At 37.9% G+C, this 144179-nt stretch overlaps 2 protein-coding genes and 1 long non-coding RNA gene across 3 annotated transcripts; 1 reads left to right on the top strand and 2 right to left on the bottom strand.

Annotated features, from left to right (window-relative positions):
• Window positions 1–675: 675 nt before the first annotated feature.
• On the bottom strand, window positions 676–60579 carry LOC149242941 (uncharacterized). The gene is made up of 2 exons (XR_016245751.1): window positions 60461–60579; window positions 676–993 (listed from the first exon to the last, which is right to left on the bottom strand). It is a non-coding gene; the product is annotated as an uncharacterized LOC149242941 (long non-coding RNA).
• Window positions 24443–28097, bottom strand: LOC149242942 (disease resistance protein RPV1-like). The gene is made up of 4 exons (XM_089461042.1): window positions 27520–28097; window positions 26310–27393; window positions 25846–26169; window positions 24443–25753 (listed from the first exon to the last, which is right to left on the bottom strand). The coding sequence occupies exons 1-4, from the start codon at window positions 28065–28067 to the stop codon at window positions 24443–24445; spliced, it is 3267 nt and encodes a 1088-aa protein (XP_089317168.1). The 5' UTR covers window positions 28068–28097.
• LOC149242943 (putative protein phosphatase 2C 52) lies at window positions 40292–41962 on the top strand. The gene is made up of 2 exons (XM_089367729.1): window positions 40292–41305; window positions 41797–41962. Exons 1-2 carry the CDS (start codon window positions 40790–40792, stop codon window positions 41956–41958), a joined length of 678 nt encoding a protein of 225 aa, XP_089223855.1. The 5' UTR covers window positions 40292–40789; the 3' UTR covers window positions 41959–41962.
• Window positions 60580–144179: the final 83600 nt, after the last annotated feature.

Genomic DNA, 144179 nt, shown 5'->3' on the forward strand with positions numbered 1-144179 from the left:
AAACATTGAAAAGCTCACTAGAGACAAAACATATCTCTAGAATATAACCACTTCCACTCAAGCCATGACCCCCATAGACAGATGCACAAGAAGTTTATGCGTGCACAAAAATTTACTTTAGAAGTTTGCATTTTATCAGGCCCTGAGTATTATCGTCTACAAAAATGTCCAAGTTAGAAGTGTGGACCATTGCTGCCAAGGAAAAAAATACTATAAAATTACTACTCAACCAAAAAACTTGTGTATCATAAAGTCCCTGGAAATTTAGATTAAAATAAAATTCATTTAAAAAAAAAAACCAAAAACAAGTTCCCATTTGCAAAATTGGTCTCATTTCCATATTTTAAAAATAAAGCGTAAAAGTTAAACATTCGTAATCAATTTTTGAACAAACACAATATATTGCCCTAGAAAAAAATTGATTTCTCGTAAATCATATTAAAAAAGTGGTTTCGTACAACTCGAAATTTCTTAATGCCTTCAAGATATCAAACAATAATCAGGACATGGTTGGATGAAATTAACAATGCTTTAAACATGTATATATGAAAACACAAGATTCTCCTATCCAAAGAGAAGACAATCAGAAAGAAGCTCATGAGACTAACAAAATTATAAAATACATTCACTTTCATAAATAAAAATATCCAAAATCTAAGGCCACTTATGGTTTTAGGAAATCCCTTTAGAGCATAATAGCCTTAAGGACATCACAAGAGACTGATATTGCAGTTTAGAACAAAAGTATGCACAAATTGGAGTGTCTCAAAATTCCTTTCCACTTAATCAATAAAGTGAAGCTACATGGAAAAATAATGGATTGCCATCCTTTAAATTTTTGCAAAATGTACATGCCACTACTTTGGAAAAGCCTACCAAATATATCAACTAGAAAATCATGTTGCGCCATCAAATTCTACATACTGGAAAACTTCTATAGTATGTGCAAACCATCTGCTTCAATGTGAAAAAATGTTGCCACAAAGCTGCTACCTGCAAAATTTAATTGGAAATTTAGGTACAGAAAAATAGCAGTAGACATCCAACATCACATGTTTTCCCAAATATAACCTTAAAAGTCACTCACTGAAACTTGTTATGGATTTCACATTTGATAAATTAAAAATGCACCAAGATGCCACATCTTAGATTTCTTCCAAGGCCTTGTGCAGAGGAACCAACTGATAACATTTCTTTGCTCATATATATATATATATATATGGTTGTTAATGAGTAGAGAAAGAAACATCTTCACTTGCGATGTCGACAAAAAATAGTGTCATTCTCTGGTCTACCACCTAAGTGATTTTTAGCATGTCAACCTGTTGATAGGAATAACATCCCTATCTTCTTTTTGCATGCTTTCCTCCCAAATTTCCAATAGGTGTAATTCCAATAATAGGTAGAAAACCATATTATTTCTTAAACTAAAATGGGGAATTTTATAAAATAAATAGTAAAAAAAGAAAAATTGAATTTTAAATGAGCCTATCCCACCCTACCACCACTCTAAATAAATAATCATAATATCAAGCTACAATTTGATCAAGATGCATATGTTCAATCTAGGCACTTAAAACTGAATGGTCAAAATTTTCTATTTTCCCCTTGTGTGGTGTTTCCCCAGAAGAACCTACATTTCCTCCATCTTTACCCTCTGGTGTAGTTTCCTTTACCAATGTTTGAACCCAAGATAAATATATTTCTTCATAACTATGGGGACCAAATGAGGCCAACTTTCTTAATTTTCTCAACTCTTCTCCTTGAACTCCCCAGTCAACTTTACCTGTAGGAGAGCCCCAATAAGACCATGAATTGGGATTCACATTAGCTCCCAATTCACGAGAACTATGGCTTTGTTTTTCCCTCTGATATGGATTGAATCATTATATTGTTTGTTATCCATATTGATGCATTCATAGTGGAAAAGGTGGAGGAATCATCTCATGGGACCTTTTTTACCAGCACGACCCAATTTGGCAAAATAGGGTCTGAAACCTTCTGGGAGCATTTTGAGGCATCAAACGACGTTTTTTGGGGGTAAAAATTTGTTGCTTTAGTGTAGCACCTTTCCATGTTGTTCTACACACGAAGATATTTCCAACGATGCAAGAAACACGTCAATCAGAGTCAGTATGCAAAAGTTAAGTTACTCAAAAGTTGAACTTCATGTTTTCACGCCTATAGTTCGATGGGATATCGTGTCAGCCCCCATTATTCATGGAAAAGGGGCTAGCCATGAGTTTCTGATGTAAAATCATCTAGAAGAGTCTATATTGTAACTATATTTAAGAGTTGATGTAGTCAAACTTAACCATTAGTAGGCTATCGGGTTGAGTTATCACTAGAACACTAGGAGGAAGAGGCATTCCATTCTTTCAAGAACATTATGTTCCATAGTTGAGCAAAGATAGCCAGGAGAGATAGGAGGTACAACACACACATAGGATTTGTGCACTGTAGCAGCCCACGGACCATAGGAATTACTTCTTTGTACCTACATCCATATTTACAAACAGAGAAAGAGAGCGAAGCGGCCTCACCTTTCAACTGACTTTTTCTCCCGAAAGGGTTTCCCATAGCATATTTTGTGTCTTATGTGTCTGTGTGATCTTCTTTTGTCGTTCTCCACTTTTTTGCATAATTTCCATTCGAATGCATGCACTAATTACAGTTAAATTTACAGATGTAGAGTTTTAATAAAACTGTAATAGTGTAAAATTATCGCATTTTGATATTTTATTATTAAATCTGTTATTACGGATTGCCAGTGGAATATCCATGGTAGTTTACGGATAACCCTCTCAACAAAAGCAACAACTCTTAAATTTATGGTTGTAGCCATATACGACGATAAGGGAGACCCACATGTATTATGATGTTCCACATCTACACAACGAAGTGACATTCTACCAGGGGATCCTAACCCATTTGGGGAAGATTGGAAAGGTGATTGCATCAAAGAATTACCAAGGCTCTGAGGTTCTATTGCAACCATCTTCATCTATGTAATTCCCTGTGAAAATGCCTTTGTATTTATAGGAGGCAACATCTAGTTTTAAATCTGCATATATTCCTGGGCTTTCTTATGAGCTTGCAGTTAGGGACTCATATGAGAAAATATGGAAGGTTCAAGAACTGCTACTTTAGGAGATGTTACCTTAGAGGCAAACAAGTCTTCAAGATTCGTTAGAGAAACAATATTGATCCCATGACTCTTGTATTTTCTATATATTGTTTTGGTGTTCTCACCGCCATATATGACAACAACAACATTCATCTTGGCTTGTGTGGAGAGTGGAGAAAAATCATTCAGGAGTTGCCCTTCATAGTCTAAAATTTGAGGAGAATCCTCAACAAAAATGTCTTTGGGTACTTATCTTCGGCCAAAAGGGTTTTGTCCCTCAAATCTACCATGAACCCTTTTGTCAATGTACAATGCCACCCATGGTCATTTAAAAGGAGAAAAACATGATGAATAAATCGGTTGAGCATGAGATAGAATTTGTCTAGGCGCAGATGACCAATTCCACTATATTCGTGTACCATGGTTAAGAGAAACACCTGGAGGTAGTGCCTAGCGAGGGCGAGGTCGAGGGTTTGAATCAAAGAGGCAATATTTTCGATGAGCTAGGCCACTTGGTGCTTGTCGGTGTTCCAGATGCAGTAGAAGAGACCTTCCAGAGCTTCTTGAAGCCTAGATCAGAAACGTCGGTCTGGGCTTCGAGCCATCTCTTGAGAAGACTGATTGTTGTGTGACAAGTCTTATCTTCGGACGCTTTTACCATTATCCCACAGTGAATGCAGGATTTTGTAACTAAGTAATATCGGTCGAATCAATCCAAGGGCCCAAGTTATTTCTATTGTTTAACACCCAAATCAACGACACACGAAGGTACATGTGGCGTGGGAGGGGGGTTCTTATTAGAGAAACGCCTTACGATGTAATTATTATTATTATTATTAAAAATGTTTACGATGATAATAATGATGATTGCTATTTTTTATTGAAGTTAATGTTGATTTATTACATTAAAAAAAGGGTGAGGATTTTTATTATAGTTTTATTTATATGGTCAAAGAGCTATGTGAAAATGTTTCATAAATATCTATAGTTTTAGTAATTTAAAAGGTTAGGAAGGTTCATATTGTTATAAATATTTTGCAATTATTATTTAATGTGGGCATATACATGATATCTTGGGAGGAGGTGTTTTTCATCCTCCACCTTCTTAGTATTACAAAAAATAATACTACATTCATTTAATGGTGTTTTATGAATCATCCAATGCCACTCTTATTTTAGCTATGCTGATTTTCTTCTTTCATGCTATTTATAATAAAAAGAAATTTTAATCTTCTAAATTAGAGTCCTATGACCTAGTACAACTTGAGTGGCCCAATGGGTGTTAAAATATGTGTTTCCTCATAAGAGCTTAAAGATTCAAAGTAGAGTATGTACACCTCTATCTTATACATGAATTTGGTGTGTGACCTTAAAATTAGATTTATATTATTATCATCTTAACTATTTCTTATCCTCTAATTCTTTATATCATCACAATTTACATTTATGCATGATGACCTCCTCCTCCATCCATAATGATTTAGGCAGGTCTTGACATCTTTATGCCAACCTTTCTTAAGTCATGGATACCTTTCACTTGAGTTTGAAGTAATCTTAGGAAGTCGTTTGTATTTCATGTTGTTTTTTTTTCTTGTACATCAATTACCTAGCCATAGCCACACTCCTAATGCAGGAAGGACTAGCTTGTATGGGGAGAACAAGATAAGGTGTATTAAGTTTATGAATTATAAACTTTGGGATTTGCTTGATCTTTCTTTATGATTCTTTAGATATTTTATAGCTACAAACATCAAATACATATTAAGGTAATAGGATTCACAAGAGCCTCAAACAATTTTTTTCCTACAATAGAAATCCACTAATTTAGAATTATTTTCAAGGAAAAATTTGATTTTCTACCCTCCATTTATCATTTTCTCGATATTGTAGTCTTAATTAAGCTTGTGATGGTAGTCTACTCCAAGATAGATATTTCCGTAAGCAACTTCCTCTAAGTTGTTATTATCATTAGACAAAATTAAGGTTGGTGATCTTTTTGTCATCATTATCATAACTTTGTTTTGTCATAATTCACTATGAGCCCAAGGCTAAAACAAAAATCCTTGAATATTCTTAATTGCTTTGTCTAGATCAAAGGTACAACTTGTCATAAAAAAAATAATATAATTGTACACAAAAAAAAATGATAATTATTGTAATTGGAATAGTGTTAGTGCAACCTACTTCTTCTAATATGTGTTAAACTTGTCAATACAACCTTGCTTAACTTCTATATTACAATTAATTGTTTTCAACCAACCATTTGTATTATTTAACTTAGCAATAACATTCTTTTACACCATTTATCATAGAAAAGTCAGCTCAAAATGATTATTAGTACATTCGTTTTAAATAATCCTATATTAAACTAGGTGGTCCGTGGTTTAACCCTTTTATCCTAAATTTTAGCTATATGTTATTTTCTTTTCAATATAATCCCTTATAACTTAGCTAAAAAAGTATTGATCATAATGATCATATAAATAGAGAAGTTTCTATTTCCCTTGTCTTAAAAATAAGAACAATAAGATTTAGAGTTCATGTTTTAATTAAACAATTCTCCATTGTAAAATTGAAAAGCTTTTAAACTTAAAAGAAAATATACAAATTCTCTATTTTTTTTGTAAAGGACTTCTATTTAATAGGCTTTGATCGTTGAGATTTTCTGTTAATTAAATTTGGAAAAAATCTCATGAATGTGACAACAATAGGATTTGTTGCTAAATTAACTCCATTTATTCTTGAGGAGGAGTTATTGCATCCTATATTTGTTGTGAGAGAATTTATGATTCAGTTTTCTACTCCCAGCTATAAAAATGTAAGCTCGTAGAGGATATTTGTGCTGAGAGAGTGTGAGGAATTATGTTGTTGTAATCTCCTGTTGAGTAATAAGATTGCTGATGCCTCTGTTTGGTGGATGTAGCCCAGATTGGTTGGGTGAACCACGTTAAATTAGTTGTCTCATGATTTCTGCTGTGTGTATGATTTGTTTTGTTTCTGCTGTGCATACTCTGACAATTGGTATCAGAGTGTTTTAGGTTGAAGCTAGCCCGAGTATGGACCGCTGGATCATGGATCACTGTCTCCATTAATATGCTGTGTCTGTGTGAAATGTTGCATGGCCGTGTGCGTTGATCCACTGCGCTGTGAGCTGGTGTGGAATGATAACGCAGTAGTGAGCTGGAGGATAAAGAGTCGGTACTTCGATTTTCTGTCCACGCCTGTTCATGGAGCCTGGTCTTTGCAGCATACCTACTCCATGTCTGTACCTGCAAATTATATCACTCACACAGTTTACCGTTCCTGCATCTCGATGCGCTGCTTGGTGCGAGAACAAACGGTTGGGAGAGAGATATGATCAAGAGGCAGCAGATCGGTTGAGCCAGGCAGTGTTGAACAGTGCGGTGCACTGCGAGCCAGGCAGCATTGAACAGTGCGGTGGACAACGAGCCCAGTAGCGTTGAACTGTTGAAAAAATTGATTATTAAACTGCTGCTGTTGAAATGATTATTAAATTGTTGCTGCTGAAATGATTATTAAACTGCCGCTGTTGAAATGTTTTGGAACGTTTTATGAAATTGGTCTTTAAAAAAAAAACAAAAACGATTTCAAATGGGCGCCTTTGTACATTAAATCAAAAGTTCAATTTGAAGTTTTTTATAAAGGTGTTATGAAATGCCTTTTTTACAAAATTAAAGAAACGATTTGTATGTTTTGTATTATATATGATATTATATTTATATCATATTTTGTTTTTTAAATTTTAATATGCCATGACATGATACGGCAGAGGCATTTTATTATAAGGCAAAGGCATTGTTAAATAAAAACCTCATTTATTAAAAGTTGCAATTGGAGATTTTGTGTGACACAACATGGCAAAAACGCAAAGTGCTCGATTTGAAATTGAGAAGTTCAATGGAAAAAACAACTTCGAGATCTGGAAAGTGAAGATGTATGATCTACTTGTGCAACAAGGCGTGGCGAAGGCCTTGTTGGGAAAAGTCAAACAGCTTTACACCATGACAGATGATGAATGGAGTGACTTGGATGAAAGAGCACTGAGCGGCATTCGACTGTGTTTGGCGGATGATGTTTTGTTTAATATCGTGTCAGAGAAAACTGCTGCTGGTTTGTGGACAAAGCTTGAAAAGTTGTACATGACAAAATCCTTAACCAATAGGATTCTTCTGAAGCGACAATTGTATAGTTTGCACATGAAGGAAGGTACATCCATTACTGGTCATCTGAATACCTTTAATACTCTCTTGGTGCAGTTAGAAAGTATAGAAGTAAAATTTGAATCAGAAGATAAAGCTGTAACTTTATTATGCTCGTTGCTCGAGTCATGAGATCATTTTGTTACTTCTATAAGTCTTAGTTCATCAGAAACCCTTGAATTTAATGATGTTGTTGGAGCTCTATTGTCGGAAGAAACAAGGAAGAGGTCAAATTCAGAAACCTCTACATCAGAAGCAATGATGGTCAGAGGTCGTTCTAAAGAAAGACGCTTCAGTAAACACAACAACTCGCGTTCAAAATCAAAAGGGAAGAAGAGTAAGATAAGTTGCTGGTTTTGTGGCAAATCGGGACATTTGAAGAAGGACTGTTGGAAGAGACAACAAACATCCAAAGAAGACTCTTCGATAGAGAAGAAAGAAGCAAACACGACAGATACAGGTTCAGCATCCATTTCAGGTATGAGTGATGAAGTGTTATTAGTTACTCTGTCTAATCATGATCAACGTTGGCTGTTAGATTCTGGTGCATCAAATAACATGTGCATTCATAGAGAATGGCTTAAAACTTATAAATCAATCAATGATGGAGTAGTTTACATGGGAAATGATGTCACATGTAACATTGTGGGAATTGGAAGCATCCAACTTAAAATGTTTGATGGGACAAATAAAATTCTAACTGATATAAGACATGTACCTGAACTAAGAAAAAACCTCATTTCACTAGGAGTTCTAGACACTGATGGATATAAAAATTTTATTCAAGGTGGAGTAATGAAAGTTTATAAAGGAATTTTACTAGTAATGAAAGCAAAGAAGGTTGGAAACCTTTTTTAGTTAGAAAGAAGAACAAAGTCAGATCATGTTTTTACAGTGTCTGAAAACGACAGTAATTCTATTCGTTTATGGCATCAAAGATTGTGCCATATGAGCGAAAGAGGTTTAAAGATTTTATCTGATCGTAATTTACATCCTAATTTAAAGTCTGTTGTGGGAAACAAAGCAAGCAGAAGTTTAAAACTGGAAAACATACTAGTAAGGGAATCCTTGATTATATCCATTCTGATGTTTGGGGTCCATCTCCTACAACCTCATATGGAGGATCGTCATATTTTGTATCTTTTATTGATGATTTCTTTAGAAAAGTGTGGGTCTACATGTTAAAGAATAACTCTGATGTATTCACAGTTTTCAAACAGTTTAGAGCATTAGTTGAAAACATCACTGGAAGAACCATTAAATGTTTAAGAACTGACAATGGTGGTGAGTTTACTTCAAAGGAATTTGATAATTATTGCAAGGGCGATGGGATCGAAAGACATAAAACAACTGTATATACTCCTCAGCAAAATGGAGTTGCTGAACACATGAACATGACTCTTTTAGAGAGAGCAAGAAGTATGCTTAGTAACGCCAATTTGCAGAAGGAATTGTGGACAGAAGCGGTTTCTACAACTTGCTATTTGATAAATCGATCACCATCAACTGCAATAGGATGCAAAATTCCTCAAGAGGTATGGAAAGGGCATCCTTGTGATTATTCTAAACTTAAAGTTTTTGGTTGTGATGCATATGCTCTAGTTCCGAAACATTAGCGTTCTAAATTAGATCCTAAATCAAAAAGATATATCTTTGTTGGATATGGTGATGGGACTAAGGGATACAGATTGTGGGATCCTACTACTCACAAGATCATCATTGACAGAGATGTTAAATTTAATGAATTTTCACTTGAAAATCCAGATGTAGATGATAAATTGAAACATGATAATGTATCTAAGCTTCAACACATTCAATTTGAAACCAGTTCAAACACTGATGATAGTCAAGATGAACAAGTTTCAGATGTAGATCATGAACATGTTTCAGATGCAGATCATGAAGAAGTTCCTACAGATAATAATCAACAAATTGTGGAAGTACTAGAAACATCTTTAAGGAGGTCCACAAGAATCAAACGTCCTCCTAAAAGGTATGATGATTATGTTACTTCAATTGATTTAACCGCTAATGATGATGAACCTTTACGCTATCAGGAAGCTGTAGAAGGTTCTAAAAGTGAAAAGTGGAAAGAAGCTATGAAGGACGAGATGATGGCATTAGGCAAGAATGGCACATGGGATCTGGTAGAACTTCCTAAAGACAGAAAAACTGTGGGATGTAAATGGGTTTACAAATTGAAAAGGGGTGTTGATGATATAGACGACATGTACAAAGCAAGGCTGGTCGCAAAATGTTTTTCTCAGAAAGCAGGCATTGATTTTCATGAGATATTTTCACCAGTTGTAAAAATTGTTTCAATTCGAATTGTATTAGCATTAGTTGCTTTACTTGATTTAGAATTACAGCAACTAGATGTTAAAACTGCATTTTTACATGGAGATTTAGATGAGAAGATTTACATGGAACAACCGGAAGGGTTTGTTCAAAATCGCAACAAGAAATTTGTCTGCAAGCTCAAGAAATCATTGTATGGTCTGAAGCAGTCGCCTCGATAGTGGTACAAGAAATTTGATTCTTTCATGATGAGTCAAAATTATATAAGAAGTGAATATGATCATTGTGTTTACTTTAAGAAATTAAGTAATGGCATGTTCATTATCTTAGTGTTGTATATTGACGATATGCTTTTAGCAAGCAAAAGCATAATAGAGATCAACAGGTTAAAGGCTCAGATGGCTAGGACATTTGATATGAAAGATCTAGGAGCAGCAAGACAGATTTTTGGCATGGAGATTTTCAGAGACATGAGCAATGGTAAGCTGTGGCTATCACAACTGAAGTATATTGAGAAAATACTCTTGAGGTTTGGTATGAACAATGTGAAACCTGTTTCAGTCCCTTTAGCTTCCCATTTTAAGCTTTCTTCTAGTTTATGTCCTAATACAAATGAAGAAAAGAATATATGTCTCAAATTCCATATGCCAATGTAGTAGGTTGTTAGATGTATGCGATGGTTTGTAATCGACCAGATATTTCACACGCAGTTGGGGTTGTCAGCAAGTATATGGCAAATCCAGGAAAAGAACACTGGTCAGCAATGAAATGGGTGCTTCGGTATCTGAGAGGCACAAGTGATTATTGTATCACTTATGACAGAAGTAGTGAATTGGTTTGTGGATATGTTGATTCCGATTTTGCAGGTGATTTGGATAAGAGAAGGTCAACTTCAGGATATGTCTTTACTCTTGCAGGTGGAGCTATTAGCTAGATGTCAAAGCTACAGAACGTTGTTGCTTTATCCACTACTGAAGAAGAATACATAGCTGCTTCATATGCTTGCAAAGAAGCAATTTGGTTGAAAGGTTTGTTTGGTGAGTTTGGTAGGTTACAGGACAACATCAAGTTATTTTGTGATAGTCAAAGTGCAATTCATTTGGCTAAGAATCCGGCCTATCATAGTAAGTCAAAGCATATACCTATCAAGTACCATTTTGTAAGAGAGGTTATCACTGAAAGGAGAGTCTCTTGAAAAAGTGCATACAAAGGAAAACTGTGCAGATATGTTCACGAAACCAGTTTTGTTAGAGAAGCTACGTTGGTGTCTGGCTTCTCTTGGCTTGTAAAAAAGATAAAATAATAAAAGAACAGGGTATCAGGCTAATTGTTGTCAAGGTGGAGATTGTTGAGATTTTCTGTTAATTAAATTTGGAAAAAATCTCATGAATGTTACAACAATAGGATTTGTTGCTAAATTAACTCCATTTATTTCTGAGGAGTTATTGCATCCTATATTTATTGTTCGAGAATTTATGATTCAGTTTTCTACTCCCAACGATAAAAATGTAAGCCCGTAGAGGATATTTGTGCTGAGAGGGTGTGAGGAATTATGTTGTTGTAATTTCCTGTTGAGTAATAAGATTGCCGATGTCTCTGTTTGGTGGATGTAGCCCAGATTGGTTGGGTGAACCACGTTAAATTAGTTGTCTTATGATTTCTGCTGTGTGTATGATTTGTTTTGTTTATGTTGTGCATACTCTGACATTGATATCCATAACTTACATTTTACAAAATATTTTTCCATATTCTATATATTTCAAAATATAAACCTAATACTTTATAATAAATATTAAAATATGTTTTAATAAAATATCTTATAAATAATTAAACACTATCTCAAACATTCATAAACTTAGAATTTTCATAAAACCTTTTAAAATAAAATATCAATAAAAAAAAAATATTACTTTTCTTTGTTTTCCCATTTAAATCTTCTTTTCATAATTTCAAATTTTAACTTAAATATATATAATATATTTTTCCGTTAGTCCAGAATTTATAAAAGAAAAATTATTAAATTTTTTTTTTTTTTTTTTTTTTTTTTTACGTTGTGGTTCACAGTCACTAAGTGGCTGCTACATCCACGAGAAAATATCGGGGCAGATCCACCCGAAGGGATCTGCGCGTCAGCCAATCTTAACAGGCCTAACCCGAAGGGTGTCGAGGAGATTTGACCCCGTGACCTCCCAAACTGGAAAAGTGCTTTTAGCAACGGGAACTCGACTATTTGAGCTATCCCTTGGGGCTGTTTTTAAAATTATTTATGTTATAGCGCCAAAAACATTTCAATGCTTATTAATAATTTTAAATTTATATTTTATAATTATTAATAAAAATATTATTATAAATTTTAAATTAATATTAATATACCATTAGTAATCATTTAATAAAATCTGTCTTTGTCTGAAAGCTCCAAATCTGTTTTACTAAGAATCTCTTGGGGATCGCGTCCGTGACCAATCAATCGGAAGAATTTTTTTACCTTTTGTCGAGTGATAACCTAACTCATATTAAGTCAGGATGAGAACTCAGATTGGCAGACTTTACAAACTGTGGATGAGAGACCCACCACCTAAATTTCAGACACCCCTCATTTATATATATATATATATATAAACTATTTCAGACACCCGTTCCCTCATTTTTTTTTTTTTATATTATATTGAGAGGGGTACTCTGGTTGCAGAGTATTATGATTACTAATCTAAAGTTTAAAAATGAGATTTATTTTTGACTTATGTTTTGGGTGATTCTTTCATTTTGAAAACCATTCATCGTTGTCATCATTGAACCCAGCCTTCCTTGCACTACATATTCCTATATTAACTAAAAACATGAAATGGTGAAACCCTTGGTGGCATGTGTCACAAGCAAAAATGTTGATAAACAATATGTATATTGTGTAGGAATTTACAGGGTAAGTTCCTCAGACAGAACACCAAAGGACACCGCTCACAACCAGATCGCAGATCAATACACCAGTATTTTTGACGTGGTTAAAACCCTCAAAGAAGGAAACAGTGCATGGCCTGAGCCAACGCGGCCACTTCAGACAATTTATTAATAAAGGAATGAAAATTTACATAAGCTTCTCTCATAGACGGATTACCCTACAAATGACCCTCCATGCGCTTTAAATAGAAATCATGGACCAATCGAGTGTCAAGCCACGGATCAAGTGTCGGTAATACCGATGAGAGAATGAACCGTCAGATCACTACATATCGTGACCGTCGGATTGTAAGTTACAAAATGTACATAGTAAAGAAACACACTTTACCTAACCCTATACTAGACCAAGTTGTACTTAACTATTTCCTATGTGTCGGAATATCCTAACATCCCCCCTTAAGAACAACTTGGGATAGGATTGAAGGATTTACAAATATGACACAATAGGAGAAGGAAGGAAGCACTAGAGCCTATCCCCCCTTAGTGACAACTTCCTGAACTCCAACCATAAATCGAAGTTTAGTGAACTTCGCCTCTGTGAGAGCCTTTGTGAAGATGTTTGCAACTTGATCATCTGTTGAACAATATTGCACTTCAAGAACATGGTCGTGAATGTGTTGGGTCCCTATGATACTAGTTATTACCCCATTACTATTGTAGTTATACCCCTTATTTATATTGATGTACCCATGTAGTGCCCATATTGTTACTATTGTGCCACACAGAAGCCCACTATTGTTATTGTTGTGCCCTACAATATTATTGTTATGTAGGTTTTGATTGTATTGGGACCACTTAGACTCCTATATATAGAAAGGAGGTATTTTCATTTGTATCATCCAAGAATTGTTCATTTATGTAATGTAAAGGAGGTTGCCCCCTCGAAGAGGCTGAATTCTAAGGCGTGGATCTCTCTTTTCTATCTTTTTGTGAGCTAGTTTCATAACATTTGGTATCAGAGCTTTGGATTCTAGGGTTTCGCTGCTCCAAACAGGTCATCGTGGAATTTTCGCTATAACTTTTTTTCTGTGACGTTTCAGAAGTCGCAAAAAAAAACCCATTTGAGAAGAATTGGTGCTGAACCTTGGGTCCGAATTTCAGATCTTTTTGCGCGATATTTTCGGCGATATGATCTGAGGAAGTTGACCTTTTTGCAGACTCCTGAATTACATTCAAAACAGGTGACCTGGGGAAAATCGTCATAACTCTCTCTCTAAGGATCAGATTGAAATTTCGTAAAATGGTACAGAAAGAGGACGGACTGTAGTTTCTTGTGTGTGTGTTTCAGATTCAAAGGTTGAAACAGTGACTCGTGGCACGTCGTACAAGTTCGCTCTACTGAACCAGTCTAAAAGCAAGTCACTGTGGGAGATTTCACATAACTCTTCCTTGGAGAATCCAATTTGGCTCAGACTTGTGGCATTGGAAAGAGGACGCAGAAGGCTACTACAGGTAGCAATTTCAGAATTGGAGGATCCGAAATTACAGAGATACATCAGATTCAATATCAGGCTTCTATAAAGTGAAAAAAGGTGTGTAGTTTTTTTTTTAATTTTTGTGTAAGCTTGCTTTAACGGAATTCAAAGGGCATAGTAAAACTTTATTATCGGTAACTGATGCCCCGAGGAAAGAAAATGCAAACACCTAGTAAGGAACCTGAAAGCTCTAGCATGACTCATGAAGAAGAGGAAGAAATGCTACATGATATATCAAAATTACAAGAACAAGTGCAACAAATGTCACGCTTACAAAAGCTAACAGAAGCTAAGATAAGTGGCGTGGAATCTAAGGTAAATGGCGTGGAATCTAAGATAAAGGGAATGGAAGCTAAGATGGATGGCATGGAAGCTAAGATTGACGCTAAAATTGATGGCATTAACGCTAAAATTGATGGCATGGATGATAAGATGGATGAATTGAAGAAGTTGCTACAAGAAAGGGTCACTAATGGTGAAAAGGTAGTAAAGGAAACTCATGATGAGAATAAAAGAAATGTTAATCATGATTCCATAGACTCTAATGTTGGATCGAAGACTCACCATGTTCCAAAAATCGATATGAGGAAGTTTGATGGCAAGGATCCCGCCACATGGATATTACAGATGGAGCAATTCTTCGATCTCAATAATGTGCAAAACACACAAAAGGTACGTATGGCAACTTTATATTTGGAACCAAATCAGTTTGTATGGTATCAATGGCTTTGTTCTCGTAAACAATTTATCACTTGGGCAATTTTTACGGAAGAATTGATAGCACATTATGAGGATACAAAAAGCAACACTTTTTTTAGCCAATTGATAAGTCTCAAACAAAAGGGTTCAATAATGGAGCACATTGAGGAGTTCCAAAAATTGAACATAAGGGTAAAAGATATTCCAGAGGAGCATAGGATTGATGTGTTCATAGGGTCTTTAAAGGATAATATCCAACATGATGTGCGCCTTTGGGAACCTGATTCATTAGAGAAGGCATTCAGGTTAGCAAGAAAAATGGAAAGCAAAATTATGGCAACTAGGAAGCATACCATTCACAACTATAAAGATGGAAGTGTTGTTGCCCATAGTCTTCCACAACCTACAAGGTTGACACCACAACAATTGGAAGAAAAAAGAGCAAAAGGGCTTTGTTACAATTGTGATAGCAAATACACAAAAGGTCATAAGTGTGCTGAGAAGAAATTATTCTACATAGATTGTGAAGAGGAAGAAGAAAAGGAGCAAGAAAGGTCAAAAGAAGAGGATATATTCCAGGAACAAAGCCTAGATGAAGAACAAATAAATCCGACCATATCTTGTAATGCATTGGCGGGAATTACCACTCCTCAAACCATCAAGATAGAAGGACAAATCAAGAAGAAAAAGGTAATAGTGTTGATTGATTCAGGAAGCACCCACAATTTTATTCATTGTAGGGTAGCAAAAGAATTGAATTGCTTCCTATATCCAGCACCAGAGTGTCAAGTGATGATTGCAAATGGAGGAACAATAAATTGCTCTGGAAAGTGCCATAATATCAAGCTATCCATGGGAGAATATGTATTGACTAGCCCAATGCTTTCCATTCCAATGGGAGGTGCTGATGTTGTACTAGGAGTCCAATGGCTACAATCCTTGGGTACAATAGCTTTTAATTTTCAAGAACTTTTCATGAAATTTTCTGTGGAAGGAAAGGAAGTTGAATTAAGGGGTATTGCAGGGAAACCAGGAAAGATAATCAGCTCTAATGGTATGACAAAGCTTCTAAAAAAGGAGCAAAGGGGTGTAATTGCACAATTATGTTCGCTAGATGTTTCCACATTGGAATCATCTATTTCTCCAGATCTCCAAAAAGTCCTGGACAATCATTCCAAGGTATTTGAGACTCCCAAAGGTCTCCCACCTATGCGTGATCATGATCATGCTATTCATCTGATTCCAGGAAGTGTTCCTCCAAACATCAGGCCGTACAGATATCCCTATGTCCAAAAAAGTGAAATTGAACGTATGGTTGCAGAAATGCTAGAGGCTGGTATAATTCAACCGAGTCAAAGTTCTTTCTCAGCTCCAGTAGTATTGGTGCACAAGAAGGATGGATCATGGCGCATGTGTCCGGATTATAGGGAGCTCAACAAGCTCACTATTAAAGATAAGTTCCCCATTCCTGTCATTGATGAATTACTGGATGAATTGCATGGATCAATTTACTTCACCAAGTTGGATCTTCGTTCAGGATATCATCAAATCAGAATGAAGATTGAAGACATTCCGAAAACGGCATTTAGAACTCATGAGGGTCATTATGAATTTTTGGTCATGCCTTTTGGCCTTACCAATGCACCTTCAACATTTCAAGGTTTGATGAATTCAATTTTCAAACCATTCCTTAGAAAATTTGTGTTAGTATTTTTTGATGATATACTAATCTACAGCAAGTCTTGGAAGGATCATGTTGAACATGTTGACAGGGTGCTACAACTATTGGAGGAGAAACAATTATATGCAAAAAGATCCAAATGTTTCTTTGGAGTCCAGGAGGTGGAATATTTGGGTCATATTGTATCTCATGAAGGAGTTAAGGTAGACCCTAGCAAAATTAAAGCCATTAAGGAATGGAAAATCCCCACATCCATAAAGCATCTGCGAGGATTTCTTGGGTTGACAGGGTATTATCGCAAGTTTGTTAAGAATTATGGGAGAATAGCAGCACCTCTAACAACATTATTGAAGAAAGATGCATTTTCATGGACTCCGGAAGCAACAAAGGCCTTTGAACATCTTAAAGAGGCAATGTGCCAAGCACCGGTCTTAGCTACACCGGACTTCACAAAAACCTTTATTGTGGAATGTGATGCTTCAGGAAATGGAATTGGTGCTGTTCTAATGCAAGATGAAAGACCCATTGCTTTTGAAAGTCGTCCAATCAAGGGAAAGTTTTTAAGAAAAGCTATTTATGAGAAGGAAATGTTGGCAATACTCCATGCACTTAAGAAATGGCGACCCTACCTAATGGGAAGACACTTCAAGGTAAAAACGGATCATGATAGCCTTAAATACTTTTTAGAACAAAGATTATCCTCTGAAGAGCAACAAAAGTGGGTCACAAAGATGTTGGGTTATGACTTTGAAATCATCTACAAAAAAGGGAAGCAAAATGTGGTGGCAGATGCACTCTCAAGAAAGGATGAGGATGTGGAAGCATTGTTGTGCGCCATTTCTATTATCCAACCAGATTGGATAAACGAAGCAAGGGAGGAATGGAAGAATGACGAAGAAGTGTGGGCACTTATTCGAAAGCTACAACAAGATTCGAGTACGTCTGATACATTTAGCTGGCAAAATGATTCGTTATGGTACAAAGATTGCTTATACCTTTGTAAGAATTCCCAGCTAAAACAAAAGATTCTTATGGAATTGCACACTTCTCCCTTAGGAGGGCACTCTAGATTTTTAAAAACTTACCACAGGGTTAAGAAGGAATTTTTTTGGGATGGCCTTAAATCAGATATTAAAAAGTTTGTTGCAGAATGTTTGGTTTGCCAGCAAAATAAAGTTCAAACAATTAAGACGCCGGTCTATTACAACCTTTATCCATTCCAAGCCAACGTTGGGAGGAGGTTTCAATGGATTTTATCATAGGTTTACCCAAGTCTGAGGGAAAGAGTGTCATCATGGTGGTAGTTGACAGACTTACCAAGTATGCACACTTTTGTGCATTATCACATCCATTTAAGGCTAGTACAGTTTCTACTGCATTTATGGAAACAATTCAAAAGCTACATGGAAACCCAAAGATTATTGTAAGTGACAGAGATCCCATTTTCACTGGAAATTTTTGGACAGAATTATTTTCTTGTCTTGGTACTCAGTTAGCTCATAGCTCATCTTATCATCCTCAATCTGATGGGCAAACTGAGATAGTAAACAAATGTTTGGAAGGATATCTTCGTTGCTTTGTATCTGATAAACAGACACAATGGGTCAAATGGTTGCCTCTGGCTGAATGGTGGTATAACACTTCCTTCCATACAGCAACAAAAATGACCCCATTTATGGCACTTTATGGGTATCAACCACCATCCATCACATCATATTTAAGAGAAAATTCTAAGGTTCAGGCAGTGGAACATCACATCGAACATCAACAACAAGTCCTCCAACTCTTAAAGGATAACCTTGTGTTGGCACAGAATAGAATGAAACAACAGGCAGATCAACATCGCAGTGAAAGAAGTTTTGATGTAGGTGATTGGGTATTCCTACGGCTACAACCATATAAGCAAATGTCCCTCAAGCAAGCTAAGAAGGATAATAAATTATCACCAAAGTATTATGGTCCGTACAAGGTGTTGCAAAAGATTGGTACTATGGCATACAAATTGGAGCTTCCTGCAGCTTCTCGATTGCACCCAGTTTTCCATGTTTCATGTTTAAAGAAGGTTATAGGCGACAAGCTCCCAGTTCAAACAATATTGCCAGAACTTGACGAGGAAGGAAAAATTATATTGGAACCGGAAGCAGTTATAGAAACAAGAACTCGACAGCTACGAAATCGATCAATTTCAGAGTACCTTATCAAGTGGAAGAACTTATCCGCTGAAGATTCCACATGGGAGGATGAGAATTTTATGCAGAAGTATCCTGAACTACTCAAGCGTTGAGGACAACACTTTTTTGAAGGAGAGGGGCATGTTGGGTCCCTATAATACTAGTGATTACCCCATTACTATTGTAGTTATACCCCTTATTTATATTGATGTACCCATGTAGTGCCCATATTGTTACTATTGTGCCACATAGAAGCCCACTATTGTTATTGTTGTGCCCTACAATATTATTGTTATGTAGGCTTTGATTGTATTGGGACCACTTAGACTCCTATATATAGAAAGGAGGTATTTTCATTTGTATCATCCAAGAATTGTTCATTTATGTAATGTAAAGGAGGTTGCCCCCTCGAAGAGGCTGAATTCTAAGGCGTGGATCTCTCTTTTCTATCTTTTTGTGAGCTGGTTTCATAACAGAATGAGCTTTCTGATGAAGTGCATGTGTAGTTCAATGTGTTTGCTGCGCTGATGTTGGACTGGATCTTTGCATAATTGAATGGCACTTTGATTATCACACCAAAGTGTAGTCGGATGCTGCTGCTGAAAGCCAAACTCTGACAGGATCTGACGAAGCCACAAGGCTTCCTTACTAGCTTCTACGACACCACGATACTCTGCTTCTGCTGATGAAAGAGAAATGGCACCTTGTTTCTTGCAAGCCCATGTAATAGGTCCTGAACTAAGAGTGAACACATAACCGACAGTAGACTTCTGATCATCAGGGTCACCAGCCCAATCAGAATCAGTGAAACCAACCAATAGAGGAGCTGCTTCGGCACTGTAATGAATCCCAAACTGAACTGTACCTCGAACATAACAAAGTATTCTTTTAGCCGCTTTCCAATGACTTTCACGTGGTTTTTGCATAAACCGAGCAACAAGGCCAACAACAAAGGAAAGGTCAGGACGAGTATGGGTTAGATACAAAAGTTTTCCTACAAGTTGACGGTATAAGGTAGCATCAACTTCAGGAGAAGTACAAGTGACTGAAAGTTTGACTCCAGACTGGAAGGGAGAAGGGGCTGGCTTACAATCTTCCATTTGAAAATGGCGTAGAATATCATAGGCATACTTGGACTGGGAAAGAGAAATACCCTCCTTGGATTGCAAGACTTGAAGACCGAGAAAATAATGTAAGTGTCCTAAGTCTGTCATTTCAAATTTCTTTTTAACGCTGGACTTCACATGGTTTATAAGGTTGGGATCACTATCGGTAAGGATAAGATCATCAACATAAAGAACAAGAATGATAAGGGACTTGCCCACTTTCTTGGTGTAGACAGTATTGTCAGAATGACACATAGAAAAGCCAGATTCTAAAAGAAAGCTATACATTTTGGCATACCAAGCTTGAGGAGCTTGCATGAGACCATAAAGGGATTTCTTAAGCCGACATATAAGGCTGGAGTCTGTTTTTATGAAGCCAATGGGTTGTTCCATGTAGATTTCCCCATGCAAGTCCCCATGCAAGAAGGCAGATTTAACATCCATTTGATGGACTTCCCATTTGAACGAGGCAGCAAGGGAAAGAACAAGGCGGATAGAGTTCATTTTGGCAACAGGGGAGAAGGTTTCAGTGTAGTCAATGCCTTCAACCTGTGAAAAACCTTTAGCAACAAGACGAGCTTTATGTTTATCAACTTTCCCATCTGGTCCATACTTGGTTCTGTAAACCCATTTGCATCTAACAAGTTTTCGTCCCTTCGGTAGAGGAACAAGATCCCATGTATCATTTGCCAATAATGAATGATATTATTCATTCATAGCTGCTTCCCAATCTGGATGGCCTGAAGCTTCTGCAAAGGTGTCAGGATCATAATTTACTGGAGCTTGAGCCAGTAAAGAAGAGGCTCTGTCAAACTGAGAACGTGTTCGTCGCTGATTTGTAGGATCACCAGCAAGATCACCTGCTGCATCTCGAGTAGCACGAACCCATTTTGGAAGCTAAGGCGCTGAAGGAGGATCCTGAGATGGTGGGGGAGGATTGTCATCCTCACTTTCATCATCTGAAGAAGAAATGCTTTCAAAAGTAGAAGAGATAGGGAGAGGTGGCACATCTGCTGGACTAGGCTTGCAGGTCGATATATTTTCATCAAATTTTACATCTCTTCTAATGATAACATTTTTGGACTTAAATGGAATAAGTCTATAGCCTTTGACATCTTCAGAATATCCAACAAAAGTACATTTTTCACTCTTAGGTTCTAAAGCTTTATGCTTTTCATCTGGAATATGGGCCCACGCTTCACTTCCAAAAACACGAAAGTGACTTACATCTGGTTTGATTGAGCTCCATGCTTCTTCTGGAGTGATATTCTTTAAAGCCTTAGTAGGAGTGCGATTTATTATGTAATTTGCACAGTTAATTGCTTATGCTCAAAAACTAAGACCAAGTCCTTTAGATTGTAGCATACAATTAGCCATTTCCTTTAAGGTGCGATTCTTCCTTTCAGCTACACCATTTTGTTGTGGAGTATATGGAACAATATGTTTCATTTGAATTCCATTCTCAGTGCAAAAGTTGATGAATGTGTTTTTAACATATTCTCCGCCATTATCAGATCTTAGCTTAAGAATTTGATGTCCAGATTGTTTTTCAACAAAGGCTTTGAAGACCAAAAATGTGTTAAATATTTCACTCTTGAGTTTTAAGAAGTATACCCAAGTGCGTCTGGAAAAATCATCAATGAAAGTTAAGAAATACTTGCAGCCAGAGAATGAAACAACTGGAAGTGGACCACATAAATCACTATGCACAAGCTGTAAAGGGGCTGAGGTGTGCCAAGAGGCACGTTTTTCAAAACTGTCCCGATGATGTTTTCCGAGTACACATCCGGAACAAACACCATCTTTGCAAGATACCATAGGAAGACCCGTCACCATATTTTCTTTACATAGATGCTGAAGGGAGCGATAGTTTAAGTGACCAAATCGCTCATGCCAAAGTTTGCTCACTTCATCGTTATGAGCAAAAAATACTGAGGGAAGATTTAATGACCCAAAGTTGTGAAACTTATACAACCTTGTAGAATCATCAGCAATTCCAGTAGCTAAAATCTGTTTAGGATCTCTTAGGTCTTTGATTACAACATCATGAGGTGAAAATTCAACGATTTTACCTTCACCTGAATGAGTTATCTGATATACAGATAGAAGGTTGCATGATAAGGTTGGAACGCATAATACATCATTAAATTGACCACTGTCTAGATGAACAGTTCCAGTCCCTACAACATTAAGAGATCTATCATCACCAACATATATATTTTTGGTGTTACAATCATTTAAAGAAGAAAACATGCCTTTGTTTTTGGCCATGTGATAAGAAGCTCCAGAATCAATGAGCCACTCATGAGAATGAGAAGAAGAAGATACATTTAATGCATAACCAGACCGAGATGATTGACAACCACATGCAGAAAGTGCCATTCCTGAAGATGAAGTTGAAGTTGAAGAATGCTCCAAATGGATGTTATGTTTCTTCATCGCTGCTTCCAAGGCTTCCATCTTCTTAAAGCATTTGGATTCTAAGTGGCCATCTCGATTACAAAAGTTGCAATGTCTATCAGTCTTCTTCCATTTGTTTTTATTTGTCTTATCATTTTGTTGAAATGATTTTTCATTTTGAGGCCGAGATTTCTTAGGACCCTTGTTTGGTTTAGGACCATTCTTTTTAGGATATGACTTCTTAGGATTATTTGAATTTGGTTGCTACTGGGCGGCTAATGCTTTCTTAGAAGAGTTTCCAAGATTAAGAAGACCAAGGTGTAAGAGTTTTTCTTGTTCTCTTATTAAAGAATCACAAAAAGAGTCAAGGAAGGGGACTTGTAGTCTGTTCCTTGAGAAATGAAGGCTTCTCTTGTAGAATGGAAGGTGGAAACAAACACAGAGTACGCTGGTCCCAACTTAGTAAGAATGGAATAGATAAGGTTACTATCTTCTTTCTTAACCTTAACACCTTCCAAGAGATATCTAAGGGTCTTAAACTTGGACAAGAAATCTTCAATGCAAGAAAAATTATTAGGGTCCAATGTAAACAACTCATTTTCAAGTTGATGGGCTCTAAGTTCATTTTTAATCCCAAAAACTTTATTGATTTGTTTCATTGCTTCATCAGGAGTATCAAGTTCTGCAATATCGAATCTAAGATCTGGAGAAATAGACATCCCTATCAATCCACGTGCTTGATCTTGCCTATTTTCCCATTTAGCAGCCTTATCTTCATCCTTCGGTTTCTTTTCTTGGCCTGAGGCTATTCTGTAGAGACCTTTACTTCTAAGTAAATCCTCAATGTAAGACAACCATTGGAAGTAATTGGTGTTGTCAAGGATAACTTGGTATTGACTTTCCATTTCAACAGAAACTGAAGCTAAATATGCTGAAACTAAGTGTTCCAATGGATAGATTTCGAACAATTAGGCTGGTTTAAAAAAAACGGCTCTGAAAACGGCTTTCGGATGAAGAAGTTATGGCTTTTTTGAAAAAAAGTTGTTGAAGATGCCGACGAAGTGCGGGAATGTGCGGAAATGAAAAAATCCGCCCCCAAAAAATGGAGACTTGAATCCAAGACCTCTACTCTCATAAATTAGCTTTGTACCAAGTGAGCTATACAAAAAGTTTGAGAGAGAGAGGGGGGGGGGGTTGATGCTTTGGGTTGCGTGCTTACTTTGAGAATGCTTTTTTTCCCTACAAAACAAAAAACACAAAACCCAACACGGACATACAAAAAAAACGAACCTTGTGGCTCGAAGTTAGCTTTAGCCGAAAAACTAAATATTTTCAAAAATGAACCTTGCGGCTCAAAGTTAGCTTTAGCCGGAAACTAAATATTTTCTTCAATGTTTCTGATTTTCCGATATCACACTAAGGCGCAGCGGAAAAGAGCATACGCATGAGAAAAATCCTTCCTTTCTGTTTCTGATTTGCCCAGATTGCACAGAGTCGCAGGGCAAAGAGCATACGCAGAAATGAAAGATACAGATCCTGTAATAAAAAAGCTAAAAAAACCGAAACTGAAATACACAGAGAGAAAAAAACACTGTATACCTCCAGATCTTAAAAATGAGGCAGCTAGGGCTACCGGAAACCTTTTCGCGTGAAACGAGAGGGGTTCCTCACTGGAACAGATGCTCTCAACACAACAGGGCAGTCCTCTCGGCCCGAAAGCAGTCAAAAACAGTAGATCTAGAAAATGGCAGTTGGATGCAGCTCTACTGCTTCAAATTTGGATCACCAACGGACGCAGCCCTCAAATAGCTCTGATACCATGTAGGAATTTACAGGGTAAGTTCCTCAGACAGAACACCAAAGGACACCGCTGACAACCAGATCGCAGATCAATACAACAGTATTTTTGACGTGGTTAAAACCCTCAAAGAAGGAAACAGTCCACGGCCTGAGCCAACGCGGCCACTTCAGGCAATTTATTAATAAAGGAATGAAAATTTACATAAGCTTCTCTCATAGACGGATTACCCTACAAATGACCTTCCATGCGCTTTAAATAGAAATCATGGACCAATCGGGTGTCAAGCCACGGATCAAGTGTCGGTAATACCGAGGAGAGAATGAACCGTCGGATCACTACATATCGTGACCGTCGGATTGTAAGTTAAAAAATGTACATAGTAAAGAAACACACTTTCCCTAACCCTATACTAGACCAAGTTGTACTTAACTATTTCCTATGTGTCGGAATATCCTAACACATTGAAATCATCAGAAACATTACATTCACCATAAATTTAGGGCTTCTTTCTACAACTTTAGGCCTGCCTTCAATCGTTGGCGGAGGTGTTCGAGCTCACCCTCACCCCAACGTAGTTTCGGACAGTCATAAGCATAAAGTCTCGTTAACAACATTAAATGTTTTGCACCGGACAACTCTAGCATCTCATGGCATCCACAAACATTTAGGTCACTGAGCTTCTTGAGCTGTCCCAACCCCGGAATGCTCCTCAGCCTTTTGCATCCAGAAGCATTCAATTTCTCCAAAGATATCAACATCTCAAGATTTGGCAGCTCCTCTAGTCTTACACACCCATTGATGTCCAGATGTTGAAGTTTTGAAAGACCACAAAGCCCTCCTATTTGTGTCAATTTCCTACATTCACTCAAGTTCAGGCGTTGAAGGTTTGGGCAAACACACTCTGGAAAGAATACCTCCGATATTTCTGTATAGGCCAGATGTATCTCCTTGAGCGCAAGCATGCATTTGCCATCGTCATGGAAGGACTCCAATTTATTCAATTCTCTACCCCTTTCTCTTTCTTCTTCAATCTTTTTAAATGGCAGTTCCAGCAACGGACAAATGAACACCTCTAAATATAGAAGATTGTTCATCTTCAGAAGTTCTTGTGGTAAGTGTTCTATCCCACACCTCTTGATATGCAACTTTTCCAACTGAGACAACGGTGGAAAGGGATTGGGCAAGTATTTCAATCTAGGCGCTCCAGCGATAAACAAATTTTTCAAGCTCCTGAGGTTAGACAGCGAAAGAGGAAGCAGCACTTCCAAAGAATCGCTACCTATTGACAGAGCTTCTAAATTGCATAGGTTCCCAATCCAGTTGGGCAATTCTTTAAAGTTCGCTCCCTTCATGTCTAATTCTTTCAAGGACCGTTGATGTTCGATCTGGGGGGGCAATTCTGTCACATTCAAACAGCCTGAGATATTCAAGTATTCCAGGGTTGTAATATTTCCAAGTGTGGCGCTGGAGAGGATCAGCTTGGAGCAACGACACAAATCTAGACTTTTGAGTCGAGTTAAATTGCCAAAAGATTCTGGAAGCATCTGCAAACTGGAGGCCCATCTCAATTTAATGTGCTGGAGGTTTGTTAGCCTTCCAAAAGAATCAGGCAGCGAGATCATTTCGTTGCAGCCCTGTAAGCATAAGTATTTCAAGGAGCGCAGTTCACAAAATTCTTCCGGCAAACTTTTGAGCGAGGCTTTGATGGTAATATTTTCAAGGTACTGGAGCTGTCCTATGGACTTGGGAAAGTTTGAAAATGAAGAGGAGTGGCCTCCAAAGCAGCTCTCGATATGTAGTTCTCGCAACTGAAGAGGAGGCTGCAATGTTTGGCGTTTCAGGTATCAGAAAGACGTAAATGATGATTTTGGCGTACAAATGAAATGAAGTTACAAAAGAAAAATAAGCATACCCGAGATTCCTCCTTCCACAGCGATTTGAAGCTCTGCCCGGCCATTTCTAAAACTCTTAAGTTCTCCATCGGTATCCACTCAGGCACGCAAGAGTATGGACAATTATGCCAACGGAGCCATCTGAGATTTGGTGACCACGTTTTGTCCAATATGGGTTTTAAATAATAACCATCTGCAGTTGCAACAAACTGCAAATTCGAAATGCCACAAAAACGAGAATCATCCCTCGGTCTTTTGCACCGTGGCTTTGGCCCTTGTGAGCACGACGACCAGGTATCAGCGTTACAACCAAGCATCCTAATCCCGCGAACTTCGGTCATTATCTGCTCACATATGAAAAGTATACAATATCACAATTGTAGATCTTTATTTCGAAAAAGCAAAATATATTTCTTGTGAATACAGAAACTTTAAAATTCAAATTTAATCTGAATCCAAGAGTTTGAATGATGGAAGCACTTACACGTGATGATTGCTCCAGCAAATCATCAATGTCCTTCGTCGATTGCTGCCAAAGACGACGGCTCCCTAATCCCTGCGCAATATTTCTTGCCAGGTCACGAAAGTGATCATGCATTCTAATGTTATTTTTCGCGTCCACTTCAAGCAGACACTTGTCCTGTAGATTTTGAATCCCCGTCAAACCCCATATTCTGATGGCACGATCTCTTTCTTCTCCCATGAAAAAGGAAGCAATGTCTAAAAATATATGTTGATCATCTGAACTGAGCTTGTCGTAACTTATTTTAAGACTCTGTTGTATCTCAGTTCCAGGCAGTAGCTTTTCAAGTTCATCCAGTGTCTCTTGCCAGTAAGATTCATTCCGTCCACAAACAAGCGCCCCGAATACTTTGAGCGACAATGGCAATCCATCGCACGATTTTACAAATCGTTTTACCAGATCTTCAAATTCTGGTGATGGAAATCGCTGATTCAAGGCATAGCAACAGAAGAGCTCTTTGGAATGTGATTCACTCAATCCCTTCAGATAATAAATTGAGGACTCTAACACCCCTGAACTTCTGAGGACGTGCTTGTCCCTGGAGGTAACTAAAATCAAGCTCTCAGGGCCAAGGATATCCCTAATTGGCAAAAGTGCATCCAATTGAGATGCATGATCTATATCATCTAGAACTATAAGACCATGAAAAGACGAGAGATACTTCAAAAGTATCCCTAACCCTTCATCAGGATTCCCAATTTTGCAATTTTTTCCAGCTATGAAGGCTTCTAAGAGATTCGTCTGCAAAAGAGTTATAGGATTTTGTCTTACATCAAATAAAAAAGAGGATTTAGTGTAATCTGATCTTCTACGGTTGAACAATTCCTTGGCTAGGGTGGTTTTCCCAACGCCACCCACACCCACAATGCCCACAACCTTGCAGCGCTCCTGATTGGATAGGACCCTCTTTTCAAAATTTTCATATTCAGCAACTTTGAGATCCAACCCAGTTGGATGTTTTGCCACATGCACCAATGGCTTTGGAACCATTTTCAGAACTACTTCCACGACATTGTCCAGTTGCTCAAGTTCGTCGTCCTCGTCCCTGAATTGAGTAAACAAAGCAAGTGAGAAGCGCTTACGAATGTACACTAAGAGAATCTCAACATGGTGGAATCCAACAAATGAAAACTAAGACGGATGTTAAGGGAAACGAGGAGATGCAGCTCACCTAATCTCGCAACCGCTTAAATCGGCAACTGTAGAAAGTGCGCCTCTCCATTTCTGAATATTGTCAGAGCTGTAGCGTGGCTTCTCTTCACCAGTTTTAGGATCAGGTGTAGTTTTCTTTGCAAGGTCTCGCAGGGCATCAGCGTACGCTCCGTCTTTGACATTATAACGGACCACCGAAGGTTGAACCTTGTAAAAAACTGGAAGAATGGCTTTCCCTGACTCTACCATCAGCACAAGTTCATCCAAGCACCACCAAGATTCGGCATACCTTGGTGAAAAGATTGCAATGTGAACAGACGCACCACCGATAGCCTCTATTATCTGGCGAGAAATGTTTTGTCCCTTCTCCATCTCTTCCTTGTCGAAAAAGACTCTCATTAATCCATTGGAAGTAAGGCGTCGGTACAGATATCTGGCGGCCATTTTACCATCCGGACCGCGGTGATTAATAAAGAGATCCCAAGGAGTACAAGAAGTCGAGGCAGAAGAGGAGGCCATGGAAGAGGAAGCAGCAGAACCTTGAGCGGATATAGTTAGATTTGCCATTGATACTGAAATCTGGAAATGTATGATCTGATAAACTGTATAACTAGCAATTGTCCCAAAAGGTACAAAGAGAGGCCGATAGGATTATTAAAAGGAAGAAACCTCTACAGATAGTCAAGCATGTACAAAGCTCGCTAGTGACCAAGGCAATAACCACGATGACCATCCCGTACCAGCACATTTGAAACTAAAACAACAAAACCAAAACCAAACCATTCATATCAATATATTAAGTTTAAAACGCGTTCATACTTAAAACTCAATAGGTTATTGGCAACACACTTTATTTTTTTAAATAAAAAATAAATTACACTGTTTTACATGGTAAATGAAAAGCGGAGAAATTTGTGATTTGCAAATATTAAAACAAACCACTTACATTGCTGGTTGACATTACAACTAAAACATTAACTAATTGTAAGATGCTTTTCCACATTGTAATTTAATATGCTTTTCTATCTTCAACTTTTAAACTCATTATTTATGTATAAAATTGCTGTCCACTTATATCATATATAAAACCACCTTAATTAATGATGATAACCCCTCAAGTGAAGGTCAGATCAACATTATTTACTTAAACCATGAGTGTTGAAAAAGCAGTATTTAAATAGATTATATAAACATTAACCATTCCGCAATATCAACATTATTTTCTTGGATTATGTCAACATTTACCATTGCGTGCATCTCGGTAACTATAACCAGATGGAGATAAGGTAGGCCCCGTAATATTATTTACTTGGTTTATGTCAACATTTACCATTGCGTGTATCTCGGTAACCATAACCAGATGGAAATAAGGTAGGCCCTGTAATTGATAGTGCGATTAGAAAGTCAAATTATAATATTCTTAAACCAATACTTATTGTATTCTTATACGTATATTCAATGTATTTAAACCTCTTAAAATATGCATCCTTGCATTATCATGCTTCTGTGATTAAAATACATCCCTTACATGCAACGGAAAAACCACAATTCCAACATCCATAACCAAAAAAAAAATTGAAGACACCCACTTCTATGTATATACGCTTGCAGGATTCCTAACGGATCAAGGTCTCTCAGTTTAATAGACAAATCCTTATGGGCAGTCATTCAATGATATGAAATCAGGTGACAACTTAACAAAAATTGACTTGTAAATAAAAGTAGTCTGCAGTGAGTATAAATCCTTGAAAAAATATCAAACCTTGTTATCCAGTTCTATTTAATGTACTTAATCCTCATGCCACTCACTGGTGTGGTTTACTATTCATATGAATGTCATATGGCAAACAGTGAGGTGACATGATGCTGATGAATGATAAGGGCAGATAATTACATAAATATGAAACCTAGTTATCCATTTCCATTCAATGTACTTAATCCTCTTGTCCTACCCGCTGGTGTGTCCTTTGATGGTTTACTATGCACATGAATGTCATATGGCAGGTTCAACAATCTCAAGTAAAGTTTATACAGAATTAGTTTGAGAGTCGATTGAATATGGATTTAGTTCATACCGAAATAGATTCATCTAGGTTTAAAGTTAAAGCACAGTTCAACCAACTAATTGAAGATGTGCATCCTTGCATTACCATGTTTAACATATATATCAAACTAATATTCAATGTATTTAAACCTCTTAAAATATGGATCCTTGCATTATCATGCTTCTGTGATTAAAATACATCCCTTACATGCAACGGAAAAACCACAATTCCAACATCCATAACCAAAAAAAAAATTGAAGACACCCACTTCTATGTATATACGCTTGCAGGATTCCTAACGGATCAAGGTCTCTCAGTTTAATAGACAAATCCTTATGGGCAGTCATTCAATGATATGTAAATAAAAGTAGTCTGCAGTGAGTATAAATCCTTGAAAAAATATCAAACCTTGTTATCCAGTTCTATTTAATGTACTTAATCCTCATGCCACTCACTGGTGTGGTTTACTATTCATATGAATGTCATATGGCAAACAGTGAGGTGACATGATGCTGATGAATGATAAGGGCAGATAATTACATAAATATGAAACCTAGTTATCCATTTCCATTCATTGTACTTAATCCTCTTGTCCTACCCGCTGGTGTGTCCTTTGATGGTTTACTATGCACATGAATGTCATATGGCAGGTTCAACAATCTCAAGTAAAGTTTATACAGAATTAGTTTGAGAGTCGATTGAATATGGATTTAGTTCATACCGAAATAGATTCATCTAGGTTTACAGTTAAAGCACAGTTCAACCAACTAATTGAAGATGTGCATCCTTGCATTACCATGTTTAACATATATATCAAACTAACTATTTAAATATACGCATCTATGCATCCTTGCACTATCATGATGAGCATAGACATCAAAGCAGGTTATTTCAGGTTAATAGTTTATGTTCAATGCATTCTATACACTGTCTAGAACCAGATCATACTCTGGAACGAGGTTCTTTCAGGTTATTTGTTTGTGTTCAATGCATTCAATACACTGTGTAGAACCAGATCAGACTGTCCAGAACCAGGTTATTTGTTTATGTTCACTACATTCAATCCACTGTCTAGATCAGTGTTTTACGACTCCGACCAGGACTCCGACTTGGCCGAGGATCGACTCCGACTCCGACTCCGAATCGGTAATGACTCGGCCTAGTCGATTTCAATGACTCGGTCGTTGTAAAAAATACATTAAATATTTATTTTTTTTTATAAAAAAACATAATTTTAAATATTTTAAACATAATTTTAAAGATTTTCATTCATGTTTCCAAACACATAGCATTATAATATAGATGGAAGACAACATATGATCAAAGTAGGCTCATGGAGCTTCAATTTCCAAGAGGTGAAATACCTTCCATCTCTTCCACGGAAGGTCACAAACTTGGTATCTAGAGATTTACCATTGATCCTCTATGCAATGATTAAAGTCATTCAAAAATTCAAACCACAGCTGGCACTCAGACACAAATGACCTAAAAACCAGGTCAAGTCAAGACATATTTGGTCTGACCCACAGACCAGTGTCAACTAGACACTCTCCACTAGAATGCCAAAGTTGTCCATTTCAGCTCTTTTTCTGTTTTTGTGAAGGGATTTTTGATTGGTGAGACCAAACTCCAACAAGCAGCTAGGACACAACTACAACATACCTCTACTATTTTTAGGGTAAACTAAATACTGCAGATTTTCAACAGCAATAACATCTCAGTGACATTTTGTGATTTTTGTTGAACTAATTTGGGGAGCTAGGGCACAAATTTGCACTTCTCAGGCTGTTTTCACCAGCTAGCTATTAAGGCAAAACTTTATGATCTGATTTTCAAAGAATCAAGCTTCATCTTGTCACTTCTAAGTTCTATGGCAGCTAGAGCACACTTTCAGACCTGATTTTTCACCAGAAAGCACAGCTATAGAACACTTTAATCATATTTTCAGTGTTGGTTTCTTCACAACCAAGTTTTTCATTGCTAGGGCAGCATTTTTGTTAAGTTTCCGAGATCATTTTGAGTTGAAATAACTCATTTTCAGATCCGATATTCTGAGCAGGAGAAGGGCATTCAGCTGGCCCTCAGTCCTGATATATTTCGAAAATATCAACTTCAGATTTGACATTTCTCAGACATGGCTCGTAAGATTTATAATTATCATTTTCCCATTATTGCTTCATACTATGGTTCATGGCATACTTTATGCATTGTGTACTTCATAATAAAATTACAGACATCCAAACAGATTAATTTCACACCACAAATCCAAAAAAAAGTGAATAAAATTTATTTTTTACGCTGCCCAGCCGTTTTCCAATGACTAGGCCTGGTCAATACGGACTCGGCCTGGTTGACAGAGTCATTGATGACTAGGCCGAGTCATTGGATGACTCGGCCTGGTCATCAATGACTCGGCCAACCTAGCAGGTTACTTCGCCTGGTCGTAATTTTTTTTATCGGCTCGGTTTGACCAGGTCGTTTCCGAGTCAACTCGGCCTGGTTGTAAAACAATGTTCTAGATTCCATACATGGGTTACAAGTTTACTCTAGAGCATGGCCATTGAAAAACCTCAATTTGTAAATTAATATAAGTCCCATCACCCTATTTACAGTCCCTAAATTCTTTAATGAAATTAGATTTGAACTGAGTACAAATCCCATCTCGTCACCTCACTTGTTGTACCTAAACTCTTTAGTGAATCTAGAGTCTATTTGCATAGCAACACTGAACGTGGGAACACCTAATGCACTTCAGAAACAAAAACAAGCAGTGGTTATGTCTTCTTATCTATGCTTTAAGGTCTGAGTATGGAAAGGAGAAGGCCGAGGCATTTAGAGGAGATATGGGAAGGTTACATGTTGATTTAATGATTGTTGTGGGGCAACACTATTCTTTTTTTGCAGACTGCAGGCCCCTGTGGTAATTACAGGGTTCATATCTCTGTTTTGTGGAGGCTGAGAGGCCTAAAAAGGAGCTCAAACCAAGACACATACTCAGCAAGTAGGAGCGCGTTGTTTGGGTAAGGTTTGGAGGGTAAACACAAGGTTTTACAACAATAGGTTAGGGATGGCATGTGCCCTAACCAATTTTGTCATCAACCCGAAACAAAGCACAGTGTGCCAAAGACAGGAGGAGCAGTGAGAAGGTATGTTAGTCTCCTTTTGTTGACGTTGTTTGCCAGTGATGAGGCTATTCCAAAAGGAGTTTGGACAACAATATTGATGATAGATTTGGTACATCCTAGAAGCAAGTTCATCAACAACAATTACATGTATTTCAATGTCAAGAAGATCAGTGATAGGTTGCAGGGAAGTTTGTTCATCTTCTTGAGTTGATGTTTTTCTAGTGGATGTAGGGTCCTAGTAATGGATAGTTGGTGGAGCATCCAAAAGAACAGTTATTTGGGAGGGCTAGATTGGCTTTCTCCAAGCCCTAAGTGTAGGTCATTGAAGGAAAAATGGTCGGCTAGGAGATTCAGCAAGAAAATTGATCATTCTGTATATAATTCGCTATATGATCTACCTATTTACAATGCTACACATATCCTTTCATCCCCCACTGAACGTAAAAGCACCAGATGCATTTCATAGACAGAAAGGCCAAAAACATGTCGAACTCAAACCAGAAAAACTGATCCTTCAATCTATAAATGATCCTTTCTATCTATTTACAATGCTACACACTTGCTTTCATTGTTATCAGCATCTATTTACATGGCTGGAACGTAATAGATCTCTGATATTTTCCAGATTAGGCCTGCATGCATGCACTTTGAGAACATTATTTACTGTACAAATTGTAGATACCCATCATATCACATTTTGACAGTTACAGCCAGTCAAGCATACCATGGGGTTTTCCTGCATATATTCTCCTGTTAGTCCACATCAATAGTGCAGAGATCTGCCATAGAGAGGTCCCAGGTTCGCCTCGGGCAGATTGATAGACATTAAAAAGTTATAGATGCCCGAAGTATCACTCACCAAATAGTTGATCATCTCTTTAGAACAGAGGAGCAGTAAGCATAAATGGACAGCAGAAGGCCAGCACTGAACATCTCTACCTTGAAGATCTAGCCTCTAAAAGGGAAATAAAAACCCTCTGTTTATTCTTTTTTACCTGTCCACCACAATCAATTTCTTGCCTGACAACTTAGAATCCGAACCAGAGATGTAGCAAAGCAGCTTTCCAGTGCCACCTTGTACACTTTGCCAGCATCTCCACTTCCAATAACATGATACTCTGTCAATCCATTCAGAATGTCTGACACTTCAAATTCAACCATGTGAAAGGATGTGAGTTTCCAAGACTCTGTACTTGTTTTAATCTGCACGAAAATCTTGTGTCTCTTATGGAGGAAACCTATACCAATCAAGCAGACTACTATGGCCACAACAATAACCGAAATCAATACCCTATGTCTATGATTTTGAGATGCATGGAAGCATGAAGGAAGCGTTAATGGCCCAGCTCCACACAGGCCTGGATTGTCAAGAAAACTTTCATCATATGCCAGATTATTGTAACCAACAGGGACAGAGCCAGACAAGTGGTTGCCAGACACATTAAGAAAGCTCAACTTGAGATTATCTAATTCAAGGGGTATTTCTCCTGAAAGCAAATTGTTTGAGAGGTCAAGGCTGTTAAGAACAGGCAACAGCCCAAGTGACGCAGGAATTGATCCTGTGATCTGGTTGTTGGCAAGGTTAAGCTGAGAAAGACCTTTCCATGATATTATCGTTCTTGGAAGCTCCCCATACAACATATTGTGATAAAGAGAAAGCCACGACAGTGAGGATAACTTGGTAAGTTCCACTGGGATAGTCCCTGATATATTGTTGTGACTGGCCAGAAACTTGTTGAGAGTCCACAATTGTCCAATGCCAGAGGGAATACTTCCGCTGAATTGATTAATGCGTGTGTAAACTAAAATGGTACAACGTAAAAGTAGGGTATTGGTCTGTAGTAGGCTCTTGATCTAGTCTAAAAGCTGTATGCATATTCGTTGTACAGACAAGATTCCTTTGTGATTTCAGAAATGGAATTATTTACATGCCCAACATGCAAGATTTGATTGCAGAACTATTTCAAACCAAGTGTTTAGCCATAAAATACCAATATGCATATATGTATACTACAAGTAACCTGTTAACAAAATGCTTGTTATTTGATTCAGGGACAAACTACATATTGTGCAAATTCGGAAGTACCTCAAGCGGCTCAAAGATCCTTATAGTCTTACAGTACCGTCAAAACATCAATGAAATAGGAACATTTCCCAGCCAATCCTAATACTGATCCTACACATTAAGAGATGTGGTTCAATCAAGGCAATTGCCATGTATTTTGCTCACTTAATTTACCCTTTGCAGACCCTTCTAAAAGGCTGACTGGACTCCTTATGGCTTTGTAATAATTTTTTATAAGTGGCTCATATTAGTAGGCCTTGGAGGCATCGACATAAAGTGCCCACACTTAGGGCAGGCAGTGTGAGACCCATCACTTGGAAGCAGTGTGCTTCTTTTGTGAATCTTGTGCATAATTTATGATATATTAACTATTTTCTGAACAAGGCACAATTTTTTTTCTTTAATATGCTATATTCGGGTGTACTCACTGTGCTTGTGCATTTTTGCACATTATAGGGAATCACTTTCATTAAACATATGTTGAATAGCAGCCATTGCATATAGCGAACACGCTATTCAAACACCATGTATAGCTATTGAACCTGAAAGTTCACACGTTCCTTCAGTCCAGGCATATAGAAGAACTATCTGGGGCCAAGCTCATGTTTGTAATAAGAGCTATCTGGGTCCTCCCTCTTGTCAGAAACAGGACCCTGAAAACAACATCCAGACCATAACAACAATCAGATTCCATCAGTCACACAATAGTGGCCAGATTGCAGACTATCATGGGCAGTTTCTATTTATTTGCAGCCTGACCAACCCATCTAAATGCAACGATCTGGAAAAAGAGGAGTAATTCAATTCCCATTTTCTTTTCGTACAAAGTTAAAAAGAGGCAAATGGAGTATGATGTGAAAGGGGAAAGAATGTGGGCAGTTTCAATATAATTTTAGCCTTACCAACCCATGTAATTTCATGGACTGAAAGGAAGGGCTTTGAATGACCTCGCCTCCTACCTATCCTTAGGTGTGGACAATCAAAATTTGCTCTAAAAATGTGTGCTCACACCATGTTTTGTCTACTAGTATTGTTAGTATGTCAGTTTCTTACGCACCACACATGCAAAATTCAGAGTAGAATGACATATGTTGAAGAGAAATAGGGAGGAGCCTCAACCCAATAAATAGATAGATCATGAGAACTTGCCCCTACTACGGACTGTGTTCTCCTTGGAAACCAGCAGATGTCGATGTTGGAGACATGTTCACCACAGAGGAAATTAGGGGTGAGTGCTCAACAATAGGGCTGACACAACAGGTGTTACAGTCCCTGCCTTCCAAATTTCAGAGGTAAACTCTGTATGTTGACACTTTACCATATTCACCAAAGGCTGGCAACGATAAAGGACCATATTTGCATTTCCTGCAACTAAAAACCATCATCATTTGTTCCATGATCTAACATGCCTGAGGATTGCTAGGAAGGTGTGACTATTGGTTTATACCTGTTCTAGCTGTGTGTGTATGTATATATAAAGTTGGTTGGGTGAAGCTACATATTTATTGGAATCCATTTTGTTTCCACAAGGTTCTGCTATATACCTGCATGCTGGAAACCATGGCTGAAGTAATGTTGGGCTGCATTTTTACAACTAATTATGCACGCACTTACCATTCTATGAACATTGCATGATGTCTGAATTGGATATTAAAAGCACATGATTCTAGGCATTAATGAAGCACGGACTTATTGGAGTAGAACCATGCACAGTTTCAAATGTTTACAATGAAACTCTACTATTCAAGGGCTTGTAAGGTGACATACCATGTGCACCAGATACTTTGATAGAAGTGCCACTACTTATCATGAGAGCCTGCTAGCCTAGAGTATATATTCTGAAAATGATCTAGTTTCTCAATATGATTATTGGATACTTTGCTTCATCTAATACAGTGGCATGGGCAAGTTGTCCTTTAACTGCTGTAGATTTTCTACATTGCTGGATAGATCAAGGTATATGAGGGCATGTTGTTGAAGGAAACTCGTGTTGCAGAAGGTATGTTGTTGAAGGAAGTTCTTAGCTCTGAAGTACAATAACTCCAAATAAAATTAAAATGAAAGTGAGAGCATTTTTTTGGTATGCCAGAGCAATTTGTCTTTTGATCTGTATGCCAGCCATTTGCACAATATGCTTACTGAACAAGTAATCCAGTCACTCTATTATTCAGCCTAAATTTGCTTTCCCGTGGGTAGCAATGCTGAAAAGTTGACAAGTTTCGCCTTTACGATGCTAGAATTATCTTTATGCAGGAATTCCAGGGATTTTATAACAGTTTTGAAGGTTAGGTGCTGAACGTTACCTCTTTATCTGGTGCTCTCAATGGAACAACTCATGTCTACCCGGATGGAATGCAGTGAGCTTCCCAGAAATTGTTTGATTGTTTGTTTTATGATTTCTTTTCAGAGTATCCTTGTTTTTGCTTTGGAATTTCAGATTCCCAAACTATGTATTAATATTGGACAATGAATATATACCCTTCTGGCAGAGTAATAAATGTTGTATAAGCCTGAACAGGAGTAGAGTAATAGATGCTATACATAATTTATTACTCTTCTGCTGGTTCCATATTGATTACCTATTGGGCTTGTATCTTGTTTCTACTGACATAATTGTTTCCATGTCTATGTGGTGTCACTGGTGGATATCCCTGGGGGCGTATTATTCTGGTAAAATATGTTCTGCATAACATCCCTATATACTGGATGCACATTGGCAATTTACCTCAAGGAGTTCTGCACAAGCTTAATACAATAAGCACAGGTTCATATGGGCCGGCACACAATAAGCTCGAAAATTCCATCTCGTCAGTTTGGACATTATAAACTGCTCGATCAAACAGGGTGAATGGGGGGCTATTGGGGACAGAGCCGAGTGATTGCCCAAGCAAACAGAGAGAATGGACCCGGGCTTCTGAGTGAAAATTAAGCCAGTCCGTCCAACAAATCCCTAGGAAGCAAAACAGGACTGAGAGAGATGATATGGCAAGGAAAGGGAAACAAAGTAGTTGAAGAAGGACCTGACCTGGAAGAAATGATGTTGTGCAGATGTTTTCTAAACAACAGCTCCCGCTCACGATTTCCAGCTCCGTTCTCCGTTCGTGAGATTGTCAAACCAGGGTCCTCTGTCAGTTTGAACACTGCTATACTTTGTGAGATTGATCCAAGAAGGTTGCCGGTAGTCTGATCCAAGAAGGCTGCCGGAAAGGTCATGGAAGCACGGATTTAAGTGTAATAACTGGGTAGCTACCAAACGGACAGATGCTACCATATGCATCTTTCTCCAAAAACACAATGCGCCATTACTACTGGACCTTATGAATGCATAAGCTTGCGAAGAAAACGTCAGGAATTTCTCAAACGCCAACTAAAAATTAAGTAGCCGCAGAACCGCCTTCATGAATATCCATGAATACACGACGAGTATGACCGCTCGCTTTCAGAACTCTGCGGTTATGCCCGCTATATTTCCGACGCCACGTGTCAGCCTGAGAAACAAAGGGACGACGAAAGTCCCTTTCAAAGGAAGGCCTATCGGCCTAACTAGCAATTGTCCCAAAAGGTACAAAGAGAGGCCGATAGGATTATTAAATTAGAATTGTTGAATTTCTCTAGAAGAGATGTTGGTTCAAGCCTAACGGATGAGTAATTTGAGCTGGCTAAACGCCTTCTAATTGTTTTTTTATTATGGTAAAATTATATTGATAATTCATTGGTTTTGCTTTCAAAAGCTTGAAGGAATTTGAAGAGCAAGTATAGAATTGCTTTGTGGGATTTGATCCCAAAATCACTGATTTGTAGATATATACTCAATGAAATGTTAAGCAGCACACCTGCAGAATTTAGAGTAGAATGAAATGGATAGGCCTCCACAATATTTTTTGGATAATTTATACTTATCTGTGCACTCTAGGGTATGTCTGCCTAAAACTATATATTTCTTGTAAACCTACGCTATATGGTTTAGCCACAGTTTTTTAGAATATAAATTCTAACTGTTATTGTCTAATAACATAATGATTTCTAGACTATGTGATTAGTTATATTTTTCTTGTTCTGGCACTGTTTTGGTAGCCTGAGGTATTTATCTATATATTTTTCCAAGCAAAACTTAATGAGAACCTGAGGAATGCTTTGTCACATTTTGGATGGCATTCTTGATAAACCCATCAACATAGACTAGTACACCTGATCAAAAAGGCTTTAATCCGGCACCTGCTATCACAAAATTAGCTAAATGCCTAAAAACATTGGCCATGGCCAACTGAACTAACCTCTTCGACTAAGATATATGTGTGTGTGTGGGGCATTTAATTCATGTCTCTAACCTCAAAAAAGGGAAGACGTTAGATGAGACAAGTTTTTTTGAATACGTTGAAGTATTTCCAAGGTTTAGGACTGTTCTTTATGCTCAATTTTTCTAGTAGCCACTTATTCGATGCCTTTAAAAGGGCTAGAACTTTTGTTCTAAGTCTTCTCGGAGGATTCCATCCACAAAAGCAAATTTCATGGCTGAATGATATAGCTTTAGCTGTTGCATTTGCTTTCTCCATTACTGGTCATATGTAATTATTAAACCCAGTAATGGGGTAAAAGATAATTTAGTATCTGCAGTTTATCTATATATATATATATATATATATATTGGAATGCTTCACAGAAACATACCTCTAGATAATTTAGTATCTGCAGTTTATATATATAGATATATATTGGAATGCTTCACAGAAACATATCTCAAGGGGCTGCAGTGCAAAGAGAGGCTTCCTTTAATAAAAGATTAATAAACTTATGCTATCCCGATTCACAATTGCTTACATATTTAGCGTTTTCCCTGCAACCTTTATGACCTTTTCCTTTTACTTGTTGTCCTCTTGAGGTTTGCTTCGAACTGAGAGTCCATATATCCAGTGGGCTGCGAGGTTTGTCACTCTGTCCTGTCATACGACATAAATTGCCAACAACTTGGGGGAGTCGTTTTTGTTGATTTGGTCATGGCGTTAATTGCAGTGAAGACGTTTATATGTAAATACTGAAGACCTCGCCATTGTGAGAGATCCAATCCTCTGTGGATATGATGTGTGGAATTTAAACAGTTCAGGAGGTAACCCCCATAAGAGCTAGCTTCTGCAGACAATGACAGAGGCATTTGAGTTAATCATAGGATCAATCGCCATGAAAAAATAATGTGCATACACTATGTAGGTTGAGGTTGATGGTTGTTACATCGATCTCCATGGGGGCATGCTGCATATGGACGATATAGATCAGTCTCAACCAGTGTCGTTGAAGGCATGAATGCCCACATGTTATAATTCTAATCGTCAAGAGAGAGTCAGGAGATTAATCCTCATGGCAGTTTGTGATGTAAATGCTCAATTTACACTGGAAACCGCAACTTTGGCAATATCTGGTTAGAAGATGACGGAGAACAATAGGGAACTCCTGTAGTGTTGAATTCTTTGAAGTACCTACCAATAACTATCAGCGAAGGCAACCGAAACCATGCAAGGATTTCCAAGGCTCAATTTACACTGCAAACCGCAACTTTGGCAATATCTGGTTAGAAGATGACGGAGAACAATAGGGAACTCCTGTAGTGTTGAATTCTTTGAAGTACCTACCAATAACTATCAGCTAAGGCAACCGAAACCATGCAAGGATTTCCAAGGAAGACAGAAAAATTTCACCATGCACTTCACAAAAAGCCAACAATGCTGCTCTTCAAAAAATAAGAACTTCCTTCAGTTTTCTAAATTTTCATATATGTGTCTTTGGTTTTACTGAGAATTGTTTGTATCTTTTGATCTCTTACTGTTCTCCACTAATCTCTTCCTAAACAGCAGCAGAAAATAAACAACACTCTGTGCCTCATGCAAGAGGGTATTTTTTTAGAATGTAGAATGTAACATATGCAATCTACATGTATGCTGTAACAACAATGTGCATGCACTATTCAGTGCGAGAAGGATCCTAGCCCTTAGTAATGAATGGAACAAGGGCTACTATGTGACTCTTGGACATTGCCATTTATGCTGTGAATCTTCTTTTCTCATGAGTTCACAAATGAAATGTTTTGAAATTTTCATGGGTCAGAGTTCTTTTTCAGTTCAAATGATATTCAATTTTTTAGCAAAATTTTGCTGTGTCCTAATTGGAAATAAAAAGTTCATATTTTCATTATTCTTTTGTTATCATTCACAGGATTTTGTTTCAGATGATTCAATCTTCTGTGGGGTTTTTGATGGCCATGGTCCTTATGGTCATCTTGTTGCCCGTAGGGTCAGGGATTCATTACCAGTGAAACTGCATTCTTTTTGGCAATCCTTCAAGGATAAAGCAAACAACATCAATGCTACCGATACATACAATAACAAAAAGAAGGCAAAAAATGGCCAAAATGACTTGGGTGGTGATGGCCAAGTCAATTCAACAAAGGAGTCCAGTCTTTTTTCTGCCTGGAAAGATACCTACCTGAAAGCGTACAAAGTAATGGACAAAGAATTGAGGTCTCATCCGACTATAGACTGCTTTTGCAGTGGAAGCACTGCAGTTGCAGTTGTTAAACAGGTAATTTGCAATTAGTCGATATATTTTATATGTATTAGTTATGAATGAAATTTCCTTTCTTTCTGTTTTGTCCTGTTTTCTGTTGTTTAACTTGAAATAAGATATAGACGTTCCTTGTACTGAGGTAAAACTACATACCTTCTGTTTTAGATTTATAAGCAAAGTATGGTACATTTTCAATGCCCAAAAAATTAACATCTGAAAACTATAAGACCTGTTGGCACATAATGTCCTAGCAAGCAAGCAAACAAAGCCAGATGCAGTCTTCTGTTGTGAATCCCAGTTGGACTTGTATTCTGGAGAAGTTAAATATTGAGTGCATCCAAATGTCTGTCTTAAATGAATATCTCTTATGTTGTTAAATTTTAAAGAGTTAAGTAATTAGTTCATGTTTAATCCTTCTAATAATAAGTAATTAGTTCATGTTTCAGGCCTGCAGTTCAAAACTTCAATGTCAAATTTTGAGGGTTGTTATTTGTTTCTGATCTCAGGGAGATTACCTTTTCATTGGGAATATTGGGGATTCCAGGGCTGTCCTGGGAACAAGAGCAGCCGATGGTTCTCTCATTGCCATTCAGCGGACAGTTGATTTAAAGCCTGACTTGCCAAGTAGGTTTTTGGTGCCAAGATCCACAAGCTGGTTTAAGAACTAATGATCTGGAGTATGACTCAGATGGGAGACCGAAAGATCCGACGTTGATTTCCACGAGCTAGAGCCTTAAATAGGAAGCCCCTCTTCACCTCATACAAAGCTTAGATCACCCAACAATCTGATGTTGTCTCAAGAAACCAACAACAATTCCTTACAATATGCAAAATTCCAGCCTCTGGATCTCTGGGATGAGAGATCCATATATAGATATCTGTAAGGGAGATGAGTCAGCTTGTGATTTGATTAGTGTCTTCCCTCTGATAGTTCTTGCTTCCACTTGGAGATTGATGATCTCTTGATCAGAGTTACAACTAGGTTGCTTGGAGGTGGGACCGAATAGACGGCCGGGTACGACTCTGACGAACTTCCCTCCTGCGGTAAAGGAATGGGTAAATTGCCCCCATGTTCATCGGAGTCTGTGCTTACGAAAAGAATTTGGACAGTGTCATCCTTATTCTCTTCTGTGATTGTATCATCTGAAGACGGAACCTCTGAAGGCAAGACCGGGTCAACTGCCGCCTCGACCTTTTGACTTTCATCTGGTATGGGTTTAGATGGTTTGTCTTCAATGATAGATGCTTCAGCCGACCATCTGGGCGGGTCAGTCGGTTTTTCAACTAGTGACGGACTCGGCAAGAGTTTTTTATATCCAGGAGGAAGTCGTACCGGTGAAACCAGACGATCGTCCAAAACTCTTTTAGCCTCGTCTAAGAAGGGACAACGGTGGACGGCATGATCGCCTTCACACAGTTTACAAGGAAATCTGTATTTTCCTTTTTGTCCTGGGGCTTCACTTTCACTAGTCGACGGTGTGTTTTCAACATGATCATCAAAGGTTGACGACACCGGGTTGTGCAAACGAGGAGACCAGTCCCTTAAGATCCGAGGGATGCAAGGACAATCTCTATGATAGTGGTCTCCTTTGCAAATGACACATGGCGATTTAGGCCTGGTCGGTGCAGTGTGTGGATTTTCTCTAGACGACGCTTGGTTGCCCCCTTTCGCTTTTGGCTCCTTCTTCTTCTTCTCTTTCTTCTTCTTTTCCTTCTTCTTCTCAGGTACTCGATTTTTGGCTTTACCAACCCCATCAAGCGAAGAAGGAGGAGGAGAGGAAGAATTGGAGGAAGTAGAAGGTTGGTGGGTAACTCTGGATTCGTCTAGTCGCTGACTCGACTGTTCAGGAATTGCGGTGTTCTGAACGACAAAGGTTGAGAAGAGCCATACGGGCACGCCGATTGTCAATCCTGGAAGTGACAATGTGGCCATATGGGGTGCACCAACATCTCCCCAAGAGGAGAAGGGACTAGGATTTCCTCCAAGGGGAATTCCTTGGTTGGTGGGTTCCATCTTCTCGACCTGAGATCAACGTAGGGAAAGGTGGTGGTTATTCCGTTTAAAATAAATTTTAGACGCTTTGACACAACTTGTTTTTTCAATTTTTAAGAGTCGAGAAAAAACAAAAGATGACTCTAGTCGCCTTCGATTTTTAATGAGCATGAAGTGACAAGTGCTCAGATGGACCTTTTCCGTTAAGGAGTCTGAAAAGGAACGAAAGGGACTGCTCTGGAAATCTAGGTAGAGGGATTACCAAACCAATCGCAAAACTGCAGAATACTTTTTACGGTACGGCAGTCAATCTTCCCGAATGCTGTGTTCAGTGCATTGCGATCGATAGGGCGGCAGACACGGCTTCCTATGGATAAATGATTAAGCCTATTGTGGTCTCCCAAAATATACTCGACGGTACGTGGGAGCACAAGTCCGTACTGGCACTTATCGTCTCAAAGTGGAGGAATCACCCAACCATCAGTGAGAACAACAGTTACCAGGCTTTACGACGCCGGAATACGTCTCTAGCCTAGACTTCTAAATGTTGTGCGTTAGGTTCCAAAGCGTTGTTAGATTCATTGAATTTATTTTATAGTTGATCTTGTTTATGAAGTTTGCCTTTCAGGTTCACCGCGAGATGTAGATGTGTAATTCCTAAAATGCAATCTAAGATGATAAACAGTCTTTTATCTTCTTTGTGCAATGAAAATCCTAGCTACTAACGAAAGAGAGATAGTATTCTTTCACAAAGAGCAAAGAGCACACTCTAAATGCACTTTCTTAAATCAAACCAATCAAACAGTCTAAATGCAAATGCGCATGCATGTATTTGTTTTCGGCTTTCTTAGTATGTGAATGGAGAAAAGAAAGCTAATGCACAAATCTGAATTACTTTTCAAGTGCCAGTTATCAACAAGTTTATTTTCGAAATAAAAAATGGAGGCAATCACAACACTTTACGATTTGGAAATGAATACTTGCTTTTGACACTAGAAAAATTACAAATTCAGACCAAATACAATAGTAACAGGATAATCGACTATCAATAGCAACCAAACTCTTTCCTATGACTGAAAACGACACTTGCGACACTTTCAAATCAAAGGACAACAGTACGATTACGTTACTTTTTGCAAAGGAGAACTGAAAATGACTCAACAAATACACAAAAACATTTACAGTTCTTTTGCACAAAGGAGGCGGAATAACAACAAGGAAAAGGGGTTTCAAACAGAGATATACTGATTACAGGCAGCAAAATTCATGAATAGAACTGAAAAGAATGAATCACAGAAACCAAAACTGAACAATACCTAGTCTGATCAGCGCACCTGTAACACAGGGAATTTGAAATGCAGCGCACCTACTACACTCGGGAAGTGCGCTGAATTTCAGATTTACAGAACAGTACCTGCGTTGGGCCAAAGACGAGACTTTGCTTGGGTTCCGGGTCACAGTTTGCAGTTCAGTTCATGGGTTTTGGCTGAGCAAATGGTCATCAATAATGCAACAATCAGGGGTAGATCTAAGGAGGTTACTAGAGCTACCACGAGGGCAATCAGAGAGTTTGTAAATCAGTTGTTTAATTTATAAACAAACCCGGAGATTGACTGAAGCGACATTTATCTACTTTGCATTTGCATAGCAAATGCAGTTTGAAAGCTACCTGGCTCGACTTCAGGCTCCGTCTGTAAGTTTATAAAATAAACAATCAAGGAAGATAAACAAACAAACTAATTCGTCAGTTTGGACATTATAAACTGCTCGATCAAACATGGTCAATGGGGGGCTATTGGTGACAGAGTCGAGTGATTGCCCAAGAATGGACCCGGGATTCTGAGTGAAAATTAAGCCAGTCCGTCCAGCAAATCCCTAGGAAAGCAAAACAGGACTGAGAGAGATGATATGGCAAGGAAAGGGAAACAAAGTAGTTGAAGAAGGACCTAACCTGGAAGAAATGATGTTGTGCAGTGTTTTCTAAACAACAGCTCCCGCTCACGATTTCTAGCTCCGTTCTCCGTTTGTGAGATTGTCAAACCAGGGTCCTCTGTCAGTTTGAACACTGCTATACTTTGTGAGATTGATCCAAGAACGCTGCGGGTAGTCTGATCCAAGAAGGCTGCCGGAAAGGTCATGGAAGCACGGATTTAAGTGTAATAACTGGGTAGCTACCAAACGGACAGAGGCTACCATATGCATTTTTCTCCAAAAACATAATGCGCCATTACTACTGGACCTTATGAATGCATAAGCTTGCATATGAATCCAATCCTTTGTGGATCTGGTTAGAAGATGACGGAGAACAATAGGGAACTCCTGTAGTGTTGAATTCTTTGAAGTACCTACCAATAACTATCAGCGAAGGCAATCGAAACCATGCAAGGATTTCCAAGGAAGACAGAAAAATTTCAGTTTTCTAAATTTTCATATATGTGTCTTTGGTTTTACTGAGAATTGTTTGTATCTTTTGATCTCTCACTGTTCTCCACTAATCTCTTCCTAAACAGCAGCGTAAAATAAACAACACTCTGTGCCTCATGCAAGAGGGTATTTTTTTAGAATGTAGAACATGTAAAAATTTCTGTTTCCCACCCCGGTTTTCAGTTTCACCTTATTTCTCCCATATAGTTAAATGCCCATTCCCATAGCCATACATTTAACAGACTGAAAAAATAAATATTGCTGAAAACACAAATTCTGGAAATTTTTCAGAGTGCTGGAAATTGCAGAAATAAAAAATCAGCAATTAAAACAGCCATTAAAACACATTTAAACTCAGTGATTTTTGGTCAACTTGACCCAAAAATATCAGTGTTTTAATGTGTTTTAATCGCTGTTTTTAATTGCTGATTTTTAATTCTGCAATTTCCAGCATTCTGAAAAATTTCCAGAATTTGTGTTTTCAGCAATATTTATTTTTTTCAGTCTGTTAAATGTATGGTTATGGGAATGGGCATTTAACTACATGGGAGAAATAAGGAGAAACTGAAAACCGGGGTGGGAAAACAGAAATTTTTACATGGTATCAGAGCTTGAGTGCTGAAGGGCAGTTTGGGACAGCAAAAGAGAAAAAAATACAGCTGCTGATTTTTTCACTCAGAAAATTCCAGCAAGCTGATTTTTTCATAAACAGCAGGTTTATCTTTACCACAGCAGTGCTATTTTTCAGTTTTAGGACAGCAAGATGTCATTGGGATTGAGGGTGGAGGATAGGTTGGATGGGCATACAAATTACAGCGTTTGGAAGGAGAGAATGCAGAGTATCTTTGAGGAGGCAGAAGTCTGGGATATCATGGTGCATACAGCACAGCACCCTGTTGTTGTGCCTACTGATGCTACTCAGTTGGCAGCTTATAATAGAAAGAACAACAAGGGTAAGAGGCTGATTCTAGACGGAATCAAAGACCATTGCATTCCTCATGTGAGAGGAAAGAGCAATGCCCATGAGATGTGGACAACATTGTCCAATCTCTACCAGAGTACCAATGAGAACCGGAAGATGGTCCTGAAGGAGAAGCTGAAGAACATTAAGATGGGGAATGATAGTGCAGCTGGATATCTCACAAAGATTACCAATGTGAGAGATGAGTTGGCAGCGATTGGAGAGGCCATTCCATCCACTGAGTTGGTGCGTATTGCAGTGAATGGCCTCCCCCGTTCATGGTTGAACTTTGCTGATGGGGTTTGTGCACGTGAGACCCTTCCCACATGGGAGAGGTTTTGGGATGATTGTATACAGACAGAGATCAGGAAAGGACAGCTTGGGGCAGCCAAGCCAGTTGAGCAGGATGAGGACGTAGCACTGGTGGCAGGAGGCAAGAAAGGCAAAGGGAAGAAGCAGGCTTCCACAAGCGGTGGTGGAGGCAAAGGCAAAGGTAAAGGTAAACAGGGTAACTCACAAAAGGACTATTCCAAAGTGAAGTGTTGGAATTGTCAGAAGATGGGACACTATGCAGTTGTGTGTCCGGAGAAGAAGAAGAAGAAGGGAAAGAACCAGGACGTGACAGCTTCAGCTGAGATTGAGGACTTTGCAGGTCGTTTTGATCGGGAGTTTGCGTTCACTACATGTGAGTCCTCTAGTGCAGGATCACCTGCCACACAGGTTCAGAGGGAGCATGCTTTTCCCTCGATTAGCGGAGCATCTACAGGTATTTGGTATGTGGACAGTGGGGCTTCACGTCACATGACAGGAGTCCGTGAGTACTTCTCAGAGCTTTCAGAGAGTGGCACTGATATTGAGGTAGTACTCGGTGATGACAGAGTTGTTAGAGCAGTCGGGGTGGGGACAGTGACATTTCAGAGGGAGTCCAAACCTCCCTTGAAGGTGTCAGAGGTTCTTTATGTGCCAGGGATGAGGAAGAACCTCATATCCGTCTCAGCGTTGGAGGACAGAGGATATGAGGTACTGTTCAGGGAAGGACAGGTGTTGATGTATCCCAGGGGCTCTCCAGCTGATTCAGCTAGAGTGATAGGTGTACGCCATGCAAAGGTGTACAAGTTTGCATTCCAGTCCCCTTTGGCATTGAGCTGTAGTACCGACAGCAGAGCTAGCAGTTCTGAGCTATGTGAGATTTGGCACCGCAGGATGGGGCACATGTCTCATGGAGCCTTGAGGACATTGCGGGAGATCACTACAGGTGTGCCAGATTTCAGTACTGATCACCATGATACCTGCAGAGGTTGTGCGATGGGCAAGTTTGCCAAATCCCCTTTTCCCAGCAGTGACAGCAGAGCGACGGGGATACTTGATTTGATTCATTCCGATGTGAGCGGTCGGATGTCTCATGTTTCCTTGAGTGGATATGAGTACTATGTCTTATTCATTGATGATCACTCCAGGAGGACCTGGATTTATTTATTGAAGACCAAGAGTGAGGTCTTCAAGCGGTTTCAGGAGTTCAGAGCTCTTGTGGAGACTCAGACAGGTCGAAAGATCAAGTCCCTGAGGTCGGACAATGGAGGAGAGTACACCCTTGGAGAGTTTGTTGACTATTGTGCAGAGGCAGGCATTAGGAGGGAGTTCACTGTTCCTTACAACCCCCAGCAGAACGGGGTTGCGGAGAGGAAGAACAGATCCATCATAGGGGCTGCCAAAGCCATGTTATATGATCAGGGGTTGCCATTGTTCTTGTGGGCAGAGGCCTGCAACACAGCTGTTTACTTGCAGAACAGGAGTCCGCATCGTGCCTTGGGGCACATGACTCCGGAGGAGGCTTTCTTTGGGAAGAAGCCTGATCTTGGTCATCTTCATATCCTTGGATGCATTACATACTCCTATATACCCAAGGAGGAGAGGACCAAACTAGAGCCCACCGCAGAGAAGGGTATCTTTGTGGGCTACAGTGAGACCTCAAAGGCCTTTCGGATTTACATTCCTGCACAGAGGAAAGTTGTTGTCAGATGGGATGTGAAGTTCGAGGAGGACAGGGCCTTTAGGAGGTCACGGGAGTTAGAGTATCTGGATCAGCCAGACCCTCAGCAGCAGTTGAGTCAGTCGCAGGGATCCAGTGGGCAGGGATCAGGAGGATCCGGAGGTACATCTATGAGGATGTCAGGTCCATCAGTGAGCAGTGGCTTGCCGAGCCAGAGGGGTGGTGCTCCGGGCAGTTCACAGAGCAGTTCACTAGGGAGTCCACTGATGGACAGTTCACACGGTACCTCAGCTTCTACAGGTTCAGGTGCAGGCAGGAGGACAGCAGACAGACAGTCAGGAGTTCAGGCTACTGATGATGATGAGGAGGAGGAGTTTCATTCTCCGGTGGAAGAAGTGCGCTCAGGGAAGAGGAAGCCCAAGTGGCTTCAGGACACCTTGAGAGATGCCACATCTGTTGCTGAGCCGAAGAGGCCGGTCAGAGAGAGTAGACCACCTGAGAGGTTTTGTAGTTATATGGCGATGGTTACCAACATCCTTGACTCTGAGCCTTCTAGCTATGAGGAGGCAGCTAGCCAGCAGGTCTGGAGAGAGGCCATGCAGGAGGAGTATTCTTCTATCATGAAGAATGATGTTTGGGAGGTGGTGCCGAGGCCTGAGGGCAAATCCGTGGTTACTTCCAGATGGATTTACAAGGTAAAGCATGCTGCAGATGGCAGCATTGAGAAATTCAAAGCGAGGTTTGTGGCTAGAGGGTTCTCCCAGGTAGAGGGAGTTGATTATGAGGAGACCTTCGCTCCCGTGGCTCGATATACTTCGATCCGCTCCATTATATCGATAGCAGCAGAGATGGGTTGGAAGATCCACCAGATGGATGTGAAGACCGCATTTCTCAATGGCTTCATACAGGAGGAGGTGTACATTGAGCAGCCACAGGGCTTTGAGGTGCATGGGAAGGAGTCCCATGTGTGCAGATTGAAGAAGGCCCTTTATGGCCTGAAGCAAGCTCCCAGAGCTTGGTACTCCAGGATAGATGCATACTTGCAGGGGATGGGTTTCACAAAGAGTGAGGCAGATCCGAACCTTTACTTTATTGTGATTGGTGAGGAGCCTCTCATTCTGGTGCTGTATGTGGATGACTTGATCATTACAGGTGCAGAGAGACTCATAGAGCACTGCAAGAGAGATCTTGCGGCGGAGTTTGAGATGAAGGACATCGGCTTGATGCATTACTTTTTGGGTTTGGAGGTGTGGCAGGAGGAGGGGCATTTCTTCCTGGGGCAGGGGAAGTATATTGTGGACATCCTTAGCAGATTCCACATGGAGGATTGTAGACCCATGTCGACACCGATGATCACCAACTGGAAGAAGCTTCATGCTTCGGATTCCGAGTTGGTGGATCCCACATTGTACAGGCAGCTGATTGGTTCCTTGATGTATTTGGTCAACACCAGACCAGATATCTGTTTTGCAGTCAACACGATGAGTCAGTTTATGTGTGAGCCTAGGAAGGTTCACTGGGTGGCTGCAAAACACATTTTGCGGTACTTGCAGGGGACAGTGGATTATGGTCTGGACTACAGGCAGGGAGATGGAGTGAGATTGGCAGGATACACTGATTCTGATTGGGCAGGTTGTGCTTCTGATAGGAAGAGCACTTCAGGGTGTTGTTTTGGGTTGGGTTCAGCAGTAGTGTCATGGTTCAGCCGGAAGCAGCAGTCAGTAGCACTGAGTTCAGCGGAAGCAGAGTATATGGCAGCCAGTCTAGCTAGTTGTGAGGCCATCTGGCTTCGCAAGATGTTGTTTGGCTTATTTGGTCAGCCGTTGAGACCCTCATTGATTTACTGTGATAATCAGAGTTGCATTAAACTCACGGAGAATCCAGTATTTCATGACAGGTCAAAGCAATCGGGATCAGATATCATTTCATCAGAGACTATGTTCAGAAGGGAGCTGTGAAGCTTGAGTATATTTCCACTGATGAGCAGGTTGCAGATATCCTTACCAAAGCCTTACCACAGGGCAAGCATGTCTACTTCAGAGACAAGATGGGTGTGGTGAGGAACACCTTCCTCGGTAAGAGGGAGTGTTGAAATTTGGTACCGGAAGACAGGTGGTTCCCTTAAGCTTTGATCTTTGGCCTAGGGAAAAGTGTCCAAAAGAATTTAATTTTTCTCCTAAAGTGACTTTATAATTTTATAAAGTTAAATCTAATTTAAAAGTGACTTTAAGTGATAAAGTTATTAAGTCTAATTTTAAAGTGACTTTTATAAAGTCAATGAAAAATTAGAAAGGAAAAGTGACTTTGGAAATAAATGACTAAGTGGGTCTTTATTAAAGTGGGGTGAATTAAAAAATAGAAAGTGAGATTTAAATGAGCATTTAATCTCAACCATTGATCTAAATCTATTTCAGCCATTGGATTTAGAGATCACCCAAAAGTCACTTGGATCACCCAAAAGTCACTTGGAGTTATATTAAAGGAGGAAAAGGAGGAAAAGGTCATTCATTCTTTTCATGAGCAGATTGGGAGAAGGAGAGCAAGAGAGCAAGAGAGATTTCTGAGCAGGAAGGAGAAGGAGACAGTAGCTTGGCACACATTCCAAGGCAGCAGTTGAGCAGATTTGTACAGCTGATTCAGCACATAGTGAAAGGCAGATTTTTGCACAAAAATCGAGGAGCAGTTTGCTGATTTTTCTGCACACAAAACGGAGGTCGTACAGCATTTATTGCTGTCTTGTTTGCTGTAATTTCCAGATTGCTGTGAGGCACGGGAAAGGAGATAAGTTGTAAATTTGCTTGCTGATTTTTTGCTGAATAATTCTCACTGTAAAAAGACAATTTTCAGAAATAAAGAAGAGCTCTCAAACTGGTTTTCCCCAAGAGTTGTAGGGGGTTTTTCCAGGGTCAAGTTGACCAAAAATATCAGTGTTTTAATGTGTTTTAATGGCTGTTTTTAATTGCTGATTTTTAATTCTGCAATTTCCAGCATTCTGAAAAATTTCCAGAATTTGTGTTTTCAGCAATATTTATTTTTTTCAGTCTGTTAAATGTATGGTTATGGGAATGGGCATTTAACTACATGGGAGAAATAAGGAGAAACTGAAAACCGGGGTGGGAAAACAGAAATTTTTACAGAACAAGGGCTACTATGTGACTCTTGGACATTGCCATTTATGCTGTGAATCTTCTTTTCTCATGAGTTCACAAATGAAATGTTTTGAAATTTTCATGGGTTAGAGTTCTTTTTCAATTCAAATGATAGCAAAATTTTGCTGTGTCCTAATTAGACTGCTTTTGCAGTGGAAGCACTGCAGTTGCAGTTGTTAAACATGAATTTGCAATTAGTCGATATATTTTATATGTATTAGTTATGAATGAAATTTCCTTTCTTTCTGTTTTGTCCTGTTTTCTGCTGTTTAACTTGAAATAAGATGTAGACGTTCATTGTACTGAGTTAAAACTACATACCTTCTGTTTTAGATTTATAAGCAAAGTATGGTACATTTCCAATGGCCAAAAAATTAACATCTGAAACCTGTTGGCACATAATGTCCTAGCAAGCTATGTTACCAGAAACGAGAAACGGGAAACGTTCTGTTTTAGATGTAGACGTTCTTTGTGCAGGTTTTGTGCAAGTTCTAGTGGGTAGTATTAACAACTCTCTTTGAAAGACACAAATGTTGGATTTAGAGACGTCTAATTGCAATAATTAAGTTGGACATACGTGCATCATGATTATGATGTCAATTACTGTCAATAAGATTACATTCATATGCCAAATAATGTGATTAATTAAGTCATGGCATTAAACGTGTTTAAAAATAAGGATTTGGATTCAAATACATGTAGATTAATGTTAATCAATTATGATTGTTAATGGACCGATTATAGTTGATTAAAATAAATAGCAATATTAAATTTGAGCTGAATAAGGAAATCAAAATCTGATTGATTGATTGATTGATTGATTTCAATCAATCTGAAATTTCAGACAGACTTGTTTCAGCTAAATTTTAGGCTGCCCTAGGATTGGGGTTTTGCAGTGCTATAAAAGGGCTGAGTCTCCAAGGCTTGCAATCAACTCATAAAGATTGTCTGCTCCATTGAAGACTGGAAGGATTGCAAGCTCTTGGAAGGATTCAAGAGCCAACAACTCAAGCAAAGGCCAGGAGCATTTGAACATGGAAAGTAAGTTCCGTTGTGCATTATTTTTTTAATTTCTTACAAAGGAGTAGATCTTGGTTAAGAGTTTAAAGTAATTAGGAAAACTCAGAAATTAAAATCTTACAATTGGTATCAGAGCACCCTTATGTAAGAACTGTCTCTCCCGATAATTTCTTTGAAGAAAAATTATTATTTCACGGTTTGTATTAAAATAGACCCTTCGCTGTTTTTCTGTCTTCATCTGGGCGAGATTCTGAGTGACTGAAAATCCAGGTCGACGATTTGTCTTCATCCTTAGGTTTGTAACGCACTGAGTCTGTGAACTTTAGCGTTGTGCTGGAAGGACTTCCTCCTATTCTTACTGCCAACCTGCTGGAATTGTTTGACTGTGGGAGTCTCATGAGGAACACCCGCTCTGTTTACAATTCTCATTTCATATCAAAGTCAAAATTTAAATTTGGGGTTACAAACCGTCAGCCTTAGAAATGCATCTTCAAGAAGCTTTCACAAATCTGAATCGTTAAAGTGATAGGGATTTTATTGAATATATTGCAGATTTGAGGGTTTCGATGGAAAACAGGGCACTTTTAAGATTTAACAGAAGTTTCCATTTTTAAGGGTTTTATATTCCATCCTGGTTCCTTGGGTTATTTTTTATTTTTTATTACAATAACATGATTGTTTGAGAATGCAAGTTACGAGGGATTTATCTTCGACTCAATGAGTTGATTTAATACAGTAAAGTGCTTGCGGTTAATGTAGGATCTTGAATTCTTTCATACAGCGTTAACATAAATCATTTCAATATGTACTCATAACTTAATAATACAAAGGTTTCTTCTAAAGAAAACCGTGTGATTAAATCTGGTTTACATTTCTCTTAAACATTGTTGAGAGTACCCGTATTTTTTTTTTTTTTTTTTTTTTTTTTGGTAATTACTATGTTGAGCATATGAATTTGATACGTGGCACTTCAGATTCTCATTATTGTATATTTGTGAATCGTTGTGTGATTTCTTATGTTAAGCAGAGTTTTAGATCTAAGTTATGAAGATTATTTATACTCTTCTTTTATTATTTAAAAAAAAAAAAAAAAAAAAAAAAAAACATGTGTGAAATACCTCAATAATTTGTGATAACTGAAGCATGGTTAGGATATAATCTATGCATATGTTGTATTATTGGAGTGTATAGTGGCACTGTTTTTTTTTTTAAGATCATTTCTGAGAAAGAAACTATCATGATATTGCCGAGCCAAATGTTATTTTTCTTGGGATTGTAGATTAACGTTTAATTACTGGTATAATACCAAATTCGGATTTTATCACAATAATGCTAATTATGGCATAAAATTTGTATTAACGTTAATTACTGATATAATATTCGGATTTTATCACAATAATGCTAATTATGGCATAAAATTTGTATTAACGTTAATTATTGATACAATACCAAATTCGGATTTTATCACAATAATGCTAATTATGGCATAAAATTTGTATTAACGTTAATTATTGATATAATACTAAATTCGGATTTGATCACAATGATGCTAATCATGGCAACCATAAAATTATTTAGTATTCTCTAAATAAATTATTTAGTATTCTCTAAATAAATTATTGAAGCATTTCTAAAAGGTAATCATTGTAGAAACTGCTAAAGTTTTACTAAAACCTAATAATTATTTTGATGAATATAGTTGACATATTAAATTTAAAAGAGTTATGAGATACTTTATTCTATATAGGACGAGTAGATTCTATAGGTACGTCCTAGATTAGGTTTTAGACATAATTTTGGAATCTAACTAAAGACGGTGTTTGGTATACATGTGTTGTTTTCGCATGAGTCAAGCATTGATGTTCGCAAACGAACCGCTCTCTGTAAGACGATTGCAAGGATGACTCATGACAAGTTGAAGTAACGTGTTGGCAATGGACGTGGGTGTTAGCTTTCCCAAAGGAGGGTTGGCGCCTGCTAAGTTGTTTGGTGCATAAGGGTTGCCTGAAGGTAATGATTGCACCCAAAGGTGTTTCATTACTGAATGGTGTTTTGGCTAAAGTTTTAATTGAGCAAATAGTTTTACACATGCCTTTAGATAGATTTTAGAATTATGATTAAATCGTGATGCATCGTATCTAAATTATTTTCTTGTTCTTGAATTTTTCAGATCCAAACATAATGTTAAGTCTAAGTCAGATTAAGCCCCTCATAGGGAACAATTTCAAACAGTGGGAGGAAAAGCTGAAATTAGTCTTAGGGATCATGCAATTGGACACAGCACTGAGATTTGATCGCCCCAAGCCTAATAAAGAGAGTGAGGTAACTCCTCAAGAGAAGGCTGATATTGCTAGATGGGAGCATTCAGATCGCATGTGCATAATGGTGATGAAGCAAACGATCCATGAGACTTTTCGAGGCATCATACCTGATACAGAGATAGGCGCTATTGAATACCTTAAGGCCCTTGAAGAAAAATTCACAAAGAGTAAAAAGACTGATGTTAGTACACTCTTTGTGAAGTTGGCAACAATAAAATACAAGGGAAAAGAAGGGGTTAGAGAGCATGTTATTGAGATGACAAGACTGCAACGTGCCTTGAAAGGGCATAATTATGACATCTCTGATGAGGTTCTCATTGAGTTCATTTTTCTGTCTCTCCCGTCTAACTTTAGTCAATTCAAGATGACTTATAATTGTCAAAAAGAGACGTGGACACTACCTGAGTTTGAGGCTCGGTTGGTGCAGGAGGAAGAGAGACAGAAAATGACTAAGGGAGAAAGTGCTCATGTAGTAACATCTAATCCTAAGGGTAAAGGCAAGAAGCGCAAGTTTACTGCCAAGGAAAAGGGACCTACCAAGGTAGCTGCAAACAATGCCGCGTAGAAAAGCAAGAAGGAAGATACTTCTGTGAAAGCAGGAGAAAGGAACTGTTTTTTCTGCAAAGCGCCAGGACATACAAAGAAATTCTGCACCAACTATCATGCATGGTTGGCAAAGAAAGGTATGTCTCTTGCTTTGGTTTGTTCTGAAGTTAATTTAAGTTCTGTATCTAGATATACTTGGTGGATAGATTCAGGTGCAACGACTAACATCAGTATGTCGATGCAGGGTTGCCTAAGCCATCGCAAGCCAAGTGAGGCAGAGCGCTACGTTTACGTAGGAAATGGCAATAAAGTAGAAGTGGAAAGCATAGGAAAATTTAAATTATTATGTAAGACAGGATTTTATTTAAATTTTGATGCTTTAGTGGTTCCATCTTTCAGAAGGAACCTAATTTCTATATCTTATTTGGACAAAAATGGTTATGTGTGTTCATTTGGTAATGGAAATTTCAGTTTGTGTCGAGATTCTAAGCTTCTTGCTTCTGGTATCCTGTCTTCTTATGATAATCTTTATTTTCTAGATATAGACACTTCACATTCAGAGGCACTGCATATAGATAATAGAAAACGTAAATTAACTTGTGAGAAATCTGCAACATTATGGCACAAGCGATTAGGACATATCTCTATGAAAAGGATAGAACGTCTTGTGTCTAATGATATTCTCCAACCTTTAGATTTTACAAACTTAAATGACTGTGTAAATTGTATAAAGGGAAAACAAACTAATAAACGTAAGTATGATGCAAAAAGGTGTAATGATGTCTTAGAATTAATTCATACGGATATCTGTGGTCCTTTTCCAAAGGCTACAAGAAATGGTGACCGTTACTTTATCACATTCATAGATGATTATTCAAGATATGGTCATATTTACTTAATAAAAGAAAAGGCGGAAGCATTAGACGTATTCATAAAGTTCAAAACGGAAGTTGAGTTACAACTTAACAAACGTATAAAGTCCATTCGTTCTGATCGTGGTGGTGAATACTACGGTCGTTATGATGGATCAGCAGAACAGCGTCAAGGTCCCTTTGCAAAATACTTAGAGGAATGCAGAATTGTGCCTCAGTATACGTTGCCAGGTTCGCCTGCAATGAATGGTGTTGCTGAGCGACGAAATCGCACCCTTAAAGACATGGTGAGAAGTATGATTGCTTGTACAACTCTACCTGAGAATTTGTGGGGAGAAGCCTTAAAGACTGCAGCATACATACTTAATAGAGTGCCTACTAAAGCAGCTAACAAGACCCCTTACGAGTTATGGGTTGGGCGCAAGCCTAGCTTGAATCATTTGAGAGTTTGGGGATGTCCATGTGAAGCTAGGCCCTATAAGCCAAGCAAAAAGAAACTGGACGAAAGAACCGTTAGTTGTTACTTTATAGGCTATTCTGAACGATCTAGGGGGTTCAAATTCTACAATCCAACAGAACATACAGTTTTCGAGTCAGGAAGTGCAAAATTTTTTGAGGATAATGAGTTTGTGGGGGGAGATATGACAAAAGATAGTATTTTTGAAGAAGAAGAGACGAATTTGAATGAGACTATGGACCAAAGTCCTAGTTTTGTTCAAATTCCGATTGTGTTTAGAAATACATCTTTTGACAATGTGCAATCTTCATCATCCCAAACAACTCAGTTAGAAACTCAACATGGAATAGAGAACACAAATGGACCTGAACCCAACCCAAACCCTCACATTGACATGACAAATGTTGATGGCCTAGGGCCTGTGGGAGAGTCAGAAGTTGGTAATGATGTTCTTCCTCCTGTTGAAGATCAAGTTGTAAATGAACCTCAAGAAAATCTAGAGCCTGTGCCAATTAGGAGATCTACTAGAGAGAAAAGATCTACACAATCAAAGGATTATGCATATCTTCAAGAACATGAGTTTGACATTGGCATGTTTGAAAATGATCCCGTTAATATCAAACAAGCTGTGGAAAGCTCTAACTCTCAAATGTGGATTAATGCCATGAATGAAGAGATGAAATCTATGTATGACAATGACGTTTGGGATATCGTTCCGTTGCCTAAAGACAAGAAACCCGTTGGTTGCAAATGGATATTTAAGACTAAGCGGGATTCTAAAGGCAATGTTGAAAAATACAAGGCACGTCTTGTTGCGAAAGGTTTCACACAGAAAGAAGGCATTGATTATAAAGAGACTTTCTCTCCAGTTTCATCGAAAGACTCTTTAAGGATTATATTGGCGCTTGTAGCACATTATGATTTAGAACTTCATCAGATGGATGTAAAGACGGCGTTTCTCAATGGTGACATTGATGAAACGATCTATATGAAGCAGCCAGAAAACTTTGTATCAGGTGATGCAGGGTCTATGGTTTGCAGACTTAAGAAATCTATCTATGGGCTAAAACAAGCATCTCGACAATGGTATTATAAGTTTCACCAAGTTATTAGCTCATTTGATTTTGAGTCTAACATAGTAGATGAATGTATATACCTTAAGTTCTGTGGGAGTAAATTTATTTTCTTGGTTTTATATGTAGATGACATATTGCTTGCCAGTAACGATAAAGACATGTTGCATCAAACTAAGAATTTTTTATTTAAGAACTTTGAAATGAAAGATCTTGGTGATGCATCATTTGTTCTAGGGATTGAAATACTTAGAGATAGATCTCAAGGTATTCTGAGGTTATCCCAGAGGAACTATATCGATAAGATTCTAACAAGATTTGGCATGCAAAACAGCAAACCAGGAGATACCCCTATATCAAAAGGAGATAAGTTTAGTCTGAAACAATGTCCCCAAACTGACTTAGATAAAAACCTCATGAAAGATATTCCCTATGCCTCAGCCGTGGGTAGCATCATGTATGCACAAGTATGCACGCGTCCGGATATTGCGTTCATTACCGGAATGCTAGGGAGATATTTGAGTAACCCAGGTATGGAACACTGGAAGGCAGCCAAGCGAGTGTTGAGATACCTAAAGAGAACAAGGGACTATATGCTCACGTATCGGAGATCGGAACAGCTCGAGGTCATTGGATACACCGATTCTGATTTTGGAGGATGTGTCGACAGCATGAAATCAACATCAGGATACATCTTCATGATGGCGGGTGGTGCTGTGTCATGGAAGAGCGCTAAACAGTCATTGGTAGCCTCCTCCACTATGGCAGCTGAATTTGTTGCATGTTTTGAAGCATCTAATCATGGCGTATGGCTGAAGAACTTCGTCACAAGTCTGAAAATTGTGGATTCTATTCAGAAACCACTCAAATTATTATGTGACAACAATTCAGCAGTGTTATACGCATCCAACAACCGAAGTTCGTCAAAGTCGAAGTACATTGACATTAAGTTTTTGGTTGTAAAAGAGAGAGTGCAGAATAATGAATTATGTATAAAACACATAGGTACAGACTCCATGATTGCGGATCCTCTTACTAAAGGATTACCACCCAAGAAGTTTCACCAACATGTTGCTTGTATGGGTGTAATATCTGTTTAGGATAATTAGAAAAATGTGGGAGTCTGAATATGTTTTAAGTTCTGTTTTTTTGATGTTCTATGTAATGCAATTGTAAACAATTTTGATGATATATACAAGTTGCATTCAGTTTCAGTTTCATTATTTCTTTCTTTAAAGTTTAAGATTTTGGCCTCATACAGTAAAGTAAAGGTGACTCAATTAGAAATAGGCACGTCTAATCACACTTGCGTGTAATTTCTAAACTATATGTCCAAATCAGATTCATGTCATTCAGTTATGTTGGCAGCGTGATTTATGTCAGTTTAGTTGCGAATAAATGTGACAAATGCCGCTTAAGTCCTTTGTTAGCATAATTGATGGACGGAATTGTTTAAGAAATACGATAAGTAAAGACAGAAAAGTTGCATGCAATAAAGTTAAGGACATATAATCAAAAGGTTGCACTTGTCCATGTGGGAGATTGTTGGATTTAGAGACGTCTAATTGCAATAATTAAGTTGGACATACGTGCATCATGATTATGATGTCAATTACTGTCAATAAGATTACATTCATATGCCAAATAATGTGATTAATTAAGTCATGGCATTAAACGTATTTAAAAATAAGGATTTGGATTCAAATACATGTAGATTAATGTTAATCAATTATGATTGTTAATGGACCGATTATAGTTGATTAAAATAAATAGCAATATTAAATTTGAGCTGAATAAGGAAATCAAAATCTGATTGATTGATTGATTGATTGATTTCAATCAATCTGAAATTTCAGACAGACTTGTTTCAGCTAAATTTTAGGCTGCCCTAGGATTGGGGTTTTGCAGTGCTATAAAAGGGCTGAGTCTCCAAGGCTTGCAATCAACTCATAAAGATTGTCTGCTCCATTGAAGACTGGAAGGATTGCAAGCTCTTGGAAGGATTCAAGAGCCAACAACTCAAGCAAAGACCAGGAGCATTTGAACATGGAAAGTAAGTTCCGCTGTGCATTATTTTTTTAATTTCTTACAAAGGAGTAGATCTTGGTTAAGAGTTTAAAGTAATTAGGAAAACTCAGAAATTAAAATCTTACAACAAAATGACGCAGGTTCTATAAATATTCGCTATAAAACCAATATATGAGCTATAAAACCTATAAAATTGAAGCATTCCAGTAATACAAACTCTAAAATAGAAACCATAAACCCTTATCCCGTATCGTGGAAAATTCATATGCAAATCGAGAAAATTGTGGGAAAAAATGTCGATTGACAATAAATTTCACAGAGAAAGAAATTTGTTACCTCATTTGATGCCGAAGCCTCCCCGAGAACACGCAGACCACCCTTCGCAACCCAGCAGCCCCCAGAAAAATCAGAAGACAAAAACTGAGAGGATAAAACGCCCATTGAGTAATGATGCTTTGGATACCATAGACGCGTATTTAAAGGTGCGGTGCAGATGGGAGATGACATAAATGCCACTTATGTCACGTAATATTGGACGATTGTTATTTATATTTATCATATTATTTATAATTTTAAAATATCCTAGGTTGCTTCCCACTACTTAAAGACGTGTATTTAAAGGTGCGGTGCAGATGGGAGATGACATGAATGCCATTTATGTCACGTAATATTGGACGATTCGGTATAATATCTCCACGCGTTTTGGCAATTTTTGACTTTCTTCGACGTCCACAAATATCGTCCACTACTTTTACTTGATGGCCGACCAACACGTGAAGAGGGAAGACTCAACGCTGAAACAGCATTCATGATTTCATTTTACAATTTCATATTCCTCACTCGTTCTACCTAGGAACTTACAGGGCCCACCAGCACGTGAAGAGGGAAGATTCCATGCTGGCCTGAAGTGATTTTACTTTTTTACAACTTGATTTTCCGCGTTTATTCTATGCATCGTCAAAATTGAAATTTCCCAAACGTTTCGTATGGAATTTAAACATGTTTGGTTTAAAATGGTAATGAAATTGTTTTTTATTTTTAAAATAATATTACAAAATTTATCAATATCTTTACTTTATATATTTAATTGTTAAATAAAGAGTAATTCATATTATTAAAAAAAATAGTATGAAAAATATTTATAAATTAGGGATCATTTTTATTTAATTCGCCCTTTATCTCATTTATAATTACACCGAAAGTGTTTTTAAAGGGAGGGTTGCCCTCGCCCTTTCGTCGTTTGTACATACCCAATGAAAGAAAGACATGAAAGAAAGACATGTATTGAAATTATTTCTTATTCCCCTGCCTTGCATTGAATCGGATTCGACACGAGCTTTCGTGGTAGTTTGTGACATTACAAGATTCGATGTGATACTTCAATGAAGTGACCTAGGAGATAATGACACGAGGGATAAAGGTTAGACCTCTATCCTCCACGTGAACGAGACATTAAATGTTTCAACGAATACCGGATCCACAGGTTTAGACATCTATTGCTTGGCAATTCTTAAAAACAAGTCATTAAGCTAATGTTGATTGCCACCACAGCGTATCATATCAGCATGTACGCATATTCGATGTCTCATTTGAAAACTAAATTTGAAAAACCATTTGAATTTCAAATTTGGGAATGGCTAAATGAGTTTCATCCACGGAGTTTCAAGTTTGTGAGGGAAAATATTAACTGTTCGGGTATCAAAAAGACCTCAACCGTGACTAGCGTTGCTAATGGTTAACAAACACAATGAATTCTCTTAATAAAATACCGTACCTGATCTATCTCAATATCCATTCCACATTACAGACATGATGATGAATATACCATTACAATTTATAAATGAGATTGTTGCACCTAGAAAACCATAGATGGAGATATAAATATCCCACCAAGACTTGCATTTGGCATAATACTTTGAAACAACTTAAAATACTTCATCAGTGACAAAACATTGAAAAGCTCACTAGAGACAAAACATATCTCTAGAATATAACCACTTCCACTCAAGCCATGACCCCCGTAGACAGATGCACAAGAAGTTTATGCATGCACAAAAATTTACTTAGAAGTTTTCATTTTATCAGGCCCTGAGTATTATCGTCTACAAAAATGTCCAACTTAGAAGTTTGGACCATTGTTGCCAAGGAAAAAAAAACTATAAAATTACTACTCAACCAAAAAAATTGTGTATCATAAAGTCCCCGGAAAATTAGATTAAAATAAAATTCATTAAAAAAAAAAACCAAAAACGAGTTCCCATTTGCAAAATTGGCCTCATTTCCAGATTTAAAAGATAAAGCGTAAAAGTTAAACATTCGTAATCAATTTTTTAACAAACACAATATATTGCCCTAGAAAATAATTGATTTCTCGTAAATCATATAAAAAAAAGTGGTTTCGTACAACTCAAAATCTATTAATGCCTTCAAGATATGAAACAATGATCAAGACATGGTGAGATGAAATTAACAATGCTTTAAACATATATATATCAAATCACAAGATTCTCCTATCCAAATAGAAGACAATGAGAAAGAAGCTCATCAGGCTAACAAAATTATAAGATAAATTCACTTTCATAAATAAACATATCCAAAATCTAAGGCCACTTATGGTTTTATGAAAATCCCTTTAGAGCATAATAACCTTGAGGACATCACAAGAGACTGATATTGCAGTTCACAACAAAAGTATGCATAAATTAGAGTGTCTCAAAATTCCTTTCCACCAATATAAATATGTTTCTTCATAACTATGGGGACCAAATGAGGCCGATTTTCTTAATTTTCTCAACTCTTCTCCTTGAACTCCCCAGACAACTTTACCTGTAGGAGAGCCCCAATGAGACCATGAACTAGGATTCAAATTAGCTCCCAATTCATGAGAACTATGGCTCAGTTTTTCCCTTTGATCTGGATTGAATCATTATATTGTTTGTTATCCATATTGATGCATCCAGAGTGGAAAAAGTGGATGAATCATCTCATGGGACCTTTTTACCAGCATGACCCAGTTTGGCAAAATGGGGTCTGAAACCTTTTGGGAGCATTTTGAGGCATCAAACGACCTTTTTTGGGGGTAAAACTTTGTCACTTTCGTGTATCACCTTTCATGTTGTTCTACACACAAAGATATTTCCAACGACGCAAGAAATTAGTCAAACAGATTCCATATGAAAAAGTTAAGTTACTCAGAAGTTAACCTTCATGTTTTCACGGCTATAGTTCGAGACAATGCCATGTCAGCCCCCATTATTCATGGAAAAGGGGCTAGCCACAAGTTTGTGATGTAAAAAAATCTAGAAGAGTCTATATTGTAACTATATTTAAGAGTTGATGTAGTCAAACTTAACCACTAGTAGGCTATCGAGTTGTGTTATAATTGGGCCACTAGGAGGAAGAGGAATTCCATTCTTTCGAGAGCATTATGTTCCATAGCTGAGAAAAGATAGCCAGGAGAGATAGGAGGTACAACACACACAGAGGATTTGTGCACTGTAGCAGCCCATGGGCCATAGGAATTACTTCTTTGTACCTACAGCCATATTTCCAGACAGAGAAAGAGAGCGAAGCAGCCTCACCTTCCAACTGGGTTTTCTCCCGGAAGGGTTTCCCAGAGCATATTTTGTGTCTTATGTGTGTGTGTAATATTCTTTTGTTGTTCTCCACTTTTCTGCATAATTTCCATTCGAATGCATGCACTAATTACAATTAAATTTACAGATCTAGAGTTTTAATAAAACTGTAATAGTGTAAAAATATTGCATTTTGATATTTTATTATCGGATCTGTTATTACGAATTGTCCAGTGGAATATCCACGGTAGTTTACGGATCACCCTCTCAACAAAAGCAACAAGTGTTAAATTTAAGGTTGTAACCATAGATGACGATAAGGGAGACCCACATGTATTATGACGTTCCACATCTACACAACAAGGTGACATTCTACCAAGGGATCCCAACCCATATGAGGAATATTGGAAATGTGATTGCATCAAAGAATTTCCAGGGCTCTGAGGTTTTATTGCAACCTGCTTCATCTATGTATTCCCTGTGAATTTGCCTTTGTATTTATAGGAGGCAACATCTAGTTTTAAATCTGCATATATTCCTGGGCTTTCTTATGAGCTTGCAGTTAGGGACTCATATGAGAAAAGATGGAAGGTTCAGGAACTGTTAATCTAGGAGATGTTACCTCAAAGGCAAACAAGTCTTCAAGATTCGTTAGAGAAACAATATTGATCCCATGACTCTTGTATTTTCTATATATTGTTTTGGTGTTCTCACCACCATATATGACAACAACAACATTCTACCTAGCTTGTGTGGAGAGTGGAGAAAAATCTTTCAGGAGTTGCCCTTCATAGTCTAAAATTTGAGGAGAATCCTCAACAAAAATGTCTTTGGGTACTTATCTTCAGCCAAAAGGATTTTGTCCTTCAAATCTGCCATGAACCCTTTTGTCAATGTACAATGCCACCCATGGTCATTTAAAAGGAGAAAAGCATGATGAAGAAATTGGTTGAGCATGAGATAGAATTTGTCTAGGCACAGATGAGCAATTCCACTATATTCGTGTACCAGTTAAGAGAAAGACCTGGAGGTAGTGCCTAGCGAGGGCGAGGTCGAGGGTTTGAATCAAAGAGGCAATATTTTCGATGAGCTAGGCCACTTGGTTCTTGTTGGCGTGCCAGGCGCAGTAGAAGAGACCTTCCAGAGCTTCTTGAAGTCAAGATCAGAAACGTGGGTTTGGGCTTCGAGCCATCTCTTGAGAAGCTCGATTGTTGTGTGACAAGTCTTCTCTTCAGACGCTTTTACCATTATCCCACAGTGAATGCAGGATTTTGTAACTGAGTAATATTGGTCGAATCAATCCAAGGGCCCAAGTTATTTCTATTGTTTAACACCCAAATCAATGACACACGAAGGCACAAGTGGCATGGGAGGGGAGTTCTTCTTAGAGGAACGCCTTATTTTTTTTCCCATAGGAAAAATCGTAATTTCTATTAAAAAGAAATTACATTTTGTAAATGCATTTAAGGATATTCAAATAGAGAGGCACTGCCTATCTTCAACAAAATTATGTTCAGGGACATATGTGATCAAAACATTGATACCTTGTGTCCACGCAGGGAACGACGTAATTATTATTATTATTAAAAATGTTTATGATGATAATAATGATGATTGCTATTTTTTATTGAAGTTAATGTTGATTTATTACATTAAAAAAAGGGTGAAGGTTTTTTTTTATAGTTTTATTTATATGGTCAAAGAGCTAGGTGAAAATGTTTCATAAATATCTATAGTTTTAGTGATTTAAAAGGTTAGGAAGGTTGATATTGTTATAAATATTTTGCAATTATTATTTAATGTGGGCATATACATGATATCTTGGGAGAAGGTGTTTTTCATCCTCCACCTTCTTAGTATTACAAAAAATATTACTACATTCATTTAATGGTGTTTTATGAATCATCCAATGCCACTGTTATTTTAGCTATGTTGATTTTATTCTTTCATGCTATTTATAATAAAAAGAAATTTTAATCTTCTAAATTAGAGTCCATGACCTAGTACAACTTGAGTGGCCCAATGGGTGTTAAAATATGTGTTTCCTCATAAGAGCTTAAAGATTCAAAGTAGAGTATGTACACCTCTATCTTATACACGAATTTGGTGTGTGACCTTAAAATTAGATTTATATTACTATCATCTTAACTGTCTCTTATCCTCTAATTCTTTATATCATAACAATTTACATTTATGCACGATGACCTCCTCCTCCATCCATAATGATTTAGCCAAGTCTTGACATCTTTATGCCAACCTTTCTAAGTCATGGAACCTTTCACTTGAGTTTGAAGTAATCTTAGGAAGTCATTTGTATTTCATGTTGTTTTTTTTTTGCTTGTACATCAATTACCTAGTCATAGCCACACTCTCAATGCAGGAAGGACTAGCTTGTATGGGGAGAACAAGATAAGGTGTATTGAGTTTATGAATTATAAACTTTGGGATTTGCTTGATCTTTCTTTATGATTCTTTAGAGATTGTATAGCTACAAACATCAAATACATATAAGGTAATAGGATTGACAAGAGCCTCAAACAATTTTTTTCCTACAATAGAAATCGACTATTTTAGGATTATTTTCAAGACGAAATTTGATTTTCCACCCTCCATTTATTATTTTCTCAATATTGTAGTTTCAATTATGCTTGTGATGAAGGTCTACTCCAAGATAGATATTTCTGTAAGTAACTTCCTTTAAGTTGTTATTATCATTACACAAAATTAAGATTGGTGATCTTTTTGTCTTCATTATCATAACTTTGTTTTGTCATAATTCACTATGAACCCAAGGCTAAAACAAAAATCCTTGAATATTCTTAATTGCTTTGTCTAGATCAAAGGTACAACTTGTCATAAAAACAATAATATAATTGTACACAAGAAAAATGATAATTATTGTAATTGGAATAGTGTTAGTGCAACCTACTTCTTCCAATATGTGTTAAACTTGTCAATACAACTTTGCTTAACTTCTATATTACAACTTGTCATAAAAACAATAATATAATTGTACACAAGAAAAATGATAATTATTGTAATTGGAATAGTGTTAGTGCAACCTACTTCTTCCAATATGTGTTAAACTTGTCAATACAACTTTGCTTAACTTCTATATTACAATTAATTGTTTTCAACCAACCATTTGTATTATTGAACTTAGCAATAACATTCTTGTACATCATTTATCATAGAAAAGTCAACTTAAAATGGTTATTAGTACATTCATTTTAAATAATCCTATATTAAACTAGGTGGTCCATGGTTTAACCCTTTTATCCTAAATTTTAGCTATATGCTATTTTCTTTTCAATATAATCCCTTATAACTTAGCTAAAAAAGGATTGATCATAATGATCATATAAATAGAGAAGTTTCTTTTTTCCTTGTCTTAAAAATAAGAACAATAAGATTTTGAGTTCATGTTTTAGTTAAACAATTTTCCATTGTAAAATTGAAGAACTTCTAAACTTAAAAGAAAATATACAAAATCTCTATTTTTTAATAGGACTCCTATTTGATAGGTTTTGATATTCGTAATTTACATTTTACAAAACATTTATCCGTATTCTATATGTTTCAAAATAAAAACCTAATACTTTGTAATAAATGTTAAAATATGTCTTTAAAATAAAACATCTTATAAATATTTAAACACTATCTCAAACATTCATAAACTTAGAATTTTCATAAAACCTTTTAAAATAAAGGTTAGACCTCTATCCTCCACGTGACCGAGACATTAAATGTTTCAACGAATATCGGATCCACAGGTTTAGACATGTATTGCTTGGCAATTCTTAAAAACAAGTCACTAATCTAATGATTGGCTTTAGTGCATGCTCTTAAGATCAGGTATGTTCATATACAATAACGGGTCTAGCTAGCCAATGACCTATCCATACAGCATACCAATGGTGCATCCATCTGTATGAAAAATTTCCGGCGGCTTCCCATGGCCATCCATCGAGCCACCCCTGACTTTGATGTTGATTGCCACCACAGTCTATCATATCACCATGTACGCATATTCGATGTCTCATTTGAAAACTAAATTTGAAAAACCATTTGAATTTCAAATTTGGGAATGGCTAAATGAGTTTCATCCATGGAGTTTCAAGTTTGTGAGGGAAAATATTAACTGTTCGGATATCAAAAGACCTCAACTGTGACTAGCGTTTCTAATGGTTAACAAACACAATGAATTCTCTTTATTCCCCCTTTTAAATGATCCAAGGAGAAGCAGGGAAGTTTAGGGAGCAATGTCCAGACTTGGACGTTGTTAACGGTTATGGTGGCATTTTTAGCAATTTGGTCTTTGCAATAAAAGGTGAGTAATGTGACCTTAAATCTAGCCTCTCATCAAATCTACAAGGTGTCAAAACCCTCTTCCATGCCTAATTAAAATTAATGGAGCACATTGTAACAAATAAAATAATATAAATATAATGTAAATGATAATAATTATAAATAATAATTAGTTAAGCTAGTAATTACACTGAAGAGGCATGTCTAAATGAGACATGACTCTTCATGGAGAGACACTTGCCTGATATAATATCAAGCCTCTCGTTCTCATTGTAAATCATCTTATTCATTATCATTTTTATTCACACATTTAATATAATATTTATATCCTCAATGGATAATTTCATATTCCAAGTCTTTTGGAGTAATTAATTTGTAGAAGGAACTTTGTTCGCTTCATTTGGTATCAGAGCCAGGTTTGGCTGATCACCAGGCCTTTGGCTATCAACCTATCGTCAACCTTGTTGTCGTCGTGATCTAGGCGTTTCACCAGTCTTGGAGATTCTCCATTCCACTAGATTTTCCGTTAGGTCTTTGGCCATTAAAATCAAATAAAAATAAAAAAATCGCAGGCACTCCCCACGCCAACCGTTCAGATCCCTCGCTCTCCCACGGTTCTACGCTACATTTGAGGGAAATCTTATATAAAAAGAAAAATAAAAAACTGCGACCAACTACAATTCTGTCATCCTGGTCGAGAGCACTGCCGTTGTCGAAACCATTGTCCACCTTCGCTGTGTTTTCCTCCGCTGCTCCCTGTATGTTGTTCCTGCTTGTCAACACCTTACGTGTGCAGTCCTTCTCATCATCACGAGCCACTGTGTGTCCGCATTCCAACCTCACGCCAAACAAGAGGCTTGTCTTAGTGGTGTAAAAGTCAGGTATCATTGCCGCATTGGTTGACTTGTCAGACGACAGTCTTTCCCTTGCTGTGTGTGTTCACCACCCCGACATTGCTTGTCCTCTACCGCCGTTTGTTGTGCCACGTCCTTGCCTCCTTCCACTAGCACTTTCCATTGTCGTCGCCCGTCGTACCACATCTGTTGTCGTTGTCCCTCTTGTTGACCCTCGATACAATATGTGTTAAAGTCTCGCTATTGCCACCCCTCTTGTTGACCTCATACGTTGCATGTTAAAAAGTTGCGAGGCACCCGAACTAGTGCCGGTTGATAACCCGTGCCATTTGAAATCACATTTCTTATTATTTTTTTTTCCCGTAGAAAAAGTCGTAATTTTATTCATATGAAAAAAATACATTTTGCAGATGCTTAAGCATATGCAGATGGTTGTCCCTGTAATGACAGGAGAACAAGGTTACAATATGGAAAAGAAAAAAATAACTTCCAGCTGGCCTATACTTTTCTGCCCTTCTTCTTCTCCACCCTTTGCCAACCTTCAGAGTTGGGAGTGGGTGCAAGTATGGCTATCTGGTTTTCCATTGTGTTTATTGGATGTTCTTTATCAGATTCTGATCCTTCAGATCCATGAGTTTGTTTGGTGCTGCTTACTTCTAGCTGAAATTCTTGTTGCTATTTCATATTATCTAGCCCCAAATGGGAATCTGGGGTATTTTCTTCTGGTGTATATTTCTGTCCGATTTGTATGTCAGGTTCTAATTGGTTTCCTGTAGGTTCTGTATGCATGTCCTCTTCTTCTCGCCAGTTGGTATGCTGCCACCCATTGGTCTTTTTTTGTTGTTTCTTATTCCCTTTGGGGTCCTTTCTGGCTAGTGGGCAGGTGTTTTGAAGATGCCATATTTGCATGTAGCTGTGGCATCTGAATGTTGTATTCTCATAGTCAAGTGGTTGTGTCCTCAGTGTATTATTATAGTTCAATGTAATGTGATTAGGTAGCCCCTGACTCAGGTCCACTTCTACACATATTCTGGCAAATGTGAAAATTCCCATGTTAACTCTGTCTTCATCTATTTTTAGGAATTTCCCCAAGGAGTTCCCAATGGCTGTTAATACTTTGTGATGCCAAAAGTGTAGAGGGAGGTTATGAAGCCTCACCCAAACAGGCATTGTTGAGACTTTCATAATATTTGCATCAAAATCAGAAAACCAGGGGTTGGTGAAGAGGCCGACATTGCCCCAAAACCAAGGCCCCTGATTGATGATATTGTCACGTTCTTGTTCTTTGTTGAATCTAACTATGAAAAAACCTTTTGAGCATAGGTGAACTTCATAGTTAGGTGACCATGTGGAGAGGATTGTGATGCAAAGCGTCGGATTTTGGCCAGAAACCATGAAATCTATAGATAACAGCATGAGTGGATAGATCAGTGTGTAGATTAGTTACCTCCGGCAAAGTTACCTGGAGCATTGGAGATTCCAGTTTTTGTTCCACAATATAGGGACCTGGTAGCTCTGGTGCTAATGCTAGTTTATGTTGCATTTTTTCCTTTCCTTTGACTGCGTCGCGAAAGGAACCTGTATTTTTTGAGCTGGCTCCATTGCTTCCGCCACGCAATCTCAGATTAAGAATGATAGTTGAATCGTCGCTGATACCATATTCCTGTAATGTATGGATATCCTGTAGACTGCGTCCAGTATATATCATATTTTGGTATTTTGCGGGGGTTCCAAGTTGAATCTAGATTTCCTTCTTTAATTCTTGAATATTCAGCCCCTTTCTGAGCCGCATGCAGTGATGTCTGCCCCCTATCAATTTGATGAAGATTTGTATCCGATCTTCGCCCATACTGTTTGAAACAACTTCTTTGGAGCCATTGTCTGCTGGATTGGGCGTTTTCTCTGTGAATCCAAAAGCACCTCTGATTTTTGTATTCTGTCCGCGCCATGGTTCCTCCAGATCTGGTTTGTATGGGTCGTTTTTCACGTACCCAACCAATGCATTAAGTTTTATTGGATCCCCTGTAGATAGTTTCCATACATTTGTGCAGGAACTCCCCTATCCTGTTAAATACCTGGACACAGTATGCCCCTCGGCCCCTATCCATTCTCACACCGTCTTGTGGGCGATGGATCTGTTGCCAGGGTATTTCTCTGGTCAATCAGGTTGATGCAGTGTGTCGGCAGGAACCCTAGCCTTCTCCTCGCCACAGATACATCTATTCTCCAATGCAACATAATATGGAAAGGTAGAGATAATTATAATGATGAAATTGTTAAATACTTGCCGGAGGTCATAAATTTCAATAGAGGATCCGTTTGGGAGGCCTTGGGGGAGAGCGAAAGCATGGCGTTTGCCAGTTTCCAGCCTGAGTGCGTTTTGCTGGTCATGAACGAGAAAATAACTGTGATTGCAAGAGAAATCGTGCTTAACGGCAAGGGTTGCATGCCATACAAGAGCGTCCGTGGCATGGAGACAAAGCATCATTCGCAGCTCTTGCTTCATTTTCCACGCTCCTAGTGCGGGATCCGACCTGCAGACCATTAAATTCTGGCTCCATTGTTTGAAGTATCGAAGCCTGAAGCACAGAGTTGTCTTGCGGATGCAGGTAAATGGCGAGGGTTCAAATCCTTTGCTTGTCATCGGTAGAGGTCTCAAGTTCCCCGCTCCTTTTTCCAACATTTCTTATTATTATATAAAGTTTGATATATTTATCCACACATATATTAAAACTATATTAAAAAAAATAATAATTAATATACAAAGTCCAAATTCAAAAGTCGGGAAGTGCCCCATTCAAGTCAAAAGAGGTGAGATATATAGTATATATATTGAATTAATATAAATTTTATACATACTTAAAAGGATTATTAAATCAAATAAAAAAAAAATGGGAAGATAAAAAAAGTGAAAAAATATGGAATTTCTAAGTAATCAACAAAAACAATTCCAAAGAGAGGTAAAATAAGAAATCACAATACTTAAGCGACAATACGCTGAATTTGTGGATATGCATCACAAAGAAATAATGGAAAAGGACGAAGAAAATTCTCGTCTCAAGGACCACGTCGAAAAATTACTTGCGCAAGTGAAGAAGACTAAAGTCACAAAGAAAAAACTCAAGAAGCACTTATCAGAACAAGAAGAGGAACCCTTGTGTTTAAAGAACCTTAATAAAAATTTATTAGAACAAATCAGAGATCCAAAAGATGAAAAATTTAAAATCCAAAACACTGAAACTAATATTGATGAATCAGAAACCAAAGAACTTTTACGTCTCAGAATCCATAATCAAAGTCTACTGACTCAAATTAAGAAAATTAAGGAGGATAAGAAAGCATTAAAAGACAAGTTGGAACAATTCACTGAATGAGAAATATCGAAAATGAATATGGCTACTTAAGAAGACAAGTTAGTTGAAGAAAAGACGCGCTTAGATGTTGCAGTTCAGACAATGAACATCCCAAGAGAATGTTCCATAACCAATTCAACAACATCTTCGCCAGAAAAAAAAAATATAAAAATTGCCACATGCCCAATAAGAGAAAATCAAACCAAAAAGGTTCCCTATCGGCATCCGAATCAAGAGAAAAGACAAATCAACCATGCTACATATCTGAACCATTCAGAGCCGAAACAACAAACTTATGTTCTAGATAATAGTGATGTAACCTCAATCTAGTCTTATGCTAACAAGTCGTTAAAAAATTCCAGTGATCAGAATACTATACAAAAGATTAATTTAGGATGGTCTGATCCCTTCTCAGTGCGACAATTTTGTTTGTCACTAAGAAGATCATATCAGCTTGTATCGACGAAGATGACTGTTCCAAGACAGAAAGACTTTTGAAGCCAAAAAAAAAGAGAGGTCAAGCCATTTTCATCAATAAGCTTTGAGGACAAAGTTTTTTGAGGAAGAAGGCAATGTAACAAATAAAATAATATAAATGATAATAATCATAAATAATAATTAGTTAAGCTAGTAATTACGCTTAAGAGGCATGTCTAAATGAAACATTCCTCTTCAAGGAGAGACACTTGCCTGATATATAAGCAAGCCTCTCGTTCTCATTGTAAATCATCTTATTCATTATCATTCTTATTCACACATTTAATATAATATTTATATCCTCAATGGATAATTTCATATTCCAAGTCTTTTGGAGTAATTAATTTGTAGAAGGAACTTTGTTCGCTTCACACATCATTCATGGAATGTTTATATCTAATATGTTGTGCCTTCAGCTAATGGTTACAGGAGCTGAAATCTGGTTCATCCTGAGTTTCAAGTTCAGAAGGTACTATTATTGATTGTTTTAAATTTTCCATATATGAATGATTTGTTTTCTTAGGTAATGGAAAGTCTTATTCCTCATATCTCTGTATTGCTTGTTGTTTTGTTTTAGGCATTGGTTGGAAAACACAAACTATCCACAATTTGTAGTTGTATATCAGGTGGAGTACTTGCTGCAGAATAATGGCATTGTGATTCTTTTTTTGTTTTAATTCAAGGCTCAATATATCTGTGTGAGAACTTCTACAGGATGTTGAAATGCTTATGTATCCATGTTGTCGGTACGTGTCCTAGTGTCTCTGCCCCAAATCCCCATGCTATAATAATAACTGGAAGACAAAACGAGGCGAACCCAAACACCTGGAAATATTTGAAGATGTGTGGTTTTATTTTTTGTTGATGTGTACAACTTAAGGTTCGTAAGCTTGTAGCCTTAGCATGGATCAACGGTGCACACGAGTGCATGGATCAACGGTGGGGCAGTCGGCTGCTACGCACCCCACCAGAGATCGAGTCCCCATTTGTATCGCTGCGCTGCAGCATATTAAGTTTCAATGAAGTTGTAATGTGATTTGATGGATGTCAGCCTGTCTGACATGTATAATGTACTAAAAAGAGGGCCCCATAATGCTTCTTCTGGGAACTAGCCCCTCCCGTTTAAAAAAAAAAAGCTTGCAGCCTTAGCAAATATGGTTTAGGAATATTTTGGAATCTTGCCATAAAGTTTCAATTTCGCATCGAAATTTTTGAACTTTAATCTTCAGCTCTATGTTTCGTTCAACAATTCTGCATGGTTTTTGTTTGCGTAATTGCTGGCTATCTTTTTCTACATGTGCAAGTTACCTCTTCTCACGATGCTCCAATATTTTGATTAAAGTTTTAAACTCCTGTAGATCCTCTTTTAAAAGGTTATAAAATCTCACTAAAAATTCTATTGTACAACTATTTCTACGAATTCTTCACAGTAATTACATCTATGAACATTTCATTGTCTTTTTATTGCTTAATAATTGGTGGAAAAACTGATTTTCACAACCTCAACAATGATATTTATTCTATTGCCATCTTCCTAAAGCCCCATATAGTGAGATATTACTAGCTCAACAATTTCCATTTAAAATTGCTTTGTGTGAATGGTGACACTATTTTCGACACAATTCAATGCAGATTAAGTAAAATTGATTACCCAACTTTGCTCATTAACTTTTTAAACGTAATCATAAACATAATTTTAAAGGTGTGTTGTTGATAACTGAAACTTTGGAATCCAAACATATCTCACTTTGTATCATATTATAATAATATGATACAACTATCACAACATATCTCACTTTGTATCATATTATAATAATATTATATTATTAAAAACAAATATATTAAAAACGAAGAGTCAAAGAAAGGGAAGGAAATGGTTGTAAACCATAAAATGTTCCTAAACCACAAAGCTTGTGATTGAGCATAGCAACGAAGTGCGTCACTGAGTAGTTCTTTAATTTAGGAAGTATCACTAACTATTGAACTCAAATTAAAAAAAAAAAAAATATGATTCGATTCTTTTGAGAAGCATGGTTAAATGATAAAGAATTAATATCATTTAATATTATAGATTTATTTGTTATCACTCAAATTAAAAAAAAAAAATATGATTCGATTCTTTTGAGAAGCATGGTTAAATGATAAAGAATTAATATCATTTAATATTGTAGATTTATTTGTTATCATTCAAGGCAAGGAGAAGGTTAAGTTGAATTTGTGTTCATTTATTAAATAAATAAGTTATGATTAGTTAAGAGTAATTATATTATTAAAGTATTTATTTAATTAAAATTAATATAATTATAGAAATAGAATAATTATTAAAAGTTTATAAACATTAATTTAAGATAGGTATCAAAATATTTATTTTATAATATATTTTACATTACTAAAATAAAATAAATAAAAAATTAAATTATAATTTTATTTATTTATAATTATTGTTATAAGAAAAATTAATACATGAATTAAGAATTAGTGTTATCCAATATTGTTGGTTAAGTTGTGATGACTAAAATAAAATAAAAAATAAAAAAACAAGTCAAGTTAAAATAAAAATAATAATTTTATTTATTATTATTATTACAAGAAGAATTAATACTTAAATTAAGAATTAGTGTCATCCAATATTGTTGATTGAGTTGTGATGACTAAAATAAAGAAATGAAAAAACAAGTTAAATTGATTTTCATTCAACACAAGATTAGTTATTAGTAATAAAATTATTACAAAATAATTTGGATTAAAATTAAAATATTTTGGTATTCAATTTGAAATGTCTTAATTTGAAGAAATAAAATTGTGTCATAACATAGAATGTTCACTATACAATATATACAAAAGTCATAACATAGAATATACACTATACAATATATATATATATATAAGTTGTTTTATTGTAAGAGGGTTGAAGGTGATAATATATATATATATATATATATATATATATATATATATATATATATATATATATATATATATATATGGAGAGAGAGAGAGAAACTTTTCGCCTATCACCAAGGATACTTGTGATCGGGTCATTGGGACTATCACTTTACCGTTGAGCCTAACACAACCATCCAAAAGCCTTGTTAGACAAGTAAATCAAGCTATAAAACTAGGTGGAGACCCTAAACTAGTTGCAAATCACCTTCTAGTGTGGAACGTCCATGGTTCGACCTACCACGATGGGTCGATGATTATTGTCAATTCTTATACACGTAAAGGATAAGGGAATTAAAATCCCATGTCCATGGATAGGAAGGATTGAATTTCTTTGGGCAGTTCTCGCACCAGGTTTACGGGTGACTTTCGACCAGTCAAAGCGTGGTCTTTTCCCTCATCTTCATTGCCATTTGTTGGAAATTCTTAACGACAAGTCACTAAATGAATTATTGGCCTTAGTGTAGACTCATGTTATGTTATTAAAATATCATGTATGCTCATACATACCATTGACTCATTGGGATTTTCCGATGACTACACCGCTCATGCTCTAGCACGGTTCACTGTTTAGACTTTCCCCTTTCTGATGTAGTTAATGAAATCAACGGACATGTGTTCAATGTCATGAATGTCATCTCTGTGTTGAGGAGTTCAAACTGCTTAGTTGGGCGCGCAAAATTTTGAAATGAAAATTCAAACTCAACAATCCCGCGCTCAAAATTTTGAAATGGAAATGAAAACTGCAGAGTGCTTTGTAATATCTATTTCAATTAGAGCAGCAACACAGAAGGGGTCATCTGCTTGGTTTACGGGATTCAATGCAATTTGGATGGAGAGATGCATCATCTCTCTAAACTATAGAGATCTTGATGAATGATGTGGGCCCATGGTCTTCCATTCTCACAGAGTCCATCAACATGGAGATTGTTATTCTCTTTGCAATCCAAAGTCAATGTCTTGTGAATAAAATAAAGTAACTTCACGAGACTTGATCCGAGAATGCTACTATGGACTTCTGCTCCATCGTAACACGAATTACCTCATTTACCATGGTGTCCAACGGAACTTGCACGATGCTAATCATGCCCGATATTATTCCATTGTTCATCATTTTTCTTGCAACTTCTCAACAAGTTAAATTTATTTATAGTTTTAGTTTTAACACGGCAGTGTGATCCTGGGAACATGCAAAATTTTGGACTTGGAGTGCTCCCTTACAGACCGTTGTACACCAAATTTCTCTAGAAATTCCACAACATGCTCTCCCCATACATCATTGAAGAAGATGGAAAAGCTTTGACTTTGTTGTAATTTCTGATTCAAAAATAAAATTTCACCTTCTTCATCCAGATTCTGGCCAAAATTTCCATCTTTTTGTAAAGTTATTTGTACACAAAGTTCATTTCTAAGACTCTTAACAAACAAAATTTGTGAAACAGTCAGCTAAAGTAATCAAACTGTCACTGAAGTGATTATGTACCATTTTTCTATTGAAGAGCATATTGAGAATTAGATTTTTCTCGGATCGGCCCTTGCCCAGCACGCCAATATTCTTAGCCATTGCATCTTCCATTGCCAAATATTCGAGGAATGAAAAGTCTTCCTATTGTCCCACTATAAATGGTTCGTTGATAAGCTTCATCTCTACACAATCGATTGGAGCAAAACCACCATGGGTATTGTTTGTAGAACGAAGGTTGTGCTTCTAATGTTTCCTTAATCTACTGAAGTTCTCGTTGGAGGTTCTAACTTTGTTCCTCTAACAACTTTGGAAGTTGGTCCAATTCAACCAACGAGGAAAATTTGAGATGCTCTTTGATATGTAAAATAAAATTGTATATCTTCATGTTGGTTTGATAAAATTACACATGGTTGGTATTGTGCAGTGTCGTGCCACCTATGATGCTTCTTGGAGAAGGGCATCCAAATCTTTAAGTCATCTACTCACAGCGGAAACCTTATCATTCTTGTTCTTGTTTATTGTCTGGCGGTCTCTTTGGATCTACTTAACAATAGGCTCTATTTTCATTACGACATCTTTAAGAAACACCAATTCTTTCCTGCAGCAAACTGAAATGTATATGTGATCAATTATCTATTGGATTACTTTGTCGATACTTTCACCAATAAAGTTAAGAAGCTGTTTAATTTGACGTTAGCATCTCCTAAAACTTACAAAAAGCAGTGGGCACATCTAGTTTTATTTTTCTTCTTTTTAAAGTCGTTTTGATCCGGAGCATGAGGGAGATAAATTTTGAAAAGTTATTCAATTTACAAATTAGGAGTAATATTTACAATGAGATTTATATATAAATGAAATTTGAGTAGGAATTAGTTGTAGATAAAGACATCCTCGTTGCAAGCAATCGTAGACGTTGTTTAGAGCCCATTCCCATTGCCTTTATGGAGGCTTTGGAAAACAATGTTTAACACACAAAGCAGGTCAAGTGAGTACATATTTATATTATTTTGGTCTTTCAAGGAATAACATTGCAAATTTTCGTGATATTTCTGATTCTTTGGTTTCACATTTGGAATAAGAGCCAGCAAATTGAATTTCTAAAAGCTTTCAATTCTAACTTTGAATTCACCTTTAATTTCATTTCATTTTAAAATTTAAAGCTTTCAGATGGTTTCACATTTGGAACGAATAATGGCCAGAGAATTGAATTTCCAAAAGCTTTCAATTTTAAATGACCAGGGAGGAAGTTAAGAAGCCTTCTAATTTGAAGTGTGCATCTTCTAACCTCACTGAAAGGAGTGGACACATCGCGTTTCATTCCTCTAAGTTGTTTTAATCCGTTGCGTGAGGAATATCGATTTTGAAAGATCGTTCCATTTAGAAATTATGGATAGCGCGAGGGTCTAGTTAAGGTATACAATGATTATTATATATATTTTGAATTAGAAAAAACAACATGTGGACACATTCATTTTTATTTTAAGCCATTTCCAATTTGTGATTTCTGAAAAATTATTCTATGTGCCCATCGTCTTGCCTTTCTCTTTTAAAAAGGAATTATAATACATGGAGGGATTTAATGCAACAAATTTGGAAAAGTCATTATATTTTCTTGTTAAATGAAATTTCTTTCCATGTTCCTCCTTTTTTTTCAAATGAGAGCAACCTTTGTACATGCACAACTTCTCTATATGCACATAGATATGGAAGTGTGCATATATGGAAGATGACTTCCACATATATCTACATATACAGAAGTAGAGCATATAAGGAAGTAATCACAGTTCTATATTTATGTTATAGAATATGCACATACACATGTCGATTTTTGGTAGCTTTATAGGTAATCCAAGCCCTAAGGTTCGTGGTTTGGAGGTTGGAGCACCATAAAAGTTATTTGTGGGCTTGGATCCCAAGGATGGGATTTTTACCCAAAGGTTTTGGGCCAAAACCATGAGGCATTTCCTTCATGTGATGGATGGAGATGATAAAGGGTGTTGAGGAGAATCCAACACAATGAAAATCGTCGAAATCTGAGTTGTAGAAGATGATGAGATATGAATTTCTGACGATATTTTGTGGGCTTGGTTAAGGTGGGCCTAGTAGTTGGAAACCTTATGACAGCTAGACAAACCCTCCTCAAGGAATTTTTTGGAGCCACACATGAGGATATATGTTAAACAAATTTTTGATATCATTTCATCATCCACAAGTGCACATTTCATAAGGAAATAACATCTGAATTTGAGTCGCAGGTCAAAGCAAGGATGAATAGGGTCGCGTTTGGGGCACATTTGTGACTATTTGCAAGGCCGAGTATAAGGAAAAGGAGGTCGCAACTTCATGATAAAGTCTGGGTGGTTTTGTGTTGCATTAAGGTTGTGTTCTCTTGTGAAATTAAGTCGCATGTCTATTTTGGAAATTAAGGCATGTTGCAGCCCTAAATCACAGCTTGTGAGGTGTCTGCATGTCATACTAGAGGGCTAGTAACCATGCTAAACATCAGCGCAGAACAACAGTGACACAAGGGAGGAATTCCGCAGTTTTAGGAGGTTGTTAACAGGTGAAATAAAGGGTTAAAAGTGAGCTAATTTTTTCCCTAACAGCCAGCATTACCTACAATGGAAGTACACCAAATTTGAAGGTATGTTGATGTTATTTTGATGATGAATTTGTGCTAGGTGGATGGTCCATGTGTGGACGGTTTATCCAGCCTGTGGGAGCCATGTGTTGTGGTTGTCTTGGGTGTTTAGAAACCCTAATTAGGAGCATATTTCATAGTGAATTGTGATAGAAGTATTGGGCATCATTGGATTGTTGGAGCAAAATGTGTTTATCTAAGAGTACCCCGATTCATAAAGGGAGTTTGACAGTTGGAGCTCGGGTGAAGTTTTTGGAGCCTATGTGTAGCTCTTTGATGGACAAAAGAAGCTACTAGATTGGCAGATTGGAGCTCAGGTATTGGCCAGCCTATAAGATAATATTGGATCAACGTGTATTCATTGGAGCAGAAGTAACTTGCAACAATGATAAGTGGAAGCCCTCGTGGATTCTATGTGTTGTTTATTGATGTACTAAGGGGTAGTTAGAGAGTGGAACAGAAGAGAAGGACCGACATGACGAGGTACGACATAGATACTGTGATTGTGCACTAGAGTAGTGAGATTATCATTGTATCTTGTATTCTTGTACTTGTGGATAACTGAGGGACATTATCCCTTATATGGGAGCCCTAGACAATTCTATTATTCAGTTGGTTTAATATAATGAAGATTGGGTTGTTGTACATATTTGTACAATTTTTTTTAAAAATTTGTCTATACTTGTGCATGTGTGATTTACTGCTATTTATATTCCACTGTGTAAAGTAGCTTTGTTGAGATTCTTGGTTTGGTAGCATCAGAGATTTTAATATTCTATCTTAGACTCGAGGTCGTCGAAATTCAACAATACATAAGCCATATATTGAAGTTGCCCATATATGGAAGCAATCTTCTATATATGCATGCTTATGTGTGTGTGTGTGTGTGCGCATATACAAAATTTTCACATATACAGAAGATGGCTTCTTCATATGCGTGACTTTTGTATATGCATATATAGAAGCTTTTGTATATGTTTGATTTCTGTATATACACATATATATGGAAGCGTGCATATATAGAAGTTAGCTTCCATATATATATTCATATACAAAAATTTCGCATATACCAAATAAATATTCCATCTATGCATAGTTCCATATCTATGTTATAGAAGATGTGCATAAACAAAAGACATATACTGAAGTTGCACACATCAATAAGCTATCGTCTATATGTGCATGCCTCCATTTAAATATATGTGCATATACAAAATTTGCGCATATACGGAAGCCATATTTCGTAAATGAACTCTTCCATATATATATATATATATATAATATGTACATATATGAAAGCCATATTTTGTATATGCACAACCTTTTTATATGGACATAGATATGGAATCTTGCATATACAGAAGATGACTTCCATATCTATGTGCATATATAGAAGTTGTGCATATACGGAAGCCATCTTCTGTATATGCATGCTTCTATATCTATATGCATATATAGAGGTTGTGCATACATGGATGTCATATTCCATATAATCACACTTCCATAAATATGTGGATATACATAAGCCACACATATAAAGAAGTTATCTTCCATATATGTGCAGATTTTGTATATGCGCACACACACACTCACACACACACATATGGAAGATAGCTTATGTATATGCGTAGCTTCAGTATATGACTTTTTTTTATGTGCATCTTCTATAACACAGATATGGAATTGTGCATATACGGAAGATTGCTTCCAAATATGCGTAACATTTGTATATGCACATATATATGTAAGCCAACTTCTGTATATGCATGCTTCCATATCTATGTGCATGTATAAAATTTGTGCATATACAAAATTTGTGAATATACGGAAGACATCTTCCGAAAATGCACACTTCCATATATATGTGTATATATAGAAACTACACATATACAAAAGTTTCCATATATGCACATTTCCATATATATATGTGCATATACAAAATCCACACATATGAAGAAGTCATCTTTTGTATATGTGCAGATTTTATATATGCAAACACACACACACACACACACACACACACACATATATGGAACCATGCATATACAGAAGATTGCTTCTGTATATGCACAACTTCAGTATATGGCTTATCTATATGTGCATCTTCTATAACATAGATATGGAAATGTGCATATATGGAATATCACTTTTGTATATGCGCAACTTCTGTATATGTAGATATATATGGAAGTCATCTTCCATATATGCACAATTCCATATCTATGTGCATATAGAGAAGTTATGCATATATATAGTTGTGAAGTTGTGAATATATATATATATATATATATATCTAAGCATGTGTGTGTGTGTGTGCAGAAGTCACACATATATGGAAACAATCTTCCATATATGCACAGTTCCATATCTATGTTATAGAAGATGCACATATACTGAAGTTGCGCATATACAGAAACAATATTCCATATATGCATAAATTTGATCTATTCATAGAAAAGATTACTCGTAGATCTAAAATCTATATACTTTGCATAAATCAATGTACCTTAAATGTAATTAACTATAACTGCATTCAACTATGAATTTTGATCTGCAACACAAAAGTAAATAATAATCGCATAAAGTAAAGTACGAAAGGTAAGCACATAGATCTTCCTTCAAAATATTCTTTATTAACTTTATATCTTCAGAGTTACAATCTTCTTTCCCTACGCACACATTTGCAGACTTACTAAAGTCTCCACGCACATAGTTGCACGAGCCTACCCCTTCGCTCTAATATAGAAAGATATGACAATACAGGCTTAAACGATCAAAAAATGATGACTGCCTTTGACTTACTAAGACAACCCTTTATATATATTTTTCCCTTACAATACGATGGTCCACAAACCATGGGAAGACTCAAAACATTCAAATTAATCCCATCCCTTTAAAAAAGATTGGGCTTTAACTTGCCCTAAATCCCCTGTGACTCCTAAAACACAATGTGAAGTGCTTTCTGCTCCTCAAAATGTGTGTTATTTACAAATCTTTGACCTAGGGCGACCCTACCCAACAGGCCTCCAACCTAAATACGTGACTCGTCCCGAATCACTCAATTGGTACATCTTGAATAATTTCTTTGAGATCACTATATGCACCCTTCAAAGTTTAAAGTGTCTTTGTGCACTGCATGGCGGCCTGTCGTACTTCGTCTACTATATTTTCTATCATTGACCCTGTTGTTGTCAGATCGATGGTTCTTTTCATCTACCTTAGGTTCTTCATTTTGCTCTCCATTGTCTGTGACAGTTGAATGGCTTCCTCGGCCCATGGTTGCATCCGTGTTGAAATGATCTTCTCTTTTCATCGTAGCTCATCAATCTGTCCTTACAAAATTTTTCCCTCTTGGAGACGGGAAAAGTGTTGCGTAGGTGCTAAGGTCCGCATTGTCACTTTGATCTCGTCACACTTTTTCTACATATCACGGATCTCTTCCTGTATCTTCTATACATGTGGGTCCTCCTCCAACGACATCCATATCTCCATAATGTCTTCAAAGATCTAACTACATTCCTTGACTGTAGTCGCTATATCTTCCATAGCAACCTTGATGTCCATTGCGCGCTGTTCACAAACCTCTGGTGGAGTTGTCGGCTGCAGCCTCATCAACAACTATGCAATCTTCATTTCTAGCTCGAATTTGACTCTTTCAAGTTCGTCGTTACGTCACTTTGAAATGAAACAACCAATGGAACCAAGTAAGTATTCCGGCTACTGTTTGAATTCTCCGCAAGTGCTTGCTTATGAACAACAAGAGAGAACTACTGAAAGGCAACTCCCATGAAAACTTGTGAACAGATCCATTGAATACTATGGATTCTCTATTCGCCTCCAAAAACACTACATAAGGATCTCGAAATTCATGCACACTGGGACTTAGCTCATCCAATGGATTACTTCTCTTCTCTTCATACCATGAATGCAAAATTTGATCTGAGCTTTGTGACGAGACTCCTGCTGAAAATGACAAAGAAATCGGCTGCCGGATCAAGTTTGTATCAATACTTTTGTCAAGCTCACAGATAGGAGAAGGACTTTGACTATAGACATTATCCAACACATCAGCTATTGGATCGTGAAAAACTTGAAAAGATTGCTACAACCCATTTTCTATTGTTTCCGATGAGATTACATGATTTCCTACAGGCTGCTCATCATGTACTATGCAAATTTTCCTTCAAAAACTAAAATGATTCAAAACAGAAAGGTACGAAATCATCTTGCATCATTTGATCATACGTGCCAGCTTCCAAGTCTTCATCTGCAACTTGACAATCAATGGCATTCGGGGGCTACAAATCTGGATATGAGAAGTCTTGAACAAGGTTTTCATTGCCCTCAAGATGGTCCAAATCAAGACTTGTCGACAGTTGATTTCTGATTGCATGAATGTTGTCTCTGATGAACTGAAACGAAGCAAAACAAAAAGGAAAAGATCCTTCACTTACTTCAAAATTTGTTGCACTTTCCTCGTCACTGTCATAGCTGATATGCATCGGTTGATCACTGTACTCGAGCTGTTGAAAGTGAACTTCCTCCTTCCACAAACTAGCTGCTGATTTGTCTACAAGATTAGCTTCTGTTTGGAGAACATAATCATCATCATGTTGATCAAACTGAGGCAAATCGTCAGTATAAAAGACATCATCAAGCATACATGTCATTTCAACAGATCTCTCTTCTCCAAGATGATCTATAAAACAATCATTATCAGATATATGACAACTGGGATAAGAAATAAAATGTTTTGGAGCAGCCGTTTGTTCTTCTTCAATCAGCGAGCGATGGGCTTGAACACTATACTCATTCCTTGTGGTGATCCTTTGCATCATCTCTTCCACTACACTTGCCAAAATGTCAAGCTTTACCTCTAGAGATGTCGATTCCTCTAGATCTATGTTCTTCATCTCTTCTTCCTTCAACTTTGCCCTTCTGATCAGAAAATGAGCCTCTACATCTACTGCACGGTTCTGCATCTCTTCAAGTGTTGCAAGGTTCCTTTCCCTCAGCTGAAACTCCATTTTCGGATCAAAGGCACCCGGGTAGTGCAAGAGAGCGGATCCAAGAGGAGGTCTTATATTAACAGGCATCGAATAATAAACTTGGTTAAATCTGGCAGAAAATTGTTGTACTGTCTCTCCTAGTTGTCTTTTCAGCTGGTTATACTCTTCTATAATCAAGAAAGGGTTTTGTCTTACCACCCACCTGTCGAGGAAAACTTTGACGAACTGCTAGAAATCTAAGATGCTCGCATCAGGCAGGGTTTTGAACCAACTCTTGACTTTGCCTTCCAAAGAAAGAGCAAAAAGCCTAATTCTAATATCCTCTTCATCAATTTCAAAAAGATCAAGAAAAGACTCAAAATTCAGTACGTGTCTCTCAGCAGTGATGTTGTCGCATTCACCATCAAATCTTGGTAGATATAGGTCATGATTTTTAGGGAAAGCATGGGATATAGGAGGTAAAATCAGAGGCTTGTATCAATCTGGAATTTTACAAGGTAGTGGGGTATGTACAGAAGCTGTAGAATCAGTCTTGGTCTCTTGAGGCTCATCAGTTTGAAGACGGTCATCACAAGATTCAGAAAAAGGGTCTTGATCAAGCTCAAAGGCATGCAATTCCTTGGTATTCACAAACTTCAAAGGGAAGGAATCAAATGCAGGCCGAGGATCTTTTCTCAAATACAATATACTTTGCAAAGCCTTCTTGACATTCTTGGGAAAAGAGAAGAAATAATTTATAACAAAGAACAAAATATCTTGGATGAAATTCCAACTTGAATACCTGATCTGTCCATATTGTCCTTTCATGTTTTTGTTGGTCAGGTTCATCCTCCAATGGAGTCCTTGGATTTGATCTCGAAACTGATTTGGAATCGCCAGGTGAATGATTTCAGCCTTGCTGTGTCTGATCGTTGTTCACCATCAATAATCAGATCTAACTTGATACATGTACTGGGGCAATTTGCAAGTCAGATGTTCAACTTATAAGACTAGACCGGAGATTGACTGAAGCAGCTTTTATCTACTTATGCACTTGCAAAGCAATGTGCAGTTCGAAGGCTACCTGGCTAATCTTCAGGCTCCGTATGTAGTTTATAAAATGAAGAACACTAACAAACAAACAATTTCTTCCTCAGTATGGTCGCCACTATGTTAGGGCCTAAATCTACCTCCGGCTGAGAAAGGTAGGATCTAGGATAACATCAAACCACGCTTAACCTGGTAGCTATCCCTACCAGGTCGGGAGAGGGCTCTCTCCTTGTCAATCTCAACAAAATATGATCAATGAGGCTTGAGATGACTGATGTGATGACTGATTTTAGGAAGTATCCCCCTTGCACAAGATTTGGAGTAGTGCCAAAAAAAATATTTGGGCAGTCTTTTGGTTCTTTTTTTGGCACGTATTTTTTTTTATTTTAGCATTTTTCTAGCACATGGTGGTTTTGCACACGGCTTTGTAGATTTGGCCAAAAGAAATATGGTTGTATTACAATCCACTTAATTGATTGATGGTTTATGAATATTATGACATAGACATATCGTATTATAACATTGTAAAGAATATATATGAAAAAATCTTGTTGGTTTTCTCGTTTTTGGGTTTCCATGATAAAATATTTGTGTTAATGTGTGCGTTTTCAATTGAATCCTTTCTATTTTAATTAAGAATTTGTTTGCAGAAATTATCCGTGTAGGGTTAAAATCTACAGTTATCTTTTTATCTTCCCACCTTCCACTTCTTCGTCTTCCCCTTGGAATATTTTTGATGCTCTTTCTCTTCCAAACCACTTGACTAACCTTTATTTTGGCCTTTGTTTTCCAATAACTATGCTTGTACACATGCCTCATCCATTATTCTTAACTTGAAAAGCATCATTTTCTCTCACATACGGCTATGTTAACCCTCTAGATACTTAAGGAGTTTTTGATAGTGTTGGATGTTGAAAACATACAAGGCGTCTCCCCAATGTGAAGTCCCAATTAGACCTCACATTTTTTGGTGTAGAATCCCCATCCATATATAAGCTCCAGCCACCATTGCAAGTGATCTTGAAAGAATGCCTTGGATACAAAATGTACACAAGATTTTATGCACATAACTTTTGGGTAGCAAGTATGTATGCTTTGTGAGGCATCAAGTGTAAGGTGTAAAAGGAGCTTCCATGCGAGAGAGATAAGAACGAGAATATAATAAAAAAGTACTATTACTATCCCAAGAGAGACCCACGAGAACAATGAGAAGATTCGTTGATTAACTTAAAAATAGTTCACAAGATAAAAACAAGCATATAAACACATAACAACACCCATTCAACAATATCCATATCTAAAGCAACGAAATATTTCATTATCTTTAGTATGTGTAACACAACATATACCGCAAACATCTAAAGAATAGTCTTACAACATTTACGATACATGCATGAAAGATTGTTGGCTCCACGATCTTTTGATGATTAATGAAATATCCAAGTACATTGTTACATTGATGAAACACTAGCTCCAATAGTGGAACATGAAGCTACAACTTGCTTCTCCAAAAGAATTATCTTCTCCCTTATGCACAACTAGAGAAGCCAAGGCCAAATCTCTAAAGCTAGGTCCAAGCCATTTTCTTGAGTTATGAGGGCTTATTTATAACAAATGGTAATGAATCTTGAGTTTCTTCATGACTCTTTGACTTCCATAACCTATGGGCTTCTATGTAACTCTTCATATTCTACATATGTCTCTTCATATTCCACATGTGTCTCTTGGACTTCTTTTACCTTACATTTATTAAAAAAAGATAAGATTACATCAAAATGTTGGCTATATAGGAAAAAACTCTAGTAAGACAAAACATTCCTCATGAAGGAGGAAAGGACAAATCAATAGCTTGAGCATGGAGTTCATTTCTAATGTAGGAGTGTCATGCTCTAAAATTCGTCACGATAACTTTAACTTTAATTGGAAGCTCTACAACATATCACATATTTACCTCTAAAGTACCTGATAATATGGATTTGGAGCTAGACTATATGTTATTCCAAAGCCAAGATAACTTCATGTGAACTTTAGTTGGCACAATTGAATATTGTAGAATAATATTCTTGGTGATCTCCAAGTCTTCTTGATTTGTTGCTTGCTTGATTTGTTCAATAAATTATTTTATCTCTTGCATGATGACATCCTTGCCTCTTATTTCTCCAAGTGAACCCAAATAATGAACTTTATGTTTATGTTCCAAGGACTCTAAGCCACTATGCAATCAAAGATAAGAAGTTATGGTGTTGGTCACTTGTTCACTAAGGTGGGTGTAGTTCTAACTATGTAGTCTCAACTATGCTCTATCCACCTCAACGGCTATATTGTCCTTCGTGACCAGATTCTTAGGAACATTTGGACACTTGAAACCCCAATATTGTATCAAATATACACCTTTTCTCATAACCTTTAGAAATTTCATGATCTCTTGATATTGTAGTTTTTAACGCCATACATAAACTACTTGCATACGAATTATAAAAATAGAAAATAAACAATGGCAAGAGCATAAAACATAAAATAGATATGAAAAAAGATTTTCCCCTAGATCCCAAAACTGGAACTACCAGATTGATTTTTCATTCTATTCCTTTCAATTTTACAATACATATATATGCATGTCGAAGCATCCATAAACCGCAATACATTAACCTGGATTAGAACATAATCGTAGTTCCCTTGACCGGGTCTACAAAATACAATGGACAGAAAACCATCATGCCCAAAACCATGTGAAAAATCCATGCAGAAAGCCATAGGTAGGTCCGCCCACCTAATATAGGGTCCAAATTTTTTTTCCCAGGGTGCTGCCGAGGACCTTATGTAGGGGAGCTACTGCCCCCTTTGTCAACTCCCAGTGCAATGTATAGGGGGTGCTACTACCTACCCATGAGTGGGGTAATTGTGGAAAGAATATAACACAAACCAACATTCTCCCACTTGTTGTTTTCTTTCCACAGGGGGGCACAAGAGAGCTTAGTCATTGATCCAGCCCTGTAACTCCCATTGTTTCTCTACACCAAGAGAACTTCTCAGTGCTCATAGACTTTGTCAATGCATCTGCAGTATTCTTCGAAGTGTCCACCTTTATCAGCAACACCTTTTTGTCCTCAACCATATCCCTCACAAAGTGATATTGAACATCAATGTGCTTTGTCTTTAAATGATAAGCAAGGTTCTTTGCCAAGAAAATTTCACTTTGGCTGTCACAGTCTATCCTTATAGCTTGTTGTACTAACCCCATACTTGAACACAATCTTTGCAACAAACTGCTTCCTTGCTTGCATGAGTGGTTGCTATGTATTATGCCTTTGTAGTTGAAAGTGCCACTACAGACTGTCTCTTACTCATCCAACTGACTGCACCTCCAAATAGGTTAAAAACATACCCAATTGTATATCTTCTCTGATCTAGATCTCCAGCCCAGTCTGCATCAACAAATCCACAGATGTCCAAAACTCTGTCCAATCTTGGTATTCCTCGGTAGCACAAACCATAATCACTAGTGCCAAGCAAATACCTGAAAATCCCGTTTCATTATTGTCCAATGCTCATTCCCTAGTTTTAACATAAACCTTCTCAATACTCCCACTGCATGTGCAATGTCTGGTCTAGTAAAAACCATTACGTACATCAGGCTGCCGACTACACTTCCATATGGAACATGGGACATGTCCTCTTCCTCTTCTTGTGTCTTCAGACACTGTTCAACAGATAAATTTGCACCCATAGGAATAGGAACCTTCATCAGTTTACTATCATGCATATTAAACCTCTACAATATTGTCACGACATACATCCTATGGTTTAACTAGATCTTCCTCTTTGCCTGATATCATTTAATTTCCATGCCCAAAATATAGTTTGCAGCACCAAGATCTTTCATGTCGAATTTTAAGGACATTTGGGTCTTCAAATCTTGGATAATTTCTTTGTCATTTCCAACCAGCAACATATCATCCACATATAAGATCAGATAAATAACACGGTCACCAATTAATTTAAAATAGACACAATGGTTTTCTTTGCTTCTGGTGAAGCCAAGTCCCCGTATAAATGTATCAAATTTATGATACCACATTCTTGGTCATTGTTTTAACCCATACATAGACATTTTTAACTTGCATACAAGTTATTTATTACCCTTCACTGCAAAGCCTTCAGGTTTCTTCATGTAGATCTCTTCTTCCAGATCCCTGTGAAGAAATGTTGTCTTCACATCCATCTGTTCTACCTCAAAATCAAAATCATCAACAACAAATAAAAGTAATCTAATAGAAGCTACCTTGGCAACATGAGAAAAAATATCACCAAAATCAATTCCTGACACCTAGGAATAACCTCTTTCTACCAACCGAGCTTTATATTTCTCCACCTTGCCTTTTTTATTCATCTTCTTCTTAAACACATATTTGTTGCCAATGGGTTTCCTTCCAGCCAACAACTCCACCAGATCCCAAGCCTCATTTTTGTGCAAAGATGCCATTTCATCAACCATGGCCTCTTTCCAGAGTTTTCCATCCTCTGAATCTACTGCCTCCCTCACATTTCTGGGATCATCATCAGTATAGGTGCACAATATGTGCTAGAAGTTATTCAATATGTTGTTATGTAATTGTTAGGATCTAAAATTAATATGGAGGTGGCTTTTGTTAATTATGTTAGAGTTACAATCCTTGGAGTTATTAGCTAATTTCTTGGAAGTTTAATCTCTATATAATGAGTTCATGGATGATATGAGAGTGATCCTACTTGTATTAGATTGTTTTGAGATTTTTGGTCTTGACTCTTTATGCTGCAACTTCTAATTCAATGATCCAAAATGGATCCAACTACCCTCTAAGTCTTCAAAAATCACTTAAAAGATCAAAACAATCGCATGAAAAAACAGTGTAAAATAGACTTATTAACGGTCAAAGGAGTGATGCACAACAGCCATCAGATCTCGTCGATCAACGGTCCAGATCCGATTGGAAAATTGTAATCGGCAAAGGCTATCAGAGGCTATTGGAGGCGGCTATATGGGAAGCGCGATAGCAGGCAGCGCAATCAAACGAGAGCTGTTGATCTATGTGTGCAGATCAACGGTCCAGAGTCAATTGCGCTATCGCATCGCTGATATATATATATATATATATATATATATATATATATATATATATATATATGGACTTAACCATGGCCCGAGAGGATTAGTGTCATGCGATTGCGATATCGCAATATCGCATCGGAGCTATGCATAGGAGCGGGGTCGATTATGACTAAGACTGCGATAGACCAGACCCGATAAAAATATAAACGCTATGTCATAAGATTTGAGATCCGTCAAATGGCATTTTTTAAATGTATTTTCGCGTATTTCGTTTATTAAAAAAAATACAATTGGAGCGCCGATGCGATGACAAGTGGACGCGAAAGGGTTTGGGAATGAAAATGAATAATATTTCAAATCCGCACCAAAGCCATTTTTACAGGATTTTAATGTTTTTAATGTATTCCACAAAACAAGTGGGATTTTGGGAGGAGAAAAAGCGGTAAATGGTTTGGGCTAGGCTCTGCCCGAGCCCATACATTGGCTGCCACGTGTCTAGACCGAGGATAGAGAAAACCACACTTATCGGGTGGTTAACCCCCGTATTAAAGGGCCACTTGAAATGAACCACACTTATCGGGTGGTTAACCCCCGTATTAAAGGGCCACTTGAAATGAACCACAACCCTTAGATCTGGGAGATCCCAGATCAACGGTGGAGATGTGATGTCGACATAAAGGCAGATCCGATAGGAGTATAAGGCAGAATTATGGATGTTTGAAGTTCGATGAACAATGTTTTGGCAGACTTTTCCTATGTTTGAATGCATTTCTCTATGTAAACAGAGAATGGCTGTTTCAGGGATTTCAAAGGCCCGATGCACTCATCCATTGCAGAATAGGTGGCCACCTCCCCAAAAGGCGTTATGCCATGATTGCTAACGCTTAGAAGAGGGATTCGAGCGGACAGAGGCAGGGAGACAGAAAGCCGAGAAGAGGAAATGAACAGACAGTGCCAATTGCCTTTAAAGCCACAGACAGAGAGCAAATGGAGGCAAGTAGTATTGGAGGAAGTGTTGAGACAGAGCAAAGACAGAGATAGAGAGTGATAGAGAGAGTCTTTGTACTCAGAGAGGCTTGAGGGGTTCAATAAAAACTCTTGTTGTTGTATCTGTTGAGTGTTGAGACTCAAATTGAGCTCATACTGTTGTAAAACTCTGCTTCTGAAGACATAATAGAGAGGTCACCACAGAAGGTTGGACCAGGAGATGTAGCCTAGGAGTGTTGGGTGAACTCCTTATTAAATTTGTTGTGTTTATGTGTGTTGTCTATTATGCTTCTTTATTTCTTCATTGTCTATGTATTTCACAATCTTATCGATCCATTGCATAAAGTAACATAGACAAATCCATGCACATGAGTTTGTAATACCTTAATAATTGTCTAAGATCTCATTTTCAGATCAAGTGGTATAAGAGCTTTAGGTTTGCTAAGGTTAGACAAGCTTGTGATGGATTGATGAATGCTAACTAGGTCAAAGCTCAAATTAGGAGAAGGACAACTAGTTGAGGCTAAACCAGAAATTGGAAGAGTCTATCCAGGAGGAAGATGACAGAAGAAATTCCCTTGGAATCAGACTCTCAGTTCAAGGACAGTTTCATGACCATGAGAGCCATGGAAGAAGAAATATACCGAGAATTTAAGAAAGGCCGAGGGGAAAGCCCTTCAGGATCTTAAACATGCAAAGGAGTAGAGGAACCTCTTCTAGTTGCCCATTCAGAAGGCAAAGGGAAAAGGGAAGAACCTCCTCCATCAACACCTCCTTCCAGCCCTGAAAATAAAAAGAAGAAGACTTCTCTGATTAAATTAGATGTAAAATTTGATTTGCCAATATATGATGGAGAATTAAATGTAGAAAAGCTAGATAACTGGATTAGATAGATTTATGTATATTGCAGGGTGCAGAACATCGATTCAGAAAGGAGAAAGATTCAGCTGGCCAGCCTTTTCCTTAGAGGAATTGCCCTAGTGTGGTGGGAAGGCAGGACACAAGCTGATTTGAAGAAGCATGGTAAAATTCTTTCTACCTGGAGTGAATTTGTTTCTGCCATTAAAAAACAATTCTATCCACTAGCTTATATGCAAAAAGCCATAATGAATTGGAAAACTCTTCGCCAATTAAAGGGGCAAAGTGTACAAGGCTATACCCAGGAATTTAGGAAAAGAGCCTTAATTCTAGGCATTTCGCTAGACTCACCTGAAAATTTACTGAAGTATATAGGTTGTCTACATAGCTATTTGAGGCACACCATTCTCATGTTTAACCCCACTAGCATAGATGAGGTATTTGTTTAGGCTACACACTTAGAGGCTAGAGCAAGAATGTGAACACAAAGATTGGGGGATCATCATAACCCACTGCAAGCAAGAACAAGGAAAAGAAGAAGCAGAAATGGAAAGAGAGGAAGGCAAAAGCTGTACAGAAAAACAAACCTTCATGCACTCACTGCAAGAAGGATGGACATGATGATGAAAATTGTTGGTCTTTGCATCTGGAGCTAAAACCGAAGAAGTTCGATGGCAAGAAGAACAAGACAGATGCTGCTATATAGAAAGATTTTGGGTCATACTCAGGTGATGAAACAACAATCACAGCTACAGGTATAAAAGGTTATCCGCTTTAGACAATGTAGAGATCAAGAAGTAGGTATAGGAGTTGCTCGACAAAGGGTTCATAAGACCAAGCACATCAGCATGTAGATCTCCAATCGTGTTAGTGAGAAAGAAAGATGGTTCGTGGAGGATGTGCATTGATTACAGAGCGCTGAATAAAATAACGATCAAGAATCGTTATCCCCTTCCTCGCATTGATGATCTATTGTGTTATCACAAAACCAGTACTAGGGACTGCAACCAAGCAAGGTCTCATGTAACTGTTTCAGACCATACTTTAGATTAGGAATTAGCCTTCCTAATCAGAGAGGGCTTTCTCATGACTCTTGACAAAATCCTTCAAACACTAGAGGGCTAACTCTTCACACATTTATAAAAATATAGCTGGTTGGACATACATCAAATCAGTCTTCATTGGGCTATGGAGTCTCTCACAGTTAATAAACCAAATCACAGTTATCTCATAGAAGCCAAGGCTCTTTGCATCATCAAAGATCCAAACATAATTTACCTAAATCAAAGCCTGCTGAACATACAGGAAGTCAGAGCATTAACAAATGAATTCTGAGTGATGTTCAAACATACTTCACCAAAACCCACAGCCTGTCAAGCACACAGGAAGTCAGAGCATATAATATGAATTCTGAGGGATTGTACCATAACAAGGCTGTAAAAAGAACATTAAGAAACTAAAACCACCATCACATTTGAACAAAAGGATGCATTGAGAATCTTGGGAAGAAAAAACTCTGTTTGCTATTACTGTAACAGTCTTTTCATAAGCTCTAGAAAACTCTGTTTTTTGTATATACAATCCAACCCTTTTTACATCCTAACTTGGCCCATATATAGGCAAGCAAACTTCAACACCTCGAGCTTCCTCCTCCAGCATGAGGGGAGCCTCGAAGGTGGCAATTAACTCTTCCTACATGCTCTTAACTACTACATTAATTACAAACATCCTGAACTAAAACTACACACAATCCTAATCCAACTAAAAAAACTAATTTCATTCTCCTCGCAGACTTGATGCTTTCTTGGATGCTGGACAGCTGTATGATTTTCATTATGGCTAAGATATGTTAAGGGAACAATCACCGAGCAAGTTGGTCTCAGATGCTAGCTGTAAGACAACTTATTAATTGATGGAATTAATCACCCTATATCCACGGTCCCCTGTCTTCCACTCCTCTTTATCACTTAAAGACCACACTCCGAGTTCTTTGAACCTTCAATTAATCAACGCATAACCACCATATGTTATATGATCTGGATACTTCAAGGACCAACAGGTGTATCAACCGAAGATTCTGGTAACCTCACCAATACGTTAGTTGCTCGGTCATAAATTGCCTTTGAGAAAACTTTATGAAAATAAACAAAATATTTTATCTTCTCTTCAAGAGCTACACCTGTCACTGTTTGAGTGGTTATGAAACACATGTATGATCTCACTGCCTGAGTTTGAGACCTTCTTTCACCATTAACTGACCTCATCATCAAAATTCATCGTTTTTCCACAAAACAACATTCTACAGCAGTTTCGTAGCGCGCTACGAAACTGCTGAGTGATTAAAAACACAGTCTTCTTCTCATAGCTAAATGATTGACAGTGTGTAGGTTCAATATCAACAAAGTCCGAACACTGACCATCTTTCTCATGCAACTATCCTGTTGTTTCAATATCTGCTTCCTGATGTATTAAATTGAAATCTGCATCAAACTCATGTTTGGCTCTGCCATCTGAAACTGTTTCCATTTCTGATTCCTTAAGCGCACAAAACAATGGCACATCCCGTACTCTGAATCGAGCACATCACCCCTGCTCAACACTAAGCCACCATACTGCAGAACCAAACGCCCTTTTGAATGGAATTATAACATATGCAACAATTATATTAATCCGACCTGCTAAATCCATTATAACGGCCATATTAGGAGAGAAGCAGCCTTAAAACCAGCCTCAATTTTTATATTATCCTTGATTTCCGATGAGCAGGCCAGAGAAACATTGCTTCATGGATGAGCAGGCTACCACAGAAAGTATAAACCAACGTTCCATGCTCTGTTTCGTTCTTCAAGATGGTGGACTCATAAAGCGATGGAGTAATTTTCAATACCAAGTTTTTATTTCATTAAGAGATTACAGTAATCTGATTTTCGAGTACTGTGCCACTCCTTCAAAATCTAACTGTGGTTTAAAGTCAACATTTAACTTCGTCGCCTCCTTCAAACAGATGATCTAGACCATGACTGCTTGCGCCTGCCCTCATGAAAAGAAAACGGGGAATGCCTGCGAGGAGAATGTCTGGCATCTTATGAACGAAAACGCGAACAAGACCACGAAACTTGTCTCTTTCTGGACCTTAACATGTGGTGATGATAAACCGTGTCTGCTTGAGCACACCCTCCTTTTCTTGGTATAGATAACCCATGAATGATATTTGACCAGCGTTCATCAATACATCTCTTCAATTGATCAAGCGAAAACTGCGGGTATCCCAGGATGAGTCTTCGGCCTTAATTTAATAAGCTATATCTATTGAAAGCTGGATCCGTCGTCATCACCGTCATCTTCCATTTACAGTGACATGTGTTCAATATCATGCTTCTGATGCATGGTGTTGCTAAATACTGTGTTGTGACACCTGTCCAACGGACTTTATCGAGCTTACATGAATCAAGCCAGCCGTTTGCCCTGAATCCACAGGGTTATGTATAAGTGAAACAATTCCTTTCATTAACCCCTCCTTTTACCGGACAGATGCTACAGTCATCTAAATCTTTTCTAGCTTCTAACATTCATCATATTAACCAGTGTTTGCTAATCAACAGCAATTCCAGTCTCCGTGCCCAAACCGGTATTTTCAACCTTCAAGAATGTAACAACCCGTTTAATGAGTGATGTCAAGTCGATCCGGCGTTCCACCTTTAGGAGCACCAATTCTGATGACGGTGCCGCCAGACATAGATGGCATAATATCAAGAGCACTACACATGCAAACACCGAAAGCTTGAGATTTGACAGGATCACTCCACAAATCATTATTACCATTGCCCTGCCCACCATATGATGCTTGTAATCTAACTCCAGATTGTCGACCTTGTGGCAATCAAATTTTTGTAGAAACCACTTGACAGTTGGCATTTAATCACTTAGGACTGCGTGTGTTTTCTGCAGCATCAACCATATGAAGTCGGTGATCTCCACCATTCAATTTCGGGCCCACCCTCTTCTTCTCTACTGGCCGGCCATCGATCTAGTAGCCAAAGCCTTGGTGTAGCACCTGTATTTTCACAAACTGATGCCCGCGTACCATTATCTATCAAACCTTCTCTGCTCTTTCTAACACAGGACCATCTACCAACACTGTCAAGAGCAGTCTCTGAATGAAGATACCTGCAAGATGATCCTCTGTAACACCTTCCTTTGGAAAAATCGTGGCATGGAGTAGCAGAACGATCATTGTAACCATATGACTCTTGATTCCTCCGCTCCACATAATAATCTCTTTCATGCTCATCCACGAATCTGTCTGATGAAATGCTCCTGGGTTTGTCCAACTCACCAGACCGAAAACTTTCCTTTACAGATTTTGCCCCATCTTGTCTGTTCTCTATCCTTTGTTATCTTGCTTTAAACGGACTTGCTTTTCAGATTTCACATCATTTGGTTCCAATGTAATGTTTGGTTTCATATTAACCGCCTCTGAGGAAATATTATTATTTAATGAAACATGATAATCCTTATTGTTTGAGTGATTGCCCTCTTTGACACTGTTACCATCATTACAAGGTTTAACATCTTCCAGTTTGCTGCAGCTCTTGCAAAGTTCGGGCTGGACTCACATCTTCAACACGTGGTACCTCAAATGCAGCTTTTTCTTTCTGGAGTTCTGATCGAGATGCCTCCATCTGACTTCCACTTGCAACCACTGAAGTCTTTTCCTCACAACCAAGAGCTCTTTCTTCTGTCTGTTGGCTGTTCTCAACAGACCAGAGTTCTCCTTCCATGCTCACAGTTGTCTGGATATTCTTGCTATCATTGGTTAGTAATATTGGCACTGCAACATCATTACCCAAGGAATTGTCTGCATCATGGTAAGCGATAGGGTACAGGCTGCCATTGAATTCCTCGCCTGCAGTGGAGGTGGTGGTCAAAGTCTCGTGATGACAAATTAAGGGGTTTTCTGCTACTACTATTGTCTCCAATAATGAACTGTCTAACCCCATGACTGTCACGCCCATCTGCATATATAGGAAATCATCCTCTCATACCCTAGCCCTCTTAAGTTTTAACTGCATAAGGGCATGGAAATAAAGCACACATTTGAAAATCCCCTTGTGATTTGGCAGGATATTGTAGCAGTAATGCATCTGCCGCATCAATGTCTCCCAGTGCTGATTTTGACTAGCATGTTGACACTTTTCCTGTACCTAATGTGCTGATCCCTCTTGGATTATGCAATTGTATGTAGATTTGGTAATGGTGATTTCCCTTTGAAATAGAGCCTAACACAACCACCAACCCAACAAAATGATATTTTAAGATATGGCTTCAAAAACAACCTTTTGTGCCAACTTCTGCCATGGGGAACCCAGCCAGTATTCAAGACTGGGATTCAAGACTAACTCACTGTAGCACCCTTTAGGTTTTTTACTGCATGGATTAAGGATAAATTTTGCCTTCAGAGTTGGTAATATTGATGAGAATACCAGCATATGAATCCGGTCTTCTTGTGTTTTAGAAATAGTCATTTGGGTCTCCACTGAAAACTCGAACAAATCCCAAGTTTCGTAGCACGCTACGAAACCACGCAAACAGGTAGCGCTGCGAAACTGCCTAAAATAATTTAGGCGCTGCGAAAACACCCACTCTTTAAGCCAGGGTAAAAATTTTTGACTTCAACATTTTCAGTGATAACAGTGGCTCCACTTGGGATAGTGTGCCCTTGTGGTGCGCTAAGAACACGCAGCTCCAGTGCCTTACCCATTTGTAACAAAGAGAAATTTGCTTGACAAGCCTGACTGTAGGAGAAAGAAACTAATGCTACTGAAAAATAAATGCTCAGCCAACCTTGAGCTTATTTGCAATTTACCTACCTACCTACCCTAACCATTTAAACTTTCCTCAGCTCAATCAATATGAGACTTCCAATGCAGCCAATCCTTTGCTTTGTCTGACATTTGATTTCTTTGCCTGTCCCGAAGTTCAGCGCCAATGTAATAATGTAATGACCGCTGCCACTGAAAATGTCTTTGACTGCATCGAATTTCAGAGCCCATGTGACAATGTAATGACCGCTGCCACTGAAACTGTCTCTGATCTTCATAGGTAAGCTGAAACACTGGAGAATAAAACTCTTCCATGTAATCAGCTATAGGATCCCAAAACACATGATCAGCTTGTCCTTCCTCGACACTTTCCAGCTGTGCAAACTGATCTTCAACCACAGTGTTCAGTTCCTCAATCATGAAAGAGGATGGAAGCAGCATAGTCTCCTTGCGCTCTGTCACAGGAAACTTTTGAGAATAATAATCATGATCATGAAAATTGTATGCCTGAATCTGTCCTTCTAAACCTTCAATTTCTTTCTCAATATCTTTGGCAATTTCATCAAAAAAATTTATTTTATCCTCTGACTTACAGTCAAAAGATTCCAGATATGAGGATAGGGACAAAGAAAAAGATTCATTTGCTTCTTCTTTATTATGATCATCATTCCACTGTTTAAAACCTTCAACCGAAGGAGATTTTACTTCCACCTCTGGCCTATCTATCCATTCCTCCAAGAACAAAAGCCAAAAGTCTGGCAATGACTTAATGGACTTGGCAGGCAAGCATTCAACCCACTGTTTGCATTTCCCTTGGAGTGAATCATAAAATAACCTTATGCAAACATCCTCATGTTTAATTCTAAGAAGCTGTGCAAAATGACAAAAATCTGAAATATGATCCAAGGTTAAACTCAAATCTTCACCGTTGAATTTTGGACCACTCCTTAGAAAGTATGCATCCTTGGGAAAATGATTTGGAAAACCATGACTTCCTGAGAAATCAATGCATGCATACCTTGAACAAAGAAGGGCAGCTTCTGGGTCTTTCATAACTCCAGTGGAATCACCATGAATATATAACTTTGAATTCTTCAATAATGGAGTCGCCAAGGTAGTTTTGCAGCCTTGAAAATCATTTGAACTCCTGCTACCTTCAGAAATTCAATCTTAAGCTCCCGGCAGACGCACCAAAATGTTATCACAAAACCAGTACTAGGGACTGCAACCAAGCAAGGTCTCATGTAACTGTTTCAGACCATACTTTAGATTAGGAATTAGCCTTCCTAATCAGAGAGGGCTTTCTCATGACTCTTGACAAAATCCTTCAAACACTAGAGGGCTAACTCTTCACACATTTATAAAAATATAGCTGGTTGGACATACATCAAATCAGTCTTCATTGGGCTATGGAGTCTTTCACAGTTAATAAACCAAATCACAGTTATCTCATAGAAGCCAAGGCTCTTTGCATCATCAAAGATCCAAACATAATTTACCTAAATCAAAGCCTGCTGAACATACAGGAAGTCAGAGCATTAACAAATGAATTCTGAGTGATGTTCAAACATACTTCACCAAAACCCACAGCCTGTCAAGCACACAGGAAGTCAGAGCATATAATATGAATTCTGAGGGATTGTACCATAACAAGGCTGTAAAAAGAACATTAAGAAACTAAAACCACCATCACATTTGAACAAAAGGATGCATTGAGAATCTTGGGAAGAAAAAACTCTGTTTGCTATTACTGTAACAGTCTTTTCATAAGCTCTAGAAAACTCTGTTTTTTGTATATACAATCCAACCCTTTTTACATCCTAACTTGGCCCATATATAGGCAAGCAAACTTCAACACCTCGAGCTTCCTCCTCCAGCATGAGGGGAGCCTCGAAGGTGGCAATTAACTCTTCCTACATGCTCTTAACTACTACATTAATTACAAACATCCTGAACTAAAACTACACACAATCCTAATCCAACTAAAAAAACTAATTTCATTCTCCTCGCAGACTTGATGCTTTCTTGGATGCTGGACAGCTGTATGATTTTCATTATGGCTAAGATATGTTAAGGGAACAATCACCGAGCAAGTTGGTCTCAGATGCTAGCTGTAAGACAACTTATTAATTGATGGAATTAATCACCCTATATCCACGGTCCCCTGTCTTCCACTCCTCTTTATCACTTAAAGACCACACTCCGAGTTCTTTGAACCTTCAATTAATCAACGCATAACCACCATATGTTATATGATCTGGATACTTCAAGGACCAACAGGTGTATCAACCGAAGATTCTGGTAACCTCACCAATACGTTAGTTGCTCGGTCATAAATTGCCTTTGAGAAAACTTTATGAAAATAAACAAAATATTTTATCTTCTCTTCAAGAGCTACACCTGTCACTGTTTGAGTGGTTATGAAACACATGTATGATCTCACTGCCTGAGTTTGAGACCTTCTTTCACCATTAACTGACCTCATCATCAAAATTCATCGTTTTTCCACAAAACAACATTCTACAGCAGTTTCGTAGCGCGCTACGAAACTGCTGAGTGATTAAAAACACAGTCTTCTTCTCATAGCTAAATGATTGACAGTGTGTAGGTTCAATATCAACAAAGTCCGAACACTGACCATCTTTCTCATGCAACTATCCTGTTGTTTCAATATCTGCTTCCTGATGTATTAAATTGAAATCTGCATCAAACTCATGTTTGGCTCTGCCATCTGAAACTGTTTCCATTTCTGATTCCTTAAGCGCACAAAACAATGGCACATCCCGTACTCTGAATCGAGCACATCACCCCTGCTCAACACTAAGCCACCATACTGCAGAACCAAACGCCCTTTTGAATGGAATTATAACATATGCAACAATTATATTAATCCGACCTGCTAAATCCATTATAACGGCCATATTAGGAGAGAAGCAGCCTTAAAACCAGCCTCAATTTTTATATTATCCTTGATTTCCGATGAGCAGGCCAGAGAAACATTGCTTCATGGATGAGCAGGCTACCACAGAAAGTATAAACCAACGTTCCATGCTCTGTTTCGTTCTTCAAGATGGTGGACTCATAAAGCGATGGAGTAATTTTCAATACCAAGTTTTTATTTCATTAAGAGATTACAGTAATCTGATTTTCGAGTACTGTGCCACTCCTTCAAAATCTAACTGTGGTTTAAAGTCAACATTTAACTTCGTCGCCTCCTTCAAACAGATGATCTAGACCATGACTGCTTGCGCCTGCCCTCATGAAAAGAAAACGGGGAATGCCTGCGAGGAGAATGTCTGGCATCTTATGAACGAAAACGCGAACAAGACCACGAAACTTGTCTCTTTCTGGACCTTAACATGTGGTGATGATAAACCGTGTCTGCTTGAGCACACCCTCCTTTTCTTGGTATAGATAACCCATGAATGATATTTGACCAGCGTTCATCAATACATCTCTTCAATTTATCAAGCGAAAACTGCGGGTATCCCAGGATGAGTCTTCGGCCTTAATTTAATAAGCTATATCTATTGAAAGCTGGATCCGTCGTCATCACCGTCATCTTCCATTTACAGTGACATGTGTTCAATATCATGCTTCTGATGCATGGTGTTGCTAAATACTGTGTTGTGACACCTGTCCAACGGACTTTATCGAGCTTACATGAATCAAGCCAGCCGTTTGCCCTGAATCCACAGGGTTATGTATAAGTGAAACAATTCCTTTCATTAACCCCTCCTTTTACCGGACAGATGCTACAGTCATCTAAATCTTTTCTAGCTTCTAACATTCATCATATTAACCAGTGTTTGCTAATCAACAGCAATTCCAGTCTCCGTGCCCAAACCGGTATTTTCAACCTTCAAGAATGTAACAACCCGTTTAATGAGTGATGTCAAGTCGATCCGGCGTTCCACCTTTAGGAGCACCAATTCTGATGACGGTGCCGCCAGACATAGATGGCATAATATCAAGAGCACTACACATGCAAACACCGAAAGCTTGAGATTTGACAGGATCACTCCACAAATCATTATTACCATTGCCCTGCCCACCATATGATGCTTGTAATCTAACTCCAGATTGTCGACCTTGTGGCAATCAAATTTTTGTAGAAACCACTTGACAGTTGGCATTTAATCACTTAGGACTGCGTGTGTTTTCTGCAGCATCAACCATATGAAGTCGGTGATCTCCACCATTCAATTTCGGGCCCACCCTCTTCTTCTCTACTGGCCGGCCATCGATCTAGTAGCCAAAGCCTTGGTGTAGCACCTGTATTTTCACAAACTGATGCCCGCGTACCATTATCTATCAAACCTTCTCTGCTCTTTCTAACACAGGACCATCTACCAACACTGTCAAGAGCAGTCTCTGAATGAAGATACCTGCAAGATGATCCTCTGTAACACCTTCCTTTGGAAAAATCGTGGCATGGAGTAGCAGAACGATCATTGTAACCATATGACTCTTGATTCCTCCGCTCCACATAATAATCTCTTTCATGCTCATCCACGAATCTGTCTGATGAAATGCTCCTGGGTTTGTCCAACTCACCAGACCGAAAACTTTCCTTTACAGATTTTGCCCCATCTTGTCTGTTCTCTATCCTTTGTTATCTTGCTTTAAACGGACTTGCTTTTCAGATTTCACATCATTTGGTTCCAATGTAATGTTTGGTTTCATATTAACCGCCTCTGAGGAAATATTATTATTTAATGAAACATGATAATCCTTATTGTTTGAGTGATTGCCCTCTTTGACACTGTTACCATCATTACAAGGTTTAACATCTTCCAGTTTGCTGCAGCTCTTGCAAAGTTCGGGCTGGACTCACATCTTCAACACGTGGTACCTCAAATGCAGCTTTTTCTTTCTGGAGTTCTGATCGAGATGCCTCCATCTGACTTCCACTTGCAACCACTGAAGTCTTTTCCTCACAACCAAGAGCTCTTTCTTCTGTCTGTTGGCTGTTCTCAACAGACCGGAGTTCTCCTTCCATGCTCACAGTTGTCTGGATATTCTTGCTATCATTGGTTAGTAATATTGGCACTGCAACATCATTACCCAAGGAATTGTCTGCATCATGGTAAGCGATAGGGTACAGGCTGCCATTGAATTCCTCGCCTGCAGTGGAGGTGGTGGTCAAAGTCTCGTGATGACAAATTAAGGGGTTTTCTGCTACTACTATTGTCTCCAATAATGAACTGTCTAACCCCATGACTGTCACGCCCATCTGCATATATAGGAAATCATCCTCTCATACCCTAGCCCTCTTAAGTTTTAACTGCATAAGGGCATGGAAATAAAGCACACATTTGAAAATCCCCTTGTGATTTGGCAGGATATTGTAGCAGTAATGCATCTTCCGCATCAATGTCTCCCAGTGCTGATTTTGACTAGCATGTTGACACTTTTCCTGTACCTAATGTGCTGATCCCTCTTGGATTATGCAATTGTATGTAGATTTGGTAATGGTGATTTCCCTTTGAAATAGAGCCTAACACAACCACCAACCCAACAAAATGATATTTTAAGATATGGCTTCAAAAACAACCTTTTGTGCCAACTTCTGCCATGGGGAACCCAGCCAGTATTCAAGACTGGGATTCAAGACTAACTCACTGTAGCACCCTTTAGGTTTTTTACTGCATGGATTAAGGATAAATTTTGCCTTCAGAGTTGGTAATATTGATGAGAATACCAGCATATGAATCCGGTCTTCTTGTGTTTTAGAAATAGTCTTTTGGGTCTCCACTGAAAACTCGAACAAATCCCAAGTTTCGTAGCACGCTACGAAACCACGCAAACAGGTAGCGCTGCGAAACTGCCTAAAATAATTTAGGCGCTGCGAAAACACCCACTCTTTAAGCCAGGGTAAAAATTTTTGACTTCAGCATTTTCAGTGATAACATATTGGATCAGCTGAAAGAAGTTGTTTACTTTTCCAAGTTGGACTTGCGTAGTGGCTACCATCAGGTCAGAGTAGCAGAACTAGATGCATGGAAGACTACTTTCAAAACAAAGCAAGGGCTGTATGAATGGCTAGTTATGCCTTTTGGCTTAACTAATGCTCTTGCCACTTTCATGAGAGTTATGAATGATGTACTTAAGGCTTTTATTGATGATTTTGTAATTGTATATTTAGATGACATTCTTGTTTTCGGTAAAACATGGGAAGAACATTTGAAGCATGTAAAGCAGACTCTAGATGTGATCCAGGTGGATATTGGTGGCCACCTGCCAGGTCCACCTGGACCCCCACCATTGTCTTTCTCAGCATTTTCAGTTTCCTTAATTGTAGCACAGTTTACTATTTTTAGCAGTTTTTCGGGTCCTGGACTTTCGGAGCCGTTTTGAGGCCCTAAACGACGTTTTTTTGGAATTCTGGGGCGACCAAGCCCTATGTTGCCCCCCAAAGTGGTAGTACTCGGATAGATCTTTCTAACGAGCTATCGTACGTGTCAAACGGAGATCGTATGCCAAAGTTACGACCCCGGGAAATTGATGTACCAATTTACCCAAACGGGGCCCATGATTTGGCGTTTCATCTTCTAGGGTTAGGTTTCGGTATGTGAAGGGTTTTCCATTGTTTCTCAACAATAAATAGGCCTTCGAGCCTCATTGTAATACAGTTCGGAACAGTTCAGAGGCATGTAGCCACCACATCTCTTCTCAGAGATATGCTACCATCGCCCTAGCTGGTTTCTTTCCATTTCTGTTTGTAAACATATTTCAGTATTTTACAGTAATGAAATGAAGTATTATTTCCGCTGCATCTCTGTATTTATGGTTATCGCATCTCTGTATTTATGGTTATCTCTGTAATCTATTGCGTTCCTGTCTAAATTCGGATCAGTGGTATCAGAGCGGTCTGCTTTTTCTCTGTTTTTCTTTGCATGTCCCCAACGAGGTCGGGATATAAGGAGTTAGGGCTTGAACTGGTCGAACCTTTGCAAGACCAGCCTCGAAAATCCCGACGGCCTCCCATGGCGGATGAGAAGAAAGACGAGGGGGCATGAGATCCTATCAAAATCTTGCTCGAAGAAGCCCTCGAGCGACAACGGAACGCGATGATGGATAGCTTTGCGCAGATCCTTCAGCGGCTACCCAGAGGCGACGCATCGGCTTCCAACAGCGACTCTGGAAATGCCACACCCTTCAAGGTACAAGTTAATTTTGAAATCCCCATATTCGAGGGTCAAATAGACGCAGATGTCGTAGATAAATGGTTAAATCTGCTAGATGGGTATTTTTCTGTTCATGAATTTTCAAGTCGGGAAAAGATTGTTTTTGCTCTTCTCAAAGAAGCCCCCCACGTCAAGGACTGGTGGGAAACCTACTGCGAGCAGAAGGATGAAAATACAGGCTCACTATTTTCAGCCGCACCCACTTGGAATGACTTCCGGGATGCCATCAAAGAGCAGTACTACCCTGTCGGAAGCTATGAGGACAAATACATCAAATGGACCACACTGCGACAGGAACGAGACCAAGATGTGCCGGAGTTCACAAACATTTTTCATACCCTTCGCACACAGTTGGGTATCAAAGATTCTGAGCTGCATCTGGTACTCAAATACCGCGGCTGCCTGCACAAATACATCCAAGAAGAGATGGTGTTCTTGAACATCTCCTCACTCGGCACAGCATACCGATACGCTGTCAAAATCGAGCAAAAGTTCAAACAGAAGAAGCGAGACTTTGGATCTACAAATCCGAAGCCCAAAGGACAAAGCCAACGCGGGGTGACCCAAGATAACCCGTCGAAGCCACAAGAAAAGAACAACACCACGAAACCGAAGAAGGACACAGGAAAGTGGTGTGAGTTCCACAAGAGTCCCACTCATAACACAAGTGAGTGTCGGACCAAGCAGTCGTTGGTGGCCGAGTTGAAGGCTTCCGAATCAGATGCATATTCTGACCCTGAGCCAGAACCCGACAAGGGGAATGGCAAAGGGAAGCAGATCATTGATGCGGATCCCAGCGCCACTGTTGCCACTGCCAAGATCAAGAAAAATGAGCCCGAAGATCCAAAGGAGGGGGAGCGTCTTTTCCACTCACAGATGTGGGTGAAGGGTTCACCGCTGCAATTCATTGTCGACAGTGGTAGCCAAAAGAACCTGGTTTCAGCAGAGGTCGTGAAGCGGTTGGGCCTACCGACTACACCACACCCACAGCCATACAGTATCGGGTGGCTTCATGAAGGACGAGATCTGAAAGTTCGCCAGCAGTGCCGCCTTCCCTACAGCATCAAACCCTTCACAGACGAGGTATTGTGTGATGTTACACCTCTGGATGTTTGTGATGTACTATTAGGCCAGCCATACTTATGGAGGCGACATGCTGTGTATGAGTCAAGGCCTCGTGCTGTCATTATTTCTTTGAATAATTCATTATACAGGATACCAGAGGTAGCCCCACCTACTGCCACATCCTTGATCACTACCAAGAAAGGCAGCAAGCTCATATCACAGACCAGGAAATTCATCCGTCTGGTTCACTCCCAAAATAAGGGGAAGATCGTTGCTACATCCATGACCCCTGCAAAGGGTTCCTCCACGCAGCAGCAGTAGAAAAGGGATACGGTCATGACAGAACACAGGAACAACTTCTCCTCACCCAAAGGGGTACCACACAAGTTTCAGGTGGGCAACAATGTCTGGTGGCATCGACAGAAAGAACGCCTTACCAGAACCCATCAGAAGCTCAGACCACACCGACATGGTCCTTACAGCAGTACCAAGGCTATGGGGAACAATGCTTTGGAGCAAATCATTCCTCCATTCCTTCGCCTGCACCAAATGTTCAATGTGGACCATCGTCGACCATGCTTCCCACCATCACTGGACACATCAGAGATTGCAGGACAAGTTCAGCAGATGGAGGAACTCAACGCAATGGGGACCATTGCTTCCTAAGGGGGGAGGAATGATCCAGGTGGATATTGGTGGCCACCTGCCAGGTCCACCTGGACCCCCACCATTGTCTTTCTCAGCATTTTCAGTTTCCTTAATTGTAGCACAGTTTACTATTTTTATCAGTTTTTCGGGTCCTGAACTTCCGGAGCCGTTTTGAGGCCCTAAACGACGTTTTTTTTTGAATTCTGGGGCGACCGAGCCCGATGTTGCCCCCCAAAGTGGTAGTACTCGGATAGATCTTTCTAACGAGCTATCGTACGCGTCAAACGGAGATCGTATGCCAAAGTTACGACCCCGGGAAATTGATGTACCAATTTACCCAAACGGGGCCCACAATTTGGCGTTTCATCTTCTAGGGTTAGGTTTCGGTATGTGAAGGGTTTTCCATTATTTCTCAACAATAAATAGGCCTCCGAGCCTCATTGTAATACAGTTCGGAACAGTTCAGAGGCATGTAGCCACCACATCTCTTCTAAGAGATATGCTACCATCGCCCTAGCTGGTTTCTTTCCATTTCTGTTTGTAAACATATTTCAGTATTTTACAGTAATGAAATGAAGTATTATTTCCGCTGCATCTCTGTATTTATGGTTATCACATCTCTGTATTTATGGTTATCTCTGTAATCTATTGTGTTCCTGTCTAGATCCGGATCAAGATGTTTTGAGAAAAGAAAATCTCTATGTTAAGTTATCAAAATGTGAATTTGGCAAAACATCTTTGAATTATTTGGATCATATTGTAGGGGGTGGTGAACTGAAGATAGATCCCTCTAAGGTTGAAGTCATTGTGAACTAGCCTAAACCCAAATCTGCTACAAAAGTTAGAAGCTTCCTAGGAGCAGCACAATATTGGAGAAAGTTTATTGCTAACTTTTCCTTGATTGCAGCTCCCTTACATGCTTTGATAGAATTGAACAAGGTGTTTCAGTGGGGAGGCAAACAACAGAAATCCTTCGACACCTTGAAAGAAAAAATTAGTATAGCACCAGTGCTAGCATTGCCAGATTTGCAAATACCATTCGAGATTGAAAGAGATGTCAGTGACTATGCCATGGGAGCAATGTTGATGTAACATGGTAAACCCATATGTTATCATTCTGAGACATTTAATTATGCAGTAGTTAATTATCCCACATATGATAAAGAATTGTATGCATTAGTACAGAGTGTGAAAAAGTGGAAACATTACTTAATGGGCAAAGAAACAGTTATACACACTGATCATCAGCCACTTTAGTATTTGCACTCACAAACTAAATTGCAGCAATCAAGACACTATAGGTGGATGGGTTTCCTACAACAGTTTCATCTAGTCATCAAATATAAGAAAGGCATACACAATAAAGTTGCAGATATGTTGTCCAGACCAATCATAAATGCATCTACTATACTTAAGCATAATTCAGTATTGCATGAAAGCTACATTGAACAATATGCTCAAGATGTAGATTTTAAAGATGTATATGCAACTTTAAGTGATGGAAAACAAGCAAAAGAATTGGATTATCATGTTAAGGACCAAATCTTGTATCATTTGGGAATGTTATGCATTCCACAAATCGAAAGAGTTAACATAGCCTAAGAAGCACATACTTCTCTAATATCAGGTCATTTTGGTGTAAGTAAAACAGTTGCACAATTGCAAAGATTCTGTTATTGGCCAAGAATGCATGAGACAGTTTCTAGATATATTAAAGGGTGTACCATGTGTGATAAAAGCAATCCCAACAATAGAAAACTAGGCTTGTACACTCCACTTCCAATTCCTTCTCGTCCTTGGGAAAGTGTATTGGCTTATAGGGGCCTGACCCAGGTTTAGAAGTGAGTTAGGCAAACAAATCTCGCACTACTGGCCCTTTCGGCAACAATCCGCGGAGCGCGGACTAAAGTCCCACACGAGGTAGTATGGGAGGGTGCTGGAACCAGGTTTCCACACCCTAGGGATGTCTTGATGAGGTTTGGAGAGGTCGCGATCTAGTCTTTCTCGCTTGCACTGCTCCGCGCAGATGTCTGACCTTCGTGTAGCCCCTGTATTGAGGGAAAGAGGTGTTGTCTAGATCCCTTACCCATAGTAGGTTATTATTATAGATCTAACTTAATTCAGTCATCTTTATTAATCATTCAATATTTATGACAGATGCGCGTAAACATTAACCTTAAAAAGATGCATAAAACCATAACAGAAGAACAAACACTCATATCTGCGAGCAGATGCACTATATTTCAGAAACACTTATCTTTTATTAATCTTCTGTTCCAGTACAATCCAATTCCAACCTGTGCACTCAGCTGTAGGGGTCCGCACACACAACTGCGGACTCTACCAGGCCTCTGCGCACACAGCTACAGAGCCTACTCTTACTACTACCAACCACGACGCAGACTTACATACTCATCGCGAATATCACCTTCAGAAACCCATACACTTAAGATCCGAACTAGTAAAAAACTGCCTCTACCCTTAGAGCCTCGCTCTATTTATACATTCCCATGGTCCGCGGACCATGGGTAGGCCGACCCATTCTATATTAAAATACAATATTTTAGGCGGAAAACACTTTGACTTGACTCATTACAAGTCATGGTCCGCGCACTTCGGGGAGCCTTTACAATACCAATACCTAAAATTGTGGGCTTTAAGCCCTAAATCCGTTACGCGGGGGAATCCGATGCCCAACAGGCCCCCAACACAATCATCGTGACTCGTCCCGAGTCACTCAGCAGGTGCAGTGATCTTCGCTCGGAGTCCATCCGGCAACATCTACGCTTCGCTTACGTCCGCAACTCATTCTTCTGCTGTCTATTGTACCTATTGTGCGCATATCTCCGATGCTTCGTCATTTGATCTAAAATTGATCTAAGACAAACAATTAAGGTATTACAGACTCATGTGCATGGATGTGCCTATGTTATTTTGTGCAACGGATCCATAAGATTGTGAAATACACAGGCATTGAAGCAGCTAGGGAAAACATAACAGGCAAACATATAAACACAACAAGTTTAATAAGGAGTTCACCCAATACTCCTGGGTTATGACTCTCGGTCCAGCCTTCAGTGGTGGCCTCTCTATTATGTTTTCAAAGCAGATTTTTTACAACAGTGAGCTCAATTTGAGTCTCTCTCAACATACATAAATTGACAAGACTGTACTTGGATCCCCTAAGTCTCTGGAGTACACAGACTCCTTACTGAAATTTGACCACTATTGGCCACAGTAGTATGAGCCTAATCTGAGACTCATACATGACAGGCATATACAGAGGAGTTCGATTGAACCTCTCAAGCCTTCTCTGGAGCACATAGAGTCTCTGACTCTCTCTGGCGCTGTCTGGCTCGATGTTGCTTTTGCTTCTGTAGGTCAGCTCGGCTTCTTCTCTCTGCTCTTAGCTTTCTGCTTCTAACTTACTTTCTCCTAACTTGCTTGCTTCTCTCTCTGTCAGCACGTGGCTTTAAAGCCAATCTGATTTCTAACTGTTTGTTTTTTCTTCTCGGCTCTCCAGTTTCCCTGCCTCTGTCCGTCTGAATCCCTCCGTTCAGCGTAATCATCACCGTATAATGCCTCACAGGGTGGTGGCCATCTATTTCATAACGAACTGAGAGTTAGTTCTCTTGGATGTCTTTGAAATGACCGTTTTTACCATTAACTACAAGAATGCCCGTGAAACATGCTCTTCTGCCAACGCATTGTCCACATCAGACTTCAAATCTTATACAACTCTGCCTGTTTACCCCGTCGAATCCGGTCATCCATCGGATTGCATCTCCACTGTTGATCTGGAGCCTCTAGACACTATGGTCATCGTCCATATCAGGTGGGTAAGTAACATGACATTTACCCGTCTGATGTGATCGGTTTTCTCTCTCTTCTGCCAAATGCGTCGCACCCATTATGTGGCATTGGGCGGGACTCGATTGAAACCGCTTAACGCTCGAAGCTCTTCCGATATTTTGCCAATTTTTGTGGGACCCTGCCTGTGATGGAATCGGCGCGATATCCGTTACATTCTATAATTTTTCGGGTCCGGGCGCTCGGGGCTTTTCCTTATTTGAGGGGTTTGCTCGGCGATATGCGATTAGTGAATTGTCGCTAATCACACATCAGAAACTGCCGCGTTTCTTGAATTGACCTTTGGTTTTTCCAATTTGTGGCAACGCGCGTTACCATGGGCCGACGGTCTGCGTGCTTGACCGAGGGTCCTCGTTGTGTCGCGTTGATCTCAAATTGCAACTGTCGCGAGGATATCTCTGATAGCTTTGATCTTTATAAGACTTTGAAACTTTCGCATGATCTTTAAAGAGTTCATGAAAACTTAGAGAGTGTTCTAGGGTCCAATTCAGATCATGGCCTTCCCACTGAAAAAGCTTTTGGACCACCAAAAGTTGGTTTTTAAGCATCAATCAAGTGAGGGTATAGATTCCTCGCTTGCCCAATTTCTATCCACTTTGCACTGCTTTGTTTTGAACCTTTGATCCCAATCCTAAGGTACTCAACGTCCCCTCTGCACGTAGTTCTCACCTTCCTATCCAAAACTGTATCTTCCTGCAACTCATTGAGATATTCTGGCAACAGATCATCAATAGAAGGCAATTGAATCTACTTTTCGGGATCTTCAATCAATGAAGGTTCAAATAGTCTCAATCTGTCTGCATTAACAACTGAGTAGACGTGCATGTAAGATGGTAAATCAAGGCGAAAAGCATTCTCACCAATTTTCTCAAGTATCTTGAAAGGTCCGTACCTTATTGGCTTTAGCTTCTTACCTTCACCTTGCATTTTGTCTTTGCTGATATACAACCAGAATTTACCACCAACTTGGAAACTATGCTCAATCCGATGCTTATCATGCCTTGCCTTGTACTTGGTTTGGCTCTTTTCCAGCTTTTCCTGTACTTCCTGGTGAATTTCTTGGATTTGTTCAATGAACTTGGTTTCCTTGCCCACATCATTGTGTCTATCAACCGCTATGTCTTTACCAAAGACAAAATCCAAGGGAGACCTTGGTGTGAAACCAAAACAGGTCTCAAAAGGAGATCTCTGTGTAGAATAATGTTTAGCTCGGTTGTAAGCATGTTGCACATAACATAGGTGTTCATCCCAAAGCCTAGTTTTCTATTACCGGGCTTGCTTTTAGCACACATGGTACACCCTATTACATATCTAGAAACTGTTTCATGAATTTTTGGCCAATAACAAAATCTCTGTAGCTGTGCAACTATTTTACTTACACCAAAGTGACCTAATATTAGAGGTGTGTGCTTCTCGAATTATCTTTACTCTTTCAGTTTGTGGAATGCATAACTTTCCAAAATGATACAAGAGTTGGTCCTTAACATGATAATCCAATTCTTCTACTTATTTGCTATGACTTAAAGTTGCATATACATCTTTAAAATCTATATCTTGTGCATACTGTTCAATGTAGCTTTCATGCAATATTGAATTATGCTTAAGTATAGTAGATGCACTTATGATTGGTCTGGACAACATATCTACAACTTTATTGTGTAAGCCCTTTTTATATCTGATGACAAGATGAAACTGTTGTAGAAAACCCATCCACCTATAGTGTCTTGATTGCTGCAACTTAGTTTGTGAGTGCAAATATTGAAGTGGTTGATGATCAGTATGTATAACTGTCTCTTTTCCCATTAGGTAATGTTTCCACTTTTTCACACTCTGTACTAATGCATACAATTCTTTATAATATGTCGGATAATTAACTACTGCAGGATTAAATGTCTCAGAATGGTAACATATGGGTTTATGGTGCTGCATCAACACTTCTCCCATGGCATAGTCACTGGCATCTATTTCAATCTCAAATGGTCTTTGAAGATCGGGCAGTGCTAGTACTGGTGTTGTACTAATCTATTCTTTTGAGGTGTCAAAGGCTTTTTGTTGTTTGCCTCCCCACTGAAACACCTTGTTTAATTCTGTTAAAGCATGTAAGGGAGCTGTAATCAAGGAAAAGTTAGAAATTAACTTTCTCCAATACTGTGCTGCTCCTAGGAAGCTTCTAACTTCTGTAACAGATTTGGGTTTAGGCTAGTTTACAATGACTGCAACCTTAGAGGGATCTATCTTCAATTCACCACCCCCTACAATATAACCCATATAATTCAAAGATGTTTTTCCAAATTCAAATTTTGAGAGCTTAACGTAAAGATTTTCTCTTTTCAAAACATCTAGAGTTTGCTTTACATGCTTCAAATGTTCTTCCCATGTTTTACTAAATATAAGAATGCCATCTAAATATACAATGACAAAATCATCAATAAAAGGTCTGAGTACATCATTCATTACTCTCATGAAGGTAGCAGGAGCAATAGTAAAGCCAAAAGGCATAACTAACCACTCATACAATCCATGCTTTGTTTTGAAAGCAGTCTTCCATGCATCTTGCTCTGCAACTCTGACCTGATGATAGCCACTATGCAAGTCCAACTTTGAAAAGTAAACAACTTCTTTCAACTGATCTAATAGATCATCTATGCGAGGAAGGGGATAATGATTTTTGATCATTATCTTATTCAGTGCTCAGTAACCAATGCACATTCTCCATGGGCCATCTTTCTTTCTCACCAAGACATTGGAGACCCACATGGCGATGTGCTAGGTCTTATGAACCCTTTCTCGAGCAACTCTTGTACATGCTTCTTGATTTCTGCGTTCTCTAAAGCGGACAACCTGTACATTCCGATGCTAAGCAATGGAGCATCCTGCTGCAAATTAATATCATGTACTATTTCTTTTTTGGGTGGCAGACCTTTAGGTTCTCGAAATACTATATCATATTCTGAAACAACTTTTTCTAAATCAGCTTGCTGTTTAGAATTACAGCCCTCAAATACATTAGTTTTATCAGGTTTCTTTTCCTTTACAACCATTAGTGAAAATTGTTTGCATGAATTTACAATTCTTTTCATCTACCCTGAGTTTATGAGAGTATAATTATTCTTGATTTTATGAGCTCTTACAATATATTCAATTCCATCTTTAATGAATTGATACTTGTTTTCAGCTCTATAGAAAATAGCTTTTCTATCATAAAAGTAAGGACTTCCTAAAACAATTCCACATATATCCAAGGGAAGAATATCTAACTCAACCTCATCTACAAATGCTGACCCGAAAGAAAACCTAAGTTTACATTGTCTAGTCACTTGTAGCTTTGCTTTATCACATAACCAACCTAATGGATATGGCTTCTTGTGAGGTGTGGTTAGTAATCCCAACTTCTTTACAATTGCTTCAGAAATTAAATTTACTTGTGAGCCACTATCAAACAAAGTATCAATCTTTTGATGTTTGGAAATAACTCTAATATGAAAAAGCTCATGTCTTTTCCTCTCATTTTCTCCATTATCAGTCGATTGTGCAGAATTACTAGTAGATGCTTCATAATTTTTACCTTTTATACCCGTGGTTGTGATTGTTGTTTCATCCCCTGAGTCTAACCCCAAATATTTCTAAATAGTTGCAGCAGTCTTCTTCTTTTTGCCATCGTACTTCTTGGGCCTCAGCTCCAGATGCAGAATCCAACAGTGTTCATCATCATGCCCATCCTTCTTGTAGTGAGTGCATGAAGGCTTGGTCTTTTGTACAGCATTTGTCTTCCTCTCTTTCCATTTCTGTTTTCTCTTTTCCTTATTCTTGCTTGCAGTGGGTTTTGATGATCCCCCAACTTCTGGGTTCACATTCTTGCCTCTAGCCTCTAGATGGGTAGCCTGAACAGATACCTCATCTATGCTAGTAGGATTAAACATGAGAATAGTGTGCTTTAAATAGCTGTGTAGACCACCTATATACTTTAGCAGAGTTTCAAGTGAGTCTAAAGAAATTCCTAGAATCAAAGCTCCTTTTCTAAATTCTTGGGTGTAGCCTTGTACACTTTGCCCTTTTAATTGTTGAAGAGTTTACCAATTCATCATGGATTGCTGCATATAAGCTAGTGGATAGAACTGTTTTTTTATTGGAGAAACAAATTCACTCCAGACAGAAAGAATTTTACCATGCTTCTTCATGTCAGCTTGTGTCCTACCTTTCCACCATACCAAGGCAGTGCCTCCAAGGCGTAGGTTGGCCAGCTGAAGCTTACTTTTGTCTGAATCAAGCGTAGGCTGGCCAGTTGAATCTTACTTTTGTCTGAATCAATGCTATGCACTCTGCAATACACATCATTTTGTCTAATCCAATTATCCAGCTTCTCTACATTCAACTCTCCATCATATATTGGCAAATCAAATTTAACATCTAATTTAATCAAAGATGTTTTCTTTTTATTTTCAGGGCTATTAGGTGGTGTGGGAAGTTTTTCTTCTTTCCATTTGCCTTTAGAATGGTCATAGAGGAGAGATTCTTCTACTCCTTTATCTTGTTTGGAGTTTGATGAATCTTCATCTCTACCTTTATTAAATTCTCTATACATTTCCTCTACCATGGCTCTAACGGTCATGAAACTATCCATGAACTGGGAGTCCGATTCCAAAGGACTTTCTTCTGTCATTTTCTTCTTAGGATAGACTCTTCCAATATCTCGGTTAGCTTCAACCAATTCTCCTTCTCCTAATTTGAGCTTTGTCCTAGTTAGCATTCAACAACAAAAATCCAACACAAGTTTGTCTAACATTAGTAACCTATAGCTCTGATACCAGTTGATCTAAAATTGATCTAAGACAAACAATTAAGGTATTACAGACTCATGTACATGGATGTTCCTATGTTATTTTGTGTAGTGGATCGATAAGATTGTGAAATAAACAGGCACTGAAGCAGTTAGGGAAAACATAACAGGAAAACATATAAACACAACAAGTTTAATAAGGATTTCACCCAATGCTCTTGGGCTATGTCTCCCGGTCCAGCCTTTAGTGGTGGCCTCTCTATTATGTTTTCAAAGCAGAGTTTTTACAACTCTGAGCTCAATTTGAGTCTCACTCAGAAGACATAAATCAGCAAGACTGTACTTGAATCCCCCAAGTCTTTGCAGTACACAGACTCTCCTTACTGAAATTCGACCTCTATTGGTCACAGTAGTATGAGCCCAATCTGAGACTCGTACATGATAGGCATATACAGAGGAGTTCGCTTGAACCTCTCAAGCCTTATCTAGAGCACATAGACTCTTTGACTCTCTCTGGCTCTGTCTGGCTCGATGCTGCCTTTGCTTCTACAGGTCAGCTCAACTTCTTCTCTCTTCTCTTAGCTTTCCGCTTCTAATTTACTTGCTCCTAACTTGCTTTCTTCTCTCTCTGTCAGCTCGTGGCTTTAAAGCCAATCTGCTTTTTGACTGTTTGTTTCTGCTTCCTGGCTCTTCGGTTTCCCTGCCTCTATCCATCTGAATCCCTCTGTTCGGCGTAATCATCACTGTATAACGCCTAACAGGGAGGTGGCTACCTATATCATAACGAACTGATTGTCAGTTCTCTTGGACTTCTTTGAAACGATCATTTTTACCGTTAACTCCAAGAATGCCCATGAAACATACTCTTCTGCCAACACATCATCCACGTCGGACTTCAAATCTTATACAACTTTGCCTGTTTACCCCTTCGAATCCGGTCATCCATCGGATTGCATCTCTACCATCGATCTGGAACCTCCAGATCCTACTGTCATCATCCATATCATGAGGGTAAGTAACATGACATTTACCCATCCGATGTGAGCAGTTTTCTCCCTCTTCCGCCGGATGCATGGCACCCATTGTGTGGCATCGGGCGGGACTCGGTTGAAACCGCTTACCGCTCAAATCCCTTCCGATATTCTGCCGGTTTTTGTGGGACCTTGCCTTTGACGAAATCGACGCGATATTAGTTACATTCTATAACTTTTTGGGTCCAGGCCCTCAGGGCTTTTCCTTCTTTGAGGGGCTTGCCCAGTGATATGCGATTAGCGACTTGTCGCTAATCACATATAAGAAACTACCCTCATTTCTTGAATTGACCTCTGGTTTTGCCAATTTGTGCCAGCGTGCATTACCATGGGCTGACAGTCTACGCTCTTAACCGAGGGTCCTCGTTGCTTCGCACTGATCACAAATTGCAACTGTCAGGAGGATATCTCTGATAGCTTTGCTCCTTATAAGACTTTGAAACTTTGGCATGATTTTTAAAGAGTTCATGAAAACTTAAATAGTGTTCTAGGATCCAATTTGGATCATCGATGGGTGCAATTCCTTGCCTGAGTGGGTATATGCCCTACATGTGTGCCAACTTTCCCTCAATATTGGTTGTGACCATGAATGCTTTGTCGAGCCAAGGTTGGATGCGTTCTTTAAGCACTGCTTCTTTTTGACAGGCAACGTCCACCTGCGCCTCGAGAGCCTGGGCTTCCCTCATCTTGGCCAGTCACTGAGTAAGGGAAACCATCTGTGCAGTCCCCCAGACATTGTCATAGGCCTGCTGCAACTCCTATGCTTCTGCCTCTAACCGCTGTAACGTTGGGTCTTCCTATAGTGAAGTGAGCATGACAAGTGAATGATCTAACGAGCCGGTGCACTTATGTATGGTGTGCACTATTGCTTCCAATCCTGATTGAATGTCACGGTTCCGCTGCTCTCTGACTTCCGGTGGGATAGAGGGCTGCGCTTTCAGCCTCAGCTCCGTGATCTGTAGGTTGAGGTCCAGCTGGATATTTGTTTCTTCCTCCTGTGCCTGGCGGAATCCACTGGCAAATTTGTGGATCTGGATACCCACTGGTAAGTCTGCTGCAATCTCTAGCTCGAGGACGCAACGACATGCTTCCTCGATGATTTGCTCCAACTGCTGAGCCTGTGCTACCGCTTCATTGTGTTGGAGGCTCAGCTGCTCGATGTTGATTCGCTTTTCACTGAGCACCTAGACTGCACATCCTTCCCTAGCATGGAGCTCTGTGGTTGCTCCATCCTGCCACTGGTATAATATTTCTTGCGGTAAGGCAACCAAGTTTAAACCAAGTCCCTTGAGCCAGCTTATCGTAGCTCTGTCCTCTGTATTAGCCGTTGTCAGTGCTCCTTCCGGTAGCGCAACGGTATTTTCCATTTTGGCTTGCAGCAATTGCTCGGTTGCTGATGTACCCGTATCCCTGGCTACCATTGCTGGCTGTGGGGCCTGCACCTGAAGTTCCTAGAGTTGCGCCCTGAGCTCCCCCAACACATTCTGCTACTCCATCATGGCCTCCTGGAGTGCCTCCCTGGTGACTTCGCAAACTATGTCACCGATGTCATATAAGTCACCCTTGGTCAGTGTAATAGGCTCCCCCTCCAACTTGGAAGCCATGGTCTTCTTCGGTGGCCCTGTTGGTTCTGTTGCGCGCAGTCGTTTCAATTGTGTCGAGGTGGTTCTGGGTTCTGCGCCCTCCATTGTCGCATCTGTCCCTTGTTCAGTGGTTATGTCCAGGCATCTTTCTTCCTGCGTCGCAGTGGCCCCTACAACTGTTGCCTTGTCCAGAACGACCTTTGCTGCCTCTCGAGATGCCCGCACTTCCGCAACAAGTTGTTTGTTTCGTTTCTGTTGTGCTAGCCACTTGGCGGCAGCCTTTTCTTTCTAAATCTTTGTTTTGTCGCGCACTACCACATATGGTGCACGCCATTTTGGGGGCCATGTATTGAGCACCGCAAACACAATGTCATCTATGGCGATGAAGGGGAGTGTGGTCCACTTCTGTTCTGGATCCTTTCGCGCCCTGATATACACATTATGCATATCTGCTTTAAAGTCTACAAAGTTCTTCAGGCTGTCGTATACCGAGGCACATAGGCGCGGTTGTTTGTTGATCCATAGTAGTATGCTCGCCTCCATCAGTGTCCAGAAGATCTTGGTTTCTCGAATTCTTGTAGCAGCCTTCGTCGCCCATAGAGACACGTATTTTTCTTCCTCTGGTCAATCTTGGTCAAGGGAAGGAAACTGACTATCCTCAGGCAATTCACCTGTAACCAACAGGGTGGATAAGAGCAACCACGCATAGTGGAAGGTCTTACCCTACTCTTGGGCTTGACCTTCTAGGAGTTTCCAAAAGTTGTTAGAACTACTTGCCTTGGATAAATCATTCGAATCCTATCCATCCCTACATTGGAGTTAGACATAGACCTAGGGGAAATAATTTTGTCTGCAATCATAAATCCTGTATAACACTATTAATGGCTCTAGAATTTGTACACATTCTCCATTCACTTGTCTTCTTTGTAGTCAATATTCTTAGTACAACACATCAACTCAAACTTTCTCTTATCAATCCTCTATCAGGCAACTGATATACCTGCTTATTTACTTCTTCATTCTCTATTGGGGTCCTCCTGTAATGTGCCTTGTTTGGTAAGCTTGATCCAGGAATCAAGTCAATCTGATGAGAAATACTTCTCACGAGAGATAGTCCTTTTGGAAATTCATCAGCAACAATCTCTTGGAATTCATCTAATAAGGATTTATTTTTTGTCGGGATGGTTCCTAATTTCACTTCGTTTGGCATAGTCTTTGGAATTACTGTTAAACATAATTTTGTCTTTTGTTTTTCATGTAAAAAATACTTGGTTTAACACAACATGATCTTGTTGTTGCAGATGCTGGTACTTCCACAACTTCCTCCTACAATTGTATTTTCCAGCAATGGGGTGAGTTTGTACCATTTTCCATCTTTCTTGAACTCATATGTATTTGCCAGACATCATGGTGAAATTTTTTGTTAAACAACGATGGTCTTCCCAACAATATGCATCCATATCAACCACATCACATAGTTCTTTCTCCTCAAGATTTCCAATGAAAATTCACCAAGCATTGCTTAGTCACAACCACTTGTTGTCCCTTTTATAACCATGCAACTCTATAAGGGTTTGGATGGACTAAACTGTTGAGTTTCAATTTTTCCATGAATTAAATGGAGACTGAATTCTCTATACTTCCTCCAAATATAACCAAGTTACAACATTTTCCTTGGACCTTACATTTAGTTTTTAAAACTTTCCTTTTTTTCTCTTGTTCTTCCATTATCTTCTTCTTAGGCTTCAGCAACACTCCATGAAACATTAAATTTTCTACTTGCTCTTGTTGAAGCATGGTCGCATTTTCGCCAGTAACAAAAGCTTCATTAGGTAGCATAACTTGTGTTTTAGCTTCACCTCTTCTCCCTAAACTTTTTCCTTTTGGGCAATCATATCTTTTATTCCCTTCAACTCCACAATGGTAAAAAGTAATTACATACTTTCCCTTTCCTCTTTTAGGACTTTGTCTGCTTCTTCGAGTATTATTTCCAACTCTACCACCTTAACCACTAGTGGATTCTTCTTCCTTTTCAGTCCCTCTAGTAGTCCCTACCTTACTTTTGCCTCTAAAACCTCTTCCTTTGCCTTTATGTTGTGTTTCCTATTCAAATTTTCCTCTATTTTCAAGGAAATGTGATAGGATTCATCAACAATATGGAAATAATGTGTACTCATTTAATGTTGAATCAAGTATTTCAATCCATTCACATACCTTGCAAATTTTTGGAAATCTAGTTCCTTTATACGAGATCAAAGTTATAGCTTGAAAACCTCCTCATTGTACTCATGACAGGAGGTCTCCTTTTGTCTTAGATTTTAGACTTGTCTAAACAAATTTTGTTGGTAATCAATAGGAAAAAAATTATCCTTGATCTTCGTGACCATATTCTTCCAAGTCTTGATATTCTATACTTGATTATCTACTCCATATTTCTACAACATATCCCACCATAGTGCGACATGGCCTTTCAACTTTGTCATGGAAAATTTCACCCTATTTGGATCTTGGACATTTTCATACTCAAAGTGTATTTTGAGTTCCCCAATCCAATCGATGGGCACATCAGCTCTCAAATTTCCATCATAACATGAAAATTAAACTCTTGCATTTCCTCTGTTTCTCATATCTAAAATCAACCTCACTGTTGGTTCTCTCTCCTCAACCTTCTTTTCTTCATCGATTTCTTATTCGATCTATGAATCTATTTCTGTGTCTCCATTTCTTTTATGCTGCAACTCTTTTATTATTTGTCTTAACTCTTCTAGCTATTTATTTCCTACACCTCCTCATCTTGTTCCTCTTCTCCTCAGTCACATCTTTACAAGTCATAAATGTCTCACCAACATCCACAACCCTCAACCTAGATTTTGTGACCCAAATTTTACTTTGAGCACTCTTGTTGCGTAACCATTGAAGAAGGTTTCCTGGTACCTTGTTACATGAAGCAAATCCAAGGTGCAAATTTTAAAACAAATCCTGCACTAATACCACTCGATGCAACCTAGGTTGTGTAGATTTCACAACATCTACAAAATCTGGATTGTTGTTACACAGCACACATCCTATGCCATTTATATTTTCTTATTAAATTAATTAATTCAAGGACTAAATAACAAAGCACAAAGAAGGAGTAATTCAATTATGCTCACATGAACAAAAAAAAATTAAAAATTAATAATTTTATTTAATCAAAACGTGTTGTTACAGAAAAGAATACAAATCTGAGAGTGGAGTCCTCTAAGTAGTTGAAATTCCCATGTTTTTAAATAGAAATAGCACGCACAACAACCAAACACCCTTGCCAACTCATACATCAGCTAATCGCACCCTCTAAAAAATGTGCAATAGACAAACCAACGACAACATCACAAGAGTCAAGAGCCTGAACAAACCAATAGAAAAATAAAAAGAAAAATCCCCTTTTCTTATGTGTTCATCCAATTTATCCTCACATTGTTCACCTCTTCATATTCCATTGAAGCAAATCACTTACCCTGCTACTGACTACTTCACCTTTCATAACCGAGTCAATATGCTTCCTCTCAGTGTGCATTCAAACAAAATTTATAACCTTTGTCTCAATATCATAGTGCATCCGATAGTGGTTATCTTGTAGCAGTACAACTAAATAATGGTTGTATTTGGAAATGTCAACGATTATATGCAACAGGAGTATCACCATGCAATCCTAGGAGTGTTAAGCACTTCAAAAGTAGTCGTCACTTCAATAAAATGTAGCCACATGGGTAGCATCAATTAACAGTTGGGTGTATCATCAACTACATAATAGGTGTATGAGAGGGAAACTATCCAAATAAGTGTAGGGATATTGAATATAAGAGATCAATTTTCTAGGGAGTAGACAGGTCTAGAGGAATCTCACCTTAGCACAACATAATCACAAGGGGAGGTTAGTTGCAAGGGGAGTATCCAAACTTTTCTCCATTGATATGAAAGGGGGAGAATTAGAAAACATTAGCATACTAAGTTTATTTATGTTTCTTGATACAAATATATTTAAGGGGAGAGAATGTAATTAGATTCTTAGAAGAAAAAGGGGGAGAGTGAGAAAAACAACAAAATTGTAGTGTGGGAAATCAGTAGCATAACTAATGTGGCCAAAGTGCCATCAATGGCCTAATATGTTTGGTGGTGTTTCCATCAATGCAAAAGAGGGAGATTATTGAGAATTTTTTTGTAATGTACCATTAACTTGAAATTTTCTCACTCAACTATGTAATTCTAGTTTTGACTAAACAAAAACACGCATACTATATTGTTGTCTACTCTAGTTAGAATAGGTTGGTTAGAGTACCAAGCCTTCAGTTAATATAGGTTAAAATTTAAACAATTGAGAGAAGAAGTGTCTTCCTCCAAGTATGTTTCTCTTTTTATTAAATAAACATGTAACCACAATGAATGAAAAAAATATAAACATCAACCTGAATGATATTGTGATGTATGCATCCAATAACTCAATTTGGTATATTGATTTCCATGTTTCTTAAATAAACGTGTAGCTACAATGTGATGTGTAAGAGGGATTCCTTATTCCCCCATACATAACTGATTAGAGGGATTAGATCATTTTATTTTTTTATGTGCAAGGAAAAATTCTAAATGTGTGTATTTATTAATTCAAAAATCATATTTAAATGAATGGAGGTCTTCAAAATGCATTCTCGGTGTGTATGTGTGCTCATGTGTGAGAGAGTGAAACTATAGTAAAAATGATAGTATTTGGAATATGAGATGTTGAAAAAAAGGTATATATTGTTATTTTTTTGTAATTTTCATAAATATTTTAGTAATTAATACTTTTCCTTTTGTAATGATCAACTAAATAAGGAAATCACTAATATATAAAGATATTATATTTGAGATCTATTTTACTATATAAATTAAAATATTGATCATTCATATTCATAAACATGATATTTTATGACTTCCTATTTAAATTTAATTTATAAACATATAAGAGCTTAATACTTACAACAAAATCCTTTTCTAAGTCTATCTATATATATATATAGCATTACAATATTAGATTGTGTATGTAACTACATATATTACCATGATTTTAATCTATATAGAGAGATGTGAAATTTATCTATAATATAAATAATATTATTAATAAACACAATAGATGCATTTTAAATGTGCATCTACCAAGTACCTAGATCACACTATCACATTAATAAATACATGTTATTCATCAAATTATAAATATTTTATTGACCTAACTAACATCTACAAATATACAAGCATCGATAGAGATCATAATACTATGTGATATCATTGAATGTTCGTTTATAAGGTGTGACTATGGAGCCAACTTCATAGAGGTACAAAGTGAAGTTTGATATAATGACATTTTAAGAGTTCAACAAATATTTAAACAAATAATTTATGATTAAAACTGGTTTGCCAAAAAATAAATGAAAACTTTATCAAGTATCAACAAATTTCCAGCATAATTACTTTTAAAATATTTTTGGTAATTCTGAGTAAAATGAACATGGAAACATAATTTCAAAAACTTTATGTAACTTTCATAACTAGAAAGTGTCAATGTAATGTGAATTAACTTGCTATATGCTTATATTTTTTTTTTGGAATTGAATAGTGATGTATAATATAATCGAAATCGTATTAATGCCAAGGATAGACAACTACATGTGGGCGTGCAAAGGGTCCAAAAGAGTGGATGATAATGGTTTAGCTATAAATTGGAATTCGTTACGTAAAAATAAAATCCAATGATAATAAAATATTGTTAAGAAATTGTTTTATTCAATAATTTTATTATAGATTGTAACTTCTAGTGTGTAGTGAAAAAACCAAACAAAAATTATGTATGGAAATAACATAGTTTAAATAAGATATGAATTATCTTTTTCTACCATTCAAAATAAAAATCGAGACCCACCAATTGACCAATTGAATTCAATGTGAATGGTGATATAATTGTTTAAATGTGGTGGAGTGGAGTGGAGTGGAGTATCATGCGTCGGCGCTGTATTATCGTGATAGAGGCCTTTCAATTTGAATTTGAATTGGAAATGAAAGATTGAATATAAAAAGAGTGAAAATTTGAGCGTTGAGTAATAGTAGTTGGAAACCTTGAAATTTGAAGAAGAGAAATTACACAAAAATAAAATATAATTAATAATATAAATTATATTAATTAAATAAATATATTTTGTAATATAAATTATATTAATTAAATAAATATATTTATATTAAATAAATAAATATATTTTGTAATAGATAAAATACATAATTTAATAAAATACAATACAGTGTTTATGCATAAAGAATTATTATTAAAAAAAATTAAAATTACTATCAACTTCAATTAAAGAATTTATCAGTTTATAGGTATGTCTATTTTGGAACAAGGTTTTTACAATTTTAATTTAATTATTAATAATTATGAGGTGGATAGTAAGGATTTAACTTTTATAGAATATTCTTGGTATAGTTAATTATGTTTTTTTTGTCCTTTTAATTAATCTTATTAATTAAAAAAGATGCAATGTGACCTAGTGTCATATGAAATGAGTTATGGTTTTTTTGGGCATGTTCATGAGGATCTTAACAAAAAGCTAGTAACATGCTTAAACGAATTAAATGGTGATACCATGAAATGTAAACACCAAATGTACATGGAATTTCATCAATTCGTAAATATATTGTCGATCAAAATAACCACTACATGCATTGATTATGAACATAACACTTTGAGAAGTCATTGAATGCTCATTTACGTGATATGAGTATGTAGCCATTTTCATAATGGTACAAATTGACCTTTAATATAGTTACATTTTAAGAGCTCACAACACATCTTTAACCATTAATTAATGATTGAACAATCAATGGAGTTAATTCTTATCATTCAACTCATGCATAATGAACAAATTCAATCATCACTTCATTCTTTAAGGTTAGCATAGTCATGGAATGCACTAACATCATGGTCAAATATGAACACTACATGTAACCCAAGCATAACATATGTAATGGTCACCTCCATTCGTTTTATTTTGGTGCAATCCTCACTATGGTTTCCCATGGGTGATCTCTATCCATCTCATTTAGGTTCAATCTACAATACAGTTCCCTACGACTCGGAAATAAACTCAAAATGTAATCTCCCTTCTTCACATTCACTACTACCATTACTTTCATTTTATGCTTCTTCTTGTGATTCATATTCAGTCATCATTTCCTTCATCACTTGACTGCATCCTTCCATATCTATCAATCAATGAACAATACATTGATTGTTTTTTCCTTTTCCATTGACATTTGTGCTTGGATTGAAAATAATTGTGTCCTTTTCCATTGTGTGTAGGACACTTCTAGTGGTGGGCTTATTCACTTCGTTGGGTCTTGACAAATACAAGGTCATTTCAACTTTATGGGTGCACTTGTGAACATAGACTCTTTCATAGTCCACTTTATTTCTATGAATATATTTTTGTAGGTAGATTTTAAGTGGGCCAATCTATGGGTGATTTTACAAGTGCCAACACCCTTCATCGTTTTTAAAGTTGATGTCTAATAAATGTTTGCAACTGGATTGACAAATTATTTGGATGTTGAAATGTTATTTCTAATGCATGCAAGGGTTCAAGTTGAGCGATTCTTTCACTGCTAACAAAGCTAGTAAAGGAAGTTGCAGGATAGATCACATTGAATTTGTAGTACTAGTGTGATCTCTTGTTGGAAAGTTGTGTGATCAATGAAGTGATCTTGTGTAAACATTGTAGAAACAATCCTTTACAACATCACAAATTCATATGGAATAAATTGGATTAGTGAGGGCTTTGGAATTGAGCGTAAGAATGATGCTTATATATTAGTCATTATGAACTAGTGTGAATTGATGCAATATTTGATGAAATTGTGTCAAAATGCTCATCGGCTTCTTAATTTATACCATGGAAATGACTGGTAATTATTGTATTGTAGGTAGAATATGAAGAAAGCATGGAATTGATGAGTATTATGTCACACATGCCTTATCTCCTGAATTAATAAGGCTCTACATCCTTAAAGGGATCGCTAAAAATTTCAAACATCAATCTATGTCATTGAAAAATTTAGATAAATCAAGTCCGCTAAAGAAATTTAACCAAATAATTGTCTTTTTATCACATCACAAGTAGACACAAATATTGCATTCCTACATTACATGTATCAATGAATATTAAAGGATCTTATTTTTAATGGAAGGAAAGAAAAAGGGGTTGCGCCAGGGAGGGGGGAGGAGGAGAAAGATGGTGGCATCTAATAGCACTATAGATCGAAAACAATGAATTTTACATATTTATTTGCAAAATAAGCCTTTAAGTAGGAATATGATCTAGAAAAATAACTTGAATGTTAGTTGGTAGAACATGGGGGGGGGGGGGGGAAGATGGTGGCATCTAATAGCACTATAGATCGAAAACAATGAATTTTACATATTTATTTGCAAAATAAGCCTTTAATTAGGAATACAATCTAGAAAAACAACTTGAATGTTAGTTGGGGGGGGGGAGATGGTGGCATATAATAGCACTATAGATCGAAAACAATGAATTTTACATATTTATTTGCAAAATAAGCCTTTAATTAGGAATACAATCTAGAAAAACAACTTGAATGTTAGTTGGTAGAACATAGGGACTCATTTTCTCATGTGGATGAAGTCCTTATCAAATCAAAATATGACAAGTAAAAAAAGCCCCTGTAATATCACTTTCTCTTCTTGCGATTTTTCCTTATTCTTACTGATTATGCATGCAAAAGGGGATCTATAAATGAACTTTTTTTATTGAACTGAGACTACCCAAGTCTTTTGTCAAAGAATGTTGAGCTTTTCGGCAATTATTGTCATTGATGTCAAGTATAAGTCATTAATGTCAAGTGTCATGTTCAGGGGGATCTTGGCATGTTTATTATCATTGATGTGTTTATGAGTGTTGCTTTCTAGCTTGAAGTCAAGGATGAAGGTAGTATCTTTGATTCCATTTTATTCTTCAATTCCTTAGCTCTAATGAGAAAACTAAGTGTTTAGTTGTATATTCTTATACAATAACTTTCCAACAACATATGGCACTTTATCTAACTCCCCGGGAATGAAAAGAGAACTAAGGTTGAAGGTTGGTAGTTCAAGCATGGTTCCAGCTGATCATGATTTTGGTATGGGTGCACCATTAGACCAAAACCAAATTTGAAAAGGTGGAATTGCAAAGTAAAGGAGATGTGACCAATAAGGCTTCTAGCCACAACCCTTGGTGACAAGTTGCTTCACCTAAGAATCCAAGTTCTTATCGTACCATCAAGTCTAATGATGTGCACACATCAACAACAAGTTGTGAGCGACAAGCAACAAGCCAACATGATATGGAAAGGAGATGATGTCTCCCAGTGAGATGATGACACATGATAGTTACATGAACATGATGACACGTGTTGGTGACATGTACAAGATGACATGTGGCATCTTACAAACGTGCAAATAAACTTCTAAACTCCCAAATCGTCAAATATTCGGATGGTGCAAGATATAGAACCATGATCATTGGAATATTGACCACTTCCCATATTCTTTCTAAATACAATATCCAGATATTTTATTGTGGTAATTTTTTTTATATCTCTTAACTCTCTGGTTCCAAGATAGCTAGATGGATCAACTAGCCCTTGTGCTCAAAATCTGGATTCAATCTTTTGTGAATACCCTTGAATTTCTCAAACACTTTGAATGTCCAAATATTCAATATGCTTTTCTATTTAATCCAGATCCATTCGAAATTCAAAATTGTAAATTGACAAACTGTTGGACTCTCGGATCACTGATTCCGGAATGAATTTTAATTTGTCATTATGTTATTTTTGGGTTCATTTTTTAGTTCTCGATCATTTTATCCAAGGGATAAATGCACCAAAAATATTTGCCAAACTAGTCCTTGGTGCGAGCCCTGCGAGTGCCATGTTTAATCTTCAACATCCAATCAGAACCGCCATGTTTAATCTTCAACATCCAATCAGAACCTTCCATGTGTAATATTTTGCTACATCAGCTTTATCATGTTACTACCACATCATCTCCCATGTCATATTTCTACCACATTTCATACCATGACATTGTCATGTGTGACTCAAAAAGTGCCACTTAGTCACCTAAAGGGGCCAAATCCCCCTGCAACGTGCCATGTCCATGGGGTTTCACGTGTCATCCTATAATGTCACCACCATGTGTAATAACCTAATTGGGCCGCATCATCTCCTTGTAATTTCATGTGGGCTTACCACTTGCCACGGGGGGCTTCACAAGGGAAGAAATACCATACCACGTGCTATCATATTAGGGGATATACATTGAGGAAAAAATGACATAACATATTGAGCATATAATAGGGGGTAAAGGGTTTTTATATTGGTAGGTATAAAAAATGGAGCTCAAAGTTATTGAAAAAATATAAAGGGGTATAAAAAATGATAATGAAAAATGGACACCTACAATATCAAGTGAAAGTAGGTGTTTTCAAATTGGGAAGGTGTATTAGGTTCATATTGGCAGGGGATAAAATAATGTGATTTTTAGAGGTATTTTCCACTATGTAGTCAAATTAAGGGTACTTGTTTCTATGCCACGAATGCATGTGCTATGTCAAAGGTTCATTGAGTGAATCCCCCATGTTACACGTTGCCCATTGCTTATGTTTCCACATTGTTAGGCCGGGGGATCAGATGAGTACTTGGCTGCATAGGCCAAGCACCCTACGACTAGGGGTTGTGATTGTAAGCCTTACTGGCCATTGCTTGCTACCTCCATGCTTCGACCTTTTCATCTTTGGTGTTGGTCTGGACAATGTGAGACCAATACAAGAATCATCGTCAACTGGAGCCTTGCTTGAATTACCAAAATTCAACCTTAGTTTTTTTTATTCACGGGGAGTTAGATCGAGTGCCATATACCATTGGAAAAGTCTTCGAGAGGAATACCCAGCAAAATACTTATTTTCCTTAGTGGAGCTAATGGCACCACCACTTGGAAACACTCAAAACGTTGGTTTTTGAAGAGCTAATGGTTGATCGCTCTCCCCCTTGCTCACTCTCCATCTTCAATATCTTTGTACACATTTGATCTCATCTCCAATGTTTGCTTACTCTCCCCCATTCACGTTAATGAAAAAGGTGGATCAGGTACTCCCCCTCTTACCATTATCCCCTTAAAAGGATATAATAGGTTGTTGATATTAATTTTCCACTCATAGACTTCCCTGAATTTGGTTCTTCTTGAGTCATTATATCAATCTTTGTACATATTTAGATGTTTTCCCTCTTTTCTTGAGAAGATATGCAATGAAGAAAAGAGTGATACATCACTCCAAAATTCTACCTTAAATACCCAAAAGGTTATCAGGAAAGAGGTTTGGTGAAGATAACAACAACTTGTGCCTTGGTCGAGACATATTCTAACTTCATGATCTATCAACCACTTGTTTTTTAATAAAATGGTGCTTTATGGGGACATGCTTGGTTTTTAAATGAAGAATAGGATTTTTTGGATATGTTAATTACACTTGTGTCATCACAGATGATTGGAATGGGTTTATCATAAGTAACTTACATATCATGTAGATTTTGTTTCAACCACGAAATTTGACTACAACTAGTTGTAGCTACTATATATTCAACTTCAATAAAAGAAAGGAATATAGATAATTGTTTTTTCCTCAAGCAATATACTAAGTGATTCCATCATTGCTCTTACTAATTATTGCATGGATCTATTGCTTCTTTCAACCACACCACTTGGAGTCTCAGTTCTTTCGAGCCCACATAAATTTGTGTGAACTAGTTGTAGTCGCCTACTTGATGAATTTTCTTTGGGTTTGAAGGGCACTCAGATTTTCTTTCCAATTTGACATTATTTACAGATTGTGTTACTTGGCTTGGAAATTTCTTGCAAGTCGCATACAACTCCATTTTTGTTGAGCTTCACAATATGGTCAAAATTTAGGTGTCATAGTTTGTTGTTTTAGCCTGTCATCCTAGCTCCTGGTCTTATTGGGTAAATAATGAATTTCGGTGCTGAAGATTGTAATCTAAGTCGAAAATATCTTATGAATTTTAATTTACAATGCTCATAAGGTCTCGGATCTATATTTTTATATAATACAGTCACATCATATGGTTTCATGCAATTCAATTTAAGCTCCAAAGAGTTAAGGAATCAATCTATATTTGGGTCATTCGGGCAAGATTTCTTGTAAGAAAAAAAATAAAATCATCAAGCTTGACAGTTGGCCTTGCCATATCTGATCAATCCAGTAAAATATAAATAGGAAAAAGAGATGGGCATTTTTTGGGGGAAAGTAATATTGGATCATCTGTGAAGTTTGTGAAAAGGATTGTCTGTCATATTTTATGGCATGAAGGAAAAAAGTAAAGGAGTGAAATGAAGTCTATATTAGAGACGTGTAATTGTAGAAGATTGTTAAAGAATGTTTATGAAGTCTAGTAGAGGACCTAGAAGAGGAATCAAATCATAAAATAGATTAAATGTAAAATTACCTTGCAAGTTGATTCATCCAATTTTTTCCACTCTAAAAGAATTGAGATAAATGACAAATAATATGATGATTTGATACAAATCATGCCTCCCCATTTTTGAAGGCTTTTGACCTCAGAATTCATACTGAATTAGGTGAGAAAATTATTTCTCTACCTTCTTCTTGGAGTACTATTTAGATTTTTTGGGTATTTTTCCTTTCAACTCAAGCTACCAAAGGTCATGTTACCCCTATCTTCTAATTCTTGACCTCTTTGTAAAATTGTATGCTTTGTCAACTCTGGTGGGGCATTTGGAGCTAAGTCCTCTATGGAAGGTAACGCATGATCCTCTTCTTATTCCAAAATGGAAGGCTCATAGAGGTTGATACTTTCCACATTCACTATTGAGTAAATGTGCATGTATCAAGGTAGGTTGAGTTTGTAGGAATTATCTCCCACCTTTTCCAATATCTCAAAAGGTTCATACCACAAAACCTCGATCTTCTTACCATCAAGACCCTATGGTCTTTCCTTGTTCAACTGCAACTATATTTTGTCTCCTACTCTAAATAAATTCTTTGTTACATGCTCATAATTCATGGTACTATATTTTTATTTTGACTTCTTCAATGTCTTATGTACTTGCAAATGGATTTATCTAATCTTCTCACTAATTTTTTCTACTCTTAATGCATCCCCTATGAGGTCCTCCCTCACTCCTCCTTTTTGTCCATGTGTAACATCCAAATGTGACGGTTGCAAATCTTTAAATCAAGTTTCAAAAAGGGACTTACTAATATAAGTATGTACTACTCTAATATAAGTGTGTTGTATATATATTAGGTTTTCATCCCAAGTGTTTGGATGTGTCTCGTTGTATTTTTTCTAGCTGGAATGAGAAAAGATATTAAAAAAAATGTGTTTAGGTCACAAATTTTGCATCAAAATGGGAAAGAAATAAATGAAAAACCAATGTTTGGAAGTCTATTCGAAATTCCCAAGAGCTCAAAGATCCAATCTTCAGATATAACTAACCTATGATATTTAGTGGTAAATGTTTTCCAAAAAGCGCTTAAAATTTGACAACATTTTCTAAACATGCTAATAAGTGGGAGTGGGTTAGCCTAAACCTTCTTGCTATGTATCATTTTCCAAAGATAGGGTTGGATCATTAAATTTAGAAAGGATTTCCTTCTTAGAACAAAGTGATTTATTAGATGTAGATAAATCTAAAGGTTGTTGGTTGAGAGTCAATTGTAGGTCCTCAAACTGCTGATGAGGGATAGATAGTTCATCTTATATCTTTTGAAAAAGGGATGAATGATCAATAAGAATTTCCATTGTATATGATTATATTTTAACAACAGAGTAAAAACTTCCTCATGAAGTTGTTGCATCTACTCCATTAGTTGACACTAAATTTACCAAAATGGTGAGGCATAATAGAAATTCCTTGAAAAATTCTCTTTCTTAGGAGCATCAACTTCAAATTCAAATTAAAATTCCACCAAGAGTTTATACCACCCTAACTACAGGCCCAAAACAAACTCCACAAAATTTCAATCACAGAAAAAAATGGAATGAAAGAACCCAACATGACTGCGAGACATAAATCATTTCTAAATATTGCATTGAATTGAAAAAGAAGGGGCTTACCACTTGCATGAATAAGTAGAAGTGTTCCTATATTTGTATTCCCATTGATGCATTGGTTTTCATCCTAAATATTCTACCTCAACCACTCCATGTGAAATATCAAAAAACGACACCAAAATTCTACTAATCTAGGCCTTACTTTCCATTAAAAATCCAATGGAGTCCAAAAAACAAGTTGAAGAGAGGAGCCTACACTGGAGGAAAAAAGGTATATAGAAATAAATTGAAGTGAATTATAATGAATAATAATGTCACACACCTCGCAACGCTGAAGAACTGGGAGGTAATATATGTGTACCCATAAATCTATCTACCTTCCTATGGTCATTGCGGTGTTTTTTGTAGGGAAATAATACAAACCACAATCAAAATTTAATTCCTCATCATGATATAATCTCTTCCAAATGACCTAATTCATGGAAATGACATCTGAAATCATTACCAAAATATTTCCACGTGGAAAGTTATGCCCAAATTCCTTGTAATACTCAATCAAATAGGGCCCAAAAGCCCTAAAATGTGTCATTTCTAAGATGACAAAAGAACATCTTGAATTATTATTCACAGAGTTAACGAAATTAGAAAGGAGGTGGTCATGAAAATTATTTGAGATGACCCCTTACATGTTGTTGGCACCAGATTCACATACCCAAAACTCAAACAAGCCCTCACAAGCACTGGGAAGAGAAGACTAATATTATCTTTTTGAAACACCACTTTACCCACATTTTTTTCAAAATTTGATAATTTTTAACCCAAAACAATTCATTAAATAATGTAATATATTTTTTCTTCGTCACTGATTAATATTTTACCCAAGGCCAGGGATGTGCCTTGATTATCCTACTTATCATCTTCACTATTATTCTACCTCAACACATGGTACAATTTGTAAGAATGAAAATTCATAATAGGGCTGAAACTCGCTTGAGAATTTTCTTCAGATGCATATCCTTTGGAAGAATTCTTAGTACCATATGATAATTTTAGAGTCTCTAATATTCACAAGGTTAGAAATATTTTGAGAATGGGCCAAAGATAATACTTGAAGGAGAGCATAGGCTTGAGCCTAATTATTTGATCTCAATACTAGACCCCAAGAAAAGGTTGGTTCTATAGTTCCATTGGAGTAAAAAATAACCTTTCCCCCCTCTGCCTCTCATTCATACCACCCCTCGGATGCTTCTGATTGTAACCCCTCAAAATATACATAAAAGATAGGTTGAATAGTTATGTTTTTTTTATTTTTCTACGGATGGAATGTTATAGACCTCTTCAAATTCACATCAATCTTCCCCTACAATGTAGTCTAAAATACACTGAGAAATTTTCTTGTCCCTATTTGAAATGGTTTTCCTTGGTATCCCAAAGTTCACCTAGACCTATTAAAAGAACAATTTTATTAATTCTTCCCCTTTGATAGTATTTTTACAAGGCATGAGAATACACATCCTACTAAATCTATAAACTACCACAAACACTTATTCATGTCCCTTCTTGGTTGTTGGTAAACCTCTCACAAAATCCATGGAAATTATTTCCCAAGGATGAGTGGGTATAGATAAGGGATGGTATAGATACAATTTCATGTTATTAGGCTTGTTGGTACAACAAAGTATAGATCCTCTAATGTACCATGCTACATCTTATTTCATCTTAGACTAGTATACATACCACTATAAGTTGGTTACTATCTTCCCAACACCAAATAGGTGGCAACCTTTAAATTGCGAGACTCTTTGATTTGCCATAGTTGTTCAACTTTAGAAATACAAAGCTTTCCATGCTTATAGAGTAACCCATTCCAGAGATAATAGTTATTTTTTTGCCACCATATTCTACATGACTATGGATATGAAGTTGTTGAAACACCTCCTTGAATTCCTCATCCTCTCCATATGTATCATGGATGAAAGTCTAGATGTTCATTGGAGTTCCCAAAGCTATAATTTTTTATGTGGGTGGCCTTGAAAGTATGTCGACCAATTTTTTTTTTTGGTTCCTTCCTTGTACTTGACGACTAAACGAAAATGTTGTAAGAACCTCATCCACTTGTAGTATATATTTTTTTGTAATTTACTCTAAGTTTGCATATATTGTAGCGATTGGTGATTTTTGTGGTTGGTGGTCTCCTTTCCCAATAGATATCATTTCCACTTCTTGACACCTTTTACCAAGGCATAGAGCCCCTTGTCATAGGTAAAGAGGTTAAGAGCTATCCCATGAAATACTTCAGAATGGTAACATGCATGACTTCTTCCTTGCATTAAGACCACTCCCATGCCATGCACTTGCATCTATCTCCACATCAAATTGACTCTACAATTTTTGGTAACATGAGATCTAGTACTTGACTTATTTTAATTTTAAGCTCTTCAAAAGCCATATACTAACTCTTCCTTCAATGAAAACTCTTACCACCTTTTTGTTATGGCATGGATTAGTGCAACTATTGCTCAAAATGAAATTATGAACTTGTGTAGGTATTACATTATGCCAACAAACTCCTATTTTAGAGGAATGTTTAGGCACGAACTGCTTTATGATGACCTCCATATTTACAGGATCAATCTTAAACTCCACTCCTCCAATCACATAGAATAATTACACCAAATACTGTGAGGAAACTCATATTTCTTGAGGTTTTTTATTAGGTGCTGCTTCCTTTGGTTCTCTAGCACCTACATCAAGTGTGAAATGTGCTCCTCCTAAGTAGCATTGTAAGCCAATATATAATACATATAAACAACAACAAATGAATGTAAATAGGGGTGCATCACATCATTTATTAGTCTCATAGAGATGGTGTATTATATAAACCAAATGGAATTACTATCCACTCATAGAAACATTGTCTAGTTTTGAAGGAAATCTTCCAGGTGTCCTCTTCTTTGACTCAAACCTGGTGGTATTCTAATTTTAAATCCAACTCGGTGAAGTATTTTGCATGTTACAAATAATCTAACAGATCATCAATGTTAGGTAGGGGATATCTATTTTTTAGCATCATCTTAATTAATACTCTATGATGGATGCATAATTACCAATTCCCATCCTTATTTGGCACAATTATTATGGGTGACCCACAAGGTGAGGTACTTGGTCAAAACACACCCTACTGTAGTAGTTGCTATAATTACTTCTTCACACATTTTGCTTCAAGAATGGACTATTTATACATCCCAATATTTAGCAAAGCAGATTCTAGAAATAATTGTATTTTGTGCTTCACTTCCCTCTTGGATGGTAACCCTTTAATCTCCTAGGACACTCCCATATATGCCTATATAAAATCTCCCAATTGTTTTTTCTACTCTTTAGTACAACCCTCGAGGGATTCCTTTTCTCTTATTGATTCATCACTGGAATAATTTTCTCTTAAGTATAGTAAAACATATCTTACTTGAACTACTCATATGTTTGGCCTTGTTGGCACTTACTAGTGAAATATTTGACTTGTCTTTATGCACATTGATGATGATGGATTTTTCATCCTTGATGAAGAAATATTAATTGGTTGTTCTCTTATGTACATGTAGCGACTTCCAAATATGACTCCACTTATATAAAGTGGTAATACGTCCAATTATACTTCATTAACATAATTAACACTTATAAAAAATATCTTGCACTATTTTGTTACCTTTATCTTTACATCCTTGCTTATCCAACCCAATGGATATGGGGTAGGCTGATCAAAAACCTTCAATCCAAGTTTGTTGACCAAACCACTATTATGAAATTAACCTGTTAAACTAAGTTGAATGTACCATCTACATTGGTCTTCTTGATCTAGATCTTAATGTGGAAGAGTGTGGGCATCTCCTTCTATTCCTAGTGATCAAGGCTATTCAGATTCACCTTCGTCTACACTGATGTGTAGAAAATATTCTCATCCACACCAGATCTTCTTTTAACTTGATTACTTTAATATATAGTTATAATATTTTTTTCTTCCTAACCTTATTTTTGTAATTTTGGTTCAACTCTAAATGCAGTTTCCTGCACTTCTGCACAGTGTGACCATGTTGCAGTGGTTGAAATGATTACTAAGATCCTTCTTTGATGTGCAGTGGTTGTTGTTGTTGGGCAGGTATTATATTCTTTACACAACTTATATGCATCATTCTCATAGTGGGGTTCTAGGGGGGTTTCCATCCCCCCCTAGTTGGGGGGTATGTAGGGGGGAGTATCCCCCCTGCACAAGGTTTGGAGCAGTGCCAAAAAAAATATTTGGGCAGTCTTTTGGTTCTATTCTCATCCACACCAGATCTTCTTTTAAATTGATTACTTTAATATATAGTTATAATATTTTTTTCTTCCTAACCTTATTTTTCTAATTTTGGTTCAACTCTAAATGTAGTTTCCTACACTTCTGCACAGTGTGACCATGTTGAAGTGGTTGAAATTATTACTAAGATCCTTCTTTGATGTGCAGTGGTTGTTGTTGTTGGGCAGGTATTATATTCTTTACACAACTTATATGCATCATTCTCATAGTGGGGTTCTAGGGGGGTTTCCATCCCCCCCTAGTTGGGGGGTATGTAGGGGGGAGTATCCCCCCTACACAAGGTTTGGAACAGTGCCAAAAAAATATTTGGGCAGTCTTTTGGTTCTTTTTTTGGCATGTATTTTTTTTATTTTAGCATTTTTCTAGCACATGGTGGTTTTGCACATGGCTTTGTAGATTTGGCCAAAAGAACTATGGTTGTATTACAATCCACCTTAATTGATTGATGGTTTATGAATATTATGACATAGACATATCGTATTATAACATTGTAAAGAATATATATGAAAAAATCTTGTTGGTTTTCTCGTTTTTGGGTTTCCATGATAAAATATTTGTGTTAATGCGTGTGTTTTCCATTGAATATTTTCTATTTTAATTAAGAATTTTTTTGCAGAAATTATCTGTGCAGGGTTAAAATCTACAGTTATCTTTTTATCTTCCTGCCTTCCACTTCTTCTTCTTCCCCTTGGAATATTTTTGATGCTCTTTCTCTTCCAAACCACTTGACTAACCTTTATTTTGGCTCTTTTTTTCCAATAACTATGCTTGTACACATGCCTCATCCATTATTATTAACTTGAAAAGCATCACTTGCTCTCACATACGGCTATGTTAACCCTCTAGATACTTAAGGAGTTGTTGACAGTGTTGGATGTTGACAACATACAAGGCATCCCCCCAATGTGAGGTCCCAATTAGACCTCACATTTTTTGGTGTAGGATCCCCATCCATATATAAGCTCCAACCACCATCGCAAGTGATCTTAAAAGAATGCCTTGGATACAAAATGTACACAAGATTTTATGCACATAACTTTTGGGTAGCAAGTATGTAAGCTTTGTGAGGCATCAAGTGTAAGGTGTAAAAGGAGCTTCCAAGTGAGAGAGATAAGAACAAGCCTCTAATAAAAAAGTACGATTACTATCCCAAGAGAGACCCACGAGAACAATGAGAAGATTCGTTGATTAACCTAAAAATAGTTCACAAGATAACAACAAGCATATAAACACATAACAACACCCTTTCAACAATATCCATATCTAAAGCAACGAAATATTTCATTATCTTTAGTATGTGTAACACAACATATACCGCAAACATCTAAAGAATAGTCTTACAACATTTACGATACATGCATGAAAGATTGTTGGCTCCACGATCTTTTGATGATTAATGAAATATCCAAGTACATTGTTACATTGATGAAACACTAGCTCCAATAGTGGAACATGAAGCTACAACTTGCTTCTCCAAAAAAAATGATCTTCTCCCTTATGCACAACTAGAGAAGCCAAGGCCAAATCTCTAAAGCTAGGTCCAAGCCATTTTCTTGAGTTATGAGGGCTTATTTATAACAAATGGTAATGAATCTTGAGTTTATTCATGACTCTTTGACTTCCATAACCTATGGTCTTCTATGTAACTCTTCATATTCTACATATGTCTCTTCATATTCCACATGTGTCTCTTGGACTTCTTTTATTAACATTTATTAACAAAAGATAAATTACATCAAAATGGTGGCTATATAGGAAAAAACTCTAATAAGACAAAAAATTCCTCATGAAGGAGAAAAGGACAAATCAGTAGCTTGAGCATGGAGTTCATTTCTGATGTAGGAGTGTCATGCTCTAAAATTTGTCACGATAACTTTAACTTTGATTGGAAGCCCTAAAATATATCACATATTTACCTCTAAAGTATCTGATAATATGGATTTGGAGCTAGACTATATGTTATTCCAAAGCCAAGATAACTTCATGTGAACTTTAGTTGGCACAATTGAATATTGTAGAATAATATTCTTGGTGATCTCCAAGTCTTCTTGATTTGTTGCTTGCTTGATTTGTTCAATAAATTATTTTATCTCTTGCATGATGACATCCTTGCCTCTTATTTCTCCAAGTGAACCCACATAATGAACTTTATGTTTATGTTCCAAGGACTCTAAGCCACTATGCAATCAAAGATAAGAAGCTATGGTGTTGGTCACTTTTTCACTAAGGTGGGTGTAGTTCCAAGTATGTAGTCTCAACTATGCTCTATCCACCTCAACGGCTATATTGTCCTTCTTGACCAGATTCTCAGGAACAGTTGGACACTTGAAACCCCAATCTTGTATCAAATATACACCTTTTCTCGTAACCTTTAGAAGTTTCATGATCTCTTGAGATTGTAGTTTTTAACGCCATACAGAAACTACTTGCATACGAATTCTAGAAACAGAAAATAAACAATGGCGAGAGCATAAAACATAAAATAGATATGCACAGAGATTTTCCCCTGGATCCCAAAACCGGAACTACCAGATTAATTTTTCATTCTATTCCTTTCAATGTTACAATACATATATATGCATGTCGAAGCATCCATAAATCCCTATACATTAACCTGGATTAGAACATAATCACAGTTCCCTTGACTAGGTCTACGAAATACAATGGACAGAAAACCATCATGCCCAAAACCATGTGCAAAATCCATGCAGAAAGCCATAGGTAGGTCTGCCCACCTAATATAGGGTCTAGAAAAAAATTCCCAGGGTGCTGCCCAGGACCCTATGTAGGGGAGCTACTGCCCCCTTTGTCAGTGCCCGGTGCAATGTATAGGGGGTACTGCTAGCCACCCACGAGTGGGGTAATTGTGGAAAGAATATAACACAAACCAACATTCTCCCACTTGTTGTTTTCTTTCCATAGGGGGGCACAGGAGAGCTTAGTCATTGATCCAGCACTGTAACTCCCATTGTTTCTCTACACCAAGAGAACTTCTCAGTGCTCACAGACTTTGTTAATGCATCTGCAGTATTCTTCAAAGTGTCCACCTTTACCAGCAACATATTTTTGTCCTCAACCATATCCCTCACAAACTGATAATGAACATCAATGTGCTTTGTATTTAAATGATAAGCAAGGTTCTTTGCTAAGAAAATTTCACTTTGGCTGTCACAGTCTATCCTTATAGCTCGTTGTACTAACCCCATACTTGAACACAATCTTTGCAACAAACTACTTCCTTGCTTGCATGAGTGGTTGCCATGTATTCTTCCTTTGTAGTTGAAAGTGCCACTACAGACTGTCTCTTATTCATCCAACTGACTGCACCTCCAAATAGGTTAAAAACATACCCAATTGTATATCTTCTCTGATCTAGATCTCCAGCCTAGTCTGCATCAACAAATCCATAGATGTCCAAAACTCTGTCCAATCTTGGTCTTCCTTGGTAGCACAAACCATAATCACTAGTGCCACGCAAATACCTGAAAAACCCGTTTCACTATTGTCTAATGCTCATTCCCTGGTTTTGACATAAACCTTCTCAATACTCCCACTGCATGTGCAATCTCTGGTCTAGTACAAACCATTGCATACATCAGGCTACCGACTACACTTTCATATGGAACATGGGACATGTCCTCTTCCTCTTCTTGTGTCTTCGGACACTGTTCAACAGATAAATTTACACCTACAAGAATAGGAACCTTCATCAGTTTACTATCCTACATATTAAATCTCTACAATATTGTCTAGACATACTTCCTATGGTTTAACCAGGTCTTCCACTTTGCCCGATATCATTTAGTTTCCATGCCCAAAATATAGTTTGCAGCATCAAGATCTTTCATGTCGAATTTCAAGGACATTTGGGTCTTCAAATCCTAGATAATTTCTTTGTCAATTCCAACCAGCAACATATCATCCACATATAAGACCAGATAAATAGCATGGTTACCAATTAAGGGGCTTTTCCAATTTGTGCCAGAGCGCGTTACCATGGGCCGATGGTCTGCACGCTTGACCGAGGGTCCTCGTTGCTTCACACTAATCACAAATTGCAACTGTCACGAGGATATCTCTGATAGCTTTGATCTTTATAAGACTTTGAAACTTTGGCATGATTTTTAAAGAGTTCATGAAAACTTAGAGAGTGTTCTAGGATTCAATTTAGATCATAGCCTTCCCAATGAAAAAGCTTTTGGACCACCAAAAGTTAGTTTTTAAGCATCAATCAAGTGAGGGTATAGATTCCTCGCTTGCCCAATTTCTATCCACTTTGCACTGCTTGGTTTTGAACCTTTGAGCCCAATCCTAAGGTACTCAACATCCCCTCTGTGCGTAGTTCTCACCTTCCTGTCCAAAACTGTATCTTCCTGCAACTCATTGAGATATTCAGGCAACAGATCATCAATAGAAGGCAATTGACTTTGCCCTTTGGAATCTTTAATCAACGAAGGTTCAAATAGTCTCAAGCTATCTGCATTAACAACTGAGTAGATGTGCTATGCAGCACTGACTTTATAAGGTCAGAAAGAAGCATGGTCTGTTTGGTTGTGTCCAAAGGGGGCTCACATTAGTCACTTTTCCCTTTCTTCCTTCACCCCACTCACCTCTAAACCTTTCCCATTCCCTAAATAAACCTTCTAAAATCCGACAAAGTCCCCTTTGGCCCCAGATCTAAGCGCAAAGTCAAAACAACCATAAAACCTTACCCGTATGCCCTCACGCGCTCATAAACCCCTCATCGCTTTCCTGCCTTTGATCATTCCCTGACAATCTAACGACCCACATCACACTTGATAAAGGTGACCTACTCAACCAATTTCCACCGTCAGATTATCTCTGCCAGATCTGACGGTCTTCGCATACATCACGCAAACAACTTGATCGAGCGATAGCATGTGATGAGGGCAGTTTTTCTCTCTCATCCGCTGCTACGTGTCGCTCATTGAGTGGAATCACACGACCCCGAGCCATTACCACTTAGCCCACGAAAGTGGTGCGACGAAAACCATTACCACCCGACCAAACCGCCCTCGCCCGTTAAAACGCCCGTGCAACTCCGTCGCCCGATGACCGTCCAATCTATCCGCTGAAGATCCAACGACACTGACGCACCCTGTTCCCACCTCGGTCTATAGCTTTCGCCGAACCATCTCCGCCATTCATCTCCCCGATCCAATGTTCATCCTTCTCGCTCACCCAAATTGTCCACCTACCCATGCACTCTACATCCCACATCCATTCTGTTGACCGAGGAAGGAGATAACCCGCTCTGCTTGACTGACAACAGTCGGACCCCCAACAACCATATTTAACATAAAGCATGGCCAAAGGAGAAAAGGACATAGCACGACTCTGTAACTGAATTTATCAGTCATGGAATCCACTGGTACGAGCACTCCAACCGCCTAAAGGACAACACAACACCTAAACAGATCAAATTCACCCAGTGAACCAAGCAACCTCATCCAAAGACTCCATCAGGTAGTTAAATGTAGTTGGTGGTCAATTATGACCCCTCCATACCTAAATGGCCAAGTGCCATTGTAATGAAAACTTATAAATATCCAGGAGCAAGATGTAATCAGGGTTGGCATTTGATGTAAGGTTCAACTTCTAGAGACTGTAGACATTTTGTCGCTTGCAGCGTCTCATCTTCATTTTTAGCAATACAAGCTTCTTTTGCTGTTAACCGCTCACTGTCCATTTTCCTCTATTCTGAGCTTGTACCTGATGTGTTGTGTTCTTGATCTCTTAATTTTTAGCACTAGATAACTGTCGTCTTATCTCTATGTTGGAATATTGAATGCATCACTGAATAGGTTACTCAGGTTTCTTTCTATCTAATGCAGGAGAGCTGTCATCCTGTCTTTGCATTAATAGATTAGATTTGCAGGTTTCTGTACTAGTTGCAGCCGGCCATCACATGGTCTTGTGTATGTGCTATTGTGGTTGGTATTCTCCATATTCACCTAAATATCTAAACTGTGAGCATTGGTGGTCTAAATCCTTGTAGTCTGAGGGTGTTCATGCATGTCTGGAGTGAAACAGAATAGAAGTGGTTATCTGGCTTGAACCAAACCATCATTCCTTCCATACCTTGAAACGATAGTTGAATTTATATGTTACTAGGCATCTCCGAGCTACAACCTAGGATAGTTTCTTGGAATCCCAACATAATTGGCACCATTGCCCGGGAGATGAGATTGATGCTCAACTTCCCTGGGAGAATGACACAGATCCAGCTTTGATGATAGGCAAAGTCTGAACACATTTTTGGTTGTAATCATCTATCTGGCGACTCTATTGGAGGCCAAACCTCGTGGCAACTCCACATCATAGTTCTGGCTCAGTTTGTGAGGCATACTCAGAGAAATCCTCAGAAATCACCAGCTGACCTAGTACCTGACCCTGAGAAGATTGTCAAGCAGAGAAAGACATCACAAAAGGGAGCATCAGGATCAGGTAAGCCTAAACAATCTTATGTATCTCTGCCAGAAAGGCTTGTAACAGAGCATCTACATGTTGAAAATATAGCCTCTAGTACTAGCAGTGAAGGAATATTTTCAGAGAATCATAAAGCTCCCATTCCTTTAGGTCCTCCTTTGGATCTCAGCCCAAAGGAAACCTCCCCTCCTATCCATCATATTCCTTTAGCCCTGACAGTCATCTCTCAACTCCCTACCTTTCAGACTGCTAGCACCCTTCCATCCACCCCAGTCATGGCAGGTCCACAAGCGCCCACCAAAATGGAAAGAATCATAGCTGCTAGGTATGGACCCTTGGTCCTACCTATTCCTTTGAATGCCATGCCTGCAGGAGAATATCAGAAATACATGCCTAAGTTCACTGGCACAGAGGGAGTAACAGCTGAAGAGCACCTTGAGTCTTTTTATAGCTATGTTGATAACCTAGATATCTTTTTTGAGAAGATTCTTCGGCAAAAATCACATAGAGATACTTTTGTCGA

This window comes from Pinus tabuliformis, chromosome 8, assembly GCF_031772625.1.
Source record: "Pinus tabuliformis cultivar Carrire ecotype Pingquan chromosome 8, CPIR1, whole genome shotgun sequence".
Lineage (NCBI taxonomy): Eukaryota > Viridiplantae > Streptophyta > Pinopsida > Pinales > Pinaceae > Pinus > Pinus tabuliformis.

Excerpts from the sequence above, each read along its gene's own strand:
- LOC149242943 (XM_089367729.1), top strand. The coding sequence starts at position 40,790 with ATGAGTTCACAAATGAAATGTTTTGAAATTTTCATGGGTCAGAGTTCT. Across the intron at positions 41,306-41,796 it reads CAGTTGCAGTTGTTAAACAG|GGAGATTACCTTTTCATTGG; the intron begins GTAATTTGCAAT and ends TTCTGATCTCAG.
- LOC149242942 (XM_089461042.1), bottom strand. The coding sequence starts at position 28,067 with ATGGCAAATCTAACTATATCCGCTCAAGGTTCTGCTGCTTCCTCTTCC. Across the intron at positions 27,394-27,519 it reads TTAAGCGGTTGCGAGATTAG|GGACGAGGACGACGAACTTG; the intron begins GTGAGCTGCATC and ends TACTCAATTCAG. Across the intron at positions 25,754-25,845 it reads TGTGGAAGGAGGAATCTCGG|CCTCCTCTTCAGTTGCGAGA; the intron begins GTATGCTTATTT and ends CAAACATTGCAG.